Source organism: Lithobates pipiens, unplaced genomic scaffold (genome assembly GCF_037356315.1).
Source record: "Lithobates pipiens isolate NorthernLeopardFrog02 unplaced genomic scaffold, aLitPip1_a1.2 Scaffold_1, whole genome shotgun sequence".
Taxonomy (NCBI): domain Eukaryota; kingdom Metazoa; phylum Chordata; class Amphibia; order Anura; family Ranidae; genus Lithobates; species Lithobates pipiens.
This window is the reverse complement of record NW_027507685.1, coordinates 30,676,398-30,820,576: the sequence shown is the minus strand read 5'-3', so window position 1 is coordinate 30,820,576 and position 144,179 is coordinate 30,676,398.

Here is a 144,179-nt window from a genome sequence, read left to right as displayed (position 1 = left end):
CTTGGCGTTTCTTCCGGGTATCGCGGCTCCGGCGCTGTGAGTGGCCGGAGCCGCGATATCGTCACTCCCGCGCATGCGCACGGGAGATTTCATTCCGGCCGCCGGCCACTGCCAGATTTTCAGGCAGAGAATCCCCTTGTACGCATGCGCCGCTGCAGTCAGCGGCGCATACCGAGGGGGATATCTCCTAAATCGTACAGGTTTAGAAGATATATTTTTTTACCTACAGGTAAGCCTTATTATAGGCTTTCCTGTAGGTAAAAGTTTAAAAATCGAGTATACAACCACTTTAAATAACAAACATTATACTTACCTGCTATGGTTACCTTGGAATGGTTTTGCAATCTTCTTTTTGAATTCCCTGCCAGTGGTCCTGACTCCTCCCCCCTGCCAAGTGCCCCCAATAACAAGCCTCTTGCTATGGGGGCACTCAAGTAGGCTCGTACCCAAGCTACACTCCTGTGAATGGACATTGTCTATTTACACACAGAACATAAATGCCCATGCTAATTGGAACCAGATTGGTGGTGGTGTTAAAAGTAAGCAGCCATCTTTTATTCTTAAAGAAAATGAAAAAATAAATATGATTGGTCCCTATGGACAACAATCCCACTTTTGTTTCCTATTTTCATTATCTTGCGTTTTAAAAGAAACTCTCATATATATTAATTAATTTAACTCTCAAAAGGAAGAAATAAAATGTGTCACCTATGGGAGCTCAGAAAAGAGATTTTTTTTTTTTCTTAACTATTTATTTTTAATTGAATGTGTCGAACATAACTCATGACTTGGCTTCTATAGCTAATCATAGAGGAACTGGAAGATATTTAAGGCTGAAGCAGACTCAATGATCATAGTAGTGGCTACAGAGGGAGCATGTGATCTTAGGGTGACCAAGCTGCAGCTTCAACAAGCCAAACAGAAGGGCAGTGTTGTAACCATTACAGGGGAAGGGTTGGAGGCCTGAAATACATCATTTTTTTTAGGCCCTGTGGGCCTGGAGAGAGAAAAAAAGAGTCCCAGTTAATAAATTAAGCAGAGGTAAATTTAAACTGATTTTTAATTTTTGGGGTGAGAGAGGATTTAGATACACTTTGAAAATCATAGTTATATAGTAAGAGAAGCAATGTTTTTATTTTTCATAAATCAAGTTTATTCATTATTTCCTTTACCACATGCATGCCAATCGGGAATGTCCATTTTTTAAATGCACCATTAACGTAGTACTTGGTCTGGTTTTCCTGATGAAAATGTAATAAGCATTTAGAATTTAGATGAAATCAGCCTAGCTGCAGTTTTTGGTTGACAGAATTACTTAATTCTGGAAGAGCTCTGAGTGTCACATTGCCAGAATATCATAATTAGACTGAGCCCATCATTTTTTTTTTTTTTTTTTACAAGTGTTCTTGTCTTGGCATTTTCTAGGAGTCATTTGTAAGCTTTTCAGATTTGAAGGAACCACCTACAGCATATGCCTATAGGGAATATTCGGAGCTTGTATAGATTTCAAATTTCTATCAGACTGGATAAAATAGCAGTACATTGGAAAAATTAATCTTGTGTCCCTGTGGAACTGAGTCGACTGCTGCATATCTTTTTACTATGTAAATCTATTATGGAAGTAAAAAGAAATATACTAAATCATAGAAAATATATGGAAACCACTACACAGATAACTGTACAAAAAATGCAAGGTACTAAAGCGGACATAAAAAGTCAAATATCACAAGATGCCTAATAGGTCCAATTGTAACTGCAAATTTCACTTTTTAAATTTTCTACCAGTAAAACATTTTTTTTTTTTTTATTCAAATAAATATGGAACACAGAATAACACTTACAGCTAACCATTGGGTTCCTGCTGCTATCTTCACTTTCATCTTCCATCCTGATTTATCACTTTCATTCCAAGAAAAATATTATACTTCTGGGAATAGATCATGCAGGGAAATGGAAAGGTATGAACACATCAGAAGCGTTTATGTCTTTTTTAATTTTTAGTTTTTTTTTAAGTTTTTTTCTATGGTGAAACTTGACTTTAAAAGGGAATTTAAAAAGGGGTCTTCCATGGTATCAGCCAATACTTGGAAAATCATCATGATCAATTTAGACAAGTATATTTCAAAGCAGATGAACTACAGCTATCAGCATCAAATCCTAATTCAAAGTCACATAGTTAATAATTTCCTCCAGAAAGGCCCCCAAACCTCCCAACCTGAGGAAGGAAGGGGAGACAGATCTCCTATCACACATTGGATTAGCAGCAAGGATGGAAAGTGTTATCATAATGGGGGATTTTAATTATCCAGACATAGACTGGACGGAGGGAACCACACATTCATCTAGGGCTCACCAGTTCCTAAATGTCTTGCAGGACCATTTTATGGGTCAGACGGTAGACACACCAACTAGAAATAAAGCATTACTGGAACTACTGATTACCAACAATACAGGCCTGATCATGGATGTGGAAATACAGAGAAATTTAGGTAACAGCGATCACAGGTAAATTGGCTTCAGTATAAAGCACATAAATAGGAAACATAAGGGGAATACAAAGACACTGAATTTCAAAAGAGCCAACTTACCTAAACTATGAACCTTGCTAGAAGGCATAAATTGGGATAAAAATTTAGGAACAAAGAACACGGAGGAAGGATGGGTTTGCTTTAAGAGCATATTAACCACTTTCAGACCGGACCATTTTGCTGGTGAAAGACTAGACCACTTTTTGCGATTCGGCACTGCGTCGCTTTAACTGACAATTGCGCGGTCGTGCGACATGGCTCCCAAACAAAATTGACGTCCTTTTTTTCCCACAAATAGAGCTTTCTTTTGGTGGTATTTGATCACCCCTGTGGTTTTTATTTTTTGCGCTATAAACAAAAATAGAGCGACAATTTTGAAAAAAACGCATTATTTTTTACTTTTTGTTATAATAAATATCCCCCAAAAATATATAAAAAAACATTTTTTTTCCCTCAGTGTAGGCCGATACGTATTCTTCTACATATTTTTGGTAAAAAAATCGCAATAAGCGATTATTGATTGGTTTACGCAAAAGTTATAGCGTTTAGAAAATAGGGATAGTTTTATAGCATTTGTATTAATCATTTTTTATTATTTTTTTTTTTACTAGTAATGGCGGCGATCAGCGATTTTTATTGTGACTGCAACATTGTGGGGGACCCATCGGACATTTATGACACATTTTTGGGACCATTGTCATTTATACAGTAATCACTGCTATATAAATGCAGTGATTCCTGTGTAAATGACACTGGCAGTGAAAGGGTTAACCAGTGGGTGGCAGTGTAGGGGTTAAGTGTTCCTAGGGGTGTGTTACTAACTGTGGGGGGGGTTGGGCTTTCATTTAGTGAACACTGATCTCTGCTCCAATCACATGGAGCAGAGATCAGCGTCACTAGTTAGCTAGGCAGAATGGAGAAATGCTGTTTACACGGCATTTCCTCCACTCAGCCGTCCCGTGAGACGATCGCGGGTATGCCTGCAGCGACTCACGGGGGTCCCGACCGGCGCGCTCTCGATGGCAGGGCGGCATTGAAGATTGGACGTACATGTACGCCAATATGCCTGCCCGTGCCATTCAGTCGACGTACATCGTCGCGCGCTGGTCGGGAAGTGGTTAAATAAGGGTATTAGCCAATGCATCCCATTGGGTAATAAATGTAAAATAGTGAACAAAAGTCCTGGATGGCTTAACTCCAATGTAAAAATGCATATAAAAGCAGAGGAGAAGGCCTTCAAAAAATATGAGGTTGGAAATCATTATCAGCATTCAGACTTTATAAAGAATGCAACAAGAAATGTAAGGGTGCAATAAAGGCAGCTAAGATAGAACATGAAAGACACATAGAGAGCAAAAAAAAATCCCAAGAAAGTATAAGTAAACAGTAAAAAAGGGAGGACAGACCATATTGGCCCCATGAAGAATGAGGAAGGACATCTGCTTACAAAGGATAGAGAGATGGCAAAGGTATTGAATTTATTCTTCTCCTCACCTCCTTCGTCGCGAGGGAATCGAGGGGCTTCAGTAACCAAAACTGCAGTGTTTATCCTCATGACACATCACAGGAAGCACCTCCATGGTTAACAGAGGACAGAATTAAAATTAGACTTGGGAAACTTAACATTAATAAATCACCAGGACCAGATGGCTTGCACCTGAGAGGTAGTTACCAGACCATTGTTCCTTATTTTCTACTATTTGACAGTCTACTGACTGGAATGGTACTAGCTGATTGGAGAAAATCCAATGTAGCACCAATGTTTAAAAAGGGCTCAAAATACATGATTGTGAATTACAGACAAGATAGCCTAACATCATTTGAAAGTAAACTCTTGGAGGAGATGATAATGGACTATATACAAGATTTTAGTAATGAGAATGGTATCATTAGTAGTGATGGCCGAACGGTTCGCCCGGCGGTCGTTTTGCTGCGAATTTCGGCTGTTCGCCGTCCGCCCGATCGGCGGACTATTGCCGCCGTTCGCCTGGCGAACTTCCGTGTTTACTGTGTAAAAGAACTTTGACCTATGATGACACATCCATCATGGGGTACAGGACAGCCAATTGAGACATTACAGCACATGGACACTTGGACATTCCCCCTAACTTATAAATAGACCCAATCCAGCGGGCATTTTACATTCTTTCTTCTGTCACTATAGGGAGAGGTTGCTGTGTGGAGCAGGGAGAGATTGCAGTGACCCAAATCGCTAGCTATTTGGTACACAAAAGTTCTTTTTAGGACTGGTATAGGTGTTAGGTGTAGTTCAGGATATAGGTTTGAGGCAGTGCTGTGCTAGTAATTGTTGCAGCAGCCTGAGTGTCTTTTGTCAGTGTAGAGAAAGGGACAGGACGCTGTGTGCTGCAGGGACAGTCAGTTTAATCATTAGCTGTTACTATTAGGTCCACAAAAGTGCTATTCAAGTTATTTTTCCAGCAGCCTCTGTTTTGTCAGTTTATATAGGGACAGGCGGGAAGCTGTGTGTGAGGCAGTGAGGGTCAGTTTAATCAGTAGCTGTTACTATTAGGTCCACAAAGGTTATTTTCAGGACTGGTATGGTAATAGGCTTGTACACGTATAATATTCTTTCTTCCAAATATAGAAAGAATATTTTACTTGACTGCTGCCCTTCTGCTGCAGTCTGCTAATCATTCACAACCTACTTGTTCCACAAAGGTGCTTATAAGGACTGGTAACTTGGTCTAGGGTGCTGCAGTACATAGGGTTGAGTGAGGTACAGTCTGTTATTCCATAAGGACTGGTATAGGTCCACAATACATAGGGTTGAGGTGCACTACTGCTGACCACTGTCCTATACTGCAGCAGTCCTTCATCAGTATAGGGACTGACGTACAGTCTGCTAATAAGTCACAACCTACTTATTCCACAAATGTCCTTATAAGGACTGGTAACTTGGTCTAGGGTGCTACAGTACATAGGGTTGAGTGAGGTACAGTCTGCTATTCCGTAAGGACTGGTATAGGTCCACAATACATAGGGTTGAGGTGCACTACTGCTGACCGCTGCCCTATACTGCAGCAGTCTTTCATCAGTATAGGGACTGACGTACAGTCTGCTAATCAGTCACAACCTACTTGTTCCACAAAGGTCCTTATAAGGACTGGTAACTTGGTCTAGGGTGCTACAGTACATAGGGTTGAGTGAGGTACAGTCTGCTATTCCGTAAGGACTGGCATAGGTCCACAATACATAGGGTTGAGGTGCACTACTGCTGACCGCTGCCCTATACTGCAGCAGTCCTTCATCAGTATAGGGACTGACGTAGAGTCTGCTAATCAGTCACAACCTACTTGTTCCACAAAGGTCCTTATAAGGACTGGTAACTTGGTCTAGGGTGCTACAGTACATAGGGTTGAGTGAGGTACAGTCTGCTATTCCATAAGGACTGGTATAGGATCAGGAAGAGGAGGTAGCAACAACCACTACTCAGCAGTCTGACGACAGCACCCAGATCAGCCCAAGGAGGAGATTAGTCCCCGGTGTTGCTGCCTACTCCGAGATCTCTACTTATAGTGGTGGGGAAGGTGACGTCGATGATGACGTGTCTAGTGATGTCACGTGGGTGCCCACAAGAGAGGAAGAGGAGGGGAGTTCAGAGGGAGATATGGACCAGCAGATAGGGAGGAGAAGCAGGAATAACTTACAGGGACAAAGCAGACTGCAAATGTATCAGGAGCGAGTCATCGACCATGTACGGTCACATCTGGCGCTCCCAGGACACCGGAACATGGCTCCGCAGTGTGGGCTTTTTTTAACGTGTCCGCTGCTGACAATAGCGTTGCCATCTGCAATCTTTGCAGTCAACGCATTAGTCGCGGAAAGCCCAACACTCACCTAGGGACGACTGCCTTAAGAAGGCACATGAGCAGCCATCACCGAGCCCAGTGGGAGCAACGGAACACACAAAGCCACACTCCAGGCTCTCACCATCCAGCCTCGTCTTCTATTTCTCCTTCTCCTCTCTCCTCACAATTGTCCTCCACTCCACCTTCCATCACGCCAAGCTCACGTTTTTCTGCAAAAAGGTTGACGGCTGGCTTGTCAGAACTCATAGCCCGCCAACTACTGCCATATAAACTGGTGGACTCGGAGGCCTTTCGCAAATTTGTGGCCATTGGAACACCACAATGGAAGGTCCCAGGAAGGAAGTATTCTTCTTACAGAAGGGCATCCCAGAGCTATATGGCCATGTTCAGCGGCAAGTGAATGTATCTCTGGCACACAGTGTCGGTGCCAAGATACATCTGACCATAAACACGTGGTCTAGCAAACACGGGCAGGGAAGGTATATCACTTTTACTGCCCACTGGGTGAACCTTCTGACGGCCGTCAAGCATGTAACCCATGGCACCCATGTAGATTTGGTTTTACCGCTACGGATTGCATGCAGGCCTGGCCCTTCTTCTCCTCCTCCTCCTGCTCCATCCTCCTCCCTCTCCTCCTCGGCTGACTCCTCCTTTTCCGCTGCTAGCGTCTCTTCCACTGCACCGCCCAAGCTCCCCAGAACCTATTCGACATGCCAGGTGAGACGTTGCCATGCCGTGCTGCATCTGTTGTGCCTGGAAGCCAAGAGCCACACTGGCCCAGCACTCCTTTCAGCTTTGCGTTCACAGGCAGATCAGTGGCTAACACCGCTCAATTTGACAGTTGGTAAAGTGGTGTGTGACAACGGTGCCAATCTGCTTAGCGCATTGAAACAGGGCAAAATCACGCACGTGCCATGCATGGCACACGTCTTAAACTTGGTCGTGCAGCGATTCGTTGTCAAATGCCCTGGGGTCCAGGACATCTTTCGGCAGGCAAGGAAAATCTCGGCCCATTTCAGAAGATCTTACACGGCCATGACTCGCCTTGCTGACATTCAGCGGCGACACAATCTGCCGGTCAGACGTCTTATTTGCTATTGCCCGACGCGATGGAACTCAACCTTCTATATGCTTGATAGGCTGCTCCAGCAGAAATGTGCAGTTAACGTCTACCTGTATGAACTCTGCGGCAGAACAGGTCCTGGGGAGCTGGGTTTTTTTTCACCACGCCAGTGGCTGCTCATGTGCGACGCATGCAGACTTCTGCGGCCATTTGAGGAGATCACCAAACTGGTCAGTCGCAGCCATGGCGCCATCAGTGACATGGTACCTTATGCCTTCTTTATGGAGCGTGCATTGCGTCGTGTCATTGATCAAGCTGTGGAGGAGCAGGAGCGGGAAGATGAGGCAGTCGCAATGCTGGATGAATTCCCAGAGGGGGCTACTCTATCTGAGACAAGTGACCAACAGGAGTCTGAAGAGGAGTCAGAGGAGGATGGTGCCGGGGCAGATGAGGAGGAGCAAGAAGAGCATGCTTTAAACCTTTCTGGGATCCCTGTTGTGCATGGATGGGGAGAGGAGAATGAAGAGGACGACATTATCCTGGAAGATGAGCAGGACCCAGGCCACCACACCACTTCCAGTTTAGTTCAAATGGGGGCCTTCATGCTCCAATGTTTTAATAGGGACCCCGGTATAAAAAGCATAAGGGTCAAGGACCAGTACTGGGTGGCAACGTACTTAGACCCCCGGTACAAACACAAAATGGCGGAAATGTTACCGCTATCACAGAGGGCTGGCAGAATGGAGCACTTCCAGGCCTTGCTTCGAGAAATGCTGCATTCTGCTTTTGCGTGCGCTGGCAGAGGAGCAATTCCCACTCCCAGAGAAGGAGTTGCGGGTACCAATCCAACAGCGCCTGCAAGAAGAGGCCGGTTTGAAGATGTGTTGGTGGCTTCGGATATGAGGTCATTCTTTCAGCCCATCGACAGGTGTCATCCGGATCCAGCATCAGGGAACGCCTAGACCGTCAGGTGTCCGACTATATCGGGTTAACGGCCGATGTAGACGCTCTGAGGAGTGATGAACCCCTGGACTACTGGGTGGGCAGGCTTGACCTCTGGCCAGAGCTTGCCCAATTTGCAATCGAACTGTTGGCTTGCCCCTCGTCCAGTGTCCTGTCCGAAAGGACATTCAGCGCAGCAGGGGGGATCATGACCGATAAGCGTACTTGCCTAGCTCTAGACAGTGTTAACTACCTCACATTTCTAAAAATGAATGAGGCATGGATCTCGGAGGAATTCAACACATGTGACCAGTAGACCATGTATATGTCTATAAACAATTTTTTTAATCGAGCACACAGACCTTCTTTCTTCATTTGGCTCACTTCCTTGTCCAAAAAAAGCACACCGTACTATATGCCCGTACCCTCCTCTTTGAAGAGGTTGAGCGGTGTCATATTTCTACTGGGGCTGCTTATTATGAGGGGCTCCCACCATCCCTGTGCTGTGCTGACTTCCTCCTGGGGCTGCTTATTATGAGGGGCTCCCACCATCCCTGTGCTGTGCTGACTTCCTCCTGGGGCTGTACCTCTGCTGTGAATATTATGAGGGGCTCCCACCATCCCTGTGCTATGCTTATTATGAGGGGCTCCCACCATCCCTGTGCTATGCTTATTATGAGGGGCTCCCACCATCCCTGTGCTGTGCTGACTTTCTCCCGGGGCTGCTTATTATGAGGGGCTCCCACCATCCCTGTGCTATGCTGACATCCTCCTGTGGCTGCTTATTATGAGGGGCTCCCACCATCCTTGTGCTGTGCTGACTTCCTCCTGGGGCTATACCTCTGCTGTGCATATTATGAGGGGCTCCCACCATCCCTGTGCTATGCAGGTGTCATTGCTGTATGTCACGCTGCTGGTGATCATCTCCTGCACCCTCTTCTTTGCCTACCCTGACCTTCCCTCTCCTCCATTGCCTTCATGTGCTCCACAGTCCTGAATTGTCACAACAATTTCCCATATAAAAAAAGAATGCTTGTAGTTGTCGATTCCAGATTCACCTCATACATGTGTTATGTCATTGGCCATGTGGTGGAACTATGTTTGCACAGCTATTAATTATTTTGTGGCTGCAAATTTGACCTGTAGGTTTGCAAAGTTCGCCTCCCATTGAAGTCAATGGGGCCCGCCGCGAACGTTACGGTTTGTGAACTATCGGCCACGTTTGCGGTCCCCGTTCGCGAAACGTCCCTTTGGAAGTTCGTCCATCACTAATCATTAGCAATAATCAGCATGGATTCATGAAGAATTGTTCTTGCCAAACCAATCTATTAGCCTTCTATGAGGAGGTAAGTTGCCATCTAGATAAAGGAAGGCCCGTAGACATGGTGTATCTGGATTTTGCAAAAGCATTTGACACAGTTCCTCATAAACATTTACTGTACAAAATAAGGTCAGTTGGCATGGACTATAGGGTGAGACTGAGTACATGGATTGAAAACTGCCTACAACAGCAAGTTCAGAGGGTGGTGATAAATGGGGAGTACTTGGATGGTCAGAGGTGGGTAATGGGGTTCCCCAGGGTTCTGTGCTTGGTCCAATCCTGTATAATTTGTTCATAAATGACCTGGAGAATGGAGTAAACAGTTCAATCTCTGTATTTGCGGATGATACTAAGGTAAGCAGGGAAATAACCTCTCCTCGGTATGTGGAAACCTTACAAAAAGATCTGAACAAATTAATGGGGTGGGCAACTACATGGCAAATGAGGTTCAATGTAGAAAAATGTAAAATAATGCACTTGGCTGGCAAATATATGAATGCAATCTACACACTGGGGGGAGAATTTCTGGGGTAATCTAGGGGGTCCTAGTAGATGATAGGCCCAGCAATGGCAAGCAATGGCAAGCTGCTGCTAACAAAGCAAACAGAATATTGGCATGCATTAAAAAGGGGATTAATTCCAGAGATAAAACTATAATTCTCCCGCTCTACAAGACTCTGGTCCAGCCTCACCTAGAGTATGCTGTCCAGTTCTGGGCACCAGTCCTCAGGAAATGACTGGAAATGGAGCGAGTACAAAGAAGGGTAACAAAGCTAATAAAGGGTCTGGAAGATATTAGTTATGAGGAAAGGTTGCGAGCACTAAACTTATTCTCTCTAGAGAAGAGACGTTTGAGAGGGAATATGATTACAATTTACAAATACCGTACTGGTGACCCCGCAATAGGGATACAACTTTTTCATGGAAGGGAGTTTAACAAGACTCGTGGCCACTCATTAAAATTAGAAGAATAGAGGTTTAACCTTAAACTACGTAGAGGGTTCCTTACTGTATGAGCGGTAAGGATGTGGAATTCCCTTTCACAGATGGTGGTCTCAGCAGGGGGCATCGATAGTTTCAGAAAACTATTAGATAAGCACCTGAACGATCACAACATACAGGGATATACAAGGTAATACTGACATATAATCACACACATAGATTGGACTTGTGTCTTTTTTCAACTTCACCTACTATGTAACTATATGATAAAATAAATAGTGTCACAACAGCCAAGAACAATATCCATGACTTAAGACATTTGTGGTCAAATACCAATGCACCCAATTTTGTTAATTATTCCAATATTGCTGTTTATTAGAGCATGTGAGAGTGGCCCGAGCTGCTACACAGATATGTCTAAGCTGCTTATAGTCAGAAGTATGTTTATATAACTATCCATTATAGTATATTTTCATATATATTATTTATACAGTAGCTATACAACATTGATTTTACCAACAGTTTAAAGGGCAAGCACACCTATATTTAAAATTGTAGCATCAGATTAGACAGGTAATGTGCTACCAGATTTTATATATAAACCATTACCCAGTAGAAACCAACTGAACAACCAACATTTGGGACCATCACAGTGTTTATATTCCCCTGCATGTCAGACTCTTTGACTTGAGCCTGTCATGGGGCATTCTGAGACTGAACCTATCCTCCTTTTATAGTAGACTAACAGCCACAGTAACTAAAGGGAGCTCAAAGGAGTTAAAATGATAAATAAAAGGTATCATCCTTTAATGGTAATGATGACACACAATGTAATGTCTCCAAAAATAAATTAACCAGTGACTGAACCTATTCACTAGCTGGATGGTATAAAATATGCCTTTACATCTAAAAGCTTACATGAATGTCCAGTATATGTAGGGACTTATCCTACTACATCTAATATACCAACTTCCCATTTCATATATATACACCAACAAATAACTTGAATATAGGCACTTTTAATCTGCCAGTGGCAATATGGTGCAAGTTAGAAGTAACTAGTATCCAAATGAAATTGTATATAAGTAAAATCAGCATTTATTAACAATTACATAAAAGCCTTGCTATTAAAAGGAATTGTATAAAATGTGACCCAACTAAATACATACTGTATAACCTTCTGATAATGTTCCATTAAATGAAGAAAATAAGTACTTAACCACTTCAGCCCCGGAAGGATTTACCCCCTTCCTGACCAGAGCGTTTTTTGCGATTCGGCACTGCATCACTTTAACTGACAATTGCGCGGTCGTACGACGAGACTCCCAAACAAAATTGACGTCCCTTTTTTCCCCCACCAATAGAGCTTTCTTTTGGTGTTATTTGTTCACCTCTGCGGTTTTCATTTTTGCTCTATAAACAAAAAAATAGCGTAAATTTAAAAAAAAAAAACATTATTTTTTACTTTTTGCTATAATAAATATCCCCCAAAAATATCTAAAAAATTATTTTTTCCCTCAGTTTAGGCCGATATGTATTCTTCTACATATTTTTGGTAAAAAAAATAGGGGATAGTTTTTTTATGGCATTTTTATAATTTTTTTTTTTTTTTACTAGTAATGGTGCTGATCAGCGATTTTTTATTTTATTTTTGTTTTTGTGACTACGACATTTTGGCGGACAATTTCAACACATTTTTGGGACCATTGGCATTAATACAGCGATCAATGCTATAAAATTGCATTGATTACTGTAAAAATGGCACTGGCAGTAACCACTAGGTGGCAGTGTAGGGGTTAAGTGTTCCTAGGGGTATGTGTGTAACTGTATTGAGCCATGGCTGTGTGTGACACCACAATGATCGTTGCACCCGATGACAGGGAGCAGACTATCAGTGTGCTGTCACTAGGCAGAATGGGGAGATGCTGTTTACATCGGCATCTCCCCGTTCTTGAGCTCCGTGATATGATCTCGGGTATCCTCGTGTCGATCGAGTCTGTGGGACCCGCGACCATGGTCACGGAGCTCTCGGCAGGCACATGCGCCGGCACACCCGCACGGTGGGAAATTCAAAGTAACGTACGAGTGTGTTACTTTGCCCAGCCGTGCCATTCTGCTGATGTATTTATACAGGAGCTGGTTAATTGCGTTAATACCAACTGTGAAGATGCAGTGGGAATGCCCATTAACTATTTGCAAAACACATCATTAATCTATCACTTTGTTATGTCGGCCAGCAAAAGAAAATGTAAAATCATTACAGAAAGCAAGGAGGAGAAGTCAAAAACAAGGACACCACATGCAAAATATGAAAGATTCAAAAAAAGCAGGGCTAAGAGGTAACCAACCTCGGGACTTTTAACGGTGTCAGGTATAGAGGTCAAAACTCAGAAAATAGCATAAAAGTTCAAGGATTTTATTGCAAAAAATTAAAAACATGAGAAGAAAAACAATATATATCCATAACAAAGGATAAATAAATTATTCAGGCATATATATGTACAAGGCACTACCACTCTCGACATGTTTCACTCGCGAGTTTCTTCAGGAGATTGATGGTGTGACTTTTTTTATACTGAAATAACAGAGCAAATTAAGAAACATCTCATGAATGCATATAACATAAATGCATCATAACATGAATAGACATGCATATAGGCTTAATAATTTCAAGAAAAAAGTAAAATTAGAAACAGGTCTCACCAAAAACTACTTGAATTCCAAAGATGGATATAGATAAAACAAGAAAAATCACTTAATATGTGTGGACAGCCATTCAACCAGCCGTCAGACGCGTTAAGTCGGAGAGGGGCTATGTAAGTGGAAACAGTCTGCCTCTGCAGTCTGACGGAGACCGCCGTATACGGATGATTTGATATCTCTTCTGGGGCTCCTGGATTTGCTTTATAATTTCTTGGTAAGATAAACATGAGATCGTCCCGAGGTTTGTTACCTCTTAGCCCTGCTTTTTTTAAAATCTGTAAAATAATTACCTTTACCTCTGCTCCTGGGCTCTTCTCGATGTGATCTTGCCCAGCACCACACAGCTTTTGCAAAAAAGAACAACCTGTGGGGATGAAGGTAAATATTGTATTGTTTGGGCTAAACTGAGGATGTGTGGGTTAATACTTAAAGGAAAACTTACTAAAAATCCATATCACTAATAAATTAAAGCAGACCGTCAGTCATTTTTTTCAACTTTCCATCTATTAAACATTTTGCCCTTGTTGTTTGAACTGTGGATAGAAAAAACTTTTTTTTTCTCTGCCAGTAAATACCTTATACAGCCCACTTCCTGTTTCTTATCTTGTCATTAGCCTAGGTTTATGACATCATGCACATTTCTCCCTCTCACACTCGTGAGAGTTTATCTGGAAGGGAGAGTGGTGAGTCATAAGAGGCCAATGAAAGCTACACGGCTGGAGGTGTGCCTCTGTGTGTCTGTGTAAGTCCAGGAAGGGAACAGGCAGCAGCTTCAGCTGCCCACAGTTAAAATGGCTGCAGCCAGCGGAGGGAGATTTCTGCAGTATATGTGGCAAGTACAGAATCACAGTATATATAAACTAATATGCAAAGTGGTTGGAGGGAAGCTTTAGCATGGCAAAGATGCATGTATTACAAATTATGTGAGCAGACTGCAGTTTCTCTTTAAAGCCCACGTCCAGCAGTATTTTTTTTTTTTTTTTAAATCTAAGACTTCTCTGTCCACGGAGTGACAATGCTACTGCTTTAGTTCACTACAGAACATTGTTGTTATTTTGATAAAAAAAAGTACAATTTCAACAAATGATTAGCAGGCTATAAATAGATGTTTCCAGGATAATTAAACAATGGAAAAACAGCAAAAGCTGTTCAGCTCTGCATTTGACAGATTGACAGGTTTTTGCTTTTACCCAAAGCTTTAATTTAAAGTGATCGTAAAGCTTAATTTTTTTAATAAAAATAATTAATATATTATATTAACCTGCTTTGTTCCATGGTGTTGCACAGAGTAGCCCGGACCTCCTCTTTTTGGGTCCCCTGCCGATGCTCTATGCTCCTCCTCTTCTCAGTGCATCACCATAATAAACCTCTTCCTATGGGTTCACATCTGTGGGCTCGTTTCTGAGTCGGGTTCTGCGTATCTATTGATACACATAGTATGGCTCAGGCTAGTCTTCCACTCTCTGATCACAGGATTTATTTGACAGCGGCAGGAGCCAATGACCCCCCACTGCTGTCTCTATGGACAGAGAAAGAAGAGAGAGCAACTCCAGATGGGCACAGCGCTGGATTGAGATCAGGCTCAGGTAAGTACACAGGGAGGGTGAGGGGCAATATAAATATAGGGACATTTCTTACATTGATGCAGGGAATGTCCTGCCTTTAGAATCACTTTAAGGTTCCCCAGTTTAATTTGACATCCATGAAAACTTTAGGACCATGCACACTGAGAATATATAGTAATATATGCGTCAGTGCAATTAAGATTGGATATTGACTGCATGACTGCAAGGTAATGTAAGGGCTAGGCTTATACAATGTAGTTAAAGTGGTTGTAAACCCTTACAAACCACTTTGACCTACAGGTAAGCCTAGATTAAGGCTTACCTGTAGGTCCAAGAAATATCTCCTAAACCTATACGGTTTAGGAGGTATTTACTAAAATACAGGTATTGCTGTCTATGGCGCATGCGCCATAGACAGCGGCGCGCAGGCGCACTATCGCCGTTAGCAGCATGCAGCTGCTAACGGCGATATGCCGTTAGTGCCGGCTCCCGTGCGCATGCGCGGGAGTGACATCATCGCTGCTCCAGCCCTGTGAGTGGCCGGAGCAGCGACACCCGAAAGAAGATGGATGCTCCGTACTACAAGGGACATTGGTGACATTGCTGGCTCCTGTGTCAGGTAAGTGACACATAATGGGCTACTATGAGATGCATAGTAGCCCATTATGCTTTACCTTTGCAGGGAGACAAAGAAGAAGTAAACCCATCAGGGTTTACTTCCTCTTTAAAATGGTTGTAAACCTCAGTCATGAAATATGAACAAGGCACATATATCTGTAGTGCTTACTTATCTCTCTCCATAGCTCTGTGTAGTTTCTCTCTGGTGCTTTGTTTCTCTGTTAGCAGTATGTCTCACTTCTGAGAAGTTTCCCCAACACATGATATCATTTTGTGATGAGGAGGAATCTCAGCATACAGCTCTGTATCTTTCCTTCACTGCTGTTTGCTGTGTGGAGGGGGTGTGTGCCTTTCCTCCAATCAGCTCACACACAACTGCAACTGCAGCTCTCTGCTCCCTCCTCTGTGAACAGATAGAGAAGGATTTTAACACGATTCTGTCCCATTAAAGGGGTGCAGAGAGTAGAAGACTGCATATAAACAAGTACAACTAATGTAGGAGGATTTGTTTTAATCTCTGTATCACCTGAGTCCAGTCACTGAGTATATGAGAAGGTTTACCACCATTTAAAAGACCTTTAAGACATGTGTTTGTGTCCAACACAACAAACAGCACTTTTATATTTGGAAACTCTGTGATAATATCCCTAAACCATCAAGCTGCAATATCAGTTATAAATAATCCATTACCAATGGACATTTCTAGTAATGTGAATCTCCACTCTTGAATTATTATAAAAACATAGCCTTACTTCCTATGGATTACTTTATATTTAATTATTTACACGTATTCTCTCCCTGTCAAAGAAAAAGTGTTTTGATGATTTTCCCTGCCTCTAAACTCCCCTGCATGTTAGTTTGTTTTTTTGTTTTTTTGGGGTGCGGGGTTCCCCTTAATAGTATGTGTTCATGTACAAATTAACATTTAGCAGCATTTAGTGACAGGGGCTAGATGTAGGACAAAAAAACACTGCCAATGCATCCAGGAGCAGTAGAGTTTTGGCAGAAAAATGCTTTATGCTGCTAAATGTGTCTAAACATTTTAAAAACTGATGATTTTCCAGAGCAGTGATTTTAAGAATGCTTAAATTTAAAACAAGAAAAATGTAATATTCCTTTAAATATCGTGCCTGGGGGGTGTCTATAGTATGTCAGTAAAGTGGCACAGTTTTTCCATGTTTAGAACAATACCACAGCAAAATTACATTTCTAAAGGAAAAAAAGGTAATTTAAAATTGCTTGTGGCTGTAATGTATTGTTGCGTCCCGGCAATATAGATGAAAATCATTGAGTAAAACAGCATGGGTCCCCCAGCCTATTACCAGGCTCTTTGGGTCTGGTATGGCTATTAAGGGGAACCCCACACCCAAATTAAAAAAATTGAACAGAGGTATACATACTATACTGCCTGCCCTATATACTCTGCAGAAAATTGGGCCTTAGGAATTAGTGGTACCAGAACATTGTAAGCCCTCACAGTTACTCTTGGTGAGTACAGGAATGAGCCCTGCTGTGAAATACTTTATCAAAAACCAGCACTGTTGACTGTAGACACAGAGGCTGCTTGCCCTCTTTTAGTGGCCTGTGAGCATCTGCCTCTCCTTGGTGGTCTTCCGGACATGATGTATATTTTGTTTTGCAACACCACACTACACTGTATTGTGTGTAAAAATATACTAAAGCGCTGATGTGAATAAATATTAAAATATGTGAGAAATAAATATTAAAAGATAACTAAATAATATAGCTGCAATTATATATGTGAACTGATACACAAAAATAAATAGTTGTAAATGAATAATTGAGGAGCCTGTGACGTTACCAGCAGTGTTTTGTGTGCACTTTCAGAGTATGAGGAGATCCCAGCGTTATGCTGTATGCAACTGATCATTTCATATGAGATCTACCCTGCGGGGAAGCGTGAGTGAGCTTCACCCTAACTAAATAGGGATCAATTTGTTGTACTATCTGCGCAATGGTCTAGTTTGTTCTTTGTTTTTCATGTTATGGAAGCCTGCTGAAAGTTGGAAGTTCATCCATGGGAATTAGCAGTAAAATCTCTGAATGAACCATCTGTTACTCGGAAGACTCATTGAGGCTTGATTATCTAGTCCCACATATGTGAATTTATTGGCAGAGACTTTTACTTATATTCTTTTACCTGTGGCAAAAGTTTGCTCTATTGTTACCATTACACAGAAGGAATTATATTTTATATATTCTGTATGGTTCACTATATGTTCATAATTATTCACTTAATTTGGTTGTACACTGTATTGTGTACTGTGTACACCACCAGAAAAGTAGTAGCAACTACACTAATGCCGCATACACATGACCAGACTATCTAACGGACTTAGTCTGGCAGACAAACCGGACTTTGTGGCGGGAGTCCCTCGTATTTTTGAAATAAACGGACTTGCCCACACACGGAGGAAAGTCCGTTCATTTTGAACGTGGCTCCAGGTAGCCGGGACTAGCGAAGGAAGTCAATGTCGCCCCTTTCGGCGGCGAGATTGACACGTCGCTGGCCCCGTCACCTGTTATGGACTTAAAGGGGAAGCCCGATGCCGAAAAAACGGTGTGGGGTCCCTCCAAAGTCCATATCAGACCCAGAGGATGCTGGGACTGTGAAATCATAAGGGGCGGGACATCACCCGGTGACCCCGCCCATTGTGCCTCTATAAGTCGCCGCAAACCGCGTCCCTGTCATTGCGGCCAGAGAGAGCGTGGAGAAGGAGAAGAAGACAGAAGACCAGGTCACTGCTAGTAAAAGAGCTGGAAGAAGGAGCGGAGGCCCGGGAAGAAGAACCAAAGAGGGGGACAAGACCCCCGAAGTCGGAAGAAGAGGCGGCGGCGACAGAACACCGGGCCACCGCTAGTAAAAGAGCTAAAGGAAGAAAGGGGAGGCCCGGCAAGAAGAACCGAAGAGGGGGACAAGACCCCCGGAGCTGTGCAATAAATTATTTTGAAACCTTGTGTTGTGTTTTATTTACATTTTTTTCACCAGGTGAATGGGTAGGGGTACATTGTGTACACGGTGTACACAGCATGAGGCTCCTCTGTATTATGTACTGCACCAGAAATGTAGTAGCAACTGCACTACAACTGCACTGTATTGTGTACCGTGTACTGCACCAGAAAAGTAGTAGCAACTGCACTAAGGCTGCATTGTATTGTGTACTGTGTACACCACCAGAAAAGTAGAAGCAACTGCACTATGGTTGCACTGTATTGTCTACACCACCAGAAAAGTAGTAGCAACACTGCACTAAGGCTGCAATGTATTGTGTACTGTGTACTGCACCAGAAAAGTAATAGCAACTGCAGTACAACTGCACTGTATTGTGTACTGTGTACTGCACCAGAAAAGTAATAGCAACTGCACTACAACTGCACTGTATTGTGTACTGTGTACTGCACCAGAAAAGTAATAGCAACTGCACTACAACTGCACTGTATTGTGTACTGTGCACACCACCAAAAAAGTAGTAGCAACTGCACTGTGGCTGCACTGTATTGTGTACTGTGTACACCACCAGAACAGTAGTAGGTGGACAGTAGAGGTTTTGTCTGCGGAAAATCCAGTCGTGCATACGAGGCTTTACATTTCCTGCAGGTCCGCCTAAAAAATTATCAGGTGGACCTGAACGGTCCATACATGTGAAAGGGGCCTTAAGGGGGGAATGTAATAAAGATGTTATGACACTTTTCAGGTAGTATTATCCTTTTAAAACTTTTTGACTAATTCAGGAAAGCATTGAGACAGGTAAGGAAAGCTTCCCAACATATGCGCCAGATTCATGTAGTTAATTTGTTAATTTCCTATTGACTATTTAAGGATGGGGGCCATAAAATCAACTGATGGCTCATCTCCACCTCCATTTTAGGCGGCTGGAAGATTTCCTGGCAGACAGCTGAAAGTATACAGTGTGCAACAATGTATTTGCAGTTCATGGAATAAATGAACATGCACATTGGGGTTTTTCTGTTCAGGACTCAATTTGGCATCCAGATTCATGGATTTGGGTTGCTGGAACAATTGAAGGCTTGTATATTACTTCCATATTCATTCATTAATAATGCCTAAGGCTGGTGCCTCTCCAGCTATTTTTCCCTATGGAAGTTTTTGGATGATTTGCAATTGGTATGGTTCTTGAACAGTAAATTTAATAGTGCAATAAGTATAAGGATTAAAAGGATTGAGCACTTGGAAATCTAAGGAATACATATGGGTTGTGCTTTGAATATTGGTGGGTATATATGTATTCAGATTGTTTGCACATTGTATTTCACCTTGAGAAAAGGGACCTGTGAGTATCCAAAATGTCATTTTTTTTTTCTTAGGTTTTTTTTTTATTATTATTTATTTATTTTGATGAGTTATGTCTTTCTACTGAGATCTCAGTCAAATTTGAGATATACCCTTATTGTTCACTGTTGGCCATGCACCTTCAGTAAAGACCCATACACACAATACAAAAATAGTAAAGTAAAACTTTGTCCGACGAATGATAAGTCAATTTTTCGGATTGTTAATATGGTGCTTTTCGACAGCCGATTCCGATTTTTTTTATCATACGACAAAAGCTGGATGTACAGATTATAAAATTTTTGTCAGATGTGAACTCAAAGTCCAATTTTCATTTAATTAGTATGGATTTCGCAAAAAAAAAAATTGTAATAGCAAGACTACGCTTGCTCATAAAATGAAATAATACATGCAACAAAAATTTACCACATTATGTCACTTCAGAAATTGTATTCTGTCTTATGAGAATTTTCGTATGGTGAGCAACCTCCTCACTTTTGACATGAGACTAGCATGCAACAAAAAATAGCTGAACGGTCATCCGAAAATTTGATCGTGTCTACGAGGCTTTAGAAGTGAAAGGTGAAGGTGTGGAATGTATTATATACCAAGGTAAACAATTCAGTTAGAGCCCATTCACACAGGGGCAACTCCTGATCCGACTTCAGGTCGCCCCTAGTCGCCTCAGGTCGCCTCAGGTCGGACAACATTTAAAAATCAATGTAAGTGAATGAGAGCCGTGTTAATGCACACTACTGAAGTCGCTCCGACTTCAAAAAAGGTTCCTGTACTACTTCTATCCGACTTGTAGGCGACCGGTACCCATTGATTTCAATGGAGGTCGCCTCCAAGTCGGATCTCTGTCTATACGGAGGCGACTTTGACAGAATTATCAGCTCTCAAGAGGGAACTCCACGGCAAATTTCTGAAAAAAATTTGGCGTGGGTTCCCCCTCCGAGAGCATACCAGGCCCTTAGGTCTGGTATGGATTCCAAGGGGAACCCCCTACGCCGAAAAAACGGCGTGGGGGTCCCCCCCAGATCCACACCAGACCCTTATCCGAGCACGCTACCCGGCCGGCCAGGAAAGGGGGTGGGGACGAGCGGGCGGCCCCCCCCCCTCCTGAGCCGTACCAGGCCGCGTGCCCTCAACATGGGGGGGTGCCTTGGGGGAGGGGGGGCGTGCGGCACCCCCACCCCAAAGCACCTTGTCCCCATGTTGATGAGGACAAGGGCCTCTTCCCGACAACCCTGGCCGTTGGTTGTCGGGGTCTGCGGGCGGGGGGCTTATCGGAATCCGGGAGCCCCCTTTAATAAGGGGGCCCCCGGATACCGGCCCCCCACCCTATGTGAATGAGTATGGGGTACAATGTACCCCTACCCATTCACCTGTGAAATAAAGTACAATAAAACACACAACACAGAGAAAAAGTATTTTATTGCACAGCCGGGGGTCTTCCGTCTTCGGGGGTCTTCTCGCCGGACTCCTCCGCTATGTGTGTGTAGCTCTTTTGCCAGCGGAGGAGTCCGGCTTTCTTCCTCCCCGCCGCCGGCCTCTTCTCCCGACTTCGGGGGTCTTGTCCCCCTCTTCGGTTCTTCTGCCGGGCCACCGCGCCTGGTCCGGTGGCCCGGTCTTCTGTCGCCGTCTTCCGTTCTTCTGTCGCCGCCTTCGGTTCTTCTGCCGGGCCACCGCGCCTTCTTATAGCTCTTTTACAGGCGGTGGCCCGGTCTTCCGTCGCCGTCGCCGCCGCCGCCGCCTTCCGTTCTTCTCCTTCTTCTTCTCCTGGAGATGTTGACTCGACGAGCTCTCCGGCCACAATGCCAGGGACGCGCTCCGCTGCCTCTTATATAGGGACAATGGGGCGGTGTCACATGGGTTGATGTCACATGGGTTGGTCACATGGGTTGATGTCACATGGTAAGGGGGCGGGGTCACCATGTGACATCAACCCATGTGACCAACCCATGTGACATCAACCCATGTGACACCGCCCCATTGTCCCTATATAAGAGGCAGCGGAGCGCGTCCCTGGCATTGTGGCCGGAGAGCTCGTCGAGTCAACATCTCCAGGAGAAGAAGAAGGAGAAGAACGGAAGGCGGCGGCGGCGGCGGCGGCGACGGAAGACCGGGCCACCGCCTGTAAAAGAGCTATAAGAAGGCGCGGTGGCCCGGCAGAAGAACCGAAGGCGGCGACAGAAGAACGGAAGACGGCGACAGAAGACCGGGCCACCGGACCAGGCGCGGTGGCCCGGCAGAAGAACCGAAGAGGGGGACAAGACCCCCGAAGTCGGGAGAAGAGGCCGGCGGCGGGGAGGAAGAAAGCCGGACTCCTCCGCTGGCAAAAGAGCTACACACACATAGCGGAGGAGTCCGGCGAGAAGACCCCCGAAGACGGAAGACCCCCGGCTGTGCAATAAAATACTTTTTCTCTGTGTTGTGTGTTTTATTGTACTTTATTTCACAGGTGAATGGGTAGGGGTACATTGTACCCCATACTCATTCACATAGGGTGGGGGGCCGGTATCCGGGGGCCCCCTTATTAAAGGGGGCTCCCGGATTCCGATAAGCCCCCCGCCCGCAGACCCCGACAACCAACGGCCAGGGTTGTCGGGAAGAGGCCCTTGTCCTCATCAACATGGGGACAAGGTGCTTTGGGGTGGGGGGCCGCACGCCCCCCTCCCCCAAGGCACCCCCCCATGTTGAGGGCACGCGGCCTGGTACGGCTCAGGAGGGGGGGGGCCGCCCGCTCGTCCCCACCCCCTTTCCTAGCCGGCCGGGTAGCGTGCTCGGATAAGGGTCTGGTGTGGATCTGGGGGGAACCCCCACGCCATTTTTTCGGCGTAGGGGGTTCCCCTTGGAATCCATACCAGACCTAAGGGCCTGGTATGCTCTCGGAGGGGGAACCCACGCCAAATTTTTTTCAGAAATTTGCCGTGGAGTTTCCCCTTGAGCTCATTCTCTGCTTGGCCGCGGCAAAAGTCGCCTGGCCTGGGGCGACTTGTAAGTCGTCCCAAGTCGCGCTTGAAGTCATCACAAGTCGTTTTGAAGTCGTCCCAAGTCGCCGCTGTCAAGTCGTGTCCAAGTAGCCTGATCAAGTCGCCTACAAGTCGTGTTGCCCCTGTGTGAATGGGCTCTTACCGACATCCATATTTGTCATGCGGAGGAGTGAAGGAATTCTAAAAAGGGTCTACGACACTCGAAGCAATTTACTGGCATTGCTCAGTTTCGCTTTCCAACAGAATCAATATGATTACTGTGTTTTTTGTCAGTTATCTTTCTGTTACTACAAACAAGCTAAAATGTCATTTTACTTAACTAATGAATCCCTGTGATGAACCATGTTTTTTTTTTTTGTTGGTTTACAAGCACCTGCACTTCATAGAACACTGGTTTTCTATGTCAATTACTTTTTGTCCCTTGTGGTCATTGTGATATACTGTATGCCATGTTAACAGATGCTCTCATCTGTGCCTATATATTTGGAAAAGGAAAGAATTTCACTTTCTCCTACTGACAAAAAGGCAGATCACTGAGCCCAAAGGTATAAGATCTATACCAGAATGTCTTCACATTATGGTTTATGGCATCATCTGGTGGTTAATGGTAAAAAATGCATGACAGAATTGCTAAACTGTACAGCATACATTTCTCTACAGAGGGAATGTTAGAAACGAACTACAAAAATAGTATGTCGTATATTGTCTGCTATTTTGTTTTGTCTTTTTTTTTATCCACCACACATCTGCAACCACAGCTGTCATGCATTGTGTTTATTTTCAAAAGAAATTACAATTGTTTTTGACGTTTTTGTCAGAATTGGTTGCAGACAATGTTGAAGCTGATAATGCTTGCTGTGTATTTTAGATACATCAATAATAAAATCAGTATTTTTAATGAAATTTTACTTTTGACAATGCATAATTGTAAAGAGAATTTGTCACCTAAAAGTTATAAATAAAATAAAATGTTATCTCTTTGCAATTTGTGCCAATTCATTGTTCTGCCAAGTCACTGCAGGGGAGAAATAAGGATGAGATAAATCTAAGAAACCAGCTGGACTCTGACTTAATTGCCTCTGCTATAAGAATGCATTCCTCAATGGTGTCTGCATCTACAGAGATCAGTGCAGGCTTATTTTAGTTCATATTTACTTTTTACATTTGAACAGATTAGGAAATGGTAAGAACACTTGTCACCTGTTTATTTATTTTTTGCCTTTTGAATCCTATCTAGGACATTTAGCTTCACTTCCTGTCCAGTAAACACTAGACATGTGCACACTGAAATATTTAGTTTCCGAATTTCGTTTTCATCCGAAAAATAAATGTATTTAGTTACTCCTGAAATTTGTTTTTATTTATTTTATGAAAAATGCATTTGTCTGAAAATCCAAAATAATTAAGGTTGAATCTGTCATTGAAGGCTTATGGTGTCTGTTGAATGTTCTAAGAAGATTTGATGGAGGAGCTGTACAAGGCTGCAATCGTACATTTCCGGTTCAATGTTCCGCCTACAAGCTATGGTAGAATTCTAATGTTGTATGACACTAGTAGTAATTATATTTATTAATTATTCTTACTAGTCAACCAACATTTTAATTCTTCTATAGCCTATGGGCAGAGCATTTGACCATAAACGTCTACTCGCGGCGGCTGCTTCGTCGAATCTTCATGTCGACTCTTTTCTCTCTATGTCGAATAATCTTGGACTAATAGAGTTAGGTTAGGCACATTCGACCATTTTTGCTATTGTCTCTATAATGTTGAATCTTTTCTCTCTATGTAGAATAATCTTGGACTAATAGAGCTAAGGTTAGGCACATTCGACCACAGGTTTGATGGACACAGATTGCTATTGGCAGCGTCATGTCCAATCTCCTATCTATATCGAACTGTTGTATTAACGAAAATGAAAATAAAGCATTTGTTTATGTCGGATCTTTCGGTTTTCGGATTCTGCACGTTCATTATCGTTTTGTTAAAACGATAACAAAAATACCCGAAATTCGGACAAAAATGCATTCAGAGGAAAATGAATGCACATGTCTAGTATGACATGGCCTCTCAACCCTCACTACGCTATTCAAAATAAAAATAATAAAAATAAAACATTTTGGCATTAAATACACATTACGTACACTATGTAAATAATGAGAAGGAGGGCACAAGTATATGGGCACGACAACATGGGCATGCGTTTGCCCCTCCCTTTCTTAATCACTTAAGCCCCAGACCATTTGGCTGGCCAAATACCAGAGGACTTTTTGTGATTCGGCACTGCGTTGCTTTAACTGACAATTGCACGGTCGTGCAACATGGCTCCCAAACAAAATTGATGTCCTTTTTTTCCCACAAGTAGAGCTTTCTTTTAGTGTTATTTAATCACCTCTGCATTTTTATTTTTTGCGCTATAAACAAAAATAGAGCGACAATTTTGAAAAAAATTCATTATTTTTTACTTTTTGCTATAATAAATATCCCCCAAAAAATATATAAAAAAACGTTTTTTTCCTCAGTTTAGGCCAATACATATTCTTCTACATATTTTTGGTAAAAAAAAAAAAAAAATTGCAAAAAGCGTTTATTGATTGGTTTGCGCAAAAGTTATCATGTCTACAAAATAGGAGATAGTTTTATGGCATTTTTATAAGAACTTTTTTTATAAGTAATGGCGGCGATCAGTGATTTTTATTGTGACTGTGACGTTATGGCGGACACAACGGACAATTTTGACACATTTTTGGGGCCATTGGCATTAATACAGTGATCAATGCTATAAAATTGCATTTATTACTGTAAAAATGTCACTGGCAGTAAAATGGTTAACCGCTAGGGGGTGGGGGAGGGGTTAAGTGTGTCTTGGGGAGTGATTCTAACTGTCTGGGGGATGGGCTACCAGTGACACGACACTGATCGCTGCTCCCGATGACGGGGAGCAGGCGATCGGTGTCCTGTCACTAGGCAGAGCGGTGAGATGCTGTGTTAACATCGGCATCTCCTGTTCTTCAGCTCCGTGAGATGATTGCTGGCACCCAGCGGACATAGAGTCTGCGTATGGTGGGAAATTCAAAGTAACGTACAGGTACGTTACTTTGCCCAGCCATGCCATTCTGCCGACGTATTTCTACAGGAGTCGGTCCTTAAGTGGTAAATATAAAAAAATAAAAATGATGTTCACATATTATAGGGTAATACCACTTTAAATATGCAAAATAGAAACAGGTGGAAAACGGGAACAAGGAGACTGGAATATGCATCACGTGACCTCTGGGGAATTCCCAGAAGGTCACTTGATGCAATTGGAAAATTCTAGAAGTGGGGCTTATTATAAATAGGACCTTCATCGCCTCCTAGTGGTTAACCCATTTATTGCCAGTGCCATTTACACAGTGATCAATGCATTTTTATAGCACCGATCCCTATATAAATGACAATGGTCCCAAAATAGTGTTAAAAATGTCTGATGTGTCCGCCATAATGTTGCAATCTTAGTAAAAATCTCAGATCACTGCCATTACTAATACAAAAAAAAAAAAAAAAAAAAATGCCATAAAACTATCCCCTAATTTGTAGACGCTATAACTTTTGCGCCAACCAATCAATATACGTGTATTGTTTTTTTTTTTTTTTTTACCAAAAATATGTAGAAGAATACGTATCGGCCTAAACTGAGGACAAAAAGTCGTTTTTTTTATATGTTTTTGGGGGATATTTATTATAGCAAAAAGTAAAAAATAATGTGTTTTTTTGTTTATAGCACAGAAAAAAAAAACGAGGTGATAAAATACCACCAAAAGAAAGCTCTATTTGTGGGAAAAAAAAGGACGCAAATTTTGTTTGGGTACAATGTTGCATGACCGCACAATTTTCAGTTAAAGCGACGGAGTGCCGAATCGCAAAAAGTACTCTGGTCGGGAAGGGGGTAAATCCTTCTGGGGCTGAAGTGGTTAATGCAGCTATGTAATCATTTTTTTAACATTAAAGTGGATGTAAACCCAATGCCATCCTTTCTAAACTACTGCCATAGGGGTTATCTATAAGGATATAAATGCCTCCTGCATGCATCTTTACCTGTCAAATGTCTCCCCTCTGTCTGTTATGAGAACCAAAAAACTTCAGATTCTGTGGGTGGGTCTGTTGTCTGGAGCTCGGTGGGTGGAGTCATGATGTCAGTAGACTCACTGCCCACCTCTACACTCCCCTTCTCAATATGCATTTTTTCCTGTGTATTTCTTACACTGAACTTTGATCTCTAACATCCAGTGAAAAGACAGGAAAGTAACCACATGACTTCAGCATGTCCAATTATGCTGAGGTGGGGAACATCCAATCCTGGCAGAGCAGAGGAAGAAAGGAGTGGGAGGGAATTAAAAAATAATGCATGCCTTAGGCTAGTGCAGGAGATATGTAAATCACCTGTCACCCACAGCAAGGGGGAGGATTTGACAAAGTTTTTCTCTGTTTGTCAAGACTTTCCGATGGCAAATGTGTGATCGGAGCTTGCTGTCGGAAATTCCGACCATGTGTAGACTCCATCGGACAGTTTCCATCGGAATTTCCATCGTACAAAATTTGAGATCTGGTCTCTTTTCAAATCAGATTATCATGGTGTATAATTCATAATTACCATTTCTACCCATCTTAACGGACATCCTAATTTCCCGCGTTATTCCTATATATTTCAATATCTAGTTTGTCGTATTATAGTCAGTCCCCAATACTATTTCTATGTCTCAAATTTTCGCAAAATAAAACAAAACAAAAAAAAACTCTATAAAGGAGATGAGGCTAGTGGACTTGCTTCTGCCTAGTTAACATTCCCTCCGGGCACCATTTTATATATCCTCTATATCTGGTCTCACATTTTCCAACAACAAAATTTTGCGTAAATTCCGATCTTGTGTAGACAATTCTGACGCACAAAGAGAATCAAGCACAAGAGCAGCACTGGCTAGTGAACTCGTCCTACATGTTGTACGTCACCGCGTTCTTGACGTTCAGAATTTCCGACCAACTTTGTATGTATGCAAGACAAGTTTGAGCCAACATCCATCGGAAAAAAAACATGGATTTTGTTGTCGTAAAATCCTATCGTGTGTACAGGGCATAAAGCTTTAAGCAGTGATGTATGTATGTTTTTGAAGAAAACCCCTGTGCAACTATTAGCACATGCTTCAGGATAATTTTCGCATGGATAAAATGATGCTGTCAATTAAACTATTACGCTGGCCATACATGGATCAAAGTTTGGTCAGTTCAGCAGATACTGGATGAATTTCAATCCATCTATAGCTGTTCCCATTTATTCAGGTAAATGGGCCGCACCAACGTGGGTCGCACCGAATGCATAGGTGTCAACCTAGCCTTAGAATTTACTCTTCAAGCTTCCAGTCATTTAAAAAATATATTAATGTAATTACTATTGTACAGTAGTCCTTCTGGTGTCAATATATTAATTACCTTTGATAATTTAATCATATCCTTAACAGTTTACCTTTGTGTACAGTAGACAGTAATTGTTTTTCCATGAAAATTATTATTAAGTAAAGGAAATTTGCATTCTTATTTTGTTTGTTGTTAGGGCATTCAGCAATTATTTGCTGCTGCAGATGGATTTACAAATATAAATTATTTTGGACACCTTCTGTAAGAGACAGGTGGCTCATAATGAAGTTATTTTTGCCCAGACGGTCTTCATCCCTGTCTACAAATACATACAAACAGCAGAAGGTTTGAGCTGATCTTCCCTTCATGCAGAAACTACAGCTGGTCTGTATGAAAGAATCTTTCCCTTCCTACAGCCTTATACAGCAGAATTATAAATGATGAAAGGTAATGCATCATATTAATATTCTTTACTGTACAGTATTTACTGCGCTTATTTAGAGGGAATTTGTCTTCATTGCACAAAATATATCCAAGGTCAGACAGAAGATTTATTCTCATTTTGCTTTTCTGTAAATATTAAGCAATTATGAGGCATACAAATTTCTCAGGATATATAATTTTTTTAAAGTGGAACAAAAAGATGGTGTGAGAAATGCCAAACAGCAGGCACAGGCTGTGTTCCACGTGGAACCTGCAGCTTCTGCTTCAAAAAATCAACGCATACAATAATAAAAGGTCATGTTTCAAGGTCGCATTATGTTATATTTAAAGGTTTGCAGTTCATTAAACTACATCAAAATCTGCTCAGAAACTGACATTTTCTGCAGATTTTTATTCTCTTGTGTCTCCTGCTGCACCCACTGGTTTCTACTGCCGACTTGTACATTAGTACCATCACTATAGAACAGGGATCTACAATTAGTGGACCTCCAGCTGTTGCAAAACTACAAGTCTCCTCATGCAGGGCTGGGACAAGGGGTGGGCAGGAGGGGCTGCTGCCCCTGGCACAATGGTTTATTGCAGGGGTAGGGGGCACTCTGACCCTAACCCTAAGGGAAAGGAGGCGCAGTTTGGCATCTTTGCCCTGGGCGCTGGATGACCTTGTCCCAGCACTGTCCTCATGCCTCTGCCTCTGGGTGTCATGCTTGTGGCTGTTAAAGTCTTGCTATGCCTCATGGGACTTGTAGTTCTGCAACAACATAGACGTGACATAAAGATTGGTGGGGAGATCCAGTGAGTGCAGCAGAGGACACAGGAGACTGATGATTCCAGCAGTGTTAGGTCTCTTTTGGAGGGGCAGTTGGGGGCCAATAAAAAAAGGTGCCTGAGCCACAGTTTAAAACTGAGTTCCACCTACCCCTTCAAAAATTAAAAGCCAGCAGCTACACGTACTGCTGGCTGTGACTGGTCACAGGAGCCAATGGCGCTGTTGCTGTGTCTCAGCCAATCAGGAGGGAGAGTCTAGGATGGCCGAGTGACTCATGCACATCACTGGGCAGATGGGGCTCAGGTAAGTATTAGGGGGTCCTGGGAAGGCAGCTACACACAGAAGGTGTTTACTCCACTTTTGTTGAGCCTAGGTAGCCATATTGCACTGCATTTATAGAAAATGACAGTGGCTGGAGATAGAAAAGAAAAGGTAATTTTTAATAACATTCAATTACAATATGACGTGTGTCACAATTGTATATGCTATATTATTTTTTCTTTATTTGCTATTTTTTCCCCCCACAAAAGTGGAGTTACCCTTTAAGATAAAAACTCCTTTAAGTCTAAAAAAAAAAAAAAAAAAATTCCCTCTGTGTGATAAATGTACATTGTAAGGATTGCATTGTTGGAACATTGTTCCAGATTCATATGTGTTTCTGCTGTAACAAAATAGCTGTTTATTTGACCACGTCCTTTGTGTACTGATTTTGAATATGTATGTGTATATATATATATATATATATATATATATATATACACATATATATATATATATGTGTGTGTATGTATGTATGTATGTATGTGTGTGTATTTATTTATTTATTTGCACAGGGTGACACACACATATACATAATATCAATATAATAAATATAATATAATATAAATCTCAAATATAATATATATATACCGTATATTTTTTTTTTGCACAGGGTGGCTAAAATCTGACTTGAGTGAGTGAGTAAATCACACACACTTATGAAATTACATGTTGGTGCCATTCAGTACACCAGCTGTGTGCAGATTAATGAAATAACATTAAATTCCAAAATTATTTGTGTAGCAAAAATATATTTTTAAGTTGCCCAGCTCCAGCTAAAACTTTTTAATTTTAGTTTAGCCTAGCATGGGAAGGGGTAGAACTTTGCTGATGTTAAGCCTTTTCTTATGTTTTCATCTCTGCCTGTGACCCCCTTGGGAAGATTACCTTCACATTCTATCTTTTACACACCAAGGCAAGTAATAAGGGTCAACATGACAACTAGGTACATACAACAATAAAAGCCTAAAAGTATTTCTTAACTTTTCCAGCATTGCTCAGAATACCTGACCTTTAAACTTTGCTCTTGAAAAAAATGGTAGTGTCAAACTAAAAAAAAAGAACTCTGCTAACAGTCTTGTGTCACCTCTGTTACCATACTTCTGTTATGCTATAACACTATTTTACTGTACTGTTAACTATATCTTTTCTGTGCTGTGAAGGGATGGATTTAGTTTCTGTAAAGTGTAAGTAAACCCTAAAAATGTATGTTTCACCAGAAGATATATATATATATATATATATATATATATATATATATATATATATGTATATGTATAAAATTCTTTATTTTTTTTAACGTTTACACTCTCTAAACACTCTGCAAGTAGATTTCCAGACTTTTGCATTGCCTGTATTGCATGAACCTTTTTCATTTTGGGGAAAGCTGTACATTGGCATGGTTTTCTCTTTTATCCTCAGCTACTGCTGCTCCATGTGATAGTGCTGAATGCCTTGGACGGTGGCTCCAGCTGTGTGATTGCCAGCTGCTCCTCCAGGGATTCTGGCTGTAAAATATGCAGTATGCTTCATGGAATTTCTATGTAAATATCTATGAACAAAGTGATTTCATACTATTTCCAGGGTGTGACAGGAGCATAAACGCTACCTCAAAGAGCAAAAATATGACAGTATCTCAGAAAAGTGAGTACACCCCTCACATTTTTGTAAATATTTTATTCTATCTTTTCATGTGACAACACTGCTCACAACTTGAGACCATTCAGAAAATATACCATTTATCGCCACCCTCTGGACACACTCCTGTAACCAGTTTTTCAATCCAGTTATGTATATTATTGTAAATGTCAACTAACCTCAATTTGTAAATGAAGTGATTATGGGGTACTGTATCAAATGCTACGGTGAAGTCCAGATACACTATGTGCACTGGTCTTCCTCTAGCCAAATTACAGATCACCTCCTCAAAGAATGTTAAAAGTTTGGTCTGGCAAGAACAATCTGTCAAAAATCCATGTTGGTTTCTACTAATGATACTATTTTCATTAGCAAATGCTTGAATATAATCCCTTAATAATCCTTCCAATACTTTACATATTATTGATGTGAGGCTCAACGGCCTGTAGTTTCCAGGAATGTGGCTTGGTCCTTTTTTAAATATTGCTACCATGTTAGCTTTTCGGCAATCAGCTGGTACCATTCCAGTCAGTAAGCTGTCCTTAAAGATTAGGATTAATGATGTATAAATAGAATTTAAACCATAAACTGTGCAGTGTGTCACTGATATTTATATAAAAATGATATATGAAATGCACCACATTAATATCGAAAAAATTGTGTTTAAACAATAATATTTAATTAAAATGCCATTATAAACATACATTAAGAAAACTAAGAGATAGTTGAGAGTACATCTGGGAGAAACAGTCACTGATTTGTTTTGAAATTTTTTTTGTGGATCTACACCAGAGACAACTTCGTAATACAATAATGGACTATGTTTACGTAGTATCGACACGCGTTGGGGAGGGGACAGGACAGTGCAGGAGGCAGCTGGCCTGCCTTACAGTGGAGAAATCTATGACCTCAAACAAGTTCCCAATGTTTTAACGTCTTGAATAGAGAGGTGCACTGACGCACCAGTGCTCTTATTAGGGGCTTTTTTGTATAATAATTTAATGTTATAAAATAATATGACACTATCAAGCCTTTTTTCCCCTACTGTTTACATATGAGGAGACAGCACTACTGAGCAGCTTGGGATTCTGCAGTTTACTTAGAATTCAGAGGTGATTCACATGAGTGGTTTGACCAAGTTTAAATGTGAGGTCACACACTCAGAGGTGAGCAGCTGTTACCTAAGGGTGGGGAGCACCAGAGTGTGAACACTACAACACCATTTTGATCACGTCTATCAATGGACTCATAGATTTAAGCTTGATAAGGACTCTTTATGCAATTTGTGTTGCACTGATCCATGTGGTCAGGGCATCATAGTCTGTATGAACTACAGCACTTTACTTTTCACTTATTTTGTCACTTTTACTTATTCAGGATATATTGTAATGCACGTTGTTTTATTATTGCATTAGTGCAATGTGAGATCTGGAATGATTTTATAGATCAAATGGTCATATCATTACAGTATTTCTTATCTCTCAGCCATGTTATGAATTTGAGTTTGCACATTTGATGAGTATATAGCATTAGTCATATTTTTAACTTTAGCACAGCTGTGATAGGAAAAACAACAGGTTGATAGCGCTGCACATTTTTCTTAATTTGTATGCTATTGCATGGCTATATAAGTACGTAATTAGTGCTAGCAGCTGTCCACAAAACTTCTCAGTATCAGGAGGTAGCTCGCAAGACTTTGTACTTTCTTTGCAACACATTGGGGCTGATTTACTAAGATGAATGCTCTGCGCCAGTTCATACCTCCATTTGTGCACCAGATAAATTATCCAGTGAGCGTATGAACCAGTGCACACATAAGCGCAACACATAATATGCCGGCGCAATTAATAATAGCGCACGCCATATCATTAACAGTACATTCACATGGGGGCAACATGACTTCCAGTGTGACTTTGGGAGGCAACTTGGACATGACTTGAGTGTGAATCACAGCGCAACTTGGGGCGACTTACAACACGTATTTAAGTCGCCCCCAGGCCAGGAGATTTTATTTTTATTTTTTTTTAATGGCATGGGTTCCCCTCAAAGAGCATACCAGGCCCTTCAGGTCTGGTATGGATATTAAGGAAAACCCTGCACCAAAAAAATAAATAAAAATGGTGTGGGGGCCCCCCTCAAAATCCATACCAGGCCCTTCAGGTCTGGCATGGATTTTAAGGGGAACCCAACGCCAAAACATATGGCATGGTGTCCCCCTCAAAATCCATACCAGACCCTTCAGGTCTGGCATGGATTTTAAGGGGAACCCCGCGGAAAAAAATGGCGTGGGGTCCCCCTCAAAATCCATACCAGACCTTTATCCAAGAACGCAACCTGGCAGGCCGCAGGAAAAGAGGTGGGACGAGAGAGCCCCCCCTCCTGAACCATACCAGGCAACATGCCCTCAACATTGGGAGGATGCTTTGGGGTCCCCCCCAAAGCACCTGGTCCCCATGTTGATGAGAACAAGGGCCTCATCCCCAAAACCCTGGCCGGTGGTGGTGGGGGTCTGCAGGCGGGGGGCTTATCGGAATCTGGAAGCCCCCTTTAACAAGGGGGCCCCCAGATCCCGGCCCCCCCCTGTGTGAAATGGTAAGGGGGTAAAAAAGTACCCTTACCGTTTCACAAAGAAAGTGACAAAAGTGTTAAAAATGACAAGAGACAGTTTTTGACTATTTCTTTATTAAAGTCTTCTTTCATCTTCTTTCTTCTGGTCTTCTTCCTTTCTTCATCCTTTGGTTTCTACCTTCATCTTCTTCTTCCTCCGATCCGCTTCTTCTTGCTCCGGTGTTCTCATCCGGCATCTTCCTCCACGGCGTCTCTTCTTCGTTCTCGGATAGCTCCGCGCAATGGGAGGCTCCCACTGTGTGACGCTTCTCTTCTTCTGACAGTTCTTATATAACGAAGGGTGGGGCCACCCGGTGACGCCGCCCCCCTCTGACACACGGTTCCAAGTGTATTTGCAGGCACAGCAAGCTTGCTCAGAGAAAGTTACTTTTCCGTTCTATTTTGGGCATATTTGTTACTTGGGCAGTTATATCTATACTTCCTCACATCACCCCATAATATTGGCACTTCCAGCTTCTTTTGAGTTGAAGATGCCGTGCGCCAGGTCTATAGCGGCTCACAGATCGCGGCCGCCCGTGTGCCGGCAACATGATAGTAAATGGGGAATTGCACTGTTACAGGCGCAAATGCTTTGTGAATACGAAAACGGTCGTTGCGCGTTGGTGTGCACCGCAACTCATGGCACAAATGCTTTGTAAATCAGCCCCATTGTATTATCCAATTTTTGATAACATGTAAAAGAGGTGGTTGTGCTGAGTAAATAGATATCCAACATGTCAAGCTTTAAAATTGGGCACGCCTGTAAAACTATGACTAACTTTGGTAATCTACATTTATTAGCCCTTACAGGTCAGTTTAAAGTAACCATGAATAATGGTCATAGAAATAATGCTTTCACTCTTGCATGCACAGTTATATGTAACAGTAGTAAAAGTACGTAGGTGCCCCAATGAGTAGGTTTATGTTTTTTATGTATTGTATGTGGGGGCAGGGTGGGCTCAACATTATTTTGTGGTGTTTAAATGTTTGAGTGTGACTTCATTTTATGACTTTTTTCACAAAAACTGTATTGTATTTCTTTGTGACCAGCTTCTCTTTGGTGAGACATCATGGGTCTAAAAGACATCTTATCTGCCCTCTACTGAAGCTAATAGAGTGCATGTCATAATCCACAATGGCCAGGGAAAACGACACCTAAAACTAGGAGTGAGGATATATATGTTACTTTTGGGTTCTCTGCAGTTAGGAGAAATCGGTGAATGCATGTGTGTTGGTCTCCTCCCCTACCCAGCAACACCCGCAGGTGCAGGCACATGAGACAGCAAAGTCCAGAAGCATGGTGGAGGGATCATGTCTGGGCTGCTTGGACACTTCCATCAGAAAGCCAACAGTCAGCTTACAAAAGATACACACACTTCTTAACTGTATGTCGGTGGTCATAAAGGGGTTCATCTGCATTGGAAAATTGGTGCCAGTCTTTATAAATCCCATCAAGAGGGTTCAATTGGACTTTAATGACCAAGAAATTGTTATTTTATCTATTTTTAAAATCTTTCTGTAGTCTCTCATGCAGCCAGCTGAAAGTGATAAAGTTCTTTTAAATGTTAATTTTATTTCATAATTTATTAACTGTTTTGTTAACGTTCACATACTGTAACTTTGTACCCAGCTTCTAAGATCAATGACCCAATATTATACTTTCAATGGAAAATAGGCAGCGTGCTAATGGGATATTGTGTTTTTTTTTAAAGTACAGCACCTTAATGTGCCATTCATCTTGTGAATGTCTGCTTTGTCTTTAATTTAGCAACAGGGTAAGCCTGACATTTTTCTTCAGCATTAACAAAATTATTAAAAGTACAAGATACAAGCTATATACACTTTATTAAATACATCTTGTCCACTGACTTGGAAAGATTTACCCACAGCCACATTTGAAGTATATAGACTTCTTTTGGCTCAGTCAGAGTGCATGTCAATTTTTAACATTATTCCCCATCTCTCTGTAGCCTAATCTAATCTACTTATTACGCCTCCAACTATATGCTTGCATACCAGGGCCCATTTATGGATCAACTGATATATATATATTTTTTTGAACTATGAAAATCCAATAGAAATCCATAGCAATGTGGTTTTGAATAAATCAGCAAGTTCTCTTTTCTCTTTTGGTTGTCACTGTAAAAATGCTGCCAGAACTTTCATCAAGCTTCAAGAGATGCTTTCATGTTTCAAAGGTTTCTAACAGCTTGTTCTAAATGAATCAGCAATGGTGATGAGCGAACATGCCTGGGTTTGATTTGACACCATTTTTTTTAACTCACACATTTCATAAATTCTGAGATTGCCACTGTCATTAGCTACACTTTATCTGAGAAGAGTAGCAGCTGTGCATCATTAACATTTGTACACCGCCCTGGTCACTCCTCAGATCATTTGGTTGTGCCATTTCTGTAACTGCCCTTCTCAGGAACTATAAAAAGCTGGTGCAACTGCAGATTGTGAGGTCTCCATTTTCCATTCTGAGGCCAACTGATTCTAATACACATGATTGGACTTAAACTACAATGAAAGACTCTACCTGAACCACAAGAGTAGAAACTGTCAGAACTGGCTTAGTCCTTCATTTTCTGGGCTGGCTGCTCAGCTGTTGGCTAATTGCCAGCTCTCATCTCTCTCCACAGTCACCCAGCTGTTCCTGATCTTGCTTGTCTGACCGCTTTACTTAAAGCTGTCCAGCTCACTTCATCTCTGCCTTCGCCCTGGTCACATCACAAGAAACCATCTCCTGTGGTTCTGTTTAAAGATTGGCTCCTTATCCTGCTTGTTGTTGCTCCACTTGGATCCCTGACTTCTGGCCTGGCTGATTACCCGATCTGGTTATTGAACTCTGGACTGGCTGACTACTCTATCTGGTTACTGGACTCTGGCTATGCTTTGACTATGCTTACTCTATTTATTTTTTATTAATAAACAAGTGTGATTTAATTGTACTTCTGTTTTGATCTGGTTCATGGTTTCTGACAGAAACGTACTTGTTCATGTTTATTGCCATTTATTTTTCTGTTGCCATTTTATTTTGTATATCATCTATTTCTGTAAATCATTTTGCTTGAACCTTTTTTATTTCATTAAATGCCATTTTAAAAATATTAAGTCTAATGAATTAAACCAAAACTTGAAGAATGTCTGTCTATTTGAAGAGTGCTACTATATTTTCATGTCTTACATGTAATGACATGCATGGACAGCATGCAATAAAGACGTTTTGTAGAAATCAGAATTGTTATAGCAGATACTGTGAATGGTGCATTTCTAGTAAAACCTGCAGTGGCAACTATTTTATGTGTGTCATTTTCAGCTTAGTGCCAGTTTTTATTATTGTCCCATTGACTGGAAAATATCTGTAAAGAATGATGCTGAGAATGTCATGTAGTGGCAGCAGCAGGTGAGAGACAACACTGTCTTCACATATTAATGGCTGCGGCTGTAATCTAACCTTTCATTACTACTATGTATATATTATTATGTTATACCTTTTATATCTAGCAGTAAAAAGCCAAAATTGAGCCACTGAAGTAGCAGCCACAACAGATCTCAGAAAGTTTTTCCTTCCAAAAAAAAATACAAAAATAAAGCTAATGCCCCCAACTTTGTATCAATTGCCAAACAAAACCAATACAAGTTCACAGTCTAGTCTTCCTCACATCTAAAAAGTTTAACAAAATATCAACACAGCATGCGCAAAAACTGACACCACACACTCCAGAGAGCAGGCAGTCATTATACTGAAATAAAATATTGTAAAATTATATAAAATATTGTAAAATTATTTAAAAATATGTAAGCATGGGCTGCAATTTTAGAGGGAGAAACAAGGCAGCTTTAATCCTCAGAATTAGAATTAATTATTTCAGAGACAACAGCCAGAAATATTATAAAATCTTGCTGTGTATGATTAAAGCAATATTACTAGACCACAAATAAAGTAAAACAAGGCAGGTTTTATTTATGAAATACATTTTAAAGCTGTATTTCTCAACCTTTTTTCAGTCAAAGCACCCTTTAAAATTATAGACAATCTTAAGGCACCCTTTAAAATTATGGACAGTCTCAAAGCACCCCATTCTAAAATTAAAAAATGATTCTAGATTCAAACTTTAAATAATGCAGCAGCATCCACACGCAGGACACCCAATGTTAGAGGTGATTTATTCTTCCAAAGGCAATACACTTTTGCACACTGCTACTTACTAGTATTCCAATGTTTCTCATCCCCCTCAATTTCTCTCCATCAGTCTGCTAATGTCACCCCAGTGCTGAGGCAGCAGACATCATCCTTATTAAATAAAAACATCATTATTTGTTAGGATGCCAGTGTCTAGAAGGTCGTAAGGGTGCATAATGAAAACCCATGGCTTTTATGTAACTAAAAGGCAGTCTTGATTCACCTGCTGGATTGTATACAAATTTTTATCAATTTTTAGGCATTTTGCCGAGGCACCCCTGAAGAGGAAGGGCACCCTGGTTGAAAGGCTGATTTAGAGTGTATTATTTCAGTTGGAAATACTATACCAACTCCAAAATCAGCAGTCAGGGAAGCAGTTGGAGCCACCCCCATTTTGAAAAGGACACACAACATGCAGTTTTCCATCCCTTAAAAATGTATATTTAAAGCGTGTGTTAACCCAAAAAACTGATTCTGTTTCTTTACCAGGTTCCCGACCGACTGCCGTAGTTATACTGCAGCAGAATGGCTCTCCTGGGCGAGCCGTCATAGCTGTACGTCGGCCCTTTTAAGACGCTGTAGGAAGCGCATGCCCGCAGTGTGTGCCTGGAGCTAATGCGAGTGAACCCGTGATTGCTCATGACAGAGCGAGTAAACACACAGATCCCGGTTCTCTCAGGGGAGAGGAGAGAGATTGTGTGTTCATACTATGTATAAACACGAATCTCTCTCCTCACCTAGTCAGTCCCATCCCCCCTACAGTTAGAACACATCCAGGAAACAGATATTTATAGCACTGATCTATGGTCAATGGTCCCAAAAATGTGTCAAAACTGTTCAATTTGTCTGCCGCAATATCGCAGTCCCGATAAAAATCAGCAGCAGATCACCACAATTACTAGTAAACAAATAATAATAATAAAAATGCCATAAATCTATCCCCTATTTTGTAGATGCTATAACTTTTGCGCAAACCAATCAATGTACCGTATATACTCGAGTATAGGCCGACCCGAATATAAGCCGAGGCCCCCAATTTACCCCCAAAAAAACTGGCAAACTTATTGACTCGTGTATAAGCCGAGGGTGAGACATGCCTGTCCATCCCTGTGTGTGTGTCCGTCCATCCCTGTGTGTCCGTCCATCCCTGTGTGTCCGTCCATCCATCCCTGTGTGTGTGTGTGTCCATCCATCCATCCATCCCTGTGTGTGTGTGTCTCCATCCATCCATCCATCCATCCCTGTGTGTGTGTGTCTCCATCCATCCATCCATCCATCCCTGTGTGTGTGTGTCTCCATCCATCCATCCATCCATCCATCCCTGTGTGTGTGTGTATCCATCCATCCCTGTGTGTGTGTGTGTGTGTGTGTCTCCATCCATCCATCCATCCGTGTGTGTGTGTCTCCATCCGTGTGTGTGTGTGTGTGTGTGTGTGTGTGTGTGTGTGTGTGTGTGTGTGTGTGTGTCCAGCCTACCTGTGTCCCGAGCCTTTGTCCCGAGCCTCCGTCCCGTGTCGTGCCTTGCCTTCGTCCCGTCCCGTCCCGTCCCGTCCTGTCCCGTGCCGTGCCTTGCCTTGCCTCCGTCCCGTGCCCTCTTCGTCGGCGGCCATTGTAAAATTCAAAAGCCGCGCCTCCTCCTTCGCCTGTGATAGGCGGAACACTGAATTTCCCAGCAGGCTGTGTTCCGCCTATCACGGACGTCGTATCATCCTCGTCCGTAGTACGAGGATGAGACGACGCCCGTGATAGGCGGAACACAGGCTGCTGGGAAATTCAGTGTTCCGCCTATCACAGGCGAAGGCGGAGCCGGAGGCGCGGCTTTTGAATCATAGAATGGCCGCTGTCTGTCTGCTCGACACGCTGATCGAGCGGGCAGACAGCGATGACTCGAGTATAAGCCGAGGGGGGCACTTTCAGCCTCAAAAAAGAGGCTGAAAATCTCGGCTTATACTCGAGTATATACGGTACACTTATTGTCATTTTTTTTTTTTTTACCAAAAATATGTAGAAGAATACATATTGGCCTAAACTGAGGAAAAAAATTTTTTGTTTTTTTTTTTTATAAAAAAAAAAAAATTGGGATATGTATTATAGCAAAAAGTTAAAGATATTGGGGGTTATTTACTAAAGGAAAATCCACTTTGCACTGCAAGTGCACCTGGAAGTAGATTTGCTGTAGATCCGAGGGGGACATGCAAGGAAAATAAAAAAAAGCTTATACATGAATGGATGATAAAATCAGCAGAACTTCCACTCATTTCAGATCTATCCCATAGATTTAGAGCGACTGCACTTCCAAGTGCACTTGTAATGCAAAGTGGATTTGCCTTTCGTAAATAACCCCCATTGTGTTTTTTTCAAAATTGCCACTCTTTTTTTGTTTATAGTGCAAAAAAGGTGATAAAATACCACCAAAAGAAAGCTCTGCTTGTGGAAAAAAAAAGGACGCCGATTTTGTTTGAGTACAGCGTTGCATAACCGTGCAATTGTCAGTTAAAGCTACGCAGTGCAGTTTCGCAAAAAAATGGCCTGGTCATTGAGCAATCAAATCTTACGGGCTGAAGTGGTTAAAGCATGTTATACAGTGCTTTTGCTGTGTAATTTGGCTCCCTGCAACACCTGTAATACCTGGCTTATCCTGCCTGGCTATGCCCACCCCCTGTAAACTGAGCCCTGACACTGTAGTCCACTTGTGTACCTCCGTCATCCACAGCCCTGCTCTCCTGTGTCTGTGCCTTCCCTGTCCTCCTCCCCTCCCCTTTCTGCCTGTCTGCGTGTCAGCACCCCCCCCCCCCCCCTCCCCGTTCGCGCTGCACTCATATTTCATATAAGATCATTCCATCAGCACTGTAATATACAAATAAGTGTCCCTGTGCCTGTATTATGTAAAGAATATGCTTATCTGCATCCATATCAGCGCGCCAGCTCCTCAAGGGCCCTTTAAGGGGTTTCAGATTCCAGGAAGTAGGGTTTATGATCATATGACTGCCGTGATTGGCTGTCACAGCAGTCACATAATCTGAAAGCTACCAATTGCAAGTAGGTAGTTTAGGAGCTTTCTGTTAGCTGCTGGTAACTGTGGCAGGAGCTCACAATGCTCATGCTCTCGGCACAGCTGTATTTACATTCTGGTACACAAATATGTGGCTGGTCTGCGTTAAGGCTCCCCTGCTGAGAGGCTGCATATTTTCGCCACAAGGGTAATGTTAACAGCCCAGCTACATCTCAACTTTTCAACTTACCCTCATTTTTTGACCTAACACAATGGACACAGTCCTCCACTCACTCCGATGATAAAACCCTTGACCTTGTTTTCTTCCATGTTTGCACTCCCTACAACTCCAACAAGACTCCCTTTTCCTCTGTCTGATCAGAACCATATCACTTTCACAATGTTCTTGTCTTCAACCACCTATGTTTCCAAGCAGCAAAAGTTACCCATAGAAACCTTCGCCACTTTAATCCTTCTCTTTTCTACTCTGAAACTGAACTAATTTGCTCCTCTCACTACATGAAGTATCAGGCCCCTTCCATTACAATCTTGGCAGACTGATAACATCAGAAATCTTAAAACACATCTGTACACTGGAGCGATTGTGCCGTAAAACCAAATCCCAGCAGGCATTCACCCTATATAAATGTGTCTTCTTAAAATACAATTCTTATCTCCATGCTGCCAAATAAGCGTACTTGTTCCCTATTATTAATATTCAGTCACCCAGTCCTTGTGGTCTCCTCTCTACTTTTAACTTTCTCCATCACCTCCACCCAATAACTCACTGCTCACAAAGCAATTTGTGGGGGCATCTCTACTGCACAGATATCTATCCTGCTTAAAATACCCTGTACAAAACCACACTCAAGACTTTCCTCTTTTGACCTTGCTACTCCTGAAGAGGTCGCTAAAGGTTTCTCAGCACCTGTCTGCTGGAACCTGTTCCCTCAATCTACTACGGTCACCCTCTTCTTATGACCTATGCTCCCTCACTTCAATCTTTCCCTGTCTACTGGTACCTTCCTCTCCCTTCTAAAAAGTGTAATAATCACCCCCATATTTAAAAAGTCCTCACTGGACCCCACCAGCCTGAACAACTTAAGACCCTTCTCCTTGCTCCCATTTACCGCTAAAGTTTTAGAACACTTAGTCTACAGAAATCTGAGCTCCTACCTCACTGACAACAACCTTCTTGACCCCTTGCAGTCTGACTTTCGCTTACTGCACTCCCCTGAAACTATCCTACTAAAACTCACTAATTATTTATTAAGTGCTAAAACCAATGGCCACCCCTCCTCAAAAAACTCCGCTCTTGGCCTTTAAGGCTCTCTCCTGGTTCACCTATCACAGCATTATTTCAGTGTTGAAGGTTACACCGCACTATCATGTTACTTCCGCCCATAAGAAACTACCCGGGAATCAAGCCGAACGCCGCAAATGGTGGCTTTTCCTATCAGGGCCGACTACCCTTATCACCTGCTACATACTTCAGGATTTTAAAATAATTCACTCATATTTAAAAGTGCCTTAATTTGTGTATTTAATAAACCTGGTTTTTCGGCATTGCACAATGAACGTTCTTCTTTGTCATTTCCATCCATACTTATGATGTGTATTCATGCATTAGACGTCATTTCAACAGGCTCCCTGCCCAAACAACCATACTAGCGATAGTTGGTCAACATCCAGAGTGAGTGTACATCTATGTGGGGCACCCAGTCTGAACACCATTGCACAGGAGATGTAAATTTAAGCACAAGCACTTTGTTTCATCACCTAATGGGACTTTATTATTTGTTTTGTGTTTTTTTGTGTGTTCTGTATGTTTACATAAATGTGATCAACCCTAAGCACAGAAAACTGTTTTTATATTATTTTATATCACTTCAGTGTTACCTATAACTCTGTCTCCTCTTTCCCACTTCCTCTTTCAATAGGGGTCGCTTATTATATGCCGGTCTCTTCTAATGCAATAGATAATGGTTTTGCTTTGAGCTACAGCCTGTCATCCCATCTGTGTTCACATTGTGAGCAGGCTTTTGGTCATACATTAGTAAGAGGCCCACCCCGACCCCTGGAGAAGGGCTCTGGTGCTCAGTCATGTCAATGCTGCTTGTGCTTAGTGGCATTTGTTAAGAAGCAAACACATAAACTCATGCTTAGGATGTAGAGCTATACACATTTCCTAGCAATTCTCAGGAGATATCATCTATCAGTACTACCACTAGAGGGTGAACACTTTACCTGTTTTACATCAGTTATCGTTCTTTGGATGGATAAATCGTACATCATATATGTGAAGAGGCATTTGGAGAATTTCTCCAGATGTCCCAATATTTATGAAATCCCAAGGCTCTCCCTTCTTTATATGCAAACAACTTTTCCATTGTGTATTCATTCTGGGGATGTCTTAGAGCGCCATTCTTTCGCTAGGGCGATACATGTGGCAAAGAGTATATGAATGACCACTTTCCTCGTTAGAGGGGGAATTGCTCAACCCTTAGGCTCAATAGGGCTAATGATGGAGTTAAGGTGCATTTTTGCCCTGTAGCTTCTTGTATAAGGGATGGGACCTCTTCCCAGAAAGGACATATCACTACACAATTTCAGAGTATATGAAGGAGATTGCCAGTACTATAGCAGTCTCATCAGCATATTCTGGTTCATTTTGCTTATACGTAAGGGTGTGAGGTACCATCTGTGGAGTATTTTCTGGGTGTTATCCTAGTGGTCTACACATGCTGAGGATTTACTGCTATAGTGTATAGACAACTGCCATTGGTGTAATGTAAATTTTTTTGCAGATCTCGTTCCCATTTTACCATGTTTGGTAGTTTAGCTTGTATGCATAGAGGGGAGGCAGCTTTGTAAAATAAGGATATCCCTTTAGTTTTATTTGTATTTTTGTTCCTTAGGTAGTTCCATAATGATAGAGGTAATTCTATGGGGCGGGCTTGTTTCGAGGTTATGCAGTGCTGTAATTGGTCAATTTTGTACCTGTCCAATGCATCAGGATATATCAGCTGTGGAGAAGTATGCCCCCTTTTTTGCCCAGGATTGAGTGAATAACCCTAAGATTAGATATTTATAGGATGCTAAGTGCATTGGAAGTTTACAAACTGGTGTGTCAGTAACTTTTTGCCTTGTCAGTGAGGACCATGTTGCTGTAGTGGCTTGTATGATCAAGTAAGATGGAATTGATGGGCTATGGTGCAGAACTAGCTACCATTGCTAAAGCTGAAAGGTTATGTCATAAGCTTCCATAAGCTTTTGTAGGTATGAGTGCAAGTCCCCCGGTTTAATGGATTCAGGGATCCCCCTGAATTTGACGTTATTCCTGCATGACCTCAACTTCCGCGTTAGTAATGGGGGAATTTAGTTTTTGTAGTGTGGTGTCATCTATCGAGAGTAGTTGGATTCCATGAAGGAAATCATTGATTTCTGTGTGTGGTTTGGGGAGTATCTGGGTCTGTGTTATGTTTGTAGATGGAGTAATAAAAATCCTTAAATGCATTAGCTATGTCTTTTGGATTGTGAGAGTGGCTTTAGTTTGGTGGTGTTTTATCTGGGTGAGGTTAGAACGTGCTTGGCGCTTTTTGGGTTGGGATGCTAGGAGTTTCCCTGCCTTGTTGTTTTGTGAGTAGAATGACATTTTTATTCTTTTAAGATATGTATCATATTCTGCCCCAAGTTCTTGCTGTAGCTCCCCACGATAAGAGTTAAGGTTTTTTAGTATGTGGGTAGAAGAGGAATTGGGTTTTTGTGTTGTACTTCTAAGTCAGCTATGGACTCGTGCAGTTTTGTTATGTGCTGCAGTTTCTTTTTCTTTTTCCCTAGAAGCAATCTGTATAAGGTTTCCTCTGATGAACGCTTTGTGAGCACACCAAACTGTCATGAAGGAACACTCTCCAGTGTCATTAAGTTGCAAATATTTCTGTATTTTTCGTTCAATCTCATCTCTTATTTTGGGGTCTGATAGAAGGAAAGTATTGTTTCGCCATAGGGGTTTGTGGGATATGGTGCTTGTATCCACAACCTCAATAGTTACCGATGATCCGACCATGTGATGTTGTGCATATCAGCTTTACATATATTCTGCAAGTTATACACATCTGTAAGAAATACATTTATTCTTGAATAGCTGTTATGAGCCATTGAATAGTACGTGTAGTCCCTCTCAGTGATCCGGAGGCAACGCCATGGGTCATAGAGTCTCTCTTCTAAGCATAGAGATCCCAAAGTAGGCCTCCACCTCTGAGCCACTGCGAAGAAGTCAAGGTTATTGTTTAAGATTAGATTGAAATCACCACACAATAATAAATTACCCTTCTGCATTTGCTTTGCAGTCTTAATGACTTTACGTATAAACTTCAGGGGTTTGATGTTGGGTGCGTGCATATTCTCCAGAGTGTAGGCTTTATGATTAAGTTCTGCAACCAGTATGATGACGCGAACTTGAGGATCGATATGCTTTTGCAATAGGGAAAAGGATATAGAGTCCTGTGAGCATTTTGGAGGGTTGGCAATGGAGAAGTGCGTCTCCTGTGCACAGAGCATTGTAAGTCCATTTCTGTCTTCCAGAGAGCTCTGCGCTTGTATGGGCTGTTCATGCCTTTCACATTGAATGTCATTTTAAGATTCATTTGAGTGGTAAGAGGTGCTTTGTTGCCATACAGTGGTAGATTTTGGTATGAGAAAAGATGAAACTTCAATGCTGGAAATGTGCATGTACTGAAGAGACTTATTTGGTATAACCATCAAGGAACATAATGCAAAAAGTCTAGACCAACCTGGTATAGTCAGGAACGTGTAAATTGTAGTTTTCAACAGTTGAAGAGAACAGAATATGGGATATATTACCTATATGAAGTAGGGATATTAACAGTTCTTGTATCAGCCAAAAAGGCACTATCTTAGGTGTCACAGAAACATGTGGCAAACCAGGAAGGCATTAAGAGTTTAGGCACCCTGATGAGGGGAATAACGCTGGTATGTAAGCAGTGCATCTCTTGCGGTGGAGCTTTATTTACCCCTCCTGTTTTGGCGATGGTGTTGACACTGTTCTAGGAAGGGTTCAGGATCTTCATGGTTGCCCTTCATAGGGAGTAGACAGGATTTTTGTAATTGGCACCAAGTTGTGCCTCGCCGCCATGGTAGCTTGCGACATGTCGGCGTATAGTGCGATAACTGCAAAAGGGTCTGGGAGGGCAGGGTGTTGTCTTGAGTAGTACATCAGTTGGTCCTTCACATGGAAGAAATGCATTTTGGCTATTACGTCTCTGTTTTTTTTTCAGGTAGGTATGACGGTTTAGGCAATCTCTAATAATGTCAGCAGGCCCCAGAGATGGGAGAGCAGTGGTCATAAGCTTTTGTAGGTATGAGTGAAAGTCAGCCGGTTTTATGGATTCAGGGATCCCCTGAATTTGAGGTTATTCCTGCGTGACCTGTCCTCGATATCCGCCATTTTGAGATGCATTGGTTTTGATTTCAGCTTCTACATCAAACTGTAAATATCAAGGGAAGATTGGGACTTTAAATGAAGCGATTTGGATAGTGGAGGTAAATAACATCATATTTAAATTTCACCATAAAAATGTTTATTTGTTAGCATAAATATGTAGACAGAAAAGAATACCAGTTCCATATACAGGCGAGTAACGTACACATGGCAAAACCATAAAAAAAAAAATATATATATATATATATATATATATATATATATATATATATATATATATATATATATATATATATATATATATATATATATATATATATATATGTAATCAACACATAATTATGATGGTAAATAAATCAATAGTATAGCACAGAATTACCAACAACAGCATGCCTAGCAGCGACAAGTGCATCCACACAGTAAATATGCATCCACCAAATGATAAATAAAATAGTATTTTTGGGTACATAAGATAATTCAATAAGCATGATTTCAATCGTGCTTATTGAATTATCTTATGTACCCAACAATACTATTTTATTTTTCATTTGGTGGATGCATATTTACTGTGTGGATGCACTTGTTGATGCTAGGCATGCTGCTGTTGGTAATTCTGTGCTATACTATTGATTTATTTACCATCATAATTATGTGTTGATTACATATATATATTTTTTTTTTTTTATTATGGTTTTGCCATGTGTACGTTACTCGCCTGTATATGGAACTGATATTCTTTTCTGTCTACATATTTATGCTAACAAATAAACATTTTTATGGTGAAATTTAAATATGATGTTATTTACCTCCACTATCCAAATCGCTTCATTTAAAGTCCCAATCTTCCCTTGATATTTACCCATTATTGGGATGGAGGCACTTAATTGTTCCTCATTTAAAGTCCCAAATTCCTCCTTCTTCTACATCAAAGTGGGCATCCACTAGCTCATTGTCAGCCAGAGTAAATTCTTCCATTTTACTTTCCACATACTCCACTCTATTGCTGACTACTGTCATCTCTCTTTTTGTTGATTTCATGAAATATGCCATGTCTTGCTGGAAGTCTCCCCTTAACATTTGCAGCATCTTCTTCATGGTAGTGTCTATAATGGGTTGCCCTGTGGTAGGGAATGAATCTAGGTGCTGGCTGTATGAGGCTGCATCTTCCATTTCTTCCCTCTCCATTCCCGTGTCATCTTGCACACCTCCCTCCTCCCCAGCCTCCGTTTTTGTTTAACAAGGCTGCTAAATGCTGAGGATGGCAATGGATGGCCTGTATTAGGAGACTCATCCTTGGATGGCAGTGGATGGCTGAGCACAGACGCTGAGGATGAGGGAGAACAGGTCACAGTGCTGGCGCCATCTTGGATCGGCCGGCCTGTCACGAGGGGAACAATTCCATCAGCTACTTTGGCCCCTCTCTCTCCTTCCGCTTGTTCATCCTGCTCCGGGTGTTCTCTCTGCCGTCTCCCCTTGCTGTGAGAGCTGATTTTAGTTGTCTCTGTGTGCTGTGAGCTGCAGTATTACAACAGTTGTGGCAGAGCTAATCCCTCACACCACCATCCGCTCTGGCCGCTGGCTCCGCCCCTAAAATATGCCCCTTTTTAAGCGTTAAAACCACTAACCAACATCTTTACTCACTTGTTATATCTCCCCTTGACTATTGCAACTCCTTACTCATTGGCCTACCTCTTTGCAGGCTATCCCCTCTTCAGTTTATCATGAATGCTGTGGCCAGACTCATCTACCTTACCAACTATTCAGTGTCCGCCCCCACCCTCTTTGCCAATCCCTCTACTGTCTTCCCATTGCCAAACAAATACAATTCAAAACATTAACAATAACAGACAAAGCCATTTACAACTCTGTTCCAAGCTACATCACCAATCTTGTCCCCAACAATCACCAAATCATCCTCTCCGCTCCTCCCAAGACCTCCTGCTTTCTAGCTCTCTTGTCTACTCCTTCCATGCTAGTCTCCAAGACTTCTCCAGAGCCTCTCCCATCCTCTGGAACTCCCTATCTTCTACTGTCTACTTTTAGGCAATCCCTGAGAACTATTTTCTTGCAGGAAACCTATCCTGCCTTCAGCTAATAAACTGAATATTTTATTACTTCCATCAGTTCATTCCTTTACCGTTACTTTTTGTTCCATCAGTCCCTTCCTATTAGATTGGAAGTTCCCAGGAGCAGGGCCCTTTTAACACTCTTGTATTGAATTGTATTGTTGCTGTATTGTCTCCATTTATATTGTGAAGTGGGGATGGGGGCTGCACAGATTATAATCAGATCAGGTACCATGCCTGCAGTCTCTGACTGCCTCCTGTACCATGCCTGCAGTCTCTGGCTGTCTCATGTACCATGCTTTTAGTCCCTGACTGTCTCCTGTACCATGCTTGCAGTCTCTGGCTGTCTCCTGTACCATGCCTTTAATCCCTGACTGTCTCCTGTACCATGCCTACAGTCTCTATATGTATCTACATCTATATCTATATCCTTGAAAAATCTAAAAATAATAATATAAAAACATTTAAAAAATATAAGAAAAACAACATTAGCCATATAAATGTGACTATACTGCTGTAAATAAATGTATTCAGTATAAAGTTTTCACTCTATCACAGACTAGAAGTAGTACAGATGGATACAAACAAGTAGAAGTAAATTATCTGCCTATGTCTTAAATTGTACATCAAACAGGTACATCCAGATAATAGATGTGACTACAGGACAGAATCAATGCTTCAGTATAATTGATGTGGTGTGTTTTGTTAAAAGGATAAATACAGCATCCAAAGCATTATAATTCACAGTATTGGAGACACGGGTCATCTTCATGGTAAGCATCAAGGGATATAATCAAAGCCTAAGCTTGGTAAATTTTCCTCCAAAGACTGAACACAGTCTTCCAATTATGTAAATTCATGCTAAAGGTTCTTCTAAAGTGAAACTCAATGATTATATTTTACTGCAATCCACAACAAATGGTACAGAATCTCAAGGGGCAAGGACGCTCACGTCAACACACTCTCCAGGATCATACTCACGGCTCGCATACGAACTTCGGCCGGAGGCAATTTTGAACATATAAATGCTTATAATGCCTAGTGTCAAATCTGACACTTTGACAATGTGAGTGCAACCTATTCTTAATGTTTTAAGTAAACTTTTTAATGAGGTTAATCTCACTATTGAAGCCTCCTCCTTCTTTTCCTTATGCATGTGGGGACCTTGGCATGATTTTTGGAGAGGATCTAGTGCATTGCTAACAGCACCTTGGATCTAAGCATTTATTGCAAAAAGACGCAGCTGCTGGTTTATAATCTTTCCAGCCATTTGATCAGGTGAGTCAGTTAGGTATGACTGGTGGAGGATCACATTGGGTGTTATTATCACATTGGATTGCCATACAAGACATCACTGAATGTGAGCATTCTATACTTTTTTATTGATGAACTATTATTTTTCACGTTTATGAATTTTCTTATACGCATATATGTTGTGTTTTCCCCTGAAGAACATTTTTGGAGCACTACTATGAAGGACTCTGTTATTTTTATATTATGAAATGTATTGTGTGTGTATATGCACTTTAGACTTTATAGATTTGTACACACATTAGTAATTCACTATAATTCTGGAACTTATTTTTAGGTCTTAGGCCGCGTACACACGCGGGGACTGTTCGCTCAACTTTGTCCGCTGAACAGTGTTTCAGCGGACAGTCCGCTCGTGTGTGGGCTTTCAGCGGACAGTTTCAGCGGACAGTTTGACGAACAAAGTTTTTCGGAAATCCCGAAAAACTGTCCGCTGAAACTTGGTTTGAGCAGACAGTCCGCCCGTGTGTGGGCCAGTCCGCTGTACTTTCGAAATGAGCGGACTGTTCCCGCCCGGAGAAAAGTCTGCTCATTTCGAGCACGTGTCAAGGTGGGCGGGGCCCGCGACGGAGACGTCGCAGGCTCCGCCGCCTGGAATGGACTTAAAGGGGAACCCCAACGCCGAAAAAAATCGGCGTGGGGGTCCCCCCAAAGTCCACAACAGACCCTTGTCCGAGCACGCTACCCGGCCGGCCAGGAAAGGGGGGCGAGCGAGCGCCCCCCCCTCCTGAGCCGTACCAGGCCGCGTGCCCTCAACATGGGGGGTGCCTTGGGGAAGGGGGGGCCGCGCGGCAAAGCACCTTGTCCCCATGTTGATGAGGACAAGGGCCTCTTCCCGACAACCCTGGCCGTTGGTTGTCGGGGTCTGCGGGCGGGGGGCTTATCGGAATCCAGGAGCCCCCTTTAATAAGGGGGCCCCCGGATACCGGCCCCCCACCCTATGTGAATGAGTATGGGGTACAATGGCTTTCTTCCTCCCCGCCGCCGGCCTCTTCTCCCGACTTCGGGGGTCTTGTCCCCCTCTTCGGTTCTTCTGCCGGGCCACCGCGCCTTCTTATAGCTCTTTTACAGGCGGTGGCCCGGTCTTCTGTCGCCGCTGTCGTTGCCGCCGCCTTCCATTCTTCTTCTTCTTCTTCTTCTTCATCTTCTTCTTCTTCTTCTTCTCCAGGAGATGTTGACATGTCGCTCTCTCCGGCCGGAATGGCAGAGCCGCGCTGCGCGGCCACTTATATAGTGACAATGGGGCGGTGTCACATGGTATATGTCACATGGGTTGGTCACATGGTGACCCCGCCCCCTTACGATGTCATAGTCCCCATGTGACATCAACCCATGTGACCAACCCATGTGACATATACCATGTGACACCGCCCCATTGTCACTATATAAGTGGCCGCGCAGTGCGGCTCTGCCATTCCGGCCGGAGAGAGCGACGTGTCAACATCTCCTGGAGAAGAAGAAGAAGAAGAAGATGAAGAAGAAGAAGAAGAACGGAAGGCGGCGGCGACGACAGCGGCGACAGAAGACCGGGCCACCGCCTGTAAAAGAGCTATAAGAAGGCGCGGTGGCCCGGCAGAAGAACCGAAGAGGGGGACAAGACCCCCGAAGTCGGGAGAAGAGGCCGGCGGCGGGGAGGAAGAAAGCCGGACTCCTCCGCTAGCAAAAGAGCTACAAGAAGATAGCGGAGGAGTCCGGCGAGAAGACCCCCGAAGACGGAAGACCCCCGGAGCTGTGCAATAAAATATTTTATCTCGTGTGTTGTGTTTTTTTTTGGGTACTTTTATTTTACAGGTGAATGGGTAGGGGTACATTGTACCCCATACTCATTCACATAGGGTGGGGGGCCGGTATCCGGGGGCCCCCTTATTAAAGGGGGCTCCTGGATTCCGATAAGCCCCCCGCCCGCAGACCCCGACAACCAACGGCCAGGGTTGTCGGGAAGAGGCCCTTGTCCTCATCAACATGGGGACAAGGTGCTTTGGGGTGGGGGGGCCACACGGCCCCCCCTTCCCCAAGGCACCCCCCATGTTGAGGGCACGCGGCCTGGTACGGCTCAGGAGGGGGGGCGCTCGCTCGCCCCCCTTTCCTGGCCGGCCGGGTAGCGTGCTCGGACAAGGGTCTGTTGTGGACTTTGGGGGGACCCCTACGCCGATTTTTTTCGGCGTTGGGGTTCCCCTTTAAGTCCATTCCAGGCGGCGGAGCCCGCGACGTCTCCGTCGCGGGCCCCGCCCACCTTGACACGCGCTCGAAATGAGCGGACTGTTGCCTCGTGTGTGGGCGAGTCCGTTCATTTCAAAAGTTGCGCGGACTTAGTACGACGAACTTAGTTTGCCGTATTTGTCCGCTCAAAAAGTGCCGTGTGTGGGCGTGTTCGTTCATTCAAAAGTTTGAGCGGACTGTTTGACGAACTTAGTTTCGGCAGACAGTCCCCGCGTGTGTACGCGACCTTATCCATGATCATATTCCTCATTGTTAAGTAACATTCCAGGGGGTGTTACTTAGAGTTATTTTTTATCAGCGCTGCTTTCCCTTTCATTTTTCAATTAAATCTCATTGTGTCAAGGCAGTCAAAAATGGTATCCAGCAGGCATGTACTGGCCATCGGGACTACCGGGAGTTTCCCGGTGGGCCGATGGTTCAGTGGGCCAGTCAGGTGCAGTCCTGGATCCACTCCTGACAGTGAGTGATCGCGATTTCACTCCTGCCACCAACCCTTGCTCTAGAGAGGGTTAAGCTTTCTGCTCCCTCCTGGGGGAGAAAGACAGCCAGCAGACTTTCCTTCCTCTCTCCCCTTATCACTTATCACAGTGACTGGAGAGAGGAACGAGAAGGTGCCTACAGTACTGTGAGTACATGTGGGAGGGGGAGGAAAGTGGAGACACGCTGATCTATGGGAGGCGCCGATGGGGACACGCTGATCTACGGGGGGCGCCGATGGGGACACTCTGATCAAAGTGGGCCAGTCTTGATGATGTCCAGGGCTAAAAAAAATTCCCAGTCCAACCCTGGTATCCAGCCATTTCATAGTAAGGTCAGAGTCAGGAGTAAAGATGTAAATGTCATACAGACGGTCACTGTAGCTTTAGTTTTTTTCGAAAACAGAACTGTAGTACTATGTAGGAAAAGTCAGGAACAGAATACACATTGAGTATTTTATACATCACCAAGGTCCACTTGACAATGGCAGCTCACTTGATAAAGTCACTGCACATAATGACTAAACATGTTGAAGGACATTGGCCATATCACTTTCTCTAGCCATATGCCCTGAACACCTTTTCCAGATGGACTATACAACAATCATGTCCTTTGAATTGACATGTGACAGGGCTGAAGAGACTGTACAAGAATGTAATGACAACACAATGGCAGGAAATGGTTATAGTGTCATGCCAGCAGGGTTGGGGAAACTTGTAATGCTGGAAGGATCTGGTATAATGACAAGAGATGGTAATACTGGCAGGGGATGTTATGGCAGCTATAGCAGTAGGGGAATTATACTGTTCTTGTTCACTTCACAGTGTGGTGATTTGGTGCATTAAACTGCACCACACTAGTATGCAGTGACTGCTGCAAACAAATGGCAGCTTTGCCTGTGCCAGCAACAAGTTCATGCCGCTGAAAAAAAGTAAAATACCCCACTAAAATGATATAGAAATACAATATACTTCCCTCAAATAAATTTTACCTAAGACACCAATCCAAAACCATTAAATCCCAAAACTGCAGCTGCAGGCGGCAGTTACACAGTAACAGAAGTTTTTGGTGGCACAAACAAAACACAATTCCTAAAGAAAACTGTTTGGTATATTCAATGTGAATAAATGGTTGGTATACAATAATACATAATTTACAGCAATGCAATTCACAGTAATGTAGCATCATACTGAACAGTAAACACAAGATGTTACACACTGCAATTCCCTGTAATGTAGAACAATTCAGCACTGTATACAGTAAATCACTGTATATAGCACTGCAGTATATACTACTCTATAGCAGTAACTATCTCTCCCAGAAAAATGTCTGTCAGCTGTCCCTATCTACTCCTACGCCACATACACACTAAAAAAAGGCTGATAGGAACTGTAACTTTTATAGGGACGGGGCTGACACATTAGAAAACCCCTAGTACATGGGTGTCCGCAGAACGTTTTTCGGGGAGGGGGGGGGGGCATAATTTTATGGTCACACATGCTCCACCCCTATTTGACCATGTCATGAAGGGGAGGGGCTTAGCCATCATACAAAGTGCAGGCATGCAAAGGTTTTAGAAACCTGATGCAAAAGCTTAAGAGAAGGAGCAAGCTGCCATCGTAAATTATCTCATGAAATTACACTGTTAAATGTTTTATGCAGAATTTAGTTCCAAAAATAAATATTAACAACAACGATATTAACATAAAGCATATCAGTACCCATCAGTACAGTCCCATCAGTGCAGCATATCAGTGCCCATCAATTCAGCCTCATCAGTGCCGCCTCATCAGCGCCCATCAGTGCAGCTTATCAGTGCAGCTTATCAGTGCAGCTGCATGCAAAGGTGATGCCACCATAGAATGCTGCAAGAGAAAGGAGCCATGCTGAAACAGGAAATCTAGGGCAGTGGTCATCGCACCAGCTTAAACTGGAATATAGGTAAAATAAAACAGTGTTATAAAAGGCTTGTCGCTAAGCACTGTTACGTGTTCCAACACCACAAAAAAGGCCAGGTTTGCAAGACAAATGAACTACATCTAGTCTGCATCTCCCTAAAGTAATACTTACAATCTGGCTTGTTAGTTGGTCCTGAGGACAGAAGTTGAGATGCAATGTATGGAAATCTCAATAAACTTCAATATTACCACAAATACTCGTCTCTGTGATACGCAACTTAACATATAATACACAAAGTGAAAATAAGACATACTGTATAAAATAAAACTTAGCAGAGATGGTGGAAACCCCTCCTATAGATATTTGCCATACAGAATAACTTATTATTTTTTTAACCAAAGATTTTTATTAATTTTTGAGTACAAGTAAATTAAAGAAACAAGCCAGTATACAATAATGTCAATACATTGCATATTCAATAGGACACTATGTTGTAGCTATTATTTCAAGTTCTAATAACAGTGACTTATACTAACATTAACTGGAAGGCCTGAGGGAGTATTGTAAATTGGAATAGGTACTACAAAAAGCCTGTCACCCCAAACGGGAGCAAACTGTGAGCAGGCTATCTCAATATGATCTCAGGATATATGGTTACGGCCCAGGTCTTGGCCAACAGTAGCAAAGTAAAGCATACTAGTATATTACTATTACTCATAGCAAATTACGCATTAACAGAGGGAGGAAAGGCTGCCTGTGATTCAAGGATACAGGTAGGCTTGTATACCTAGTAGATGTGTAATCAGAAACCAAATAACCAAACAAACAACAGAAACAGAAACAGATCAGCCTTATTATTTTTTTAGATTGTTACACTTAAATGTATAAGTTTTAGTTACTATTATAATGGGAATTTTTGCAATTGAAGTTAATTTTCCACCACTCTTGAACCGGAATGTATAGGAATGTATAGTCAGACAAGCCAAAACGTCAGGGAGCTAGAAGGAATGTCAGCCAAGCAAGTCTTTAACACAGGAGAGATGTGACCAAGGCAAATGCAAAGAGCATCTGGACTGGATGGCTTCAGTAGGCACGACTAATGAGCAGGATCGTCAACATTTGAGTCACTGTGGAGAGATAGGAGCTGGCAATTAGCCGACAGCTGAGCAGCTAGCTCAGAGAAGGAAGGGCTGGGCCCAGTATGACCTCCTCAATGACCCCTCCCCCTCAGAGGACCACCAGGCTTAAGGGGAAACATCTATGGAAATCACAGAGGAGGACAGGGGCATGTAAGTCTGAGAATGGGACCCAAGAGTGTTCCTTCAGACTGTACCATTTCCAATGCACCAGATACTGTATGTGCCCACGGAACCAACGGAAGTCAACAATGGACTGTATTTCATACTCCTCATGGTTCTCAACGTGAACAGGATGAGGATGTGGCACCAAGGTGGTAAAGTGGTTGCAGACCAAAGGTTTTAATAAGTAGACATGAAATACATTTGAAATACACATATTAGAAGGAAGGTCTGATGTGTAAGCCACTGGGTCACTCCTGCGAAGAATACAAAAAAGGCCTAATAAACTGAGGTGTGAACTTCAGAGAGGGAATACAAAGTCAGAGATTGCAAGATGGCAGCCAGACACTGTCCCCAACCTGGTAGAAAGGCCCATCTGCGGTCAGCATGGAGTCTGTACCTATCATTAGCATGTTGCAAAACCTCCTGGACATGTGCCCAAGTGGAACGAAGACCACGGAGATGCTCCTCTAATGCAGGAATACTCTGCGGAACATGGAAGGTTGGAAACCATAGTTTGCCATAAATGGGGACAAATGGGAAGTAGAATTCAAGGTACTATTGTGAGAAAACTCTGCTCATGATATGAGGTCTGACCAGTTATTATGATAGTCAGAAATATAGGAAAGTTATTGCTCCAAGGACTGATTGGCTCATTCTGCGGCCCCATTAGACTGCGGGTGATATGCAAAGGAGAAAGCAAGCTGTATTGCCAATTGTGCATAAAAGGCTCGCCAGAACCGGGACAGAAACTGACTACCCCTGGCAATCTTGACAATCTCTCTCTCTCTCTCTCTCTCTCTCTCTCTCTCTCTCTCTCTCTCTCTCTCTCTTTCTCTTCCAGAATCGCATTTGTGAGGTCGGGCACTGATGTTGGATGTGAAGGCCTGGCTCGCAGATCTCTATTCAAATTCATCCCAACGGGGTTTAAGGTCAGGGCGCTGTGCAGGCCAGTCAAGTTCCTCCACCCCAAACTCGCTCATCCACATCTTTATGGTCTACGGACTAAGACTGGGATGCCATTAAAGTTAATGTGCGTGTGAAAAGGCAGACACCCCAATACTTTTGACAATATAGTGTGTGTGTGTAAAATGTATATACGCAATTACTTATTACCTGATGTTTCTGCAAACGAAGTGTTATCCATTTAGGGTTTACATTCACTTAAAACATCAGTCTGTTTTGACTTGTACTTTTGTTTGCACAGAATTATTAAAAGGATCACAGTTTAAGGACCTTTGGAAGGAAGACTGGAACCCTTGAGACAGTGTTGACTGCTTCTCTACTGATTGAAAGACCCAAAGCACCACCATTGGCTGATGGACCATCTGTGACCTGTCGTACAGTTCCTGTAGAGTCGGGGATTCACTCGTGTATGCTCGTTTGACCTGGTGTTGCCCACATACAGGTCCTGTGGCTCTGGTAAGAGTACCCACTTTTTTCACATTTCGTTTTGATGTTATTGCCTCAGCTGTTTTCTGGATTATCCTTTTGCTTATGCATCGTATGAACCACTACATCTGAGACTCATATGGACTCCAAGGACTTATTCACTTCATTATTTTTGTTGGTACTAGTCACTTCACCATTTATTTTTCATTTATTTATTAGCGTTACATTATAGTTTCTTTTTGTATATGAATTTTGTCACATTCACGTGTAGCAGCTTGGTTCACTTTTTATATATATATATATATATATATATATATATATATATATATATATATATATATATATATATATAGGTTAGTGCAATAATATTTCTTGTATTCATATTATAGACAACCCCCAGGTATGCAATTTAAAAGAATATTTCAATTTTATTGTTTCACTTCAAGCATTATTAACAGCTTCAGCCCCGGAAGATTTTACCCCCTTCCTGACCAGAGCACTTTTTGCGATTCGGCACTTCATCGTTTTAACTGACAATTGTGCGGTCGTGCAATGTGGCTCCCAAACAAAATTGACGTTCTATTTTTCCCACAAATAGAGCTTTCTTTTGGTGGTATTTGATCACCCCTGCGATTTTTATTTTTTGTGCTATAAACAAAAAAAGACCGACAATTTTGACAAAAATGCTGTATGTTTTACATTTTGCTATAATATATATCCCCAAAAAAATATATAAAAACATTTTTTTTTCCTTAGTTTAGGCCGATGCGTATTCTTCTACATATTTTTTGGTAAAAAAATTGCAATAAGCGTTTATTGATTGGTTTGTGCAAAAGTTATAGTGTTTACAAAATAGGGGATAGCTTTATGGCATTTTTATTAATATTTTTTTTTTGTTACTAGTAATGGCGACAATCTGCACTTTTTATCATGACTGCGACATTGACGGACACATCGAACATTTTTGACACATTTTTGGGACCATTGTCATTTATACACCAATCAATGCTATACAACTGAAAGGTTGGTTCACGCCTTTGTCTCCTCTAGGCTGGATTAATGCAACGCACTTCTCATTGGGATTCCGAGAAAGAGCATGCAGAGCTTACAGTATATTCAAAACTCTGCAGTGAGGATCCTAATGAGAGTGCGGAAGCATGAGCATATTACTCCAATTCTTAGATCTTTGCATTGGCTCCCAGTTTCTGCTAGGATTGAGTATAAGGTCTCGCTTCTTGCCCATCAATGCATATATGGCCATGCTCCACCTTACCTTAAGGAACTTCTAAGATTAAAAAATTTACCTCGTTCCCTACGCTCAACTAATTTGAATTGTCTAGAGATTCCAAAAACTAGATTAAAAACAATGGGAGATAGGGCTTTTTGTGCTGCTGCCCCACGTTTGTGGAATGCTTTGCCTGATAGTTTGAGGGTTTTTCAGTCTACTGAAAATTTTAAAAAGGGATTGAAGACTTTTCTTTTTAGCAAATGTTTCTGAATTAAGTTATTTGTTTGTTTTTTTATTGTAACTGTGTAGCACTTTGAGGTCTTTTGATGGAAAGTGCATTATAAATCAAATGTATTATTATTATTATTATTATTATTAAATGCACTGATTCCTGTGTAAATTACAGTGACAGTGAAGGGGTTAACCACTAGGGGGCAGGGTAAGGGCTAAGTGTGTCCTGGGGCATGTTTCTAACTGTGGGGGGCATGGCTACATGTGACACGTCACTGATCTCTGCTTCCAATCACAGGGAGCAGAGATTCGGACACTGTCACTAGGCAGAACGGAGAGACACTTGTTTACATTAGCATCTCCCAGTTCTTTCTCCCCATGAGACGATCGTGGGTATCCCCACAGCGTTCGAGTCCATGAGACCCACGACCAAACTCAAGGAGACCCCGGATGGCGGTGCGCGAGCCGCCGTGGGCACGCACGCGATGGCATGGTGGCAAATTTAAAGGGACATACCTGTACACCTAATTGCCTGTCCGTGCCAGTCTGCCGACGTACATTTGCGTGCACTGGTCGGGAACTGGCTAAAATCACTTTTTTTGCATTGATACATGTCCCCTGGGGCAGGACCCAGGTCCCCAAACTATTTTTATGACAATAACTTGCATATAAGCCTATAAAATTAGCACTTTTGATTATTCATGTTCGTGTCCCATAGACTTTAACGGTGTTCACACAAATGTTTTGCCTGTTCGCATGTTCTGCTGCGATCCAAACCGGGGGGTGTTCGGCTCATCTCTACCCAGCATTGAAGATGTTTTATTTTAAAGCCTGCGCTGTTTGGACATTCCTTTTTTTTTGTTTTCTCATGTTCTTCCTTTTTCTTTACTGGCCAGCAAGATGTCTTCCTTCCTTAATTTCTTCCTTCTGTCCCGCTTTCTCCTCACATCACATGGTGATTAAGCTAGTAACATTCAAACGGGTTTGATTTCTGATTCCACTACTAAAGGGGTTAAGCTCTGCTCAAATGTCTGTTAATTAAGCAGTGTCAGACTGCATTATAGCTTAAAATGTATAATTTCCTTTTGTTTCTGTCTAAGATATTTATTTTATACAGATCAGCATGTATACATATGGTAAATATTGTATACATTGCGTTGCATTCTTGTATATATTGTGTTGCATTCTATTACGATCTCATGATTTATATTGTCTTATGTATGTATAAATACGCCTCCCTGAGCTGCAATCTCGGCTCATAATGGTTTGTTTGTTGCTTTGCAAAATAAAAGAACTTGATTGAAATTACTGCTTTAGCTTGTACAGTATCTATTTAAAAACCCTATTGCAAGAATAGTGCTGGACGAATAGCGCTTGGATGAACAGCATGGGATGTGGTTTTTATTTTTATTTTATTTCAGTTTTCTGAGACAGACAAGATCGAAGGGGAGACTGTTGCCCAGTAATGTTTCAGTTAATAAAATACCTGGATTTCATTACTGTAAACAATATTTTCACTTCTTGTTCACTTTCCAAACTACATGGACAATGTTAACCCAATGCCACAGAGCAGGTAAAGAATAACAGAAACTTTGTTATGAATTCTACAGAAAGGATGTCAGTATGATGGGTTACCGTTAGGGTTCATGCACACTGAGATTTTGTAGGCATTTTGTATGTCTAGCGTAATTTTCGCGAGTTTTCTCATGGCAGGGGAGCAGCAAGTACAGCCTGCCATACAAATGAATTGGCTGTACGCGGCTGTACTTTTGTAAACGATAATGCTTTTTTGCATGTGTTTATCCACACATGCATATCTGATGTATTTCCCCAATGCAGAATTTCACGTTTAGAAAATACTTCAGGCGCATATAGGCAAGTTAATCCTGATGTAAAGAAGCATCAACGTTTAGAAAAGTAAAGCCAGGTACAGTTATTAGCTTGAATGGCAGGCTGTACTTGGTGCCTGCAGCTCCATGGGCATGGGAGAGTGCAGGAAAATGATGCTAGGTATATAAAATGCATAAATGCATGAACCTTTACGGATGAAATATCTTATTTCCAGGAGTATGGAGTATCACGTTTTGACTTTTTAATGAACATTTTGCTCTGTTTTAAAAAGCCGCCTCTGAGAGGCAGGAGATTCATTCAGCAAAGTACAGGACAAAAAGCACCATCTAGTGATTGCGCTGGTCAGCAGATGCTTGTTCACAGTAAATAAGAAGACATCACAGGGTTATGTCAACCTACTGGAAACCTAATGTATAGTCAGTAAAAGTGGATTTATTTTCAGTAAAAGTGATTTTTTTTTCCATTAGCTGCATAGAGAACAAAAATGTATAAACCATAGTAATCATAAAGCTGTGCTATAAAGGTTAAGTTCACATTTAAAGGCTCTTTATATAATAAGCTTTATAATAAATAGAAGCCCTTTTGAATGCCTTTTCTACCCAAACCATCTTATCTCTCACCTACCTAGTCCATAGTAGCTTTAAATCTGCACCTCTCCATTCAAAATTAAAAAAAAACTGCATCTGAGCCTATCACTTCCAATAACATCATGTGACCAGCCAGGAAACCTCATATCCCATCATGCACTGCCTTAATAAGTCAAAAAATAGGGTGTGTTTACCGCTCTGGACCACACCTCCTTCATTACTATACCACCTTGTTTTTTATTTCCACCCACTTTTTTATCTGATTGTACAATCTTCTAGATCTACCAACTACTATGTAGTTCAAGGGGATGTCTGATTTGATACAAATTGGACAAATTGTTCAGGGGATCCTCCTAATTCTTAGTTTTAGTCAATGTAAAGAAAATTGTACAATCAGATTGCATAGTGTATGGCCAGATTTATACAAATACATGGGAGTGGGCAGAGACACTCAGCTGCCATTGTTCTTGTGTAAACACACCAATTTTACTTCCACCTAGTGTAGTGGGAGCACATGTTTTATTTGGCTCTTTTTCACTCCACATGCATAGACAAGCTCATTGAATTCAATGTGCTGCCCTACACGCAAAATAAACTGAAAAAGTAAAGCTTCCGTGGGAGAAATTCACACACTAGATGCTCACCCAGTAAGTGCGAGATTATAGGTAGACAAACCAGGCCGAGAAAGGGCTTTCAAACAGAAATACTAACCATGGCAAACCTTAAAGTTACCACTATGATGTCATTACTTGGCTATAGTGCATCACACAAGAAATAACATTGGTCAATAATACATAGTGTAGGAATTGCTTCTTATGCAGAAACCTAAGACCATGGAGATAAATATCCAGTTAAATAACAGACAGATGTGTGTTCTTTTGGAAAATATTTCCCCTTATGGAAATTAAGCACCTTTTACATATTTCAAATGTCCAAGGCCGGTTTCCGCTGTATGTGCCAAGATTGTAGGCTGGAATAGCAGCTAGTAAGTCTCTGAAAATAATAAGCAGCTGGAGAGAAACAAGAAGCTGAAGCATAAAAATGACACACACAGTAGTATTAACATTGAGAGCAATAGCAAAGAAGAATATGGTTCAAGTGCAGCAGCACACAAGGGTTAGAGGACCAAAATAATCCCATTGGGGAGATTAGCTCAGCAAGTATGTAAACCCTCAACTTGCAAAACAACATATTCAGTTTAAAATAGAAATGAAAGGTAAAATATTTGTATACAGGTACAAACAAATAAATAAATGATATATATATATATATATATATATATATATATATATATATATATATATATATATATATATATATATATATATATATATATATATATATATATATATATATATACACACAGTATATAAATACATTTAAAAAATACCTTATTTCCCCTCTTGTATAAGTGCTTACATTCTCTGTTCTCAGCTGCATAGCTCAGAGATCTGGAGGAGGAGAAACATTAGCACATTGATCTTCCTAGTGAATGCCTGTGAAAATAGAGCAGGTTACTTTTTTTTTATACAAGTGCATGGTACAGCAGGCCCATATCAGGAGTATGAAATGTTGGGTTTACATATCCCCCCCCCCCTTCACTCTGTATGGTCCATCTACATATTGCTCCTCATGACCTCTCCACCTCCGGCTATGCTGGTAACATCTTCACATGTGTGAGCCATCATGCTCAAAGGCTGCTAATCTCCCAAAGCACTGGTATTGTGGCAACGTGACTAGCATGGCATCAATTAGTGCCCTACACACAACAAATGTGGCAAAGTAGCTCATGTGGCATTTTATTGTGTTATGGTTTGCATGTTTTTTTTTTTTTACTACACGTTTTGACAATTTTTTTTACACATTTTCGAACGCAAGAAAAATGTGTGTTTGCTTCCACAATTAGGGTGGCGTTAACAATTAATGGAAACAAAAGCGCAAATAGGTGGCCATACACTATACAATCCAATGGTACAGAAATCTTTTAGATTTTCAAAAATTGTAAAAAGAGCATAAACCTTTCTATCTAATCACTCTGTATCCAATCAGGCAGCCTTGCACTACATGGTTGATGGTAGAGCTAATGGAAATTGAACAATCCGATTGTATAGTGTACAGTGAGCTTTACAGACCCCCAGGAACACACTTCTCTTTTCAATACTACAGCTCTGCTCCCCATAGACTATTATGTGATTTCTCAGCCCCTGCACACTCTGCCAAATGAACAACATATGCAAGAAGAATGTGGATATCAGGAAGTAATTCTATAGCACAAACTGAAGGCTGAGGTAACGCCTGTCCCAAAATATAGAGAAAGCTTTTGCTCTTCTGCAAATGGGTTATATTAATGGTATATGGTACATAGGGAAGCTTTGATTTAATTTAAAAAAAAAAGTGAACTTAGCCTTTAGCTGTTTATGCCTATGGTCCTTCTCCTACCTCTGGCTCTATGTTTAAGAGACTCTGTTGCCAAACCATTTATTATAACAAAAAGCTTCACATAAGAATATATACTGATCAGCCATAGCATTATGATTAGCCAACACATACAGAGTCCCCCTTTTGCCTCCAAAACAGCTCCTTTTGCTGCCAAAACAGTCTTGACCCATTGAGGCATGGATGCCACTAGATCTCGTATGTCTGTCGTATCTGCCACCCAGTCGTCAATAGGATCCTTTAAGTCTTGTAAGTTACGAGGTGGGACCTCCATTGATAGGGCTTGTTTTTATAGTATATCCCAGAGATGCATGATTGATTGGGATATGAAAAATCTGGAGGTCAAGTCAACATCTCAAACTCACAAAATGCACCTTCGCCTCTGTAGACAAAATTCCTTGCATCAGCCCTGTATTCAGCGTAGTGCACAAAGTGGAATTTATGATAAACCGCTTGGCGTGCAGTGAAGTGTGGAGTATATATTATACATAAAAGTGTATAAAATGTAGCAGTTTATAGTGTAATATACAGCATACAGAAAGAGGTATAAATTGTGCTTCATAGCATCGAGGATACAGCTGTGGGGGTTGCATAACTTATAGCTCTGTACACAAGCTCTTCAAAGTGGAGTGGTATACACTGTACAGTACTGAATCAACATCACAGTTTGGAGAGAGGGATGGTGTGATATACACACTGTACAGTCTACAGAGTGATTAGATTCATACAACATATAACACAATATACAAATTTTGGAGTTTGAGTGAAGTGAAACAGTGTAAATTGTATAATGTACAACACAGCGTACAGAATACAGTGGTATGAAGTACAGCAAATACACCACAGTGTACAAAGAGAGGGAACTGCATGGAGTGCAGAAAATGCAGGCCAGCATGCGGAGTGGTGTGATGTGCAGTAAAAATTATCCCTAAACTATACATTTTAGGGAAACAAAGATCTGTCCTGGAACAAAATTTCTAGAAACAAATCTCAACAACATGGGATTGTACTGTAAGGAAGAGACACACTGTAAGTCAACTATGGGTGTGTCAGGCATGCTAAGCTTTCATTGTCATGAACAGATCTCTTTAGCATGCCTTTTTTCTGGCTTGTTGCTCTAGGTACCCTTGTAGGGATGCTGTGTCTAAAAGCCTTAACATCCATTCCCCTAGTCACACAACAAGTGCTACCATTAGGGATGAGCTTCGTGTTCGAGTCGAACGCATGTTCGACTCGAACATCGGTCGTTCGTGCGTTCGCCGAATTCTGAACGTTTGGGCCGTTCGCGGCAAAATTCGTGTGGCACACAATGCACTGCGATGGCGCAATGCATTGCTGTCTCACGATTGGCCAAGCATGCACTGTGACCCCGCATGCTTGGCCAATCGCAGCGCCAGCAGCGAGGAGAGCCATGGTTGGCCACAGGCATCCTGCCTGTGGCCAATCATAGCTCAGGCTGTGTAGTGCACGCCCCACACTATATAAGGCCGCCATTAAGGCGGCCTCGTGCAGTGTGTTGGCGTCTGAAGCAGTGGGTGTTCTGTGTACCTTCAACACAGTTACACACCAATCGTTTTTGGCTGATTTACTATCTTGCTCTTGTGTAGTGGTTACTGTCTGTGCCCTGACCGCAGTATACACCACTATATTCACCTCACCTATATAGCTAGTGATCTAGCTTTAATAATAGAGCTTGCAGTCAGTAGTGTTAGTGCGTGCTGTCTGCGTGTTCTGTACCCAGTACATACCACTATATACACTTACATAGCTGTTCTCTATTTGAGCCCGATTGTCATCTGCAGGAGTTATTGGAAGTTGTGTGTGCTTCCAGCACAGCACAGTATACATCTGTATATACCCCTTTAACTCTGCTGTTTTCTGGTTATTGTCTGCGTGCCCTGACCGCAGTATACACCGTGATATTCACCTCACCTATATAGCTAGTGGTCCATCTTTAACAATAGAGCTTGCAGTCAGTAGTGTCACTCAGGAGATAGTGCGTGCTGTGTGCGTGCTCTGTACCCAGTACATACCGCTATAATCCACCTACATAGCTGTTCTCTATTTGGGCCCGATTGTCATCTGCAGGAGTTATTGGAAGTTGTGTGTGCTTCCAGCACAGCACAGTATACATCTGTATATACCCCTTTAACTCTGCTGTTTTCTGGTTATTGTCTGCGTGCCCTGACCGCAGTATACACCGTGATATTCACCTCACCTATATAGCTAGTGGTCCATCTTTAACAATAGAGCTTGCAGTCAGTAGTGTCACTCAGGAGATAGTGCGTGCTGTGTGCGTGCTCTGTACCCAGTACATACCGCTATAATCCACCTACATAGCTGTTCTCTATTTGGGCCCGATTGTCATCTGCAGGAGTTATTGGAAGTTGTGTTTGCTTCCAGCACAGCACAGTATACATCTGTATATACCCCTTTAACTCTGCTGTTTTCTGGTTATTGTCTGCGTGCCCTGACCGCAGTATACACCGTGATATTCACCTCACCTATATAGCTAGTGGTCCATCTTTAACAATAGAGCTTGCAGTCAGTAGTGTCACTCAGGAGATAGTGCGTGCTGTGTGTGTGCTCTGTACCCAGTACATACCGCTATAATCCACCTACATAGCTGTTCTCTATTTGGGCCCGATTGTCATCTGCAGGAGTTATTGGAAGTTGTGTGTGCTTCCAGCACAGCACAGTATACATCTGTATATACCCCTTTAACTCTGCTGTTCTATAAAAAAGGCATCTGCAGGAGTTAGTGGGTGTTGTGTGCTTCCAGCACAATATAAACTACCCAACTACTGTTTTACCCAACTCCCTTCAGGCCATTACCATGTCTGGAAGGCCAGCAAGGAGAGGCAGACAGGCGCGAGCCGATAAAAGAGGGCAAGCAGGCTCTGTGTCTAGAGACAACAGTGCTGGTCGTGGACGCGGTGCATTGTCATCAGCACGTGGCCATGGGACATGCTTGTCCTTCTTTTCTGCAGCTGGACATGTTGAACCGCAACATGCCAACGACTTGGTAGAGTGGATGACCAAGCCCTCTTCATCCTCCTCATCCTCTCTCACCCAGTCTCAGGGTAGTAGAAAAGCAGCTGCCAACACATCGTCGTCCCTCCTCTCAATGTCATCATCAGTGACTCCTTCCCTAGACCCACCACGTCCTCCTGAGGAGTCTCCTGAACTCTTTGAGCACAGTGTTGGGTACATGCTCCAGGAGGATGCCCAGTGTTTGGTGGGCTCTGATGATGACACTCAGCTAGAGGAAGGCAGTAGCGTGAGCGCAGAGAGAGAGGATGCTCAAGAAGCACAGCAATCTGGCAGTCATGTTCCACAAGCTGCAGCATACTGCCAGGTTTGCTACAGCGATGAAGAGGGAGGGGATGATGAGGGCACTGACTCCACGTGGGTGCCTGGAAGGAGGGAGGAGGAGGAGGAGGAGGAGGCACATGTCCAACGAGGCAGGATGCCCTCCGGGGGCCAGCTTAGGGGCAGCACACCGACTGAATCACACCGCAGAGCTCCGCCTGCGCAGAGCGCTTCCTCTGCGCATTATTCTAAAAGTTCTTTGGTGTGGGCCTTTTTTGAGACGAGTGCATCAGATCGCACCGCTGCTATTTGCAACATATGTCTCAAGCGTATCTCACGTGGCCAAAACATCAGCCGCTTGGGCACCACATGCTTGACCAGACATATGTTGACCTGCCATGCAGCTCGTTGGCAAGCATACCTCAAAGACCCACACCAAAGAACAAAGCGGACCTCTCCTTGCTCCTCATCAGCTGGCATCTCCAACCCCACTAGACCTTCAGTCCTCTCTGAAACCTGCTCTGAGAGGAATGAAGGTGTAGAATTAGGTGTGTCACAGCCAAGTGCCTCTCGGGAACTCTGCTAGTGGTACATCCACGTCCGATTATAGCAGGCAAATGTCCCTGCCCCAGCTGCTGGGCCGGCGGAAGAAATTTACTCCCAGCCATCCACATGCCCAGCGGTTGAATGCTAGCTTGGCTAAATTGCTAGCACTTCAACTGCTGCCTTTTCAGTTGGTAGACTCGGCCCCCTTCCGTGAGTTTGTACAATGTGCGGTTCCTCAGTGGCAGGTCCCCAAACGCCACTTTTTCTCACGGAAGGCGATTCCGGCTCTCTACCGGCATGTGGAAGGCAATGTCCTTGCCTCGCTGGACAGGGCGGTCAGTGGTAAGGTGCATATTACCGCTGACTCATGGTCCAGCAGGCATGGACAGGGACGTTACCTGTCTTTCACGGCCCATTGGGTCACTCTTCTGGCTGCTGGGAAGGATGCAGGACAAGGTGCAGTAGTGTTGGAGGTTGTTCCGCCACCACGCCTCCAAAATGCTACTATTGGTTGTGACACACCTCTCTCCTCCACCCCCTCCTCTTCTTCTTCCTCCATGGCCTCTTCCAGTGCTCTGTCCTCAGAACCAGCGGTGCTCCGTAGGCGTTGCAGGGGCTACGCAAGTACGCAGGCAAAACGATGCCATGCCGTGCTTGCGCTGGTTTGTTTGGGGGACAGGAGCCACACTGGGGCGGATGTTTTGTCAGCTCTGCAGGGGCAGGCCGAGAGGTGGTTGACGCCACGCCAGCTTAAGCCAGGAATGGTGGTTTGCGACAATGGCACCAACCTCCTCTCCGCCCTCCGACAGGGACAACTGACCCATGTGCCCTGTGTAGCTCACGTCCTTAACCTGGTGGTGCAGCGGTTCTTGGGCAGGTACCCCGGCTTACAGGATGTCCTGAAACAGGCCAGGAGAGTCTGTGTGCATTTCCGCCGATCATTTAATGCCTGTGCTCGGCTGGCTGAGCTCCAAAAGGAGTTGAACCTGCCCAAGAACCGCCTTATATGTGACATGCCCACCAGATGGAACTCAACATTGGCCATGCTGCAGCGGCTGCACACGCAGCAGAGGGCCATCAATGAGTACCTGTGCGACTACGGCACCAGGACAGGGTCAGGGGAGCTTGGTTTTTTCTCACCACGCCAGTGGGGCATGATCAGGGATGCATGCACTGTCCTGTCACCGTTTGAGGAGGCCACAAGGATGGTGAGCAGTGACAGTGCATGCATCAGTGACACTGTACCTCTTGTCCACCTCTTGGAGCATACGCTGCGTGGAATAATGGACAGGGCACTTGAGGCAGAACAGAGGCAGGAAGAGGAGGACTTCCTTGCCTCTCAAGGCCCCCTTTATCCAGACAGTGTTCCTGCTGTGCCACCCATCACACAGGAAGAGGGTGAGGAGGAGGAAGAGGAGGAGGAGGATGATTGTGTCAGCATGGAGGTGGAGGCTGGCACTCAGCATCAGCAGCAGCAGCAGCAGTCTTATAGGGATGATTTACAGTCCCAAGAAACACGTGGTCTTGTACGTGGCTGGGAGGAGGTAGCTGCGGATCATGTTGTCCTTAGTGACCCAGAGGACTCCGGACCGAATGCCTCAGCTAACCTACGCTGCATGGCCTCCCTGATCCTGCAAAGCCTGCGGAAGGATCCTCGTATTCTTCGGATCAAGGAGAGGGACCATTACTGGCTGGCCACTCTCCTTGATCCACGGTACAAGGGTATGGTTGCCGACCTTATCTTGCCATCGCAGAGGGAGCAGAGGATGAGACATCTCCGGGAGGCCTTGCAGAAAGCTCTGTGCAACGCGTTCCCAGAGACTGGGAGGTCACAAACTCCTGGTCCTGGACAACGTGTTGCTGAGGCATCAGTCAGAAGGAGCGGTGGAGAAGGTGGCCGTCTGACTGATGCTTTCAGACAATTTTTTAGTCCGCAGCCCCAAGGTATGATTGGTTCCAGCACCCATCGCCAGCGTCTAATTTACATGGTGCAGGAATACCTAGGGGCAAGGTCAGACTTGGACACCTTTCCCACTGAAAATCCTCTGGCTTACTGGGTCTTGAGGATGGATCACTGGCCAGAGCTTGCACAGTATGCAATTGAGCTACTGGCCTGTCCTGCATCCAGCGTTCTTTCGGAACGCACCTTCAGTGCTGCTGGTGGCTTTGTTACCGATCACAGGGTGCGCCTGTCCACCGAATCAGTTGATCGACTGACCTTCATCAAGATGAATCAGTCTTGGATCACCCACAGCTACCAAGCACCTGAAGCTGATGTAACCGAATAATTTTTTTTTAAATACCACATCCCTTCAAGACTGCCTATGCTGATGCTGAGTGACTGTCCTGTTATGTTGATTGTCTATCCTCTTCCTCCTCCGCTGATATGTTGGAAGAACATTTTTGGTTCTGGGTGATGCCAGTAGCCCAATTTTTCTGCCCCTGTTTAACAGGGGCGTTTAAGTACAATTTTTGATGCAATGCTTTGCAGCAGGGCTAATTCCTGCAATAAAACTACAGTATATGGCAGAGGTTGCAGTGTGATGGCACCAGTGCCTAAGGCCCAATTTTTCTGCCCCTGTTTAACAGGGGCGTTTAAGTACAATTTTTGATGCAATGCTTTGCAGCAGGGCTAATTCCTGCAATAAAACTAAAGTATATGGCAGAGGTTGCAGTGTGATGGCACCAGTGCCTAAGGCCCAATTTTTCTGCCCCTGTTTAACAGGGGCGTTTAAGTACAATTTTTGATGCAATGCTTTGCAGCAGGGCTAATTCCTGCAATAAAACTACAGTATATGGCAGAGGTTGCAGTGTGATGGCACCAGTGCCTAAGGCCCAATTTTTCTGCCCCTGTTTAACAGGGGCGTTTAAGTACAATTTTTGATGCAATGCTTTGCAGCAGGGCTAATTCCTGCAATAAAACTAGAGTATATGGCAGAGGTTGCAGTGTGATGGCACCAGTGCCTAAGGCCCAATTTTTCTGCCCCTGTTTAACAGGGACATGTAATTACAATTCTTGATATAATATTTCACAGGAGGGCCCCTTCCTGTGCCCACCCAGAGTAACGGTGAGGACTTATAGTGTTGTGGCACCAGCACCACAACCACCAAAGGTAAATTTTTCTACCACTGTTCAACAATGGCATGTAATTACAATTCTTGATATAATCGTTGACAGCAGGGCGCTCCAGCGCCCACCAAGAGTCACTTTGAGGGCTTACAATGTTGTGGCAAAACCAACACCTTGTTCCGCCATTTCTGCAAAGCATATAGGGCAGGCCCCTACTTTCAAACATCCAATTTACAAACATCTCCTACTTGCAAACGGAAGGAGACAACAGCAAGTGAGATGAAAAAAGATGGACGACAAAACAAATTATACAGGGGTGATAACCCTTCCCTATGTTTTCCAAAAAGCTTAAAAATAGTTTTTTTGACTGGAGCTACACTTTAAAAATGTACCAGTTGAAAATTACAAACAGATTCAACTTAACACAACAAACCTACACAGTCCCTGTCTTGTTTGCACCACCTGTATACTGCTGTTCTGAGTATATAGGGCCTGGGGGCCACACACATTTCCTTTTTTTAATATGGGTACGGGGTTCCCCTTAATATGCGTACAAGACCCAAATAGGCTGGTAATGGGCAGGGAGGGCTACCCATGCCATTTTTCTGAATGATTTTCAACCATATTGCAGGAACCAGATATAACATTAAAACCGCAAGCAGTTTTAAATGGTGTTATTTCCGTTTAATGTCATTTTGTGCAGGGACTGTTCTAAACACGGGAAACACGTGGCACTTCACAGGCATACTACAGACACCCCCCAGGCACCATATTTAAAGGAATATTTCATTTTTTTTTTCACTTTAATCGTCATTAAAATCAGTGTTCCCGCCAAAACGGCCGCTTTTAAAACTTTTTATTGCATTGACCCATGTCCCCTGAGGCAGGAGGCAGGTCCCCAAACCCTTTTTAGGACAGTATCTTGCATATCAGCCGTTAAAATTAGCACTTTCCATTTTGAACGTTCGAGTCCCATAGACTTCAATGGGGTTCTAACGTTCGTTACGAACGCGGGGTCCGTTCGAAAGTTCTGGTGCGAACCGAACCGGGGGGTGTTCGGCTCATCCCTAGCTACCATTACCTTTTATTCTATGGATCCACAAGGGTTTTGAGTTGCTACATGGTCAGAGTGCCTTCAACTCCAAGGCTTGCTTCACACCTTGTTGTTTTAGGCTGGGTCTACACTTATGTGAATTGGATGCAGCTTCCCCCGCATCCAATTCGCATGACAGGAGACTGTGACTGGCTCTCAATGGAGCTGGTTCACGCATCTCTGGGATGGCTGCGGATCACGCGTATTCACGCATCTCTGGATGGCATAGGGGTTCTGTACATCTTTGGCTCCATTTCAGGTCCAAATTCAGGCAAAAAGTTGGGCCTGATTCGACCCTGAAACGGGGAACAGGGACGCACCGGACCCCTGCTGTGAGCTATATCCAAATTAAATGTTTCATAGTTAGTTAGGTTGAATAAAGACACCAGTCCATCCAGTTCAACCTGAGTGAGTGTCTACAATTGTCCCTATCCCTGTACATTGCACACTCACATCAGTCCCCACAATCCAAGGTCCCCATTCATATACTAGGGCCAATTTTTTGGACAGAGGCCAATTAACCTACCTGCATGTCTTTGGATTGTGGGAGGAAACCGGAGTACCCAGAGGAAACCCACGCAGGCACAGAGAGAACATGCAAACTCCAGCAAGTAGTGTCATGGTTGGAATTTGAACCAGTGACACTTCTTACTGCTAGGTGAGAGTGCTAACCACTACACCACTGTACCGCCACAAATGTGAACCCAGCCTAAACTCATATTTTGATGCGCTAATTAGTAATGTACTGAAACTAGATGAACAACTGTAGCATTTTAAGGCATATGATGGAATCTATTGTAGCGTACCAATCCTTACGTGTGGTAGCTTCAATAAACTATTGGGTACCTCTATCTTACTATCTCTCTACCTCGCTATCCTTAGCTTATTGAATGAGATGAAGTTCTGCTGACTTCCATCATCCAATCATGTGCAAGCAAAAATATGTGGAAACAAGCAACACCACCATTTTTTTAAAATTGGATGTTATTCTTACTTATTAAAGGGGTTTCCACATAAAAATGACATATTGCTTTGGTAGATGCTGAAGAGTTAATGCACAGCCCCAAGAAAAACCTTTTGTTTTGTATACAGCTTCAATAACCCTCCTGGAGAAGTTTGCCATGTCTAGGGAGAAAGTGATGAGAAATATTTTCAACAGGGACATAGACAAAAAACAAAAATGCAAAAGTTTCAGATAGTTAGAACTGTTTACAATGCTTTTATTTCTGTCTTTGCTTGTCCTGGTGATGCCAACCCTGCCCATTTTTGTACAAGCATCACATGGACAGGAATGCAGGGAACATTTTCACCATTGGGGTCGCATACAGAAATAAAAGCCTGAAAGTGACTTAGCTGGTTTCCATAACCATATCCAGATACTGCAGTAAATTCTCAGTACCAATTTTCATCACCCCTTTGCAATTTGACTATATCTGTACTTTAACACCTCTTTTTTGGAAACCTAAAAACAAGTTTGAAAAACTTAAATTTAACTTTTCTGTAATGTAATCATAATGAAAATATAATGTCATTTGGCTGAATTGGCCTTTAAATCTCTTGCCACTTTTTATGTTTCTTAGGTTTGGGATATCTGAGTTTGAGCTCTTGAGTTTTCTTACCTGCTGTGACCATCACAAGAAGGTCTCGCTATACCCATTATTATGAAGAATACAACAGAAGATACTGGAATACACAAAAGTGGGTGGAACACCAGAAAAATATTGAGGCTGAGTTCAAACTGAGGAACAGCACAGCTCACAGCGGGGGTCTGGTGCATCTCCATTCACTGTTTTAGGTCCAATTTCAGCTCAAATGTTTGGCTGAATTCAGACCTGAAATGGACCAGAAGATGCACAGGGCTCCTGTGCAATTTGTACTGGAACAGCTCCAGAGATGTATAAACCAGCTCCATAGAGAGCCGGTCACAATCTCCTGACATACGAATTGGATGCAGGGTTGTGAGGGGAAATTTCAATATGTTTATTTTGTTTATTCTACTATTGCATAGTAACATAGAACATTTTCCTTCTTTACCTGTTCACTAGATGTCCTCATATACTGTATGTCTTGTATTGCACCTACAGTGTTCATACATTATCCTAAATTTATTTTTACACCCAAATAGAATTAATTTTCCTTGAACTGTTACTGTGGATTTGATATATATATATATATATATATATATATATATACATACATACATACATACATACATATATATAAGATCACGTTTGGAGAAATTAGCAAATTGTTTTGCAAACTGCAATTTTTTTACTTACTTGAATAAATGCATAAGGATTGGTCCAGTCTGCCGAGAACAAAACGTTTTAAGAAACATGGTTGAATGAATTTTTAATTACTTGATCCTCTGCAGATTAGTCATATCTGCATATAAATAATCAGACAAATCAAAAATTTCAGAGTAATGATTTAATCAGTCCTGAGGCTCATTTACTGATCTTTGATATGAACAAATTATTTAAAATTCATAATACAGGCTATAGACAGGTTTGATATGTAACTATTACCGTATAAGTTATAGAATTTATTTTTGAATTCATTTGTTAGCAGCACAGGAGCCCTACTTTGAGTCTTGTATAGGCAATAAATTATGTGATTACCTGTAAGCCCTTGTACACACGGTCGGAGATTACGACAACCAAATCCGTCGGATTTTGTCCATCGGATTTTGTCCGATAGATTTTGTCTAAAACTGTTGTATACACACGGTCGGACAAAGTTGTCGCAAAATCCGACGTGATGACGTTATTTCGTTACAACGGGACTACGTTCACGCTAGTAGCCAATAGTTTTGGTGTAGGAATTTGATCTGAGCATGCGTGGCACTTTGTCCGATCGGAATTCTCTACACATGATCAGAGTATGTCCGATCTGAGCATTTTGTCTGAAAATTTTACCAACAAGTTGGAAAACTTGGTCCGTCGGATACTCCAACGGAAATAGTCCGATGTAGACCACACAGTCGGAATATCCAACAAAACGGTCCGATCGGACACATTCCGTCGGAATCTCCGACCGTGTGTACAAGGGCTAATAGGCAAAGTTGCACAGTAGCATAAGCTAAAGGCAAACTAGTCAATAAACCCAAATCCTTCTCCTTACTGTAAACTAGTGCCCTCCAGTGCCTAAATATGGCCTTAAAACATATTTCCATTTTTACTGTTAAATTTGTGTAAATCCTATTTCTAAATCTATTTGTTTGTTATATTTTCCCATTTACGCACCAAAAATAATGTCTTACAATTTAGGTGTTTCTAAGGCCCTATACGCACTATACAACTTTTGTTGTCTGATTTCCTTTAGATTTACCAAAACCATGTAGTGCAAGGGCCTGCCTGATTGCATACAAATTGAAACTCTTAAGGTTTGACCTCATATTATATGGTTTTGGTAAATCTGAAGACAAAAATCTACAGAAAATTGTACAGTGTGCATCCGGGTTTAGGAGAAGGTATGATAGCTGATTCTAAGATTTTCTAGACTGTGTCATGGGGGTTGATTTACTAAAGGCAAATGGCTGTTCAGGGAATTTGCACTTTGCAAGGTAAATATCACTTGCCCTAATGAAGAAAATTAAGCTCTCCTGACTTCCATTATCCAATCACATGCAAGCAAAAATATTGTTTTTACTTTTTCCTTACAAAATCTTTAGCAAATCAAACAGCCTATTTGCCTTTACTAGGTTTACCCCACAGTTCCTGTGTCCCCACTCAGAGTGAAGTTTATCTTCATTAACATATAATGCAGGAGGGTGGTTTCTAAATGTTTAACCCTTTGCTAGGACAAACAATGGTAAAATCTATTTTACAGCTGAAGATGAATAACTGTGAACAAAGTACAGATATGTTAACATTACCGCACAGCCCCCTTCTAAACCATATAAAACAGGGAGAGTATGTAAATATTCTCTAATAATGTGTTGCTCTGATTCTGAGCAGCCAATCCAGAGAACCAAGTGCTGTCACCTTTAGGCTTGGTTCACGCTATTACAAATTGGATGTCAGGAGATCGTGACAGGCTCTCTATGGAGGCGGTTCACACACCTCCGGAGTGAATTGCACAGGAGTTCTGTGTGTCTTCTGATCCGTTTCAGGTCCGAATTCAGCCAAAAATTCGGTCCAAAATCAGACTTGAAACGGTGAATGGAGACGCACCGGACCCCTACTGTGAGCCACTCTGTATGGCAGTGTGGACCTAGCCTCAGAGTTACCTCCTCCATATTAGGGTTGCCAACTCATCCCTTAAAACACGAACACATATTAATTACACAGGTTCTGTGGCTGATTAAGATGGTAATTAACCACTTACCGACCAGCGCACGACGATGTACGTCCTATTTTTGAAGAGGGATATCTCGGTAACGGCAGCAGCTGCTGCCAGAACCGAGATATCCATCTCTTCAGGCGCCGGTCGGCTGTACGATAACGGTGGTCTCCGTGGCGGATTCGCCGCGAGATCACCGCTATCGGCGGCGGGAGAGATACCACCCCCCTCCCGCCGCCCTCCCGCACCTTCTGCCGCTTACCGGAGCCGTCGGTAGCGGCGGAGGCGATCGGGTCCTTTCACTAGCTGGGTATGGAGACGAGTGAGGCTAAGATGGCCCCCACTCGTCTCTATACCATAGGAGGGCGGAAGTGACGTCAAAACGTCACTTCCGCCCATACCTCTTAAAGGTATATTTTTTTTAAATGTCATTTTTATTTTTTGCATTTTAGTCCAAATATGAGATCTGAGGACTTTTTGACCCCAGATCTCATATTTAAGAGGACCTATCATGCTTTTTTCTATTACAAGGGATGTTTACATTCCTTGTAATAGGAATAAAAGTGATCCATTCTTTTTTTTTTTTTTTTTAAACAGTGTAAAAATAAATAAAATCAATTAAAATAAATAAGAAAAAAAAAAGTTTTTTAAAACCCCCCCGTCACGACGAGCTCGCACACAGAAGCAAGCGCATACGTGAGTAGCGCCCGCATATGAAAACGGTGGTCAAACCACACATGTGAGGTATCACCGCGATCGGTAGAGCGAGAGCAATAATTCTAGCCCTAGACCTCCTCTGTAACGCAAAAAATGCAACCTGTAGAATTTTTTAAATGTCGCTTGGAGGTCTGTGGAGATTTTTGAGGCTAAAAGTTTGACGCCATTCCACGAGTGGGCGCAATTTTGAAGCATGACATGTTTGGTATCAATTTACTCAGCGTACCATTATCTTTCACAATATAAAAAAAAAATTGGGCTAATTTTACTGTTGGCTTATTTTTTTATTCAAAAAAGGGAATTTTTTCCAAAAAAAGTGTGCTTGTAAGACCGCTGCGCAAATACGGTGTGAAAAAAAGGATTTCAATGACCGCCATTTTATTCTCTAGGGTGTTAGAAAAAAAACAATATAAAATGTTTGGGGGTTCTAAGTAATTTTCTAGCAAAAAAAACTGTTTTAAACATGTAAACACCAAATCTGAAAAAAATGCCTGGTCCTTAAGTGGTTAAACTCACTTGGTGCCGTATTTGCAATAAATTAGCCTCAGAACCTATATAATTCACATGTGTCCAGGTTTAAAGGGATGAGGTGGCAACCCTACTCTGAATACAACCAATGCAAGTCTATGGGGCTGTGCTGCAACTGCCCTACAACTGCATGCAATAGTATGGCATTTATAGGGTTAAATCTGGCAGGGCCAAGGTGACACGTCTTCTCACACTTGTTACATGGATTGCTCTTCAGAGGGCACCGAATGTGTCAACGAGCCCTAAGCATAAGTTTAGGCATTGAATGGTATGTTCTCTACAGAGGAGGAAAGTAAGGGTAGGTTTTTAATTTACTGACAGGTTTTCTTTAATCACTTGCCAACTGGCTACAGTGAGGGTCGTCCAGTTCTGGGAGGGCATCTATTGATGTTGTCCCGGAATCACGCCTCCCACACGACCCACTATGGCCTGCACCTTTCGGACACAGCTTATCACAGATTGGGGTAAAGGGACAATCACAGTGGATACAGCTGTTTGTGATGTAAACACACTTGTCTGTTATCAGCATTCCTTTCCTCATGCTGTCACAGCGGGAGGAGAGGCAGAGCCAATGTTCCCTCAGATTAAGCGACCTGTCAGAAGTGAGGTCCTGCCGCCGCCATCTTTCTACACCCCGCACTCCTCCACAGTAAAGATACACGAAGAAGGGGCAAGTGGACATCTTGTTACACCCACCAGAGTTTTGCATTTCACAGTTATTTTTAAAAGTAAACGCAGCTTATAAGGTGAAATACAGTATTTTGAAATCCATCAAACTGTTTACATGGTAAATTATAAAGTGTTCTGTCAGATTAGCAAACCTGTGAGATCAGCAAGTTTGCCACTGCTTTTAAAATTCAACATCTAAACAGTCTAATGGATTTCCAAGTAATGTATTTCACCTTGTAGTTCCAATTACCAATTCTGCCGGGTCGCCAGATCTGATGGAACACCAGTAACCGGCAAATGTGAAAGGGGACATCTACACTGATAATCAGGGCACTAATCATCAGTGTCCTGATTATAAGTGCAGCCCCAACAGTGCCCATCAGTACTGCCTATCAGTGCCACCAGTCAGTGCTCATTTGTGTCTCCTCATCTGTGCCTCCTGATAAATGTGGCCTTATAGTGCCCATCAGTGCAGCCTATCAGTGCCACCAGTTAGTGCTCATCTGTGTCTCCTCATCCGTGCCTCCTGATAAGTGTGGGCTAACAGTGCCCATCAGTGCAGTCTATCAGTGCCACAAGTCAGTGCTCATCTGTGTCTCCTCATCCGTGTCTCCTGATAAGTGTGGCCTTACAGTGCCCATCAGTGCATCCTTCACCTTATAGTTCCAATTACCAATTCTGCCGGGTCGCCATATCTGACGGAACACCAGTAACCGGCAAATGTGAAAGGGGACATCTACACTGATAATCAGGGCACTAATCATCAGTGTCCTGATTATAAGTGCAGCCCCAACAGTGCCCATCAGTACTGCCTATCAGTGCCACCAGTCAGTGCTCATTTGTGTCTCCTCATCTGTGCCTCCTGATAAATGTGGCCTTATAGTGCCCATCAGTGCAGCCTATCAGTGCCACCAGTTAGTGCTCATCTGTGTCTCCTCATCCGTGCCTCCTGATAAGTGTGGGCTAACAGTGCCCATCAGTGCAGTCTATCAATGCCACAAGTCAGTGCTCATCTGTGTCTCCTCATCCGTGTCTCCTGATAAGTGTGGCCTTACAGTGCCCATCAGTGCATCCTTCACCTTATAGTTCCAATTACCAATTCTGACGGGTCGCCATATCTGACAGAACACCAGTAACCAGCAAGAGTGAAAGGTGACATCTACACTGATAATCAGGGCACTAATCATCAGTGTCCTCATTATAAGTGCAGCTCCAACAGTGCCCATCAGTGCAGCCTATCAGTGCCACCAGTCAGTGCTCATCTGTGTCTCCTCATCCGTGCCTCCTGATAAGTGTGGCCTTACAGCGCCCATCAGTGCAGCCTATCAGTGCCACCAGTCAGTGCGCAGCTGTGTCTCCTCATCTGTGCCTCCTGATAAGTGTGGCCTTACAGTGCCCATCAGTGCAGCCTATCAGTGCCACCAGTCAGTGCCACCAGTCAGTGCTCATCTGTGTCTCCTCATCCGTGCCTCCTGATAAGTGTGGCCTTACAGTGCCCATCAGTGCAGCCTACTCAGCGTACATCAGTGAGGGAGAAAAATTACCTTTTTGGAAAATTTTATAACAGAAACTAAGAAAAACATTTTTTTTCTTTAAAACTTGGTGCCCACACTATGTCTATTGACGTCATGGGCTTTCAGTGGTTATATCTAAATGATGCCTGAGGCCACAGACATCATTCAGATATTGCCGTTTTCAGCCGGCGATTCCCTGCACCGTAAGAACGATCATAGCAGCTGATCCACCGCTTGATCGTTCTTACGGGTGGCGGGAGGGGACGCCCCCCCTCCCGCCGCCCTCCGGTGCTTCTACCGACTCACCATTTCCATCGGTGAGTCGGTCACAGGATCCGCCGGCCCCAGCAAGTAACCATAGAGATTTCCGGCAGACTAGATTGTCCCCGGAGTCTCTATGATCGTTCGGAGGCCGGGTACGATGTTATGACGTCACGCCCGGCCTCGGTATTCAAATTAACGGCGCCGATCTGGCTAGGAAGCCAGGATCGTTTTTTTTTTTATTCTTCCCAGCCTAGAGGTGAGATATGGGGTCTTATTGACCCCATATCTCACTGTAAATATGTCCGATAATGCCATATTCCTATTACAAGGGATGTTTACATTCCTTGTAATAGGAATAAAAGTCATCAATTTTTTGTGTAAAACTAAAAAAATAAAAATAAAATTAACAATAAAAAAAAAAAAAAAAAATTTTAAAGCGCCCCTGTCCCCGTGAGCTCGCACACAGCAGCGAACGCATACGTAAGTCCCGCCCACATATGAAAACGGTGTTCAAACCACACATGTGAGGTATCGCCGTGAACGTTAGAGCGAGAGCAATAATTCTAGCCCTAGACCTTCTCTGTAACCCAAAATATGTAACCAGTAAAAAAATGTAAAGCGGCGCCTATGGGGATTTTTAAATACCAAAGTTTGGCGCCATTCCACGAGCGCGTGCAATTTTGAAGTGTGACATGTTGGGTATCTATTTACTCGGTGTATCCTCCTCTTTCACATTATACAAAAAAATTGGGCTAACTTTACTGTTTTTTTTTTTTTTAAGCATGAAACAGTTTTTTTTCTGAAAAAAACGTGTTTGAAAAATTGCTGCGCAAATACCGTGCGAGATAAAAAGTTGCAACGAGTGCCATTGTATTCTCTAGGGTCTTTGCTAAAAAAACATATATAATGTTTGGGGGTTCTATGTAATTTTCTAGCAAAAAAATTTGGAATTTTACATGTAGGAGAGAAATGTCAGAATTGGCCTGGATGCGAAGTGATTAAAAACGTTGGTCTTTTTTTAATTTGTTTAGCAAAAAAACAAAAACAAACAGTGGTGATTAAATACCACAAAAATGCTCTATTTATGCTAAAATAAATGATAAAAAATTCATATAGGTACAGGGTTGCATGACTATGTAATTATCATTCACAGTGGGACAACGCTGAAAAGTGACCTGGGCAGGAAGGGGGTAAAAGTTCCCAGTAGGCAAGTGGTTAAACTCACCCAAGTAATATCACTCAAAACTAGCTATAAGATTTCAAATTTATTTTTTGATTACTACCCTTGTACTGTACTCCTTTTTCTCTGTATATAAGCCTTTGCTCTTTCCATTCCTAACTGTATTGGATTTGGCTCCAAAATGTTATATTTCTTATTGCTTTACTATGCATTTGCTTCTTTTTTTTTTTCCTCCTAGCCTTTGTACCTATTGTATATTTATGCCATTTATTTTTCAGCAGCTGTTTGAAAGATTCTCTCTCCATAGGGGCACATTTCAAGATTCACTTTGGGCACAAAAGTACCTTGCCTTGCCGCAGATATGGATTAAGTAGGTACAAGGAAACTATAACCGTTCTTTTTTTTTATTATTTATATCATACAGGTGTGCTTATTTTTTAAGATCCTACATGTCCTATAATTCTAAGGATACAAAGAGCGTGAAAAAACACAGCTGTGCTTTGATAACAGTAGATCTCAGGTTGTGTTTCCTTTCTGTGCAGTGGTAATCATGTGTCATGTATTCTTTAGCCTTCACGCCAGTGCCCTGTGCGGTAATAAGCTCCAACGTATGCCACTGCGGTCACCGACAGGTTGCAGTTAATTTATTTTCTATATATAAAAAAAAGATACGGCTCACTCTTGTGTGCTTAACATGCATGTTGTTCACAGACTAAGCTACAAAAGAAGAGAACGTTTAATCCAGCAACCTGGCGTAGATTCCATCATTTTGATCCCTGTTATTTTCGCAAAACCCTCACCTCTGGAACAATTTTTATGTCACAGAAACACACCTGATCCTCCCCGGGGAAATGGTTGCCACAATCTTCTAAAATCAGCCTGGCTAAGAAATAGCTAGGTTTCTACGGCAACTAGTAAAGATGTACAGCAGATGCAGCAACTTGCAATCTCCGAGCCCCTTCTCTGGGGCTTATTGAAGACGCAAGCTTGACATGCCATTAATCTCTCTTTTTTACAAATTGCTCCACCTACTGAATCTTTAAAAGACAACATCATTTCGTTTTTGGTTTATAGACGATTAAAAAAAAAAATGAATAAGTGATTGTAAGTACCTATAGGTCCGGCAGATATTTCAATTAAAGTACACATCTGATCTAATTAATAACTGAATTTTTATTTTATTTTTCAGGGTCTATTGAAATTATAAAAAAAAGTAACACACGCCCGAAATAGGAAAGTAGCTAATAGGCAAATTCCCTCTCCAAAACCCAAAACCCACATAAACTACTGTGTTTTTTTTTTTTTGTATAATCTTTATTTATTGTTTTCAAAGATACATATAACAGGACAAGTCAAACATTTTCCATAGCATGAAATCACTGACCCAACAGGGTCTAGCATATGGAAACAGTATGTAACCACTTCAATACCAGGCACTTAAACACCTTCCTGCCCAGAACAATTTTGAGCTTTCAGCGCTGTCGCACTTTGAATGACAATTGCGCGGTTATGCTACACTGTACCCAAAAGAAAATTTTATCTTTTTTTTACCACAAATAGAGCTTTCTTTTGGTGGTATTTGATCACCTCTGTGGTTTTTATTTTTTGCTAAACAAATAAAAAAAGACCAAACATTTTGAAAAAAAAATGTTTGTTTTTTTTTGGGTTCAGTTTCAAAACTTTGTAAATAAGTATGTTTTCTCCTTCACTGATGGGCACTTATGGGGCTGCACTGACGGGCACTGATGAGGTGGCACCAATGAAGTGGCACTGATGAGGTGGCATTGATGGGCACTGATATGTGGCACTAATAAGCAACACTGATGGGCACTAATAGGTGGCACTGATGGGCGACACGGATGGACACTGACAGGTGGCACAAATTGGCACTGATAGCTGGCATGGATTGGCATGGATAGGCAACATTAATGGGCATGGATAGGTGGCACAGATAGGCATGGATAGATGGCACAGATGGGCATGAATGGGCACTGATAGTTGGCATGGATGGGCACTGATAAGTGGCACGGATGGGCACTGATAGGTGGCACGGACTGGCACTGATAGGCGACATTGTATTGTTTTGCGCTGATGGATGCCAATCAGTGCCAAACAATAATACATGCCAATCAGTGATGCCCAGTGTGGGCACTGATTGGCATCCATTGTGGGCACTGACTGGCATCCCTGGTGGTCTAGGGTGGCATACCTGGTGCTGGGCATCCCTGGTGGTCTGGTGGCGTCCCTGGTGGTCCAGTGTGGGCATCCTCGGGGGGGCTGTGCTGATAATCGATCAGCACAGACCCCCACTGTCAGAGGAGCAGCCGATTGGCTCTCCTCTACTCGTGTCTGACAGACGCGAGTGAGGAAAAGCCAATCACCTGCTCTTCCTATTTACACTGTGATCAGCCGTGATTGGACACGGCTGATCACGTGGTAAAGAGTCTCCGTCAGAGACTCTTTACTGAGATCGTAGTTGCGGGGTGTCAGACTGACACCCCGCAACAACGATCGCCGCGATCCGCGCCCCCGGGGGCGTGCAGCGGCTCAAAATCCTGAGGACGTCCTATGACGTCCAGTCAGGATTTTGAAACCACTTTGCCGCCGCCATTTGCCTATGGGCGGGCGGCAAGTGATTAAAAACAAGTTGGACAAAGAGATAAATACAACCTCAATAGCGACACTAATGGGTACTGTGTAGGTAGACCTGAGGGTCTTCCCTAGTAGTGGGTTAAGGAGTGTGTTTTGAGAGTATGGATGTAGGCAGTTGTGGGGATATAAGAGGTAAATAAAACATTTTGGCTTTCTCGTAGGTCAACGCCCCCCCGGGAACAGGCCGGGGGGGGGGCGCCTCCAGAGATGCAGCTACTGTGTGTTACCATGAACTGCAGCCAGGGTGGAGGGTGGGGGGCCTAGTGGCCTCCATCAAACCTCCCAGGGCTGCCTTTAATATTGATTGGACCCTGGGCAAAACTTTTCTTGGGGCCCCCCCATGCAAATTTGCTCTCCACCTGCTCTGAGACATACAATAAATAGCAGCTAGACTCAAAATCAAAACCTTTATACTTTGTTTTGTATTATAAGTACCCAATACTCAACGAGGAGAAAAAAAATGTATATGTAAAGTTATATGTGCTAACTTATGTGGTACTATATGTCTAATACATACTAATACATACTCATACTTGGGTGCATTAGTACCTAAAATCCCAGAGAAAGGGTGCCAATCAAACTGTAGTAAGTTATTAATTTCAAACTAAATAAATAATGATAAAATAAAAAGTTATAAAGTTATAAAGTTCATTAAAAAAAATTAATAAAGTTCATTCAAAAACATTGAAGAGATGTCCCATATAACGGTGAAATAAATTGCTAGTGCAAAAGTGCTGGTGTCTTCAGCAAAGAGAGACAGTATTCCCCGGTGCGCTTCTCAGTGTTATGATAATATGAATGCTCTCACCAGAATTCATACCCCAATTGGGGTGGATGGGCTTTCTCAGTATGAGCCACTGTGCTGCTATCTGGCGTTTCCTGATAATGAGCTGGGGGATGCTCACTCTTCTGATCGTATTAAACCTCTGTTGGTGTATGCATTGAGGCAAGAAACATATCCATAGTGTAGCATGTATTTACAATAGACTTTATTTAAAAACGAAAAACCTACTCACATATGGAAAGTGAAAACTCGCTTTGTTTACAAGAGTCCGCCGGCCGCTGCTAGCTGTGGGGAAGATGCATGTAACGTGACCACGCCCATTTTTCGTTAGCACATGTATAGCACATGTATAGTATATGAATTATTATCATTATTTATTTAGTTTGAAATTAATAACTTACTACAGTTTGGTTGGCACCCTCTCTCTGGGATTTTAGGTACTAATGCACCCAAGTATGAGTATTTATTAGTATGTATTAGACATTTAGTACCACATAAGTTAGCACATATAACTTTACATATACAATTTTTTTCTCCTCGTTGAGTATTGGGTACTTATAATACAAAACATAAAGTATAAAGGTTTTAGGTTTAGCGCCACAATCTACTTTCTTACACTTTCAAATACAGTATCATCTCCCCAATTTTGGGTGGAGGCTTCTAAGTGGAGGCAGCTCTAACCCATTTTTCTATCAACTTTTTGTGCAGTCCGTAGCGCAACTTTATTCACTTACCTTCATTAGACTCAAAATCAGTTTACTGAATCACATCAGACAGTTATTGTCATTCGTTGCCAGAGGTTACAGTGTATCATTACCGCTCACTGACTGGTTTCTAGAGGTTACAGCACACATTACTGCTCACTGATTAGTTGCTAGAGGTTACAGCACATGATTTCTGCTTGTTAAATGGTTGTTAGGGATTACTGTGGATATGACCTCAGGGGGGCATGATATACATATCAATGCCGCCAGCCTCTGCTATTTACATATGAATGCTGCCACTATTTACATATGAATGCCAGTAATTTACATGTAAACACAGGGTCTGCAAGTGAGTCATCTGTACACAACAATAGGGCAAAGCTGGGCAGCATTTGTAGCAGCACACACTGAGATATTGGGATACAGCAAGGACTAAAACCTCAAGGGATGAGAGAATTTAAACCAGGATATTTGGCAAGTATGAGGCAGCTGCTTTGGGCCTCACAACAATGACAGCTGCCCCTTTTGCCCTGCCTTAAAAATGGCCCTGAAACCTCCCTCCATCCCCCGCATGCAGCCCGGGCACCAAAAAATGACTGTATTTGATTAAAAATACAACATTTGAGTGCCTGCTTTCTGTATACTGTATATACACACACTTTTTTTTTTTAGTTGCATTATTTTATGTGTTTTTTTAGATCCCCATTTAGTTCTCATTTAAAAGAAATGTATGCTACAGTATATCTGCATGATATCAATAGGTATAGAAATGCATTTTTTTTTCTTTTTTTTTTTCTTTTAAAAGACTGGAAACTAAAGTTAGATGTGACATTTCTGTTAAATTGTTTTCAGAGTGAGTTTCTGGGAAACCCACACAGTGATTCAGGGCACAATCTCATTTTTACTTATTATAAATGAGCATATTTAAATCTTTGACTAGTATGTGGTTATGTAACATACAAGCACACAGGTCTTTTGTCTCTGGAACAAAATAAAATAAATAGTTCTCCCTTCTCGTTACATTATAAAGTTAGACATGAGACATGTACACTGAATCTCTAAGTACAAGTCTTGTTCTAGTCTTGTATACATTCCTTACATGCCAAAGCATACGACAAAAAAAATTAAATAAAAAAAGGCTTTACATTTATCTTTAAAGTGGTTTTAAAGGCTAAAGTTTATTTTTTTTACCTTAATGCATTATTTGAATGAAGGTAAAAATCAGGGCTTCTCTGTGTAAAACCATTACACAAGCTGGCAAGAAAAAAAATGTTTTCCTGACAGACTCCATGGCAGCCTACGTATGGGTTAACCCCGCCTCTCCTACCTCATAGGACCCCACTCCCATAAATCTTTGTTTCTAGTCAGAGACCACGTTCCTTTTTTGTCCTCCTCCTAGGACCAAGGTTTTACCTTATGAAGTTTGGATCCAAGCCGGCTGGTTTGTGGACGAATTTCAGGATGGCGGTTCTTTCTGGAGCCCAATTTCCCAGCTATTAGCAGGGTGGGCACGGGCGATTTTGATGCGATGCCATGAAGAGCTTACTAACCAGCCATTGGCATGCAAGCGGCAATTTGGCCAAATGTCCTTGCTATTAGCCGGAGGCCCCCCCATTTATGATGCCCCGGGTGCACTATGAGTACTTTAAGCTCCCAGTACCAGGTCGGATCAGGTGTTGTGTGGGACTGGTAATGTATACACATTTTATCTCTATGGCAGCAGTTTTTGTGTGTTTGTACCGTTTTTCTGTCTGGTGGTCTTCCTGGTCATGGCGCTGGGACGCTCCTGCATTCCAACTCGCTGCTTCCTGCTTCGATCTGCGCAGCTGCCGAGTCTCGATTGAGATCGAGGCTTGGTTTGCGCAGGCGCAGTCGGGGCAAGATGGCGGCGGCCGCGCATGCGCGCGGGCGTTGTACGGCGGTGTCAGTCTCGGCGCAAGTACGCTGTGGGCGCGATGACATCATCACTCGGTGGCAGATTCAAATAGCTGTCAGAGACAGCTATTTGATTGGGATGCTTTTGAGCTCAGGCTGTGATCCCGGTGTCTGCTCTCTGTTTTCTCAAGGTATGTCTCCCTTTTTTCTCATGGTCAGTTGAGTCTACCCTGTTTTATTATACTCTGCAAGCACTGTATTTTTTTTTACTACCTAGCTGTTTGAGTCTGCTGCTATGGACGTATCGCCACCCCCCAGTGGCCAACCCTTATGCCGCAGGTAGGAATTAATCTTTTTCTTTTCATTCCGCCTGTATTGCTTGGGTTAGGATCAGGACGACTTTGTTTTGCATGTTTTTCTTTCCAGCCCTTCCAGGTCTGAACCTCAGTTATCAGCACATAAAGATTTGGACCAGTCTAGGTCACAACATCACCATTCCACATCAGGTTCTAGACATATTAGGTCACCATCCAGACACCGTAAAGAAAGGTCAAGGTCTGAGTCTGGTCGCCATTCTCACCGCCATGCCAGCCGCTCAGAGAGAAGAGCCTGCTGGGGATGTAATGCTCAGGGACCCAGAGGGTAAATCCCTCTGCGAGCTATGTTATGGAAGAGCCATGAAGGAAAGAGGAGCTGGGGACCAGCAAGTGGAAGCTCTGGTCAGGAGAGTAGTTCAGGAATCACTGAATAAAGCAGATTCTGATCAACCGTTTATCCCTCCCTCCGGTACGGCTCTAGCCACTGATATTTCGGATACAGAGGTTCCTGGTCCCTCTCGTCATAGTCCCTCATTTTCCGGTTCTTCCGACAGTGAGACTGAAGGTTTGGAACCTGGTGCCGGTTTTGACTTTTCCTTAGTTCCGCAGTTGGTCAGGGCGGTCAAGGAGACATTGAGATGGGAAGATCCTGTAGAAGCTCCCTCTAAACAGAGGAAATACTTTAAACATCTCAAAAGGGAGCGCCCAAACTTCCCCTTCTTGGGTGAACTTGGCGAAATTATCATGGACGAATGGAGTAAAGTTGAGAGGAAAAACTCCTTGATTTCAAAAATTTCAAAAATGTACCCATTTAAGAGCAATGAGGTGAAACATCTAGAGTCGGCCACTCTCATTGATGCAGCCTTGATGAGGCTAGTGAGACATGTTACACTTCCTCTGGAAGATACTGTGTCCTTCAGGGATGGCCTAGAAAGAAAGATTGATACGGACTTGAAACGTATTTATATAACAGCAGGTATGGCTTGTAAACCAGCTTTAGCCCTGGCAGCGTTATCAAAAGCTATGGAGGCCTGGACGGATGAGATTGGTGCAACCCTGGGCAGTATGTCCGAAGATTTGGTCAGGAGATCACCAATACATGAGCTGAGACTCGCTTCGGTTTTCCTGGGGGAGGCGTCCCTTGATATTATTCGCTTTGTAGCACGTGTTATGCTTCCCTCTGTTATGGCCAAACATGCCTTGTGGCTTCACCCCTGGGTTGCTGATCCTGCCTCCAAACAGGCATGGTGCAGAATTCCCTTTGAGGGATCTTCCCTTTTTGGGAACAAATTGGATTCTGCCATTACACGCGCTACAGGTGGTAAGTCGGGGTTCTTACTCCAGGATCGCCGTCTCCTGGGCCAGAGGAGATCTCAATATAGGTCAGATCCAGAACGCGCTAGAGATGCCCGTCGCTACAGGCCTGGTCGCGAATTTAGAAAAAATTGGAGGAGAAATCAGCCCTCTGGCCAGAAGTCCTCAAAGTCAGCTACATCTGGGGGACGGGAGCCTTCCAAGTCTTTTTGATATAGAGCCTGTCCAGGCGGAGCGGGTTGGGGCCCGGTTACTCCTTTTCCAGCACGTCTGGGCAGCCTCGGTCAAAGACTATTGGACAATCAAAACAGTGTCAGCGGGCCATTCCTGGGTCTTCAGCAGCCCGCCCATACACCGGTTTGTTCCGACAGTTCTGCCACACTCAGAAGAAAAGAGACAAATTCTCCTGTCTTATACAGAATCCCTGTTGGCCCAAGGAGCCGCCATTCGGGTTCCAACCGAGGAAAGGTTCAAAGGAATTTACTCCCCCCTTTTCATGGTCCTCAAAAAGAGTGGTTCCTGGAGGCCGGTCATCGATCTGACACACCTGAACACATTTATAAAGAAAGAAAGGTTCAAGATGGAGACATTGCTAACAATGCGACAGACGATCCAACCAGGCGATTGGCTTATTTCCATAGACCTGAAAGACACTTACTTTCATGTTGCTATCGCAAGGGAGTTTCAGAAGTATCTCGATTTTGCAGTGGGTCAAACACACCTTCAGTTTACATGTCTCCCATTCGGGCTTACAACATCGCCTCAAGTGTTTTCCAAGCTCTTACTGGCTATCCTGGCTCTAATCCGGGTCAAAGGGATTCGATTGCACTATTACTTGGACGATCTGCTCTTACTCTCTCAAAACAGAGACCATCTCTTGTCACATCGAGATCAGGTCATTTCTACCCTGACGGAATTCGGGTGGCTATTGAACAGGGAGAAAAGTCATCTAATCCCAACTCAGTCCTTAACGTTTCTTGGAGCCCGATTCAACACAGTAAAGAGTACAATCTCCTTACCTCTAGAGAAGATTCCGGTGATTTGCGACAGAATCTATCTTGCAATGTCATCTCCCCTTCTCAGGGCCTCACAGTGTCTGATAATAATAGGTACCATGGTGGCCACGGCTCCAATGGTGAAATGGCCGTAATGGAAAATGCGACCCTTTCAGAAGGGCTTTCTCCAACAGTGGGATCCGAACTCCCGAGATCATCTGGTTTGGATAAACCCTTCAATGAGGGAGAGTCTTCCTTGGTGGTTACAGCAGAAGAACCTTCTGAATTGCCATTCAATACCCCCGGTCTCCTGGGTAACAGTGACAACGGACACCAGCAGCAGAGGTTGGGGTGCTCTATGCTTGTCGGAAGTAGCCCAAGGCATGTGGGACTTCCCATCCCAGAAGGTAGTCTCAAATGTGCTGGAACTCCGGGCCGCCTTCCGTGCTTTACAGGCTTTTCTCCACCTGACATCAGGATCCTCAGTCCTTCTAAGGATGGACAATACGACGGCTGTTTCTTACATCAAAAGACAAGGGGGCACCCGCAGTCTTTCCTTGTTGAGGGAAGTAAGGTCAATCATGGCTTGGGCCCAGTCAAATCTGTTGAATCTAACGGCAGTCTATCTTCCGGGAATTCAAAATGTCCAGGCGGACTTTCTATCAAGGTTTTCCCTGGATAACAACGAGTGGTCTCTCCACATCGAGGTGTTCAACTGGGTTCTGTCTCTGGGAGTTCTACCAGAAGTGGACCTGTTTGCCTCCCCATGCAACTTCAAGCTGGAGAAGTATTACACGAGGTGTCGTTGTCCCCAGGCCTTCGGAGTGGATGCACTGACGGACCAGTGGAGGTTCCACAAGGCTTATGCCTTTCCCCGGTTCCGGTCATTCTCCGATTTCTGTCCAGGCTCAGATGGGAAGAAGTTGAAGTAGTAGCGGTTGTTCCATACTGGCCCAACAGACCATGGTTCCCTCTCTTACTACAACTCAGCTCCAGAATCCAGTTCCGCTCCCTCTCAGGCCGGACCTCTTGTCACAGGGAACAACCTATCACCCTTGCCCATCTCAGCTCCATCTGATGGCCTGGTTTTTGAAAGGGAAAGGCTGCAAGCATTAGGCTGTCCTGACACAGCCATTTCTACTCTACTAAATGCCAGAAGACCAGGTACCAACAAAGTTTATCAGAGGATTTGGGCAAAATTTGCGGACTATGTGTCTACATCCAACGGCTCATGTAGAGATCCGAAGATACGGGATGTTATTGGTTTTCTACAAAAGGGTCTAGACTTGTCCCTATCTGTAAGTTCCTTGCGGGTTCAGGTCTCTGCGATCTCTGCATTTTCAGGTGTCTCATGGGCCAAGCATCCTCTCACTAGGCAGTTCTTCAAAGGGGCAAGAAGACTCAGACCTCAGAGAAAGCCGAGGTTTCCAAAATGGGATCTTCCTTTTGTTTTGGATTTTTTCTCAGAAATGCATGTGGGACAAGCATCTATTAAGGATCTCTCTCTTAAGACTGCTTTTCTAGTGGCCATAACATCGGGCAAAAGGGTCTCTGAGATTACCGTATTTATCGGCGTATAACACACACTTTTTCCCCCTTAAAATCGGGGGGAAGTCGTGGGTGCGTGTTATACGCCGATCCCCACTGTCTGCGAGTCAAAAATAGTGAGCGCGGCCAAAAAATACCGAGCGCCACCGAAAAATACCGAGCGCCGTCGAAAAATACTGAGCTGATTGCTCGGCTCCGCTCGTAGTCCCGCCTCCCTGCTGTTTCTCTAGCGAGCGCTGCCGAAAAATACTGAGCCGACTGTACTGTGTACTCGGCTCGGCTCGGCTTGCAGTCCCGCCCATACTGGGCGGGACTGCGAGCTGAGCCCAGCCGAATACACAGTACAGACGGCTCGGTCTTTTTCGGCAGCGCTCGCTAGAGAAACAGCAGGGAGGCGGGACTACGAGCGGAGCCGAGCAAGTCGGCTCGGTCTTTTTCGGCGGCGCTTGCTCGGTCTGTCTCGGGGGCGGGAAATTTAAACATGGCCAAGCTGCAAATGACACTCCAAAGCTGCAAACAGCGTGGGGCAAGCTGCAAATGACACTGATCATTCTGCAATGATGGAGGCTGCAGATGCACACTGATAAGGCTGCATTGACTGGCATTTAAATGTAAGTTTTTTTTCCTTAAACTTCCCTCCGAAAACTTTTTTCCTTAAAATGCCCTCCTAAACTTGGGGTGCGTGTTATACGTCGGTACGTGTTATACCCCGATAAATACGGTAGTTCCCTAGGCTGCAAGGAGCCATTTCTCACTTTTTTCCCAGATCGGGCAGTCTTGATTCCTATGTTAGGATCAAATCCGAAAGTAACAACTGTTTTTCACGAAAATCAGGAAAATGTCGTTCCAATTTTCCAGGCAGATGAAGACTCCAATATTCATCCTCTAGATGTTGGGGAAGTCTTAAAGCAATACCTAGAAGCCACAGCTCCTTTCCGGAACCCTGACCACTTATTCATCTACTTTTATGGGAAGAATAGAGGTTTACGTGCTTCTTCAAGAACTATAGCATCTTGGATTGTCCAAGCCATCCAAAGGGCGTATAAGACTAAGGGTCTGGCTCCCCCAGAAGCGGTTACTGCTCATTCGGCTTCCTTGTCTTTGGTTAATTTTGGTTTGAATGTCTTATCTGTTGACGGTCCCAATTAAACCTTCTTTTCTTTAACCAGCAATTGCCCACCCAGGTGTGTATGGCTAGTCATTTCCCATACGTAGGCTGCCATGGAGTCTGTCAGGAAAACTGAAAATTTATATCAAATACTTACCATAATTTTCCTTTGCTGATGGACTCTATGGAAGCAGGAGTTCCCTCCCATTTGCTGGAGTAGGCTAAGTTACAGAACGTGGTCTCTGACTAGAAGCAAAGATTTATGGGAGTGGGGTCCTATGAGGTAGGAGAGGCGGGGTTAACCCATACGTAGGCTGCCATGGAGTCCATCAGGAAAGGAAAATTATGGTAAGTATTTGATATAAATTTTCCGTTTTTTTATTTATTTAAGAAAAAAAAATAAACATTTTTCCTTTGGTATCACTTTAACCACTTGCCTACAGGGCACTTTCACCCCCTTCCTGCCCAGACTATTTTTCAGCTGTCAGCATTGTCAGACTTTGCATGGTCATGCTACACTGTACCCAAACACATTTTTTATAATTTTCTTCACACAAATAGAGCTTTCTTTTGGTGCTATTTAATCAATGCTGGGTTTTGTTTTTGTTTTTACAAAAAAAAGACCAAAAATTTTGAAAAAAAAAAGTTTTTCACTTTTTTCTGTCAGTAAATTTTGTAACTAAGTCATTTTTCACCTTCACTGATGTGCGCTGATGAGGCGGCACTTATGGGCACTGATAGGCTGAACTGGTGGGCATTGATGTGGTTGCACTTTTGGGCATTGATGAGAGGGCACTTACTGGCACTGATTAGATGCCACTAATGAGGAGGCACTAATATGCCACACTTATGGGCACTTATGGGCACTGATATGTGGCACTGATGGGCACTGATAGGCGGCACTGATGGGCACTGATAGGTGGCACTGATGGGCACTGTTAGGCAGCACTGGTGGGCACTGTTAGGTGGCATTAGTGAGCACTAATAGGCGGCACTGGTGGTTACTGATAGGTGGCATGGATAGGCGGTACTGATGGACAGTTATGAACATTGATGGGTGGCACTGATGGGCAACACTGATGGGCATTGATTGACTGCAGTAATGGGCATTGATGGGCAGCACTGATAGGCGGCATTGATTGCCAGCTTTGGCTGGCATCACTAATGGGCACTGATTGGCACTTGTGGGCAGTGGTGGGCACTGATTGCTGCCACTGGTGTTCACTGATCATTGGCATTGGTGGGCACTGTTTTTTACACTTTTATTTTAATATTGTAATCAGGACACTGATGATCAGTGCCCTGATTACATTCCTAAATGTTCCCCTGTGAGGAGTGTCGCTGATCGGCTCTCCTCGCCACACACTCTGTCAGTGTGAGGCAAGGAGCGCCAATTACCAGAACTTCCTTGTTTACATGTGACCAGCTGTGATTGGACATAGCCGATCACATGTTTAAAGAGCCAAGGACTCGGCTCTTTCCACAGATCGGGGTCGTGCTGTGTCCTAGCAACATGGCACGGCCACGATCGCCGTGCTGCGTGCCCCTGCGGCAGGGGTTAATAGAACCAAGCAACCTGTCATTTGCACACATCAAGTGTTCCAGCTATGCTACCCTTTCCACCTGCCTTTTTCATTTATAGAAACTTTACTATGAGCTATGACCCTTGCAGGACACCGGATGCATGAATTACAATGGCAGGGGTGTTTTTTTTTAATAATAGGTTTCAAAATAGGGTGGGCTCAGGGCGCAGAGAATGCAAACAGAGCCCACCCAGGTGTGTTACAACAGCAATTGAATATTCGCTATTGTAACACTGATCCTCCTCACAGGCAATCAGGAAGTGATTACGCAAATACTATATGGCTGAATTCACACTATATTTGGGGATTGTTGTTTTACAGCATTGTAAAACATCGGTCATCTCAAGGACACACAGAAAACAATTGTTTTCTGTGTGTCCCATGAACACCGCTATGCAGTACAAAATCATTCTGCGATAAAATGCAGACATGCTGCATTTTTTTGCAGCACACTACATAATCACATGGCACTGTACAGAACAGCAGTGCATCATGCTGCTCTATAGTGACATGAATGAAGTGTACTTTTGTACACTGCAAATAAAGTTTTAAAAAAAGGGAGCTATGTGTGATGTGCTTAATCACGCCCCACATTAACCCTGCTGGAAACGAACAGCTGCTGGAGAGGTAAACCATTTCAGTAGCTACCATTCCTGTGTGAATTGGCCCTTAGCCACTTGCTTACTGGGCAACTAAACCCCTCTTCTGCCCAGACCAATTTTCAGCTTTTAGTGCTGTCACTCTTTGAAAGACAATTGCGTGGTCATACAACACTGTACCCACATGATATTTTTATCATTTTTTTCCCACAAATAGAGCTTTCTTTTGGTGGTATTTGATCACCTCTGGGTTCTATATTTTTTGTAAAAAAAAATTAAAAAGACTTACATTTGAAAAAAAAAATACAAAACCGTTTTATATTTTGTTAATAAATTTGCAAACAGGTCATTTTTCTCCTTCGTTGATGTTCGCTGATGAGGCTGCACTAATGGGCACTGATAAGCTGAAGTGATGGGCACTGACAGGCGGCACGATGCGCACTAATAGGCAGCGCTGGTGGGCACTGATGAGGTGGCACTGGTGGGCACTGAGAGGTGGCACTGATGGGTGGCAGTGATTGCCACTGATTGGTGGCAGTGATGGGCACTTATCGGCACTAGTAGGTGACACTAATAGGCAGCACTGCTAGGTGGCACTGATAAGGTACTGATTGGCACCACTGGTGGGCATAGGTGGCACCTGTGGGCATTGATAGGTGGCATTAATTGCTGGCACTTATGCCTTGGTGTGCACTGATTTGTGACACTGTGGGTACTGGTAGGCAGTACTGGTGGGCACAGATGAGACAGATTCACATTTTCCTCCGGGACCGATGTCCCTTGCACAGAAGTGTTTGGCTTTTTTTTTCACCTCAAGCTGTCAGCATGAGGAGAAAGAAAAACTATTACATATCTTCTGTTTACATCACGTGATCAGCTGTCATTCTGCTATAGCGCAGACCTGAAGGGGTTAAAGTGATTGTCTAGTTAAAAACAAAACAAAAAAACAAACATGTTATACTCACCTCCTCTGTGCCGTGGTTTTGCACAGGGTAGCCTGGATCCTCCTCTTCTCGGGTCCCTCTTCGCTGCTTCTGGCCATCGCTGGACAGAGATGGGGCTCAAGTAAGTATTAGGGGGGCTGATGCACACAGAAGGCTTTTTATCTTAATGCATAAAATTCATTAGGATAAAAAAGGGGGTGTGGCCTTGGAGGAAGATGTCTGCTTAATCCGATAGCTCCGTCACCTCACAGCCCTTTCTAAGCTCCTGCGGGGTTTCAGTCAGATTTTTTGCGACTCAGAATATGGGGACTGCTTCCCGGAACAATTCAGCGTCAAGATCACGGTCACCGAGATGTAATAGAGGGCAGAATATTCATCAAACACCGGAGACATTTCAGTCACACAGAACAAACACTGCTACCTCATAAACAGAGCAGGATAAAGTGCTAACGCCGATGTCATGGAAGGGATGCCTAACACAGGCATCCAGCACAAAGTAAAAACAGATCAATGGGCTGCACTAAGGAATGAGGCTCGAAAGGTAAGTGAAAATATAAATATTTATTAAGGAAAAAGACACACGTGCAAACCAAATAAACACAGCAAACCATAAACAAGCAAGAACACAAATAATACACAGCAAACCCCAAAACCCTAAACTAACTAACTAACTAACTATATACATGGAAAGGGAACACATATATAACAAGGCAGGGATGAGAGACAAGGGGAACTGGAGGCCAGGTGGAGGAAGCGGAAGTAAGGGGAGCCAAGGCAGGAATCAGGGGACAAGTCACAGGTATAGGGAACAGAGTCCAGGACAGGACAGGAAGCAAATCAGGAACAGGTCTCAGGCAACAGGTCAGGCAGGGACAAGGCTAGCAGGAAGGATTCTGAAGCAATGAGCCTCAGTGAAGGGCGGGCTTATATACTTCCAAGCCATACCACTTCAGGTGCAGCTGGATTATTAGAATGTCTGTTTGCTGGGGGACACCCGCTGGTGACCACCAGAACTGCAACCTTTGATGGCAAAAGAAACAGTGACACCAGCAGGCGACCCCAGCAACAACACCGTTCCTGACAGCCGACTACCTCTAACATGACGTCCCAACAACCGACTATACAAGACCTTCGAGCGGTGGCTACGGATATTAAAGACACCCTTACCGCTGCTATTACTGATCTCCGCCAGGAATTACAGGCTATTGCGGGAAGGGTTGAAACAATTGAACAGAGAACATATAGACAATAATTAACGATTAATAAGGTCACTTATGTAATGGATAACCATACCACACAACTGAGAGACATTCAGAGACATATAGAAGATTTGGATAACCGTGGTAGAAGGCACAATTTGCAGGTGAGAGGACTCCCTGAAAGCGTAGACAGTTCACAGCTTGCCGCCACTGTATCTGCCCTTTTTGACAGAATTCAAGATAAGCCCAATGCAGAACTCATAGCGATGGAGAGAATCCATAGAACATTTATACCGCGTGGTAAAGAAACAGATCCCCCAAGGGACATTATCTGTTATGTCAACGACTACCATATGAAGGAGGCGATACTTAAGACATAAGAGTCCTATAGAATATGAAGGAAATATGATCTCCATTTATCAAGATCTATCAGCTATTACCCTCAGACAAAGAAGAGACCTACGCCCCTTGTTGGCATTCCTGCAAGCTAAAAATATACCTTATCGCTGGAAATTTCCGTTTGCGTTATCTGCAACCAATCATGGTCAAACATCACTACTTCGAGTACCAGAAGATTTGTATAATTTTTGCCAGACTCTTGATATCCCATACACAGCAGTACCAAACTGGTATGCGGTTTATAACATTTCAAGCTCTCCGGACAAACTTTCCCTCGAAGACCAAATGGAAACGCAAGCCACCCATTTTAGATGCTGAAGATTCCCATCATCTACAAGATTGGGTCCCAATGCAGTTCCACAATCTCATTCATATAGCCCAACTTCTGCTCCTTTGCCAAGAGCGCGCAGAGGCCGCCATTAACTGTCTCAAATGGCTCAGTGCTATTAATGGTCTACTATACCGATACATGAACGGCTGTTCTTTTAAAGAAATATAAAGAAAGAAATATAACCTTCCAATGACCAGACATTATAACACCATATTGCGCTGACTATACATGTTATTGAGTGTTTATTCTGAAAATACAAAGCGTATTGTTTTCTTTTACATTGAGATTAATTCCGGAAGTTTCCTTAATGAAAGAATATGTTATATGCTTTAGATTAACAAGTTGTGCTCAGGACGTTTGCAACTATTCACATAATCTTACAGTTATTCAGCCCAATTCTACAGTACCCCCTTTTTCATTTAGGATGCATGTTAGGTTATGTGACTTGATTTCCTTCTATGTGCTCTCCCACCCACACCCTTAAGGAATGATGAGACCACATACGGGAAAAAGTTTGAGTCAATAAGGGTATATTAATGTTCATAAGGTACCTTCATATATAACTATTATCAGTAAAGGTTGAAATATCTGCATAATTGAATTTTATTGTTTAATTGTTGCAGCTTTTTACTCTCTCATGACATAATTCAGATGCATTATATCATATAAGATGATATTGCTTCTACAGACATAGGGGGGTTTTCATTATAATCAAAATGACATGCATCTCTATATATAGAGAAGACATTGACTTAATTCAATATAGATTTATAAATCTTATTGAACATGCAGACCATGACATTTGGTTTAACTGATTATTTCCCTTCTCTATTGTCATCAAATTTAAGTAACATGAGATTAACGTATTTGACTCATCACGAGCTGCACCTTAGATATGTAAGGTAATTGTGATTAGATCTGGACCCACAGATTAATAGTAACGTTTCCTGCTGTAATTGAGGAAAAATAACATAACAGCATATTATCCGCTTATTTTGTCCTGAAATATTTTTAAGAGTTACAATCTTTTGCTGTTTGAGAAAATATGATCATTTTGCTTTACTTTAACCACTACAATACAGGGCACTTTCGCCCCCTTCCTTCCCAGCCCAATTTTCAGCTTTCAGCACTCTCGCACTTTCAATGACAATTGCTAATCATGCTACGCTGTACCCAAATGAAATTTTTATCATTTTGTTTGCACAAATAGAGCTTTATTTTGGTGGTATTTATTCATGACTCAGTTTTTATTTTTTGCGATATAAGTGAAAAAACTGCGGAAATTTGGAACAAAAACAATATTTTCTTCTTTTCTATTTTAAAAGGAATCCAAAAAAAATCGAATTTTGTCATACATTTAAGCCAAAATGTATTCTGCTGCATGTTTTTGGTAAAAAAAATTCCGTTAAGTGTATAATAATTGGTTTGTGTTATCACAGACATATGTACGCAAATGATCATGTACAGGTGTGTGGAGGTGATCACTGACATATGTGTGCAGATAATCATTGGGACATGCGATTTTAGTGGGACATATGTGGGGGACATGTGTGTTTTGGGAACATGTGTGGGGACATGTGTGTTTTGGGGACATGTGTGTTTTACATTAGACTGGTGATCAGTGAGTAAAAAGCTGTAAAAAACATCTCATACTCACTGATCACCAACCGGCTGCAGCGATCTGATCTCCTCTCCTCAGCAACAACTTCCGTGTGAGGAGAGCCGATTGCCTAGCAACCAGCTGTTTGTTTACATCACATGATGGCTGTGATTGGACACAGCCATCATATGATCAGGAGGGCCAATCACAGAGCCCTCCTGCTGATTAAAGATGCGCCGTGTCCGGGTAACACGAGCGCATCAGGATCGCACCGCTGCACGGGCACGAGCGTGATCCCCCTCCTTCTGACGGACGTTCCTGAACGTTCAGTCAGAAGGAGAAGGCTCCCAACCGGCTGTATATATACATTAACCGGGTGGGAAGTAGTTAAGTATCATTTGCTCAACCCTTTTTACAAAAAATTTGGTACTTGATATAATACATTTGTTTTGGTGCCTTTGTTCGTTACAGTTAGGGATGGAGATATTTTCCAGATATTCTAACACACTTCCACATGACATAATGGTACTGTAGAGAAGGGATATTATTTGAATAATGCGTCTGACATACGCATAGTACTTTATTGATACTTAGAATCCTTCACACATCATCACATCACACTCCAACTTCTGTGATATATGTTAAAGGAAGATAAAAGGAACATATCTGACACCTCTTATACCCTCCATTTTTTTTTTTTCCATCAATAAACATTATGCCTTCACTCATTATCAAAATATGTCATATACCCCTGCCACACCAGATGATCGCTTCAGGGCTATGGGGCTGACGGTACACCCAAAAAAACACAGTGCTCATAGACCACACCTCACCCCACAAAGTGGGACAGATTTCATAATCACTTATTATATACTCATATCTTTGTTACACACCACTGCCTATTTCCGGCAATACTCGTATCCTATTACATTAGGTGAGCAGGTTCTCACCTATAGCCGGATTTCCCGGACCTCTTCCATCTTTAACATATATAAGACTATATATACGATAGACGTATTCAAATTTAACCTTAAACTCATCAACCAAAGACCAGAAGTGGGATCCTTCAGTTGACATATCTTTATTATTTTTTTTACGATTGTTTGAAGCTAAAAACGTCCTATTGTTATCATCTAATTAACGCCTTTGGGGATATCTATTATCCTATAGACTTGCACCAGCAATGGCTGCTTCAAAAACAATGCCGGCCCAAACACAACTCAAAATCATTTCCATAAACGCAAAAGGGTTGAACTTGCCAGAAAAGAGGTCACAATTACTTTTAACCATGAAACATAATCGAGCGGACATTATTTTTGTCCAAGAAACCAATTTCCGCACCAATTTGACCCCAAAACCCAAAAATATGAATTATCCCAAAGCTTATCATTCCACCACTTCTTCCTCGAAAACAAAAGGGGTATCCATACTATTGGGAAAAAATTGCCCTCTCCTAATTACTTATACATTGATTGATCATCAAGGCAGGTTCTTGTTTTTGAAAGGATCTTGCAAAGGTAGGAAACTCACATTAGCAAATATATATGCACCTAACTCTGGACAAGTATCTTTCTTCGGAAAGCTAATGCTTTAATTGACAAGTTTCCAAGAAGGTACCCTAATTTTAGGGGGCAACTTTAATGTCCCCCTTAATCCGCTCTTGGATACTTCTAATGGGACCTCTTTTCTACCATACTCAGCCCTCAAAGCAATCAGAACTGAACTCCATTCACTAACACTCCATGACACATGGCATACTTTATATCCCGACTGTAAAGATTTTACTTTCTTTTCAAAACCACACGACAAGTACTCAAGAATTGACTACTTCTTTCTAACCCAATCAGATCTTCCATTCCTCCAAAAAGCTTCCATTGATCCAATGTACCTCTCAGACTACCATCCGACTTCCATTTCCATGTCCTTTCCTGAAGCACACATACATACCAATACATGGAAACTAGACCATTCCTTACTAACAGATCCAGAAATAGCAAAAGAAGTTGAAATTGGTATTCATCAATTCTTTAAAGAAAATACTATAAATGATACCCCCCCCCCCTCCTATTATATGGGAAGCACACAAATGTGCAATAAGAGGTATTCTAATTGTTGCAGCGGCCAAAAGAAAGAAACTAAAATTAAAACAATTTCATGATCTGACTAAGCAGATAAATCAATTAGAAAAAGCACACAAACGCTCCCAAGCACTAACGGTACTAAATTCACTCATAAACGCTAGAAATACCTTGTTAAATTTGTTAGAGAAACAAGAAGACATATTACGAATTTGGTAATAAAGCAGGCAAACTGTTGGCAAGAGCATTACAATCTAAAAAAAACATCACTGACGATCCACTCTCTTTCCGATGCACAGGGACATAAATTGCACTCCACACCAGAAATAGCAAATCAATTCATGTTATGCTATTCTAAACTATATAACTTACCCAATACACTCTTGCCTTTACAAAAAAGAAAATAGAGTGCAGTTAAAGTGGTTATAAACCTTTACAAACCAATTTGACCTACAGGTAAACCTAGATTAAGGTTTACCTGTAGGTCCAAGAAATATCTCCTAAACCTACACGGTTTAGGAGATATTTGCCGAAAGACAGGCACCGCTGTCTACGGCGCATGCGCCGTAGACAGCGGCGTGCAAGCGCACTGAGCGTGCCACAGTTAACAGCGATATGCCGCGAGTGGCGGCTCCTGTGCGCATGAGCGGGAGTGACGTCATCACGGCTCCGACAAATGACAGCGCCGGAGCAGCGAGACCCACCAAGAAGATGGAGGCTCCGGACTACAGCGGACAGCGGTGACTTCCCTGACTCCTGTGTCAGGTAAATGACACATAATGGACTACTATGCAATGCATAGTAGTCCATTATGCTTTACCTTTGCAGGGAATCAAAGAGGAAGAGACCTTTTATCTGCCCACATAACTGTCATTCCCAAACCTGGAAAAGATACGCAATTAACCACCAATTACAGACCAATCTCATTACTAAATGTTGACCTAAAATGGTATGCAAACATTCTAGCCAATAGACTGCTCCCTTTACTCCCCCAATTAATACATTCAGATCAGGTGGGTTTTATCCCTGGAAGAGAGGCAAGGGATAGCACCCTCAAGGCCATTAATGTCCAACACTGGCTTACAAAAACAAAACAAAAGGGATTTTTCCTATCATTGGACGCGCAGAAGGCGCTTCACAGAGTGGCCTGGGATTATATGTCCCAATCCCGATTACATATTGGTCTACCAAAAAGTATGCTCAACTTCATAATCACATTATACTCTAACCCCACCGCAAAAATACGATTAAACGGCCACCTGTCGGACACCTTCTCCATATCTAATGGAACGCGGCAGAGTTGGCCCTTATCCCCTCTCATTTATGTCCTCACATTAGAACCACCGTTAGGATGCATCAGAGAAAATTTGGATAATAAAGGCATTGATATACAGAACAACTCCTAAAAAAAAATGGCCACTTTTGCGGATGATATCCTCTTGTTAACAAACCCAGTGATAACGATGCCAAATCTCCTCGAAACTCTAGATCATTTTAAACTTTTATCCAATGTTCAAATACATTTTGCTAAATCCATTGCTTTAAATATATCTCCTACCAATGATCAATATATGTGGACTCCTTGAGGGTAGGGACCAATGTGCATGTGCGATGTACAGGGATAGGGACAATTGTAGACACTCACTCCGGTTGAACTGGATGGACTGGTGTCTTTATTCAACCTTACTAACTATGTAACTATGTAACTATATGCAATGCCAAATGAATTTCCCTTTCAAATGGAACACTCAAGCTATACAGTAAATTATTTTGAAATACAATTAACCACCTCCGCAAACTATCATCCCCTTCTTCAATCCATATCGAATGACTTAAAAAAATGGTCGGGTGGTCTCTTCTCATGGTTTGGCAAAGCAGCCATAATCAAAATGAACATTTTACCAAGATTGTTATATCTCTTCCAAACAGTCCCAATCAAAATCCCCCCAGTCTTTTTTCTACCTATCGTAAAACATGCATCACATTTATATGGGGTACATCATGCCCAAGATTAAATTACAAAAACTCACAGCTCTGAAATTAAAAGGAGGAATAGGCCTACCTGACATTAAAAAATACCAACAAGCATGTCAGCTGACAAGAATTGTTGATTGGAATATACACTCGCACACCAAGGATTGGGTCAACCTGGAAAATTCCTTAGATCCCATTCCACTTACCCAAACTCCACGGATGCAAGAAAAACATATTCCAACTAAATACAGATCTCATCCTCTTATAGGCCCAATGCTTGCCAGTGCCACCTATAAATTTGCAAGTTTCAAGTATAAACTTTCATCAAGCACAGGTCCACTAACTCCTCTAAAAATAAACCCAGAATTCTCTTCAGGAATGAACTCATCCTTTTTGGAGGACATTTGGCCTCATACATATATACAAGCCACTCACTTCTTCAATGATAATAAACTCATTCAGTATTCTGATTTGCAAAAAACTATATGGCCAAAGACTTTACCATATTGGAGATTACGACAATTAGAAGTTTCCTCGACAAAACAGCAAAGCACTCAGATTGGTGTCGCCCTCTTACCCATTTGAAGATATGTGCCAGAAAAAAAAACCTCAGACATCTAATTTCCTTCATTTATACTCTTTTATGCTCAAACCAAATTCCTATAAACGATCGGACCAAATCTCAATGGAATAAAGATCTATCCACAAATATCTCAGATAAAGAATGGGAATCAATATTCATGATTGCCCACAAGGGCTCCTTAAATGTAAATGCTCAAGAAACTGCATACAAAATATTATCAAGATGGTACAAAACACCCCTTAAACTGAACCGAATAATCCCCTCTGTTTCCTCGCTTTGTTGGAGATGCGGAAAGGAACCAGGATCTTTATTACATATATGGTGGTCATGTTCCAAGATCCACTTGTTCTGGAAGGAAGTACACAAATATATACACCACATCACCACTCTTCAAATGAATTATACACCGACACAATTTTTACTCCATTACCCAACACGATCATCGCACAAGTACCTTCGACCCCTGCCTATGCACATGATTTCAGCTGCACATATGTGTATTCCTTGCAAATGGCACTCTCCAGACCCACCCAGTATAAGAGATTGGTTTATTCAAACACAAAAAATCGCAGAAATTGAGGAATTTCCAAGCCAGAGATTCCCCTTCTAAATTTATCCATTCATGGTCTTGCTGGTTGCACTTCACTGCAACTGATACTTTCCTCAAAATCTTACATTAATTTAATTTCCTTTCCACTACACCCGCTTTAAGACCTGATAATAAAGGTCTTTATCTTCAGCATCCTTAAAGATGAATTTATTGATATTTCTGCTAAAAGTTGGCTAAATAAGATTAATAGTTATAGAGCGCCCATGTCCGCAATGGTTTTGTTTGATTTTTGTTTCATATGATTCTTATGAAGGATCTAAAATAGATCATTCCTAGTTGCACTTTGGCTCATACAGCAGACAAAATACTCTCTACACATATATTCTTTTCAAATTGACACATATGTAACCTCCACCCAACCACAGATAGATCCCATTTCGGGTGGTTGGGATGAGAGGATGCGATTAATATTACATACCATATTATTTTACGGAGCATACCAATTATCAATGAACATATTACATTTATCTCTTGAGGATTCAGGACGCAGATTTCATTCTTTACTCTTATATAGTATGGTGCTCTTTAATTTTTCAAAATTAAACATAAAAACATTACATAAACTTGAAAGATAGATGCTGATACCAGAAATTTATCTTCGCAAGTCACAAGAATAATTTACATATTACACATTCTATCAATAACCTATAGAGACAGATGTACTTATTTAGTTATACTGTCTATTTATCCTCATTTTAATTTTGCTATTTGTTAATATTGTCTTACTACAGTTACTAATGCTTAGTTCAGCCAAGTGTTTATGCTATTGATTATCTTATTGCATATTCAATATATCTGGTTAAACAATATACACCACTGTATGCATCTGTTCAATGTAAAATACCGCTGTATTTTACTATTGCAAAAATTCAATAAAAAAAAAAAAAAAAAAAAAAAACTTCTACCTTTTCAATCACTTTACTGTGGCTTCATGCAGGTGGATCTCTTGCAGTTATGTGCATGCAAGTGGGTTAAAATGCTGGCTAATAAGACAGCTGCTTTCTACGGAGCTCTGCCTCTCGCCCCATGCTGATAATAAAAGGGGAGGGGAGGTGCTCTGCACTCCAATATAAAGGAACAGTAGTGGTAAAAAAAAGCACTTGTGGGTTTAAAGCAGAGCTCCACCCTAAAGTGGAGCTTCCGCTCATTGGAAGCCCCCCTCCGGCGCCACAATTGGCACCTTTCAGGGGGGAGGGGGGTGCATGTACCTGTACAGTACAGGTATCTGCACCCACTTCCGGCGTAGATTCTGCAGAAGGTACGCCCCTTTCCGCAGAATCTACGCCCCTTTCCGAAGGTCCCCCGCTGTCTGCTGGGAAACACACGGATCCCAGAGACAATGGGGACCATCCTTATTGCGCAGGGCGACTCGCGCATGCGCAGTAGGGAACTGGGAAATGAAGCCGCAAGGCTCCACTTCCTGATTCCCATACCCAAGATGGCGGCGGCAGCACCCGAGAGACGATCGAGAGATCGGCTTTGGGTGCCGACATCGCGGGCGCGCTGGGCGGGTAAGTGTCATTATATTAAAAGTCATCAGCTGTAGTATTTGTAGCTGCTGGCTTTTAAAAAAAAAAATAAATGGCGGACTCCCGCTTTAACAAATCATTTTACTTTATATAATTCTACTTTAAGGGGGTGTGGCAGGGGGTGTGTCCTATGCCTACATACTTATGTTAATAGGTGTCCCTCGTTACCATCTCAAAAAGTTGGGCGATATGATTCTATTGCAATGATCTTTAATCTATTTTTGTTAACCTTGACAGGGTCACTTTAAATGGATAGATATTCCAGAATGATCCATGTTTTACATCTACAAACTGGAGCTGAAGGACCTTTACATTACAGGCTTCAAGAAAGCTGCATGAAAGTGTGCTGAAAGCTTTGCAAATGATTTGTAACAGCTGTACACAATGCTCTTAAATGAGTTGATGTTCATGTGAACACGACCTGTAAAGAACTCCTTCCTAAAAAACAAAACAAAAAAAACACCCCATTTCAGAACTAGCTTTTAAAATACGGTACACATGGAAGGGCTTTTTTACAGCACGAACAAAACAAAATGTAAAAAAAATCTGCACACTTACCACTCAGCCAGCAAGATAAATAAATACATAATTACACGGTCTAACAATTTGTATTAAAAGCAAAGGCTTTAGTTGCACAACCTTTGCACATACAGCATCTCACAAAAGTGAGTACAGCCCTCACATTTTTGTAAATATTTTATCTGTGACAACACTGAAGAAATGTCACTTTGCTACAATGTAAAGTAGTGAGTGTACAGCTTGTATAACAGTATAAATTTGCTGCCCCCTCAAAATAACTCAACACACAGCCATTAATGTATAAACTGCTGGCAACAAAAGTGAGTACACCCCTAATGCTGCGTACACACGATCAGACTATCGGGTGGACTTGGTCTGGCAGACTCTCCGCCGGAAAATCCGCCCGTGTGTGGGCTCCGGCTGACTTTTTCTTTCCAAAAGTCCGGTGGACTTAGAAAGAACCTCGGCAGTCCGGTGGACAATCCGGCTGTCTGTGCACTAGTCCGCCGGACTTTTGAAATGAACGTACTTGCCCACACGGAGAAAACTCCATTCATTTTGAATGAGGGTCCAGGTAGACGGGACTAGCGCAGGAAGTCAATGTCGCCGCCTCCATCAGAGAGATTGACACCTCGCTGTCCCTGGCGTGGGGGTCCCCCAAAGTCCATATCAGACCCTTAATCGAGCATGCAGCCCAGTCGGTCAGCAAAAGGGGTGAGCGCCCCCCTCCTGAGCCATACCAGGCTGTGTTCCCTCAACATGGGGGGTGCTTTGGGGAAGGGGGGCCCTGCGCCCCCCCACCTTAAAGCACCTTGTCCCCATGTTGATGAGGACAAGGGTCTCTTCCCGACAACCCTGGCCGTTGGTTGTCAGGGTCTGCGGGTGGGGGGCTTATCGGAATTCGGGAGCCCCATTTAATAAGGGGGCCCCCAGATACTGGACCCCACCCTATGTGAATGAGTATTGGGGTACCATGTACCCCTACCCATGGCTCACTCCTTCATATATGATGGCCGTGTTCCCTAATCCAAAACTCACTGTTCAAATAACCACATTCCCCAGCCCAATCACTCCTACACCACTCCTCTATCCCAAAAAAAGACTACCACCTCTCCCTATCTCTACACCTCTTTAATGCTGCAAAAAATTGTATCACAGTCCACTGGAAATGACCCAATCCCCTTACCATTGTGGATTGGATCAGACGCATAAACAGAGTAGCGGAAATGGAGGATCTGATACACCAAGCCAAAAATACACCCACCAAATCCCAGAAAACATGTACTTGCTGGCATCACTTTCAAATGACTGCCGAATACTCCCAACTATGTGCGTAATATCTGAAGACACATGATAACGGGTCAGAGGAGGAGGAAAAGATCTCCCTTTACCCCCATCTTCTCTCTCCCTCCACTACTTTTTTCTTTCAACACTCCCCTGTACCAAGTCCTACACACTGCTCCCCTCTGGAGACAGATTCTCTATTCCCCTCTCCCAGCTGTCTCTCGGTCTTACCTATCCCCTTTCCTATGAAGTATATCCTCAGAAGAGACACCCCCCACCCAATCTTTTTTTCATGACAGACTCTCTATACCACCCCCCTTAAGAGTCTTATTCACTGCCCAAGCCTGCTTGTCTGGCTTTTTTCCCTGGGGATTGCTAGAGGTCAAATTACCACAATCCAATGGGCAGAAGGGGCCTAGCTAGAGATAGCAGACCACATACCGTAGAGAACACCATGCAACCTCTAATGGACAGTATGCAATATCCTTAAGCGGACACCCCGTATAGGGTGCCTTCACACAACTACTATAGACACCACTCTCCTTAGGAACCCTACCCATGACTTCTACTAATATATCAGAAGTACTTCATGGGTCAACACTTCTCTAATGAGAGTGCTCACTGAAATGTAATGTTAGGGACACTACAGAAAATTATGGATATACTGTATATTACTTGTGAAGATGACATAACTATTTGTACATGTGTAGGTCCAATCACCCATAACGTTCATTATTTCTTGTTACACCTTACTCCAGTTTAATGTGTAATCCCTTCTCTGCAGTTGGTTATCTTATGACAATACATACATACATAGAGATTTCTATGTATATGTCAATCCTGTTCTTTTCATGTAAATCATTTTTTGCATACAATAAACATTGTTTTGGAAAAAAAAAAAACTACCACCTTTTTTTTTTTTAAAGTGTATGCTTTGGTGTGCACACATTAAGAATGAGGTTATGTGCTATACACAAAGGGAAGCTTTGCCCTTGTCAGCAATAAGTGTCAAACCAAAACCACCTTGTGGGAGGACAACCAGCCTTTGTCATTAGATTTTCCCCTTGTGGCTTTCCTGTAGTGCAATAGATTTATACACCATCCAGAAATGTGGGAAACTATTTCCTTGCACTGTTTAACCAAAGTGGGTCACGTTGGGCCAACTCTTGTATGGGGCAGTAGGTTCCCCAATAGATTATTCCCCATGTATCTGTGAGCAGTGAGATGTCCCCTTAAAGCCCCCCAAAAGATTCTCACTGCCAGTTCCCCAAGACTTCTTTCCCTTCCTCTAACCACCAACACTCCTATTACTCATATTTCTCATGACAACTAAAGGTAGAAGGTAGAAATTGCTTTTTGTGCACAGTAACAATTCTGGCTGTAGACCTTTATGTTCAAATAATGGAGGTTGGGTATAGCATAAGCCACAAAAAGGGAACATTAGCAGTCCACAAAAATGCTGCTATTCATTTTTTTAAAAAGGCATGTCTGTGGGTCAATAACATGGTTGTTTTGCATTCAAGAAGAAGAGGAGAAGTCTGCATTATTGTTCATAAAAATGGCAGATATGCATGTCTGGAGGGAGAAGGGAAAGGGCACATCTATGCCTGGCAGGATTAAATAGAGAAATGGTTTGTCGGTCACTTCCCTACCTCCTGTGCAATTACCCTTGGTGGGGTGAAAGAAAACTCAGCTACCCAAAGCCTCTCTAAACCTCTACCAAAAAAAGGAAGAATTCAGGAATGGTGGGACACCTACAGCATTTGGATTCAGCATCAAACATTTTGCTGCCTGCCCTTTCTCTTAGCTGTAGAATCTCCCCCCTGCGTTGTTGAAGGAAAGACAACCGTTTTAAGTTTTACACAAGGACTAGGGTATAAGCCTATGACTTCCTTTTTGTTAAAGTGGTTGTAAACTCTCCCCCACAACTTTTTCCCATGTAACTCAGCATAAAAAACCCTAATGAACACTGCTTGTAGATGTCTCCTTACTTGCTTAGTATTGTTGTAATCCTTTTTGTTCTTTAGAATGACATCACTGAGCATGCCCAGATCTACCCTGATTTATGGCACACTCTCTATGTGCTTATCTCTCTGTTATCAGGACTTCCTATGGGCTTCCTCCTACACACCATGTGACCATGTGACATCACATGGAGTGTAAACCTGGCCATTACTGCAGTCTTATCAGCTGAAGCTGATAAGACTGACAAAGGCAAACATTAGACAATCGGCACAAGTAAATACTATTAAATAAAACAAGTCAGCTATGAACAGGGAAGCATGGTTGCCATAGAAACGTTGGATTGAGAAGGAGGCTTGGTTAACAGTACAGGAAGTGCTCAATGTAAGGGCGGAAATACACTCCATTGTGGACTCAGAAAACAATTCCTTAAGATGGCGCTGCCTAACCCCTGGAAACAAGTTTTTTAAAGTTTCTTTAAACAGTAAGTAATATGCGATTTGGACTGGATTACAGTGGCTATAGTTTGATAATTACTTATTATAATGGACTAAATGAAAAGAAGCATCAGAGTGGGAGAGTTTACTTCCTCTTTAAGGGTGTACTGAGGTTGCATTGCTGTTCTTGCCTGTGTTTGCTTTACCAGGGCAGCCTTACAGGTGAAAAACATTATATATTGCAATAAAATAAAATAAAAAACTGTAAAAACTTAAATAATGTGTAAAATAATTTTATATAACAATCATAAACCAACCAAACATGAAAGCCAGTCTAGGACAACTGATAGACCAATCCACTCTGCCCCTGGGCATTTTTCAATTGAGGGAAGATACAGGGCAGTCAATGATCAATACATCAATTTTTGCTGCTGCTTGCCCTTCCCATTGACCATATAATTCCCCCCCCTCATCTTCATGCTGCCTGTTCTTCCTTCTGAGCTGTGGAAGTAGCCATTTTTATTTTTACTATACTCCTTTTCAATGATGCCAACAACACATCCCAACCCTCCCTCATGTTGAACTTGTGTCAACATGACACCTTCTCTGGACTTTTCTATTACTCAAAAAATGTCTCGCTGTCCTAAAAATGGCTATGTAAGCCAATATCTCAAAACAGACGTAGTTTGAGGAGAGTTGCAGTAAAAATATGACCAATGACCTATATAACTATTTATAAAATGTCAGGCTGGAACATAACACATAAATGATGATAACTGTCTGCTCTATAAACAAAATACACCAATTTCAGGTGATTCTAGGACACACGTGTTTTTGAATCTTTTTTAGCACATCTCTGATTATGAATTTTCATAATTTTGCTGATGAGGTAGAGACTAGCAAAGGGGGTGGTCACTTGAACATAACTGGCCAGCTTCAACTTTCTATTGTAACATGTGTGAGCCAAGAATGCATGCCGTACTTCATTCCTCTGGTTTATTCCTTGACATTTATTATAAAACATTCAAAAGAATTGGGGGATTTCACTCATATTAAGCAAATCTAATTACTGAAAGCCATTTATTAATATGCAAATGTATTCACTTCTGCATTCTGATTACATGAACTTTCCCTTATTACGAAGATTAGTCTTAATTACAAGTTAAAATAATCAGATGTAAAAAGCAGACATTTGGTAACGCCATTCCAACTAAAAAAGTACACACATACCCGTAGTAAAATTCCTACTTTTAATAAGTAGAATCACTTACATTTGGCCTATTTATGATTTCCCTTGGGATCAAAAAAGCTCATCAGCATCAGCTGTTGTAATTAACAGACATTTACTAAAAGCTAAAAAAAAAAAGCAACATTTCTTATAGTCATAAGAAACAGTTTGAAACTGCCAGAAATGTTTGGTAAATGCAAAACTTTTGGTTTGACAACCTGATTAAATTTTAGAACCTATGTGCTTCATTAAGCAGTAAAATTATGGCAAAACACCCAGCAATCAAAACATAAATGTGAATATTTTCTATGCTTTTTAAAGCTCTTTGCTGCCAGAAAATGTATGCTGTTTAAGTGTCAAACAGTCATTTTCTTTCCAGCAAATGTAACGTATGCAAGGCAGAGTAAAAAAAGACCAGCATATAAGTTTCTATGCAGCAGAATACAAGTTTCCCAATTATTGCAGCCATACCATATTTGCTAGCTGGCAAACTTTGTCATGAAAAAAGGTACGTCGGGACTTTTTCAGTGCATATATCTCTGTAGGTTGGAATAGAGAAATAACTACTGTTTGTGCAGCCAATGCATGTTCTGGGCTGCCAACCAAGGGGTGTGTTTACTAAAGGAACATCTTTATCACTTGAGATGGAATGTTGGTCCAAACACAGTTTCTACAGTGTCTATTGCACATATATATGTATTATTATAAATGCATTGTACTCCAATTAAAAATGTGACTACATCTGGTTTATTAAGAATATTTCTTGTTTCCCCATCTTTATGCACATGTGCATCAGGCTCATCTTTCCCATCCTATATAAAATGCTACAGAAAAAGATTCTTGGGGAGGAATGACATTCATACAGAAGAAAGAATCAGGAAAGTGCTGCATTATGGCCACTAGATACAGCTGATAATAATAAATATTTTTATTTTTTATTATCAATGCCTCATCTAGTGGCCAAAATGCAGTATTTTCCAGATTCACTCTTCTGTTTGAATAAATAACATTCAGCATGGAGGGGCTACTACCTATTATTCCAATGTTGTTCCTATTTACACAGAATTAATGTGCATGTAGCAGGATAAATATCTCTGCATATTTTTTTATAAATACACCCCCTTAGTGGTTGATACATACATTCAGGAAGCCTGTGATAGCCCTGTCAGCCTGCCTTACATTCTACGTCTGATGATAAGCATAGACGAGAGAATCACTGTATTGCATCATCTGTAAGCTATCCCAAATCCTTAAAAAAATAAAACTGGTAATGATGCTGCTGGAATAAGGATGGTAACTAAGTTTAAGTGCCAGGAGCAGAATGAGAGAATAGTATGGGGCAACGAGAATATTTTTCAGCAGTTTTGCTACTCTGAAAATTCTGAAACAGGCTGATTTTTACATTCATACATGTCTCAATTCTGCTTCTACCCAAGGATGCAATTATGTGAAAGGAAGGATTATATTTAATACATTTTATTGCCTGTTATTAGGTTTTTGATATGAAACCAAACCAAGCTCAAAGAAAAATATAGTGCTTTAGTAAATCACTTTTTTTATTATTTTTCTTTTTTTTTAAATCATTATTTTTAAGGCCTCGTTAACATGGGGTACTTATGCATACACCCGTGTGAGGGCTGTGTTTGCCTGCATGAGATGTGCAGGTGTTCTTTGTATCTGTGTGCGGGCAGTCCCATTCATGTCTATTGGGAGTGGGTGCATCTCCCCAAACTCACACTGTCTGTATTTGGGGACATGCATTTTCACAGATGTCAAATTGGGGCAGCAGTTGTGCAGTCACAGCTCCTGATGGCATGAATGGAATTTCCTGCACAGGGATGCATGGAACAACTGTGCATCCTGAACTGGCAAATATGGCCCTTAACTGCTGAGCCCTGACACCATGGTCAGTTTTACGTTATTCCGTAACCCGCAGCTCTCCTCTGTCCTCTCTCCCCCCTCCCTAACTGCCTGTCTGATTGTGACAGTGCTGCTCTGCTCCCCATCCCTCCCCTCCTTCTGCTAAAATAACTTTTACTTTTTAGTTTAAATATATTATTATTTGGTTTAAAAAAAAGAAACAAGCAGGTTAAGTAGGTTTTTGTACATTAACTTGTAAGTGGGTACAGTTACTTAGGTACTTTAATAGAGATAGAGGAGAAAGAGTAGAATAGGCAGGGGCCCAAGTGGAAGGGGGGGGGCATCACACTGTTGGGTAAGTAAACTAATGGGCATGCTAGTAATGGTCACGTATCAAGCAGAATAGTAACACATGTCTGCAAATTATTTTGAAGATTTAGAGTACAAGCATTGTTATAGTGGGTCAAGAGATGCTAGAGTTGAGGCAAGCAGAAGGGTTGCCTTAGCAAACATAAACTCGAGTTGTGCGTGTTTGTTCTGAATTTGGATGATTATAACTACATCAGGGGTTGTTGCTTGTTCCCCATTCCTGGTAATTGTGAGTATAGCCGCTATGAATATGTGAGTTAGGATGGTTCAGAACTTTGGAGGCCAGGAGTCCACTCCTATTCCGAACAGGGCCAGTTATGGGTCCAGTGTGAGTGGTAATTTAGTTGTGGAAGAGGCTAAGGTGAAAGTGGAAGTCCAGTAAGATGTTATTTTTGGGCAAAACCCCCAAATATGTGGAGGAGAGCCTGTATGCCCGCAGTTCCACCAGCATTGTGAGGATTGTTTAGGGTAACCAACTTGTCTGGAGTTGTATGTAGTAGCTTTTGGGAAGATTCCCAATTGGAGAGGCACTTGGAGTGTTTTAGAGGAAATCTTTAGACTGTGTTCCATTGATTGAGGTCAGCTGAGAACTGGAAGACTCTTTCCCAGTAGGACACTGAAGAAAGTTTTTTTTCCTGGAGGTACCAGAGGTGAGAAGGTAATAGAATGGAGCAAACCTCATTCGGAGATTCGGCTGTGTGGGTTACCATGGGATATATCCCAGACGATGCACCCAAATATAGAGTACCCCATGTAGGAACCGCTGTTAAACTGAGATCCCCCACCCTGCACACCGAATCTTCCCAGGCTCCCAGAGTCAAGAAACAGTCCAGTGCTTGTTTTTGTATTTTATTGAGGGGATACATCTTGGATAGGGAAGAGGGATATTATGGGATGCCCACTTGGCTTGGAACAACTTCTTCAGGGACAACTTTCCTATGTATATTCTATATACACTCCTCTCTCTTCCTCCAGAACACTTGCTTGCAGAAATCCTAGCTGGCACACTGATAATTTATTTGGCAAAGAAGCAACAGTCAGATCTTGCAGCAAAAGCCCTTTACAGACAGGAACCCCAGGCCCCTTGGGTTTGTGTAGGAAATTCAGTGTCCAGATTCATGTTCCTGTGGCTACTGATCCCAGCAAGACCTCTTCAGGCACTGCCAGCCCACCTGTCTGCAGCTGCCTCTCTCACCAGCCCATCTGGCTGACTTCTCATGGAGACCTCCAGGACATGCTGACTCACTTTCCGGCTGTCGTCAAACTTGCTCCCATGCATTCAGGCAAGGATTCCTCCGTGTGTTGAAGAGGATCCCTCCAGCATCCGAGCCCCAGGCCCGAGGTTACCCCCATGACTAGGGGGTTACCCTCAAGGGCCATGACAGCCTCCTCAGCACTTCATCTTCAGCTTACACCCAGTTGCCCCCTGCTGGCATGACCCAGAGTATTTAAGAGGTGCCCACCCCCTTCCAGCCTATTTGCTGGATATGGCTGGGCCCTCCCTAATACTTCAGGCAGCTCCTACCAACCTCCCTCACATTCTTCGGGAAGCTTCTCCAAGGTTCCAGCAAGTAGGAGGAGGTACCAGAGGTGATATCTGATAAGTCATCCAGCCTCCCTGAGTCACTCACCCTGAACCAAATTCAACTTTACCTACACTAAACACTAACTATTTACAGCTAGCACTCTACACTAGAGGGTGCTACATGTATATTATCCCAGATCACTGTAACAGCAATCAAAGTGTAAACTATCATAACGTCACGCCCGGGCCTCTGCCGGTCATAGAGATGACTGGTGACCATCTGGGCCCCAGACATCTCTATGGTCGTCATTCAGCTGTGGTCGATTCTTTCTCTGGATCCCGGTGGCACGGGAGAGCCCAGAGAAGCACCAGATGGTGGCGGGAGGGGGGATGTTCCTTCCCGTCGCCTGTAAGAACGATCAAGTGGTGGCACAGAATCTAATCTAAAAACAAGGATAACTGAATGATGCCTGTATCTGCAGGCATCATTCAGATATTCTCACTGAAAGTCAAAGACTTCATATGACGTCTTTGGGCAGGAAGTGGTTAAAGTGCAGACAGCAATATTCTTTCTCTAGACAAGGAGGGGATGCCTACTCATGGAGAATGTGAAGCTAGCCCCGGATGTGGCTAAGATGAAAAGGATACCATTACCATGCTGGGACTGTTGAGTTGGGCTATAATGATTCTAACTTTGCACCTGTTTAGTAAACTGCAACTTAAGATGGCTATTCATTATACAATTTTCTTATTTAATTTAATTTAGATGTACCTATAACTATGTAGTGCAAGGGCCTGCCTGATTGCATAAAAATTGAAAGTACTTAGGGTTAACCTTACATCATATATGGTTTTGATAAATATAAAGGAAAATTGTACAAGAAAATTGTATAATGTATGGCCAGCCTTACAATTGCTCTCTGATCCTTTGGTGGATTATTAATTCTGTTTCAGGTCCTTAGCGGTGTTGATTAAGTCTAAGCCCTTGTACACGCGGTCGGACATTCCGATGGACAAAGTCCGATAGGACCGTGTTGTCGGATAATCCGACAGTGTGTGGGCTCCGTCGGACTGTTTCCGTCTGAGTATCTGACGGACCAAGTTTTCCAGCTGGGCTATAAAATTTTCAGACAAAATGATCCGATCGGACTTTGTCCGATCATGTGTAGAGAATTCCGATCGAACAAAGTACCACGCATGCTCAGATCAAATTCCTAGACCAAAGCTATTGGCTACTAGCCTGAGCGTAGTCCTGTCCTAACGAAATAACGTCATCAAGTTAAGTACAATCGGATTTTCTGACAACTTTGTCCGACTGTGTGTACGCAACAGTTTCGGACAAAATCCGTCGGACAAAATCCGCCGGACAAAATCCGCCGGAAAAAATCTGACGGATTTGGTTGTCGGAATGTCCGACCGTGTGTACAAGGGCTAAGATTATTTTCTTATATTTAGATATGGGTTGGATTGACAGGACCTATTTTGCTGATGTGATTTAAAATGGGTCAGTGACATTTGGTCTTTCAGCATATTACTGAGTATGTAACTTTTGTTTTGTAAATAGAACCATACTGGAATGTCATGTGCATTTAAGAGAAGTCTTTACAGTATATTAGCTTACCATTAGATATAAAGTGTTGAAGCTTGGTCAAGGTACAGCTGGATAAGGGAAATCAAGGTTGTTGATAACGGGGGCAGTGAGCTTGGGTTGGCAGAAATCCTGAGGTGCTCATATAGTTTATGAAAAGGTGGTACCAATTAGAGAATGATTAGCATTTGTGGAGGCATTAGAGCTCAGTACATCCATAGTGAGGATGCTATTGGACAATAAAAAGATTGTTTTTGAGGAAAACATAGTTAAGCATTAGGCAAGAATAATTGATTGATGGTCATTTTTATTGTTGGAAAAGCTTACACCTCTAATTGCCTGGGCTTGGTATAGGACTGTGGTGGAGAACTTTGTCACATGTTGTGAGGATAATAATCTGTATCTAAATGTGACAAAGACAAAGGAGCTGGTTGTGGATTTCAGAAAGAGAAAGCCACCAGTGACCCCATTTTCCATCCGAGGAGTGGATGTAGAGGTAGTAGAGAGTTACAAGTATAATTTTACCTGTGGTGATCAAGTTATATAATGCTTCTCTGTGAGGGGCGGGCTGGAGGTGAAGATTTAATTCTGGTTTATGATCAGGATTATTATGTTGTTTTATAGTATGTTGGTATTATGTTAATTATTATTTGGGGTAATGTTATGCCGTGTACACACGACCAAACTTTTTGACAGCAAAGGTCTGACGGAACGAATCCGCCAGACAATTTGATCGTGCGTGGGCTTAATCGGACCTTTGCAGTCTAAAAATCAGATGGACTTTAGATTTAGAACATGTTTCAAATCTTTCCGACGGACTCCAGTCTGGTCGAAAAATCTGTTTGTCTGTATGCTAGTCTGACAGACGAAAACCGATGCTAGGGTAGCTATTGGCTACTGGCTATGAACTTCCTTATTCTAGTCTGGTCGTACGTCATCACGTTCGAATCTGTCCGACTTTGGTGTGATTGTGTGTGGCCAAGTCCGTTCAATCGGAAAGTCCGTCGGAAGTCTGCCGAAATTCCGTCAGTAAGACCATCGGACCTTGTCTGCCGGAAAGTCCGGTCATGTGTACATGGCATTAGAGAAAGTGGTGTATTATTATGCATTTGGTAGTTTGATTGTCTGTTATTTTAATCTGTGTTATTTATTCTATATTCAATTGTATGGATGTTTTATATGTAGTGTTGTTTTAATGTGTTTGTTGTTTTGGTGCTAATGGCTGTTGTTGGTAATTTTGTTGTGTTTTTGTATCTTGTTCAGTTCATTGTTGTTATTTTCTGTTGTCTTTGTTAAGTGTGTCTGTGTCACAACAATTTCCCAATTTTCCTTTGGGATTAATAAAGTATTCTGTATTCTGGTGTATTCTTGTGTACGTCATTCAAAATAGAGCTGAGTTTTAAGTAGGATAAAAACAACAGAGATCATGAATTTTCTGGGTACCCAAAAGACAAGGAATAAACTTTTTTTTAAAAACATATGCACATGTATTACATTAATACCTTAAAAAAACACAAAGAAACACAAAGAAAATACACAAATTAAAAATATTATAAAAATTGATATACAATTCCTCTTATGGCTGCAACATGATTTCCATAAATGATGAAATCATAGTGCTGAAGAAAATGTCAGTATGAAGATACGGGGTAACATATATGCGGCTTGCCCTCTATATGTTTTGCAGCTATAGCTGCTTCTTCAGTAGGATTAAATATTCTAAAAAGGAGTAGAACATTATGCACAACATGCATATAGATTAATACTTGTTCGAAAACCCGCATTTAGTCATATTTCAAAAACACAAAAACCAGTATTGAGAGTAGCCTGTAGTAGCTTAACCAAATCTACCACCAAGGCAAGAAGCCCAGATCCAGGAACCAAGCTCTTTCCTGGGGCAGACATGGGAGCCGTAGGGCACTGTGAGGTTGACACTGTAACAAAATATGCCATTAATTGAAGGTGTAGTGAAGACTGATTAGGGACAACATTATAACTTTAAGTATACAAACAGAGCCACAAAAGAGGGAGTATCTACCCTTGGCACATTGATATTGCACATAAGGGAAAATGGAGTCCCAGATTAGCAACTTAAATAGCAATTACATGTATCACTAACCCCCAAAGGAGCTGCTGGTTTGATTGGGCTTACCGTTACCTTCTCCTCGATTTATGTCTAGGGGTTTCCGGTGATAGATGGCCCAGTAACTTGAGAGATTGACAACAGATCCGCATAAAGGGATTTTTATTTGCAAAAATGTAGACAGCGAACAGTCTCTTAAAATAGGATCAGAGGGTTAGGAAGAAAGTTCAGGTACTCTTAATGCCAAAGCCAATAATGAAGGACTTGCTTGCTTTGACTAAATCCAGAGAATAGCCATGCACAACTGGATGTTCACTCAAGTTGGATATTCCCTCTCTCACAAGGCCTAGCAGCCAGCAAGGAGCTTTACTCAGGAACAAGTCTCTGCCACAGACGTTGTTGTAGAACATGCAGGAAACTAAAACTTGTGGAACACTCGTGGGATACCTGGATCTTTCAGCCAGTTTGGTGATACCCATGAGACTGGATTCACTTAGGTACATCAGCCCCACCAGGCTCTTGCTAAGAAGCCAACCCGTACGTGGCCTTCTTCTGAAGAGACCTCCCCTGGATAGCTACGAAGTTACTGGGCCTCTCCAACTACTGGAGACGGCACCAGACCACCTTGGAATCCTTCTTTAGTTTCCTTGCCTCGGGCTAGCCAGCCCCGCGACAATAAGTCGGGTGGATCCACACCCCAGGCCATAGCCTTCCCGGGGGCTGGTCAGGAGGACCAGGACCATGGAGTCAGAACATACTTCTGGACCGAAACCCCGAACCACGTAACATCCGCATCTTAAGTACCCTCTCCCAGGAATCACAGCAAAAGTGACACTCCCACTGGGCAGGCTTCGAGAGAAGGTAACCTTAAATCACCCAACCAGACTGTGGTTCCATGCCTGTCAGAAGAGACAGTGCTCTCTGTGGCCAGGCTGAACATCCCATAGTCCAGTCAGACTGATGCTGAGGTCCAAATTTGAAACAATTGTACCCAAACCAAACTGCAGTTCAGGTGTAACTTTAACTTTCAAAACATATAGCGCGTGCTCTTCAGAAGCCGGCGCTACATACAAAATCAAAGAGCCATCCAAACAGGAAAGTATCCTCCAAGGGGCTCAATGGCCCCAAAGTAACCGTAAATAAGGTTAGTAAGGATGTTTGCCATTTATATGGTCTGTAAAAGAAAAAAGAAAGGGATCTTAAAATAACTGCTAGCCCTGTTAAGTTGAACACTAAAAGTGCTCTTTAAGACAGGGCATCGATGCCAATAAGTCCAACAAGTAGCCTACCTGTATTAAATATGACTTAAGTAACTCTCCCAACTGCCCATGCATGGGGAACCCAATGCTGCGGCCGCTTTTAGTACAAATGAAAGACCCGTAGTGGCCATACAGGTGGTGTAAGAGCCTTGTCCCCCAGTACCCCCCCCCCCCCCCACCAGGAGAGCACAGTTCCACCATGAAAAGGAAGCCAAGGCACCCAGCAAAACCTCCCCAATGCTGGCATCTCCTTCAGCAGGGGGAGTCCATGGGCATACTCTCACCTGACACATTTTGTACCAAAATGAGACAGTTTATAAATTTGTTCAATAACTCAAAAATATGAAAGTATAAAGAAAAAATGTTTGCATGATTGGTTAAGCAAGCAGAATACGTACAGATATTTAAAAATTCCATGAACATTCACAGTTACAGCATGAGTTTTCACATAACAAAAGCAAGTAATAATCAATATAAAAATCCAAAACAGAAATAAAAACAAATAGAGGATATTATTTACGGTGTGGAATTATCCGCAGGACAAATGCCCTATTACAGAAAAGATATATCATGCCGCGTACACACGATCAGACTATCCGGCGGACTTCCGCCAGACAAACCACCGTAAAGTCCGGACTGTCCGAACCTGTGGACCTGTCCACACACAGGACTTTTCCGGCGGACCTAGTCCGCCGGACTATCCGCCGTATAGTCCACTGGACTATCCGCCATACATTTGAAATGAACGGACTTGCCCAAACACGGAGGAAAGTCCATTCATTTTGAACGCGGCTCCAGGTGGCCGGGGCTAGCGAAGGAAGTCAATGTCGCCACCTTCGGCGGTGAGATTGACACGTCGCTGGCCCCGTAACCTGGTATGGACTTAAAGGGGAAGCCCTACGCCGGAAAAACGGCGTGGGGGTCCCCCCCTAGGTCCATATCAGACCCTTATCCGAGCACGCAACCTGGCCGGTCAGGAAAGAGGGCGGGGATGAGCGAGCACCCCCCTCCTGAGCTGTACCAGGCCACGTGCCCCCAACATGGGGGGGTGCTTTGGGAACCCCAAAGCACCTTGTCCCCATGTTGATGAGGACAAGGGCCTCTTCCCGAAAATCCTGGCCGTTGGTTGTCGGGTCTGCGGGCTGGGGGCTTATCAGAATCCGGGAGCCCCCTTTAATAAGGGGGCCCCCAGATACCGGCCCCCCACCCTATGTGAATGAGTATGGGGTACAATGTACCCCTACCCATTCACCTGTGAAAATTTTTTAAATAAAACACAACACACAAGGGTTAAAAATAATTTATTGCACAGCTCCGGGGGTCTTCTTCCATCTTGGGGGGTCTTCTCGCCGGACTCCTCCACTATCTTCTGCTCTTTTGCTAGCTCTTTTACTGGCAGAGGAGCCCGGCTTTCTTCTTCGTCGAAGCTGCCGTCCGGGAGTCTTCTTCCAACTTCGGAGGTCTTGTCCTCCTCTTCGGGAGTCTTGTCCCCCTTTTCGCTTCTTCTTGTCTGGCCTCCGCTCCTTCTTCCAGCTCTTTTACTGGTGGTGGCCCGGTCTTCTGTCACCGCTGTCTTCGCCGCCTTCTGTTCTTCTCTTCTTCAGATGTTGACTCTTTGCTGTCTCTGGCCATAATGACAGCGACGTGTTGCATGGCAACTTATATAGGGACAATGGGCGGGGTCACTGGGTGATGTCCCCACCCATTATGATGTCACAGTCCCAGCATCCTCTCTGTCCCTATATAAGTCGCTGCACGCCGCGTCCCTGTCATTGCGGCCAGAGACAGTGACGAGTCAACATCTGAAGAAGAGAAGAAGAGAAAAACAGAAGGCGACAAAGACAGCGGTGGCAGAAGACCGGGCCACCGCCAGTAAAAGAGCTGGAAGAAGGAGCGGAGGCCCAGCAAGAAGAACCGAAGAGGGGGACAAGACCCCCGAAGTCGGAAGAAGACCCCTGGACGGCGGCGGCGACGAAGAAGAAAGCCAGGCTCCTCCGCTAGTAAAAGAGCTAGCAGAAGATAGCGGAGGAGTCCGGCAAGAAGACCCCCGAAGACGGAAGAAGACCCCTGGAGCTGTGCAATAAATTATTTTTAACCCTTGTGTGTTGTGTTTTATTTACATTTTTTTCACAGGTGAATGGGTAGGGGTACATTGTACCCCATACACATTCACATAGGGTGGGGGGTCGGTATCCGGGGGGTCCCTTATTAAAGGGGGCTCCCGGATTCCGATAAGCCCCCCGCCCGCAGACCCCATGTTGAGGGCACGCGGCCTGGTATGGCTCACGAGGGGGGGTGCTCTCTAGTCCCCACTCCCTTTCCTGAGCGGCCGGGTTGCGTGCTCGGATAAGGGTCTGATATGGACCTAGGGGGGGACCCCCACGCCGTTTTTTCGGCGTAGGGCTTCCCCTTTAAGTCCATACCAGGTGACGGGGACAGCGACGTGTCAATCTCTCCGCCGAAAGCGGCGACATTGACTTCCTTCGCTAGTCCCGGCTACCTGGAGGCGCGCTCAAAATGAACGGACTTTTCTCTGTGCAGGAAAAGTCCATTCATTTCAAAGGTACGGTGGACTAGCACACACACGGCCGTATTGTCCGCCAGACTGCGAGTCCGGTGGACAAATTTTGAGTCAAAACTACTTTCTAAGTCCGCCACACACGGGCGGATTGTCTGGCGGACTCAAGTCTGCCGGACTTTTTCGCCGGATAGTTTGATCGTGTGTACGCGGCATAAGAGACCATTTTGTTTAAGCCTAGTGGTGAAATAGCATTTAAACATCCAATCCAGTGGGTTTCACAAAAATATTCTGATTGCTGCACACCATGCAAAGCTGTCTGTTGTGTGAGTAATAGCAATCTCAGCTTGCTCCATCCAAGCCATGCCCCTACACGGTTAGCAAACGTCAGTGGGCATAGCTTAGTCAGAGATGGCTAAGGCTGCTATTATTCACACAACGGATGGCTTTGCATGGTGTGCGGTGCCCACTCCTCCCAGATAGTTGATAAGCTTGAGATTTTATCTTGAGAGGTGAGAATCAGTTCCTCCGGTGTCAGAATTTTACTATTCCCTGAATAGTAAATGTGATCTCCAACTTGTTGATGGAACAGGCAAATTGTCTTTCCTACGTAAATCCTTTCACGTTTACATGTCATAAGATAAATAACCCCCTGTGTTGTACAGTTGGCAAAAGCCCAGGATGTAAATACCTTGCCACTGGACAAAAGGAACAGAGTACTCTCCCAAATTCAGGGGTACTGCAAATAATCTCCACATTGGAAGGTGCCCTGGTGGTTGGGAGCCACACCCTATCTAGTAGTTTTAAGTAGATCACAAGAATTTAGTCATTAGGACTCATAAGGATTGAAAGAAAAATTGGGAAATAGCAATTAGGATGGTTTGACGTAAGCATAATTTTCAGGCAAGGATGTTCATTTTGAGCACAGCTGTTCATCCAAATTGGGAGAGCGGTTATTTGGTCAATTTCTGTAGGTTAAGTTACATTTTTTGTAAGAAAACTGATTATTTTTTTTTGGGGGGGGGGGGGGGTCGTTTCCAAAATATTGAAAGGTGTGGTATTCCCATTTGAAGAGGAAGTATACAAATGTGGTTGATAGTAGATGTGCTAAAAAATGATACAAAAGGAGTGCATGATGCCTAATATACTGTATATAGTATGTATCATTCAGTAATAAAAATCACACATTCTCCAACTCAGAAATATCTGACTATCTGAATATCTTAGCTAAATCTGACATGCATTGAAATTAAAGGGGAGCTTTACCCAAAATGGGTAGCTCCACTTTATGCATCCCCCCTCCCCATTATCAGATTTGATACATTATTTTTTGGGAGAATGGGTACCTAGTTTTAATGCTTGCTCCCACTTCCGCTCAGGTCATTTAGCCCCCACTTTGCTTGCAACCTTCTGGGACACGTCACAGGTCTCAGAAGGCTGCAGGACCATTCACAAATGACAGTGCAGACACAGTGAGAAGCTGGCTGAGAAAGCCACAAGGAGTCACAGCCAGCTTCCCATGCTAAACATGCTGCTGCTTGGAACCTGAAGACTGGCAAAGAACTGGCCCGGGTGAGTATGGTGCTAGATCCTACGACAGGTAAGTGTCCTTTTGTTAAAAGTCAGCAGCTACAGTATTTTTTTATAGGGTGAAGATCCTCTTTTAAGCATTTCGGTAAACAGGATATAGTTAAGTGGATCAGTTTAAACCCATATCACAATCCAATAGAAATTATCCATAAGTAATTAGAAAAAAAACTGGAGCTTGTCTGCCAAAGATTGGGTTGTAAATGCTATCTTGCTGTGTCAAATTTATACTTTCCTGAATGATACATGTCTGTTATGGCTGCAAAGGGAGTTTTATATTAAATGATTCTCTTTCACAAAATAGCAAATGGATAACAGGTGCATATGTTTACTCTGCTGCAAGCAGAATATTGTTGCCAGCAAATGTAAGACCAAATTTTCAGTGCAAAGAGGATGTGCAAACTGCAGAAAAGCACAAAAAAACAGTCATCTATCATTCTACTGTAGCCTGAGTACACGTAGACACTAAATAATACATTGACACCTATTTCCTTTCCTTCAACGCATTTCTGCTCTTTCCTTGGTCATTTCCGCTCTTCCTAGTATGAAAACATACAGAGGGTACTACATTTGTTGCCCCTGGACAGCCCCCTCCTTCCTTCTGCCTTTCAAAATAATCAGTGAGCCTATCAATCAAAGTGAATAGGCAAAAGTGAGACATGTGTGGGGGATGGTTCATGGCTATACAGCCCTTTTCCATAATTGTTAGTCTGTCGAATAAAGACCTCCTTCAATTCTGGAGTTGCAGGGAACTCTAGAAGAAAGTAGAGGTGGCATGCAGGCATCTGGAGATGCCTGTTTTACAACATTATAGCAGTAATAAACACAAAACAAAACAGTGTCATGTATTGCAGCTTACCAATCATTAAATGTATTGACTGTATGAGTTTCCTTTTTTAAGCTTTTTCCCTTTATTTTCCCCTGGTGATGTGGCCACTGGCCAGTAACACGCCCCCTGTATTATGTAGACACTACTCTGGATGAAGTAACACAGGGGCAGCAGTATTGTCAGTCAGGGAGTGTTATGCCGCGTACACACGATCAAATTGTCTGGCGGACTCGGTCCACCGGACCACAGTACGCCGGACAATTCGATCGTGTGTGGGCTCCAGCTGACTATTTCATCGTAAAGTCCGGTGGACTTAGAAAGTAGTTTTGACTCAAAATTTGTCCGCCGGACTTGGCTTTCAGCGGACAATACGTTCGTCAGTATGCTAGTCCGGCGAACTAAGAAGGACGAATGCTCTGAAGCAAGTACGAGATGGAAGCTATTGACTACTGGCTATTGAACTTCCTTTTTATAGTCCCGTCGTACGTGCTGTACGTCATCGCATTAGAAATCGCCGGACTTTCGGAGTGTCCGTGTGTGGCCAAGACCGTTCATTATAAAGTCCAGCGGATTGTTTGCCGGACCAATTCCGCCAGACAATTAGATCGTGTGTATGGGGCATTAGATGTAATAGCAGATTTAAATAAAGTAACACATTGAAGCTGAACCCCAGCCAATACTTTATAACCAGTTACATAAAACTGTTTGTTTCCTTTTGGCAAAAAGGCTTTACATAAATAAAAGCTGATCATTGTAAGAACCATTGTCAGTAATAAATGGTCTGTCCCATCCCTGTAGCTGCAAGAGAGCTTGTGCTGTTGCTTAAAAAAGATAGATCTATTGACTGGAACACCAGATGAAAATAAGAGGAAGCCTAAAAAGGAAATGCAGCCATCACATTTAAAAATTGGCAAGCTACAATATAATAGATGTTTGCTTTCGGGTTTAAAGTGATTGTAAAGGAAAAAAAAATGTATTAAAAAAAAAATCAACATGTTATACTCACCTGCTCTGTGCAGTGGTTTTGCACAGAGAAGCCTTGATTTGCCTCTCCTCGGGTCCCTCGCAGAAGTTCTGGGCCCTTCCCCCTTGCCGAGTGCCCCTATAGCAAGGGGCATGCGCCCGCTGTATGGCAGGGGACCTGATGCACATGATATCCACCGGCCACCCATGATCGTGGGAACGAGAGCCAGAATGGACATCTGTCAATTTAAACAGACAAATCCCCTGTTCTGAAAGGGGAGTCGTCCCTCTGACTGCAACCTTTTTGCAATGACAGCTGTTATATAGCTGAGGGCGAGGGCCAACCGGTGAAGTAACCAGGTGACCCCGCCTCCTCTGATGTCATGTCATGTCATATGATGTCAGAAGGGGGCTGGTTCACCTGGTTACGTCACCATGGAGGCAGAGTTTTTCCGGATTTTTTTGTTTGTTTTTTGGTCGTCGGCACTGTGATTGAAGATGGATTTACATCACTTGATACTTTTTATTTTTTTATTTTTTTAATAAAAGACTTGTCCAAAACTGTCTCCTGTCATTTTTACTTTTTTTGGTGAATGTGTAGGGGTACAATGTACCCGATATCCATTCACATGGGGCGGCCAGGACCTGGGGGCTCCCTTGTTAAAGGGCACTTCCAGATTCTGATAAGCCCCCTTCCCACAGACCCGCATAACCACCGGGCAGGGGTTGTGGAGATGAGGCCCTTGTCCCCATCAACATGGGGATATGGTATTTTGGGGAGATCCCAAAGCACACTCCCCATGTTGAGGGCATGTGGCCTGGTATGGTTGCCAGGTTGCACGCTCGGATAAGGGCCTAGTATGGATTTGTAGGGGGACCTCCACGCCATTTTTTTATAAAATGTTGGCACGACCCCCCATGCCATTGAGGGGGACCCCCATGCCACTTTTTTCAATGATTTTTATCTATATTGCTGGGATCCGACAATACATTATAGCTGCGAACAGTTTTAAATTACATTTTTTCCTTTAGAAATGTAACTTTGCTGAGGTACTGTTATAAACATGGGAAAGATGCACTACTTTACAGGTGGACCAAGGAGACCCCCCAGACACGATATTGAAAAGAATTATCAATTTTTATTGTTTCACTTTAAGCATTATTAACCACTTCAGCCTGGGAAGAATTTACCCCCTTCCTGACCAGAGCACTTTTTGAGATATGGCACTGCGTCGTGTTAACTGACAATTGCGCGGTTGTGCAATGTTGCACCCAAAAAAAAATGTATGTCCTTTTTTTTACCACAAATACAGCTTCCTTTTGGTGGTACTTGATCACCTCTGCGTTTTTTTTTTTTTTGCGCTATAAACAAAAAAGTGCATCAAATTTGAAAAAAAAGCAATATTTTTTACTTTTTGCTATAATAAATATCCCTAAAAAAATATATATAAAAAAAGTCTTTCTCAGTTTAGGCTACTATATATTCTTCTACATATTTTTGGTTTAAAAAAATGCAATAAGCATATATTGATTGGTTTGCGCAAAAGTTATAGCGTCTACAAAATAGGGGATAGATTTATGCATTTTTTTTTATTAGTAATGGCGGCGATCTGCGATTTTTATCGTGACTGCGACATTATGGCGGACACATCGGACACTTTTGATACTATTTTGGGACCATTGCCATTTATACAGCGATCAGTCCTATAAAATTGCACTGATTATTGTATAAATGACCCTGGCAGGGAAGGGGTTAAACACTAGGAGTGATCAAGGGGTTAAGCATGGCCTAGGGAGTGATTCTAACTGTGGGGAGATGAGCTAACACTGACATGACAGCGGTCACTGCTTCTGATGACAGGGAGCAGTAGATCTCTGTCATGTCACTAGCAGAACAGGGAAATGCCTTGTTTACATAGGCATCTCCCTGTTCTGCGGCTCCATGACACGACCGCCGTGACACCCGCAGACATAGAGTCCGTGGTCCCCGCGGGCACGGTCACGGAGTACACGGCGGGCTCTCGCGTGCGCCCACAATGCCGTATCTTAAAGGAGATGTACCTGTATGCCCATCTGTGCAGATGTGCCATTGCGGCGACGTATATCATCGTGCACTGGTCAGCAAGCAGTTAAAATCACTGCTCCTGGAAAAACTGACATTTTTAAAACCATTTTTGAATTGATACATGTCCCCTGGGGCAGGACCGAGGTCCCCATACACTTTTTTATGGCAATAACTTGCATATAAGCCTTTAAAATTAACACTTTTGATTCACCAGTCTGGATGTGGGGGGCCAGTCTGGATGTCAGGGGAGCCAGTCTGGATGTGGGGGGGCAGTCTGGATGTGGGGGGGTGCAGTCTGGATTTTAGGGGGGGCAGTCTGGATGTCAGGGGGGTCAGTCTGGATGTCAGAGGGGCACCAGATGTAAGGAGGACTGATGGGGACACCAAATGTTAGGAGGACTGATGGGGACACCAGATGTTAGGAGGACTGATGGGGACACCAGATGTAAGGAGGACTGATGGGGACACTAGCTGTTAGGAGGACTGATGGGGACTACAGATGTTAGGAAGCCTGATGGGGACACCAGGTGTTTGGAGGACTGATGGGGACACCAGATGTTAGGAGGACTGATGGGGACACCAGATGTAAGGAGGACTGATAGGGACACCAGATGTTAGGAGGACTGATGGGGACACCAGATGTTATGAGGACTGATGGGGACACCAGATGTTAGGAGGACTGATGGGGACACCAGATGTTAGGAGGACTGATGGGGACACCAAACGTTAGGAGGTCTGATGGGGACACCAGATGTTAGGAGGACTGATGGGGACACCAAATGTTAGGAGGACTGATGGGACACCAGATGTAAGGAGGAACTCTGCTTGGGGCACCTGATGGCATCTGATGGCAGGCAATGTGGCTAGTGACACGCTCATGGCTCCCACTGATTCAGCATTATGGTGAGTTGAATGATTTCATTTTATATTACAATGTAATAATAGAAATAATGGGCTTCAATCATCCTGACACCATAACAATCATGGTGCCGGGATGATTGAAGCGCTAACACCAGGTATTTGGAGTATCTTTATCTTCTGATTGCAAAACTCTGACTGGGCAGTGAGATGTTCAGCCTGGCTACAGGGGGGCGCTGTCTCTGGTGGCAGGCGCGGAAATATGGTCTGGTTGGGTGTTTAATTTACTCTCTCTCTGAGTTCATTAGTACTGGCCTGATTATCTCCTGTTCTTGCAATTCAGGCCTCTGTGCAAGCATGGAACGCTCTTTATTAGAGTCTCCAGGGAACATGGAAAAAATTTACGATAGCCACTTCACTTTATGTGTTAGAATACCTGATACCTCACTTTCATGTACAATTCTGGATTTCAAAAAGGGTGAAGCTTATAAAGAACTTTTCCTTAGAGGTTACAGACAATAGCCCATTCTCCTTAGAACAAATTCAACACCTACTTTGTCAGCATTGACTAGCAGAATTAAATCCCGATAGTGATATTTGCCAGGAATTAGCAAAGTGATCGTTCAGGAAAGGTGGAATTTCAAGATATTACTTCCACTTGCAATTTAACAAAGGTTTTATTAAAAGTTCACATATGCTATCATGGGGAAAAGATTTTCAGAAAGTACTGTATATGTTTTCTGAATGGAAACAAGCCCTAGCTCTTATTTTTTTTTAATTCAAGGTGTGTTAACCACTGAAATAACATTTTGAAAATTTGAAAAAGGAGTTACCCAACTCCATTCAAATAATCTTGAATTTTCCCTGACTCCTCCCCTTTATGTTGGTGGCAATATGGAGATGTGGTTAGTCTGGTCCATGTGCTATGAAACTGTAGAAACCTGAGGAGTTTCTGGGAAGGGGTGTTTTTTCTAATTTCCCAGATTACAGTATTTTTCATCTCACCATTACTAGACCTACAGTAGCTCTCCTGAATTTGTCAATATATAAGATCCCAGTACAGTTTCGTACAGTAGTTTCCCATGTACTTGTGGCCAGGGCAGGACTTACCATTGGGCTTGACTGGGCTCAAGCCCATGGGCCCCGCCCAATAGGGGGCCCCGCTGAGATACATAGCAAAGTGTTCTCGGCTCCGCTCTGCTCACAGTCACGCCCAGTCCTGCCCTATGATGGACATAACACAGGGACTGGGCATGACTGTGAGCCAAGCCAAGTACACTCGGCTACTCTTGGCTCCGCTCGGGACTGCGAGAGGACCCGAGAGCCACTGAAAGGATCCGAGAGCCACCGAGAGCCGCCGAGATACACAGGACTCTGTATCTCGGCGGTGCCATTTTTAAACTTCAAGGCTGCAATGACAAGGCTGCAAATGACACTGGGGCAAGGCTGCAAATTACACTGACAAGGCTGCAGATGGACACTGATAAGGCTGCATTGGTGGACACTTAAATGTACCTTTTTTCCATAAACTTCCCTCCTAAAAGTTTTTTTCCTTAAAATTCTCTCCTAAATTTGGGGTGCATGTTATACACCAATAAATACGATAATATATAGAAGGTAGGGCCCGAAAGCGACTCAAGCCCAGGGGCCTCCACCACCCTAAGTCCTGCCCTGCTTGTGGCAGCTCCCCTGACAATAACCTCATACTGGAAAGACAACACTGAGTCAATGCTTCATTTATTTTAATTTTTTTGCCTATAATTTTTAAAAAGTAATGTTACTTGTAGATAAATAGAGTTGTTGGACCAGAGTGTTTCCCAAACTCAACTTGTAGGAGCATATGATCTGATTTTTCTCGCTAGGGTGGATAAGTTCTTCTGCTTATTGATGTCTAATAATGGTTAGTTCTGTTGGTTTCTGTTTATTTTATTTTTTTCTGTTTCAATTCCACTCCACCTTTTCAGAGGTGAAATTGTGTGTGTGATTAAGAACATATTTCCTTTAATATATACAATACGGTCTATATGTTTGAATGAAAAATTCATGACAACTTATTGATCGAAGGTGACAAGCTTGAATTATCTGTATTTTTGTGACATGAAATGTTGTATTTCTTGCCTGACTTTGTAAAGACCTGCAATATTCTGGTTGTACTTTATCTTAAATAAAAACCATTTGAAAGACTAAAAATATATAGCAAATGCAATTGCTACACCGGCCATGTTGCAATTTAATGTTCTTAAAAATTACCTTTCCTGTTCAGTCTACGATCGCTGCAATTTTCTGTACAATTCAACCTACAGTGCTGTACAATATTGCAACCTGGAGGCATTGTGTACACTGTTGATGTACAGGACACTCCCAGAAATATAATTTCCTGGTTGTGTGATTGGCTCACTGATTTTCCCAGAAGTCTGCATTAAGATACAAATCATGTTTTAGGCACCCCCTGCAATAGAAATGTTAGTTTTGGTGGCATACTGTACACAGGGTTAAATACTTCTAAAGAGAGGCAGGCACTGCCATTTTTCTCATCATAACACAAAATGTGTACCAGATGATTATAATGAACCAGTCATCCCCATTCAGAATTAATATTTTTTTTTCGGGGTTTACAACCACTTTAAGATAGCACTGACACCCACTGCACATTGCAAGAGTAGTGCGATTTGCATGAGGTGCATGAAACATGCGTGGATTGAGGGTTTCCCGCATTGTAGTGTGCCTCCGCAAATCTCCTAAGCAGTAGTGTGTTTATTCTCTGCCAGTGCAAGAAGGTGTGCAGTTACATACCTTCTCGCACCTGGTTAGATGTGAACCTAGCCTAAAGAAATGTCAGTGTATTCAAGGCTGGTAATCTTTCAGTTGATTGTTTTTTTTAATTTTTTTATTCTGTGATTAATTGAAAATAAAGCTAATGTGAACACAGCGAGTGTGCTGCCTTCTACTAGATGGTGCCCTTTGTACCTGCCCAGTAAGATTGGCTAGTACAGTGCACCATCCTGTGGTAGGCAGTGCTTTCCCACTTTTTTTAATCTATAAAAGGTAAAAAAGTCAGGGAGTGCTCTGTCTGACACAACATGGTGCACTTTGCACCATAATAGCCAACCTTACTGAGGAGGCACAAAGGGCACCATCTCCTTGTAGGTAGGCAGCACACTCACTTTGCACTTACCGTATATACTCGAGTATAAGCCGAGATTTTCAGCCTCTTTTTTGAGGCTGAAAGTGCCCCCCTCGGCTTATACTCGAGTCATCGCCGTCTGACTGCTCGATCAGCGTATCGAGCAGACAGACGGCGGACATACTACAATTCGAAAGCCGCGCCTCCGCCTCCGCCTCCGCCTGTGATAGGCGGAACACTCAATTTCCCAGCAGTCAGTGTTCCGCCTATCACGGACATCCGCTCATCCTCGTACTACGGACGAGGATGAGACGATGTCCGTGATAGGCGGAACACAGGCTGCTGGGAAATTCAGTGTTCCGCCTATCACAGGCGAAGGCGGAGGCGCGGCTTTTGAATTTTAGAATGGCCGCCGAGGCGCCGACGAAGAGCGGCGATCCTGGCAAGGCACGGGACGGAGGCAAGGCAAGGCACGGCACGGGACGGGACGGAGGCAAGGCACGGCACGACACAGGACGGAGGCAAGGAGGCAAGGCACGGCACGGGACGGAGGCAAGGAGGCAAGGCACGGCACGGGACGGAGGCAAGGAGGCAAGGCACGGGACGGAGGCTCGGGACACAGGCTCGGGACACAGGTAGGCTGGACACACACACACACAGGGATGGATGGATGGAGACACACACAGGGATGGATGGATGGAGACACACACACACAGGGATGGATGGATGGATGGAGACACACACACACAGGGATGGATGGATGGATGGACACACACACACACAGGGATGGATGGATGGATGGACACACACACACAGGGATGGATGGATGGATGGACACACACACACACAGGGATGGATGGATGGATGGACACACACACACACAGGGATGGATGGACGGACACACAGGGATGGACGGACACACAGGGATGGACGGACACACAGGGATGCACGGACACACACACAGGGATGGACAGGCATGTCTCACCCTCGGCTTATACACGAGTCAATAAGTTTGCCAGTTTTTTTGGGGGTAAATTGGGGGCCTCGGCTTATATTCGGGTCGGCCTATACTCGAGTATATACGGTATTCAGTTTGAACCCTAATACTGAACAATAGCCAACAGTGTTCATAAAAACTGGAAGAAGGTAAAAAAAAAATCAGGTTTGATTTTCTAAAGGACCTGATAAAAAGATTGCTTACGAGGAGCACTACATTTTGTTTTCCCTTTTTCCAGTCTTTATAATTTTGTTGCAATTTATTTTATTTAAAAATACTTTTACTTAGAACCATTACTTAGTGGCATGGTTTGACATTTTACAAGAGTTAATAGGATTCTGTAAGTTCACAATTCTTGGCTGTTAATCTTTTCTTCACCATTTAGTGTGTCATTGACCTAGAAAGTATATCCATATCCAGTATTCTGATAGCTAATGATGCTTGTCGCAGGTCAGTGTTTGGTACCAGCATTGCCATGCCAACACTAAGGCCAGTTGAGGCAGTCACTTCAGCCAGCAGGAAACATGGTGGGGGACCCCATACTGGACACTCTGTCCTCAGTGCAGCTCAGTAATGCTGAGTCTGACCCAAAACGGTGCATGCTCTGAAGCAAGTTTGAGACAAAAGGCGCTCGGTGTGTTAAAACTACCGTTCATATTGGAGCTAGCACACTCCTCACACTGCTAATTCTGCGATCTTTTAATAAAGCACATTCTTTTCTTCTTTAGAATGCTGGAAGAATTAAGTTGTTTTGCTGCTCATATTCACACAGAGTTCTCACAAACTTCTTTCTTCATTACTCACCCTCATCTCATGAATAATATTCTTTTTTTTAAAAGCCCGATCTCCATAAATAATGTTTACAATTATTTTTTATACTCATCTTTTATAATTTTTTTATTACATCAAGATGTATTCTACGATTACTTAAAAAATATTTTCTAGTGATCTCCATATAATTTTATTTTTTTGAGTTTCAAGTTACCACAATAAGATTATTATCTTGTATTTTTTCTTAACCTTAAGGAGGTTGGTGTCCCTTGTTAATTTGAAATAGGGGGTTGTTTACAAAAGGTAAATTCATTTTGCATTACAAGTGCAACCTACAAGTGAAAGGTGCACTTGAAATTGCACTGAAAGTGCACTTGGAAGTACAGTCGTCGTGGATACGAAGGGGACATGCAAGGAAAATGAAAAAACAGTTTGCCACATAGATCAGACGCATGACAGATGCCTTAGCTTTATATACACTGCGCATGTGTCAAACTCCCCCTACGTCGCCCACCCCTGACGTTCTTTTTCACGATTATTCCCCGCCCCTTCTCTCTTCGGTGCTCAGTGGGAGTATATCGTTAAAAATGGCAGAGACATTTTCAGGAAGTAGCGCGGAGCAAAGCCCGGAGCCCCAAACATCCAGGTCCAGAGGGAAATTGAAGGCCACCAACATGGCCTTTGAAAAAATGGTGGAGATGGTGGACATCTTGAGAAGGGAGGATTATGATGGCAAAAATGGTCCGTACACCCGTTCCAATTTGTGGAAGGACCAAATAATGTCCTCAGTTGTGACCACTCTGGATCTGCATTTTAGGGTATGACGGTCTAAAGACCAATTAAGAAAGCACTTGTCTGACCGGGAGCCGGATCAGTATTGAAGAATCAAGAAGATGCTTCAAAAAAGTAAGTACTTGTCGTGTGTTCCTATTATGATAATTAACTTATTAACTTGCATGCTGCTCCATGTGCTTTTCTTTACTGTGGTACAGTTTGAAATGGTAACTTTCACGTTTGTGGTCACAGCACATGTTCGTAGGAAAAATCATTTGTTTGCCAAAAAAATATGATGTATTTAGCTGGTACAGGGTTATACCTACATTTTGGTCATGATAATTTGTCTTATTAAAAGAAGTTTAGGATATTGTTGTGTAGGTGTCTTTGAAAATAGAATGAATAGCAAACTTTATTCAGTGAAATGTAAGGAGAAGACACTCGGCAGCTGTTTACACATCTGGACTCAGGAGCACTAGTGTGGGACACCAGAGAACATTTTTTAGGGTAACCCACAAAGGGGCTCCAGGAGATACTTGGGGTGTCTCCATCTGTGAAACTTGGCCAAAAAAGGTAAGTATTGCAGTTTGGTTAAAAGGGAATTTTAATGTCTTCAACTTGGATCTCTTCCCAAACAGTCAATTGTACACCACTTCTAAGCAATGTTTCATGTTCCTATTTTTGGACTCAAATATCTGTGTTCTAATTATACCTTTTGTTTCATTCTCACGGGGGAGAAAAGACAATACATTCTTATTAATACGCTGCAGCTCATGGAGGGTGGCAAGCACAAGAAGCACAGCCTCGCAGCTCCAATTTCCAGTGTAATACGATGGCGCTGGAAACACAATCTCTATGTCAGGTACTGTAGCCCCAGCCACCCCAAGGATGTAGAGGAAGAAGAGGTGGAGGAAGTGGGCAACATGGGCACCCCACCAGGTGAGTGTCTGACACCTCAGCTTCAGGTAATCTATGTATGCCTGCATATTTCTAAATACATGTTTTTTCATCAATTTTAGGTGATGTTCTGGTTGTGGAAGGGGAAGCAGCAGAACCATTTACAAGCACCAGCGCCCAAACACTCATTGCCCAGATCACGGAATGGGGAGATCGATGCAATGCGCAATTGCCTGGAGATCATGCGGCAGGAAATGAAGAACATGATCGATGTTTTGGGAAGAATCCAATCCCTTTTTCCCTAAAGCTAAATCGATCATGTTCTTCATTTCCTTTTTAGATGACCACATTCTGTGATTTTAATTTTTTTTCATTTTAAAAGCCAAATTTTGAAGATGCACACAAATTGGGAGTCCAAATGGGTAATGTCAACATGTGCTATCTGCCATTAGGGGATCTCAATGTACACGTTGTGTGGGTGCAACCCCTTCTCCTTTACGCTAGTAGGTGAGAGGAAGGGATTGCACCCACAAAACATGTCCATTGATCTCCCATGATGGGAGATAGCACATGTTGACATTACCCATTTGGACTCCCAATTTGTGTGCATTTTCAAAATTTGGCTTTGACAAGGGTGACATCACCCCATCTGATGAAGGCAATATCAAGACATTTTTGACACTATAATGTCTGATATTGCCATTTTATATGTTGATAAGTTCCAGGGTTGTGTATGTTATGTTTTAAAACATGCCTGTTTCTAAAAAAACAAAAAAATAAATATATCGATGAAGAAAAAAAAAAAAGATTGTGAAAACCAAAAAAATAAATAAATCTGGATGAAAAAATATAATACCAAAAAAATAGAGAAAAACCCCAAAAACATTTTAACACATTTTATAAACGCACATGTGTGAATGTGCACATAGTAAACCTTTTGAAATACAACAACGTGTGGCTTTTTCTTTCCCTACCAGTTTTTTTAAGTCATTTTGTGTTTACAATGACAATGGGGCTTATTTACTAATGGAAAATACACTTGGCACTACAAGTGCACTAGGACAACCTAGGAGACAGCCAAAAAAAAGAAAAGCAAGCAATGAAGAAAATTCAAGATTTTATCAGAATTTTTTTATTAATATACATTTTAGACATTGTATGGTCCCCCTACCCATAAAATAATTCACATATCTTTCCCGATCTTAACGGGCACTTTGGGGTGCCAAGCAAGTATGGCCAGTATCCAGGCCTGTTAGTGAATTTTCAGGAATAAGTCCGGCCTCAGGCCCAACTGAGGCTAGATAATTATGAGAATGTTTTCTTAAATAATTATGCAGGATGCAACAGCACAGGATGATGTGGTTGATTTTGTAGTTCGCCATATGGATTAAAGTCAGAAACAGACAGAACCAGCTGGCCATTATCCCGAAGGTACTCTCAACAACTCTTCTCGCTCTGGCCAGCCGGTAGTTAAAAACCCTCCTCTATGGGGTGGGGGTCTTTTGGGGGAATGGCCTCATCAGGTGCTTGCCTAGACCGAACGCTTCATCAGCTATGAAGACGAAGGGAAGTCCTTCCATGTTGTCTGCATCAGGTGGCAATGCCAGGCCACCAGTCTGGAGACGTTGGTAAAACTCCATCTTGGCAAACACTCCCCCATCAGATATCTGCCCATTCTTCCCCACGTCCACATAGAGGAGCTCATAGTGTGCTGACACCACCACCATTAACACTACACTATTAAATCCCTTATAGTTATAATAGTAAGATCCTGAATGGGGCGGTGGCACAATGTGGACATGCTTCCCATCTATCGCCCCTCCACAGTTGGGAAAGTCCCAATGGGCAGCAAAATCGGAGGCCACAGTCTGCTATTCCTGTGGCATAGAAGGAAACTGTGGAATCAAACAAGAAACAAAATTTAAGTACATTTGCCCATAAACATTCTTGCACAACATCAGTATTACATATTTTTGAAGGAGCATTTAAAAAGACAAAAATATAAGGCCCGCTTATGAGATTCCTCACCCCCTCTGATGGCCCATTGATAAAATTGTATGGGGGGGGTTTGAGGTGACTTTGGGAGCCCCAAAAAATAAGCCTCAGGCACTCTGCCTGAATTTAAGGGCAAACATTACATTTGGACAGATTTTAGGGGGTGGGGGAGGGTTCTGAATTAATTTAAGGACACACATTACATTTGGACAGCTTTTAGGGGTGGGGGAGGGTTCTAAATTAATTTAAGGACACACATTACATTTCGACAGATTTTAGGGGGTATTTCGGGGACATTAGTACAATGGAGCTAACAATATACCGTATATACTCGAGTATAAGCCGAGATTTTCAGCCTCTTTTTTTAGGCTGAAAGTGCCCCCCTCGGCTTATACTCGAGTCACCGCCGTCTGCCTACACGATCAGCGTGTCGTGCAGATAGACGGCGGCCATTCCACTATTCAAAAGCCGTGCCTCCCTGTCTGTGATAGGCGGAACACTCAATTTCCCAGCAGTCAGTGTTCCGCCTATCACGGACATCCGCTCATTCTCATACTATGGGCAAGGATGAGAGGATGTCCGTGATAGGCGGAACACTGACTGCTGGGAAATTGAGTGTTCCGCCTATCACAGACGGAGGCGCAGCTTTTGAACAGTGGAATGGCCGCCGTCTGTCAGACGAGGAGGAGAAGTGCGACATGGCACGGCTCGGCACACAGAGGCTGCAGAAGGCAAAGAGACAGGTAGGCTGCGATGGACACAGGGGTGGACGGGACACAGGGATGGACGTGGCACAGGGATGGACGTGACACAGGGATGGACGTGACACAGGGATGGACGGGACACAGGGATGGACGGGACACAGGGATGGACACAGTGATGGACACAGTGATGGACACATGGATGGACACAGTGATGGACACAGTGATGGACACAGGGATGGACACAGGGATGGACAAAGGGATGGACGCATGTCTCACCCTCGGCTTATACACGAGTCAATAAGTTTTCCCAGTTTTTTTGCGGTAAATTAGGGGCCTCGGCTTATATTCGGATCGACCTATACTCGAGTATATACGGTACATTGTTAAAGGGAATAAGCTATATTTTACAAATGTTTTGTAAATTAAGCGGTTTGTTTGTTTTTATTGTAATTATGTAGCACTTTGAGGTCTTTTGATGGAAAGTGCATTATAAATAAAATTTATTATTATTATTATTATTATAGGTGTATATGGGCCCAGGATAGCATACTGGGGAGGTTAGTGAAGGCAAATATGCATGTAGGCCACAAAAGGAGTGTTAAAAAAGCTACCAGCATGCATGAGGATAAAGGGGACATTCACAGCATATTCCAATCATGCAGGTATCCTGCCTGCTGATATAAGGGGTCAGTAAAGCCAACAGATGGTGAAAAATGGGGTCCGTGATCCTGAGATAATTCCTGAAACCATGTATCGGTCAAACCGTATGCATGTAGAATCTTTCCTATTTTGAGGCTTTCTTTTGTAGGGTGACGCAGTTGGGACTTAGGTGGTTTGGATTTATCTAGGCCCTGGTCGAATGCCACATTCAAGTCTCCCCTAATGATGATCTTTCCCTCGAGTTTTGAGGAAAGTGTGCTCATTAGGGTGCTGAAAAATTTGGCCTGTGCTCTGTTGGGTGTGTAGTACAATACTAGGGAGCATAGTTGGTTCCCTAGTGTGCCTTTAAAGAGGATAAATATTCCTTCCGGTCAATATAGTCAGAGATGTTCATGAATTTGTAGGATTTTGAAAATAAAATAGCCACACCCCTGGTTTTCTTTCTGCACTAGCTAGGTAGAAGTGTGGGAAGTGTGAATGGAGGAATTTGGGGCTATATCAGGCAGGGAAATGTGTTTCTTATAGCATCAGAATGTCCAGCTTGAGGGATTTATAGTAGTCTAGTATTTTTCTCCCCTTAATCGGGGAGTTGAGGCCTTGGACGTTGTGGGAGGCTATGAGGAATTTAGTGTCCAGACCTTCAGCCATGCAGCAAAAGGGATAAACAGCGGCGTGATCTACCCCCACTCACCCTTCGAAGTCTGGAGGCCGAGGTGGTTTTGGATGCATCTCCCATTTCTGCAATTTCTAATTGCGGCCTCAGATCTCTTTTAACCATGGAGCTGAACATATGGGGCTGTCCCCGGGTGTGTGAGGAATGCCCATCGGTAATTAGGAGTCTCCTGGATCACTGTGTCGTGTGCTATGAGTGCAGCTGCTGCGGTCTGGAGCGGAACTGTCGGCTCAGGCAGCCATCGTTGGAGCTCTCCATATCTATATATTTATTAACTAAAATGATACCAATCACCATGCCTGCAATAAAACCTATCATGCTACGAGTTATAAATATAAGATTTACTTGTACCTCACAGAACTCAGAGGAGCTCCTATGCAGCCTGCTATACAGCCTCTTCCCCATGTTTTTGCACCTCTCCTCACACACTTGCATGCACCTCCCTGGCTTCTCCAACAAAAGCACAATAGCCAACAAATGCCATCGCCCGCTATAGCACATCCCTGAAATCTGTGATGTCATGGCTGGCAGGATATGGTCGGGAGACCTGCACAGCTAGCTTTGTAGCAGCGGGAAGCACATTCGAAACAGCAGAACAACACCACTGTAATACAGAAAGCCCAACCAAGTGCCAAGTAGAATTTTTATCTGGAGAATGGCCTAAGTTGGGGATTCTTGGGCAATTTTGCTGCGAAACCCCTAGGGACTCTCTGCAGCACCCTGGTTGAGAAACGTTGCTTTAGATGATGATTGATTACTATGAGCTTCTGGCTGCTGAGAGACACGCACTGGTGGACACCAGAACTACAGCCTAAAGGTCTGGGAGCCACAGTGCCACCAGCAGGTGAAGCAATTCCTGACAGTCCCTGAGCATAAAACTTCAAAAAAGAGTTAGCCATTGCTCCTTCTGTATTTCTATCCAGTCAATTTAAGTAACGTTTAACATATTTTTATCGTTGTTATTATTATTCATTTATATAGCACCAACAGTCCTTTACAATAGGAGGGAAGACATTACAGTTACAATATAATTCAATAAAGGAGGAACTAAGAATCTAAAAAGGAGGGTCCAATGATACATAGTTCACATAGTAGGTGAGGTTGAAAAAAGACACAAGTCCATCAACTCCAACCTATGTGTGTGATTATATGTCAGTATTACATTGTATATCCCTGTATGTTATGGTCGTTCAGGTGCTTATCTAATAGTTTTTTTAAACTATCGATGCTCGCTGCTGATGCCACCACCTGTGGAAGGGAATTCCACATCCTTGCCGCTCTTACAGTAAAGAGCCCTCTATGTAGTTTAAGGTTCTTAGATTAAGGTCTTATTAAACTCCCTTCCGCGAAAAAGTTTTATCCCTATTGTGGGGTCAACAGTACAGTATTTTTAAATTGAAATCATATCCCCTTTCAAGCGGCTCTTCTCCGGAGAGAGTAAGCTCATTGCTCGCAACCTTTCCTCATAACTAACATCCTCCAGACCCCTTAGTAACTTTGTTGTCCTTCTTTGTACTTGCTGAATTTCTAGTACATCTTTCCTGAGGACTGGCGCCTGAAACTGGACAGCATACTCTAGATGCGGCCAGACCAGAGTCTTATAGAGTGGGGGAATTATTGTTTTATCTCTGGAGTTGATCCCCTTTTTAATACATGCCGATATTCTGTTTGCTTTGTTAGCATCAGCTTGGCATCGCATGCCATTGCTGAGCCTATCATCTACTAGGACCCCCAGGTCCCTTTCCATCCTAGATTCCAAAGAGGTTCTCCCCCCAGCGTATACAGTGGTGTGAAAAAGTGTTTGCCCCCTTCCTCATTTCCTGTTCCTTTGCATGTTTGTCACACTTAAGTGTTTCGGAACATCAAACCAATTTAAACAATAGTCAAGGACAACACAAGTAAACACAAAATGCAATTTGTAAATGAAGGTGTTTATTATTAAAGGTGAAAAAAATCCAAACCATCATGGCCCTGTGTGAAAAAGTGATTGCCCCCTAAACCTAATAACTGGTTGGGCCACCCTTAGCAGCAACAACTGCAACCAAGCGTTTGTGATAACGTGCAATGAGGCTTTTACAGCATCCTGGAGGAATTTTGGCCCACTCATCTTTGCAGAATTGTCCTAATTCAGTTACATTAGAGGGTTTTCGAGCATGAACGGCCTTTTTAAGGTCATACCACAACATCCCAATAGGATTCAGGTCAGGACTTTGGCTAGGCCACTCCAAAGTCTTCATTTTGTTTTTCTTCAGCCATTCGGTGGTGGACTTGCTGGTGTGTTTAGGATCATTGTCCTGCTGCAGAACCCAAGTTCGGTCCAGCTTGAGTACACGAACAGATGGTCGGACATTCTCCTTCAGGATCTCTTGGTAGACAGCAGAATTCATAGTTCCTTTTATCACGGCAAGTCTTCCAGGTCCTGAAGCAGCAAAACAGCCCCAGACCATCACACTACCACCACCATATTTTACTGTTGGTGTAATGTTCTTTTTATGAAATGCAGTGTTCCTTCTACGCCAGATATACTTGGACACACACCTTCCAAAGAGTTCCACTTTTGTCTCATCGGTCCACAGAATGTTGTCCCAAAAGTCTTGGGGATCATCAAGATGTGTTGTGGAGAAATTGAGACGAGCTTTGATGTTCTTTTTGCTCAGCAGTGGTTTTCTCCTTGGAACTCTGCCATGCAGGCCATTTTTGCCCAGTCTTTTCCTGATGGTGGAGGCATGAACGCTGACCTTAACTGAGGCAAGTGAGGCCTGCAGTTCCTTGGACGTTGTTGTGGGGTCTTTTGTGACCTCTTGGATGAGTCGTCGCTGCGCTCTTGGGGTAATTTTGGGCGGCCGGCCACTCCTGGGAAGGTTCACCACTGTTCCATGTCTTCGCCATTTGTGGATAATGGCTCTCACTGTGGTTCGCTGGATTCCCAAAGCTTTGGAAATGGCTTTATAACCCTTTCCAGACTGATAGATCTCAATTACTTTCTTTCTCAATTGTTCCTGAATTTCTTTGGGTCTCGGCATGATGTGTAGCTTTTAAGGATCTTCTGGTGGACCTTACTGTGTCAAGCAGCTCCTATTTAAGTGATGCCTTGATTGTGAACAGGTGTGGAAATAATCAGGCCTGGGTGTGGCTAGAGAAATTGAACTCAGGTGTGGACAACCACAGTTATAGTATGTTTTAACAAGGGGGGCAATCACTTTTTCACACAGGGCCATGATGGTTTGGATTTTTTTTCACCTTTAATAATAAACACCTTCATTTACAAATTGCATTTTGTGTTTACTTGTGTTGTCCTTGACTATTGTTTAAATTGGTTTGATGTTCCGAAACACTTAAGTGTGACAAACATGCAAAGGAACAGGAAATGAGGAAGGGGGCAAACACTTTTTCACACCACTGTAGATTGCATTCATATGTTTGCCACCTAAATGCATTATTTACATTTTTTCTACATTAAACCTCATTTACCATGTAGTTGCCCACCTCATTAATTTGTTCAGATCTTCTTGCAAGGTTTCCACATCCTGCAGAGAACTTATTGCCCTGCTTAGCTTAGCATCATCTGCAAATAGATTGAACTGTTTACCCCATCCTCCAGGTTGTTTATGAACAAATTAAATAGGATTGCTCCCAGCACAGAACCCTGGGGAACCCCACTACCCACCCCAGACCATTCTGAGTACTCCCCATTTATCACCACCCTCTGAACTCACTCTTGTAGCCAGTTTTCAATCCACGTTCTCACCCTACGGTCCATGCCAATGGACCTTATTTTGTACAGTAACCATTTATGGGGAACTGTGTCAAATGCTTTTGCAAAATCCAGATACACCACGTCTACGGGCCTTCCTTTATCTAGATGGCAACTCACCTCCTCATAGAAGGTCATTATATTGGTTTGTCAAGAATGATTCTTCATGAATCCATGCTGATTACTGCTAATGATAGCATTCTCATTATTAAAAGCATGTATATAGTCCCTTATCATCCCCTCCAAGAGTTTGCATACTATTGCTGTTAGGCTAACTGGTCTGTAATTCCCAGGGATGTATTTTGGGCCCTTTTTTCAAAATTTGTGCTACATTGGCTTTTCTCCAATCGGCTGGTACCATTCCAGTCAGTAACTGTCAGTAAAAATTAGGAACAATGTTCTAGCAATTACTTGACTGAGTTCCCTAAGTACCCTCCGGTGCAAGCCATCTGGTCCCGGTGATTTATTAATGTTAAGTTTCCCAAGTCTAATTTTAATTCTGTCCTCTGTTAATCATGGAGGTGCTTCCTGCGATGTGTCATGAGTAGGGATGAGCTAAACAAACCTGGTTCAGTTTGCAAAAGAACATGTGACTAGGCAAAAAATTAGTTTGAACACACGAACACCATTAAAGTCTTTGGGACACGAATGTGAAAAATCAAAAGTGCTAATTTTAAAGGCTTATTTAAAGTGAAACAATAAAAAATGAAATATTCCTTTAAATATAATTTTGTTAAATGTCAATTTGCTGTGGTATTGTTTTAAACATGGGAAAACTGTGCCACTTTACAGGCATACTATAGACACCCACCAGGCATGATATTTAAAAGAATATTTCATTTATATTTTTTCACTTTAAACATTATTAAAATCCCCGTTACGGGAAAAACTGCTGTTTTAAAAAAAATTGCATTGATACATGTCCCCTGGGGCAAGACCCAGGTCTCCAAATACTTTTTATGGCAATAACTTGACTTATCTACATACCTGATTTGATTTCATATAACTGCAATTGATGATCCAAATTTAGTATTTTGGCTGCTTCTTGTTTTTGTTGTTTTAGCTTTGATATTATTAAATAAATTCATACATTTTTATATATATATATATGCTGTGGGGCGGAAAGCAGGGGTTAAGGAGAGAGGACACAACTGTTACGAGAGGCAGTAGTGCATGCTACAGAGTATCAGGATTAAGAAGATTGGGTAAGGGATGAAAGAGCTGAATGGGGAAACAGGGTCACCTGCAGCCTGGTGTTCTGCAGTAGTTTGCTGTGGGTTTTCTCTTTTGTACATTTGTGCAAGTGCACAGCGGAAGTGCCCCACTTACACAAAGAATCCTCAATGACTTGAGACCCAACACATCCCAAAACTT